At 36.8% G+C, this 139,658-nt stretch overlaps 9 protein-coding genes across 22 annotated transcripts; 4 read left to right on the top strand and 5 right to left on the bottom strand.

The window, feature by feature from the left end:
- Nucleotides 1-2,404: 2,404 nt before the first annotated feature.
- On the bottom strand, nucleotides 2,405-3,578 carry LOC117230716. Of its 2 annotated transcripts, none has more exons than XM_033488426.1 (2): nucleotides 3,422-3,578; nucleotides 2,405-2,788 (listed from the first exon to the last, which is right to left on the bottom strand). In XM_033488426.1, the coding sequence occupies exons 1-2, from the start codon at nucleotides 3,506-3,508 to the stop codon at nucleotides 2,453-2,455; spliced, it is 423 nt and encodes a 140-aa protein (XP_033344317.1). In that variant the 5' UTR covers nucleotides 3,509-3,578; the 3' UTR covers nucleotides 2,405-2,452. The 2 variants fall into 2 exon arrangements, 1 of the variants encoding a protein (XP_033344317.1); XR_004492828.1 differs by having other exon boundaries at nucleotides 2,674-2,788; nucleotides 3,138-3,578.
- A 17,200-nt stretch (nucleotides 3,579-20,778) lies between these two features.
- Nucleotides 20,779-47,449, top strand: LOC117230679. Of its 3 annotated transcripts, none has more exons than XM_033488362.1 (8): nucleotides 20,779-21,753; nucleotides 34,213-34,292; nucleotides 40,636-40,880; nucleotides 41,386-41,579; nucleotides 42,050-42,172; nucleotides 42,756-42,970; nucleotides 43,296-43,679; nucleotides 44,223-47,449. In XM_033488362.1, exons 2-8 carry the CDS (start codon nucleotides 34,251-34,253, stop codon nucleotides 44,787-44,789), a joined length of 1,770 nt encoding a protein of 589 aa, XP_033344253.1. In that variant the 5' UTR covers nucleotides 20,779-21,753; nucleotides 34,213-34,250; the 3' UTR covers nucleotides 44,790-47,449. The 3 variants fall into 3 exon arrangements, with proteins under 3 accessions (XP_033344253.1, XP_033344255.1, XP_033344256.1); XM_033488364.1 differs by lacking the exon at nucleotides 20,779-21,753 and adding an exon at nucleotides 27,841-28,096; XM_033488365.1 differs by lacking the exon at nucleotides 20,779-21,753 and adding an exon at nucleotides 33,283-33,314.
- Nucleotides 47,450-49,442: 1,993 nt separating this feature from the next.
- LOC117230885 lies at nucleotides 49,443-60,334 on the bottom strand. The gene is made up of 3 exons (XM_033488782.1): nucleotides 57,156-60,334; nucleotides 54,179-54,263; nucleotides 49,443-51,340 (listed from the first exon to the last, which is right to left on the bottom strand). The coding sequence occupies exons 2-3, from the start codon at nucleotides 54,221-54,223 to the stop codon at nucleotides 49,640-49,642; spliced, it is 1,746 nt and encodes a 581-aa protein (XP_033344673.1). The 5' UTR covers nucleotides 54,224-54,263; nucleotides 57,156-60,334; the 3' UTR covers nucleotides 49,443-49,639.
- Nucleotides 60,335-60,489: 155 nt separating this feature from the next.
- Nucleotides 60,490-64,755, bottom strand: LOC117230883 (WD repeat-containing protein 44). 2 transcript variants are annotated; one of them, XM_033488777.1, is made up of 7 exons: nucleotides 64,503-64,755; nucleotides 63,695-63,863; nucleotides 63,233-63,617; nucleotides 62,982-63,109; nucleotides 62,726-62,863; nucleotides 62,349-62,642; nucleotides 60,490-62,271 (listed from the first exon to the last, which is right to left on the bottom strand). In XM_033488777.1, the coding sequence occupies exons 1-7, from the start codon at nucleotides 64,568-64,570 to the stop codon at nucleotides 60,538-60,540; spliced, it is 2,916 nt and encodes a 971-aa protein (XP_033344668.1). In that variant the 5' UTR covers nucleotides 64,571-64,755; the 3' UTR covers nucleotides 60,490-60,537. The 2 variants fall into 2 exon arrangements, with proteins under 2 accessions (XP_033344668.1, XP_033344667.1); XM_033488776.1 differs by having other exon boundaries at nucleotides 62,982-63,617.
- Nucleotides 64,756-64,873: 118 nt separating this feature from the next.
- LOC117230884 (synaptic functional regulator FMR1) lies at nucleotides 64,874-76,173 on the top strand. Of its 4 annotated transcripts, XM_033488778.1 has the most exons (14): nucleotides 64,917-65,022; nucleotides 65,419-65,471; nucleotides 66,211-66,361; nucleotides 66,454-66,617; nucleotides 66,716-66,881; nucleotides 67,010-67,080; nucleotides 68,677-68,748; nucleotides 70,651-70,798; nucleotides 70,946-71,083; nucleotides 71,156-71,299; nucleotides 71,389-71,599; nucleotides 73,550-73,765; nucleotides 74,027-74,125; nucleotides 74,287-76,173. In XM_033488778.1, exons 1-14 carry the CDS (start codon nucleotides 64,972-64,974, stop codon nucleotides 74,472-74,474), a joined length of 1,872 nt encoding a protein of 623 aa, XP_033344669.1. In that variant the 5' UTR covers nucleotides 64,917-64,971; the 3' UTR covers nucleotides 74,475-76,173. The 4 variants fall into 4 exon arrangements, with proteins under 4 accessions (XP_033344671.1, XP_033344672.1, XP_033344669.1 ...); XM_033488780.1 differs by lacking the exon at nucleotides 68,677-68,748 and having other exon boundaries at nucleotides 64,874-65,022; XM_033488781.1 differs by lacking the exon at nucleotides 74,027-74,125 and having other exon boundaries at nucleotides 64,874-65,022; nucleotides 74,291-76,173.
- Nucleotides 76,174-77,626: 1,453 nt separating this feature from the next.
- Nucleotides 77,627-86,779, top strand: LOC117230389 (E3 ubiquitin-protein ligase RNF19A-like). Of its 2 annotated transcripts, none has more exons than XM_033487771.1 (13): nucleotides 77,627-77,783; nucleotides 79,085-79,311; nucleotides 79,395-79,537; nucleotides 79,660-79,849; nucleotides 79,944-80,255; nucleotides 80,345-80,489; nucleotides 80,584-80,720; nucleotides 80,839-80,936; nucleotides 85,125-85,323; nucleotides 85,414-85,609; nucleotides 85,675-85,840; nucleotides 85,920-86,293; nucleotides 86,454-86,779. In XM_033487771.1, the coding sequence occupies exons 2-13, from the start codon at nucleotides 79,149-79,151 to the stop codon at nucleotides 86,695-86,697; spliced, it is 2,367 nt and encodes a 788-aa protein (XP_033343662.1). In that variant the 5' UTR covers nucleotides 77,627-77,783; nucleotides 79,085-79,148; the 3' UTR covers nucleotides 86,698-86,779. The 2 variants fall into 2 exon arrangements, with proteins under 2 accessions (XP_033343662.1, XP_033343663.1); XM_033487772.1 differs by lacking the exon at nucleotides 77,627-77,783 and adding an exon at nucleotides 78,327-78,474.
- LOC117230394 lies at nucleotides 81,241-83,967 on the bottom strand. The gene is made up of 3 exons (XM_033487805.1): nucleotides 83,291-83,967; nucleotides 82,901-83,116; nucleotides 81,241-82,819 (listed from the first exon to the last, which is right to left on the bottom strand). The coding sequence occupies exons 1-3, from the start codon at nucleotides 83,438-83,440 to the stop codon at nucleotides 81,866-81,868; spliced, it is 1,320 nt and encodes a 439-aa protein (XP_033343696.1). The 5' UTR covers nucleotides 83,441-83,967; the 3' UTR covers nucleotides 81,241-81,865.
- Nucleotides 86,780-88,453: 1,674 nt separating the features above from the next.
- On the bottom strand, nucleotides 88,454-90,485 carry LOC117230400 (trafficking protein particle complex subunit 1). The gene is made up of 3 exons (XM_033487818.1): nucleotides 90,212-90,485; nucleotides 89,755-89,964; nucleotides 88,454-89,658 (listed from the first exon to the last, which is right to left on the bottom strand). The coding sequence occupies exons 1-3, from the start codon at nucleotides 90,308-90,310 to the stop codon at nucleotides 89,530-89,532; spliced, it is 438 nt and encodes a 145-aa protein (XP_033343709.1). The 5' UTR covers nucleotides 90,311-90,485; the 3' UTR covers nucleotides 88,454-89,529.
- A 3,353-nt stretch (nucleotides 90,486-93,838) lies between these two features.
- On the top strand, nucleotides 93,839-124,149 carry LOC117230392 (sodium- and chloride-dependent glycine transporter 2-like). Of its 6 annotated transcripts, none has more exons than XM_033487797.1 (10): nucleotides 93,839-93,856; nucleotides 100,509-100,615; nucleotides 102,043-102,321; nucleotides 105,307-105,511; nucleotides 106,071-106,264; nucleotides 107,404-107,584; nucleotides 109,096-109,333; nucleotides 110,305-110,643; nucleotides 118,333-118,485; nucleotides 122,911-124,149. In XM_033487797.1, the coding sequence occupies exons 3-10, from the start codon at nucleotides 102,069-102,071 to the stop codon at nucleotides 123,046-123,048; spliced, it is 1,701 nt and encodes a 566-aa protein (XP_033343688.1). In that variant the 5' UTR covers nucleotides 93,839-93,856; nucleotides 100,509-100,615; nucleotides 102,043-102,068; the 3' UTR covers nucleotides 123,049-124,149. The 6 variants fall into 6 exon arrangements, with proteins under 6 accessions (XP_033343688.1, XP_033343686.1, XP_033343691.1 ...); XM_033487795.1 differs by having other exon boundaries at nucleotides 100,509-100,677; XM_033487800.1 differs by lacking the exon at nucleotides 93,839-93,856 and adding an exon at nucleotides 94,698-94,716 and having other exon boundaries at nucleotides 100,509-100,677.
- Nucleotides 124,150-139,658: the final 15,509 nt, after the last annotated feature.

The following is a 139,658-nucleotide window of genomic DNA, read 5'->3' as shown; positions in this document are numbered from 1 at the left end:
ATCCCGATGGTCGAGTCTCGTTACAATGCTAACGAAATTTTAAAAAAATTTCTTACAATGCACAGAGCGCATTCGTAAAAGAATTCTGTGGTAAGTGTTCGAGTACTTTCGTGGCCACTGTATTCGCGATCCTTCGGATTTCGGCTGTGATTTTATTAATATGTACGGCTACGCTTTGTTCCAGGTTCCGTGAAGCTGAAAAATTGTCAAGTCTGCCTGCAAAAGTGAATGTTCAGGGAACAAAGCGGAAAATATCATTTAGAGAAATATCTAAGGCAATTCCTTATAACGGACCGTGCGCTTAAAATCGAAATTACACTCTCGTAACGAACATTTTGGCTGATTCGTAATACCGGAACCGTCCATCTCCAAAGCGGAAATTACGTTCGCGAAACGAAATTGCGATCAGCATGGATCGTCTGATTCGAATTTTCTACACATGACGGAAATATTCGCCTTCCAGTGTTTCTTAGAGATTAATGTTTAAAGCATTGTTTACGCTAACTAATTAAACATAGTATCATTGAAAGATGTGGTAATTAATGAATCTTTTGTGACAAGTTTATAAAGTGGAAATTGTAATTACAATTAGGAAGTATAGAATTCTGGGTATACTCGGTGGAAGTTCGAAGCTGGTACTAGTTTAAGTTCGGTATAGAAGCAAGCTCTATATGCGTACCTACAACGGTTCCATGTTCGCCATCTCTTTCAACGATCTGTCCGACAACGTAGACTCCTATCCAAATCTGTACTCAATTCGAATACATCGTAACAGAAAAGGAAATATCAGAGGATTAACAGAAAATGCCTATACTACTAGATTACTGATCGGAAATAACTGGTAAAAGTGACCAGTAGATAAAAAATTACAATTTTATAAAGAATTATTTTTATACATACATACATGTACGAAAAATAGTAGAAAAATTATGAATTTACATTTTTTTTATAAATAATCGTATCGACAAAAATCTCGAAGGAAAAGAAACCATCTTACATGTATACATATATTTTGTATTATTAAATGCTTCGAAATTAAAAATTGAGCAGTTGCACTTCGTTTTTATACGAGGAAGATTTTTTAAATTATATAAAGATTGTTTAATCTGCAATATAATAAGAAAATTTGTTCAAAACTGAATAAAGCAGAACCGTTCTAAAGATACGATGTAATTTATTAATTTAAAATGTAATTTTTTTCAGAGATAGAAATGAATGGACGTATATGTTAATCTTTGCTTCTTATTATCTCTGTACAGTTCTTTCAAGCTTCCAAAATCTCTCAAAAAATACATTTTATTAAAATACTGTTATTCAATTATAGAATAATTTTACATCTTGCACATTTTATTCGTGAAGTTTTCACCCCATTTTTTTCCCAATATCAATTCTCTCACAAATACATTTAGCAGCAGTTTTACTCTTTAAATCATAAACGTATACAGATAATTATATTATCCTTTCCTGAGAAAGAAATTAAAACAAAGAACAAAATACATACACATCAAATATACCAAATACAATATAAATTACACGTTAATGGAGATCATGTAACATTAACCACGTGTATATATTCTTATTCTTAGCACTTTGATCTTTTTAAGATTAATATCCCTATTGTTCGTACGTGCACCACTTTCCAATAACAAATTTGGCTTCATACGTCGTGCAGAATCACCCAATTTTCATCCTGTCTGTCACAGAAAAAAATTTCTGGGAAACCAGATTTTAAACATTTACGATGCTAAAAATGATGGTAACCTCGTAGAAGAATTCTTCACGGAAAGCAAGCAATTTTAAATTTGAACGATGCAATATTGATCCCCGGTAGTAGATGAATACGTGAAACGTGTTGAATTTGTGCTTCGCTGAATATGTGAAAATTACCAGTCAAAATCCCTATAAATTATTATATGTCACTCATAAAGAATTGAAAAAGGTATGTAAGTCGATTAATGATTACTGAATTTACTTTCAAGCATGGATTTCGCCGTGAATATGATTTAATACAGAATGTCAAGAGTAATAAACGGCTGAAACATGAACATACAGATAATTCAGTCATACATGTTATTTTCTTTTAAGTACATAACTAAATGATAAATTCCCTCGTATGCCGCTTTATTCAGTTAAATGGAAAAGCTTCATAAAACAATTTTTCATACTTAATTATAAGAAACATAAGCAAAAAGTTAAATTATATAAAGAGGTTGATTCAAGAACTCTATTACTAAATATTCTAGTGCGATCTTTTTATCAGTTTATTAAATATCATTCAAATTTAATATTTTACATGCACACGAAGCATGGTTTTAACGAATTCTACACAAATGTGATGTAATGATAGTAACACTTTTCAATCGTATTTTATATTACACGTAATATTAATAAAATCGGCCGAACTGATGTTAGAAAAAAGAGAATCAAAGAAAGCTTGTCTAACAGATTCACTCTAGCAGAACGATCCGCTTTCCTCGCCGCTAACTAGACTAAAACCACAGCGAATGTAGAACTCTTGCATTTTGCTCGATCGATTAAATTTAGTCGCAGGAAAATCGACTTGAACTCTGTTCGGTCGACCGTACCACAGATTAGTAGTCATCGGGACCTTGTGGTCTTGGTTTTCCTTTGAGATTTCCAACCAATAAAGGCTAGGCTTGGTACGATCACATCGTGGCTTGGAAAGATCGAAATCTACGCTATGAAGACGCTCATATGCCGATTTTGCGCTGTCTTCTTTGTTGTTGTTAAAATACGTGATCGAATTTCGAAGAGCGAACGGCTCCAACTGAAATCAATAGTGTCTTCAAAGAATCACGCACAGGGTGTGCGTATTAAATACGTATTAATACTTTTGTATACGAGGATTGAACAACAAGGTTTTATCTTTCAAACAAAGAAGAAATTATCCAATTTACTTATAATTGAAATGTCTTTTCGTCTGACAACAATAAGATGAATCATACATCATGAAACATACAACATATTGCGGTACTTATACTTGTAAGACATAAAAACTTCCACGATTTTGTCAAATATCTTCTTACTTAAAGAATCAAGCACAAATAACCTATGATATTTATATAATTCCTTCAATATTTTTTAATTGAATTTATCCCTGGAATATTTATACGTACATTTAAAAATCACCCTATGAGCAAGCAGACGACAGTTTGATACTTAATCCAAGATAAGCCGGTGCATCATTATCCGAGGCAGCAGTATCGAATGGTTGGAAAGAAAATTTCATCCCGAGTGATAGATTTCCGAATACGGCGGGAAATGGTTTTTCCGTATCTCACGGGCTTGTCTCAGTTTCAGCGTGAACGAACTACCCCCCCGGAATAGAACGTTCAGCGAGCACTGCCGCTCTCGACGTTAATTATTAAACTCTCCGAATTCGTTTGGAAAGTTCTCTTACCACGGGATATTGCCTAGATGCTTTTAGAATGTACTCCTCCCTCGCTCGCATCTGAACCCAGGGTATAACGTATTCCGTCCGATACATTTTCTTATCTCCTTTATCTTTAACATGAGGAACGATTTACAATCACGAGAATTAACTAAGAATTTCCGGGTGTCACTAGACAGAAGCCGTGTTTTCCACGAATGTCGTGGAACAAACTGAAGATGTCGCGTCTCACGAAACAAAGGACGTCGAGAAAGAAAATGAAACTCGTCTTCTCAGAATGTAATAACTACAAGGTAGTTAGTGTAAGGATGATTTTGAAAGGATCGACAGTATTGTTAGAAGACACATAATAATTCCATGGCTGAAGAAGAGCAAACGTAGTAACAAAATTAAGATGTAATACAAATTATTGTTGTTTAAAATTTTATAATCTTATAAAACGTTTTAAGTGATACTTATATTCTATTTAAATTGAAGAGGCTTATTAAAATGAGTGTCATATCAATAACGAGAGTTGGGAAAAAGGGAATAAATAGCCAGGAAAGCACCAAGACATAAACCGAGAGTGGAATATCTTTTGCATTTCGCAACACTAAATTACTGTAATCACATACACAATAGAAAATTCAGAGTAAACCGCTAAGAGTGTTCTGTATGTTTGCCATATTAATTATTTTATTATGAAAAAGATTAAACAAAATAGAAACCTCCTGAAACTGTAGCAGGAAATTCTTTTACGCAACGCTAATAAGTACTAATCTATGCACTCGAGTTTAAATATACACAATACTAATTACGAAAGTGCAGTGCAGCCGTGTTAAGGCTGCTGACAACCACCTCTGCACATCTTTTTTAGCTGCAGCAGGTGGAAAAAATTTAGGCACTTTATAATCGCAATGCTACTAAAAAAACGTGATCATTTATTAAGGCAACATTAATTTGAAAAGTAATTGAAACAATGGCAATGAAAAAGTATCGGAATATTAATTCATAAAATAAATTCAATAATAACTACTTCGACTGTTCTAGACAGCCAGAAATAGCAACGCTATAAAGTTAATCAAAAATTGACATTTTTCTAATTCAATCTTAATTTAAATTACTTCGAAACTGTAACTCAACCTGTAAGTACTACTTCGCGACACTGATAACAATCAGCGATCTAGCCAATATGATGGTGGATCGACATCGGCCAAAAAAGAGTACTACCACAACTACCAAAAACAAGCAGAGTGACAAAGTAATACCGAAAATGACTTTCCATGTTCTGGAGGATCCAGGGGATGGAAAGCCATTAGTAGTTGCCCTCTTCTGTGGCAATTGTTCTGTCCGCTGAAACTTACATTTAAGCTCAAGTCTTTCTAATCGCAGTAGAAGAAGTATCTTATAAATAAAATAAAATAAAATAGAAAAAAATCACTCATCCTAATGATCAACATTATATTGAAGTTTTAATCCTCAATGTCATGTCTAACATAAAAAAAACGCGTCGTGCAAGAAGACCTATCCTGAACTAATAAATAAGACACAAAAATAATGTTACTACTCACGAATATAATAAATATCCGCGGTCTCTGTGCTCGAAAAAAATTCTACGTAATACAACCAGTCGTCCGTATCGATTCGAACCTTTTGTCCTACGACATGATTGGATGACCAGAGGAATATAAAGACATGCGACTCACGATAAGATGCGGAGACGTTGCCATCGATGATGCAGCAATTCAGAGGAAGTCATCACCAAAACAATCATCAAGAAGGAACGATCAAATCTCATACAGGAAAATGGGAAGTTGTGAAAAGTCTGTAACAAGACATGTAATATTAGACTTTAATTTTAAAGATATAACTAATTCTAATATAAATTTTATTTCTTAATCGGATTAATTAAGGTACAATTTACAAAAATACTTACATTTTTGGCTTCTTGAACATCCTCAGATTTCTTCTGGAAAGCATAAGGAAGTGGAGACTGTAAACAACCTGAAAAAAGTAGCAGATTAGTACAATTTGTTTTTGAAAACACAGTGTTGATTATTTAAGAAGTTTGAAATAATAGAAGATGAAACTCTATTAAATTTAGAACCTTAATAATAATCAAAATTAAAAATAAACATTCCAAATTTTAATAATTACAGAAATTGGAGCTCTAATACAACGATCTGAAATCTGTAAGTTAACAAAATCATTTAAATAAATTAGGATACAATATACCAAGATACCAGATACCAGATATACCAGATTCTGATTATTAACGTGTTCATTTTGATTAAGTATCGTTTAAATTAAGTCTCCGAACAAACACTGATTCTAATTTCGCATATGACAATTGAATTGAAGAATTTGAAGTTACGAAGCAAACATTGATTCTACCGACTGCGCGTGGTCACACAAATTTTCTGAAAGTAAAATTGTATTAGTAAAAAGAGGTAGAGAAGAGAGAAAAAAGAAGAAAATTTTACATATTTTTCTTCTTTACTTTATCGATAGTTTGTTAAAAAAAAAAAAAAAAAAAAAACTCTGTAATAATAGACAGCAACAGTATTCGTTAAACATACCCGATGTGGTCACAATAACAACACGCCTAACCTTGAACTAAAACATTCCTCAACATATCGTACAATTCTATCTCAAAAATAATAAAAATTGTTCATACAAGTTTAATGGCGATATTAATACCGAGAATTCATGATTGAAATATGAAGGTTATTCAAATTTCTTGAATAAATATAACAAAAACTGAATGTTTAATAATATTATATATTAAATGGATATCTATTATATTACAAGCGAATCAAAAAGCAATACGTACATGTACCTCCATCTTCGTTAAAGTAAATCCAACGTTTCCAAATCGTTTTGCATGAGATGTCATCGAATTGTCACTGTTAATTGTTTTCGTCTACGCATCTCTAATGCCCACTTCTGCATAAATCATAACCATAAATTTGGGATTAATATATGAAACTGAATCAATTGTGTCAAAATGGAATAAGAATCAGCTTCAAATCCTCTTTCAAAAATTCGTAATACAACGTATTGGTAACACTGATACTCAGCCGATCGACGAATGAACAGAGAAAATTGGAAAAACTATAGAATTTCACTTTAACAGCACCTAATAAAGTACTAAATAAGAACATATTAGTTAAACGAACCTGATAATACTCGATTAAAGACGATATAATACTAATAAAAACACTATATAGTTGAAATCGCACACTTCAAAGAACGACGCAAGTTGATACCACGATTTTCACCCGTACTATGACAGTACGCGCCAAAACTTCACTTAAGTGACACCTGATTGGCTGGAGTGAAATGGCTTCTCTTTCATATAAAGCCGCGCGCAAAATTGAAATATTATATGTCGAAAAATTCGTGGTGATCATCAAACTATAACAATTTCAAAGCAGATAATTATAAAGAGTTTTCAAGGTTTGATACCTTTTCTACTTCTACACCGTTAATATTAATCACATTTTGTTCGTCACTAGTCTTCTTTTATTATTATTGCTATAATTAAGTATAGTGGATATAATGTTCCTCTTTAATAAATACAATAATATAAATAATTAAGAGAATAAATGAATTAAGGTAATATCTATAGTATATGTATGTAATATCTGCTTAGAATAAATCGAGAAAATTTATAAATTACTATGAAATATAGATTAATAACAATTCAAACGAAATTTATTTTAAAATTAAAAATTAATAGAAAATACACACTAGCGAAATAATATTATATATCTATTGATAGTCAACTTTGTTTATAAATTTTACATATTGTTTAGCTGTTATAATTTCATTCTTAAATTATTTTTAGCTTTGCATCATTGTCTAACAATAAATATATATGTAAATATATCGCGTGTCAGATATACTGTGTACCTTAGTACAGTGTACCAGTGTACCTGTGTTGTTTAACAAGTGCCACAGCGCGCCATCTCACGAAATGTGCAACAAGTTCTTCCGAGTAAATCATTAGTTCGACGATTTTATGCCATGCGGCGCTGCTTGTATAATTCGTACTAATTTCCGCAGGAGTGAACATAATCGAAATTAAATTAAAAAGCCCCTTAATTAGTTATGGTAAAGTGCGACTAATAAGATACAGCATAGTTTTCTCTTCCGGTTCCAGCCTTCAGTCAACTTTCGTTAATTCAATTTCAAGCGATTCGAATTACGTTTCACTCGATCATGGCATCACAGGTACGCTTTCTACCCCGATAAACATTTATCTTCTTCCACTTTCAAAATGTTTTCCAAATGTGTAGTTTGCAAGGAAAATTTGATTCCAAATACACGTTCCATGAAATCTTTTGTTTTCGATAATGATTCAGAATTATATTATGAGTTTATATTACGATTACATTATGGATTATGTTACGAATATTTATATTTACGGTTTGCACGATATTATAAAACAACGAAAGTACTATCGCCATTTTTCAATGGAGTATTGAGTGACGTTATTAACAAACTATACAAGAATTTCTTAATTAAAATTACATTCCGTAAGTCAACAAATAATATATTAACCTAAAATCTATTTCGTATTTAATAATTGTTGCTAATATTTTCACTAAGCTGATAGCAAGTTTAGTAACAAATTTGGTATGTAAAAACTTCTTTATACGTTAATTAAAACGGTCTTTCCTATTCGTGGAGGAACGTTAAGTATAAATAGAAATAAGAGCAAAAGGCCATAAACATGGAACAAAGGAATGGAATTTTTCACAATTCAAGTTACACGTAAATAGGAGTAATTGCGTAAATACAAATTACATATGCATATCGCTGCGAAGATTCACAGAGTATGGCTCAAATGTATTCTGTACAAGGTAAAACTGAATATATTAAGAATATGTATGTTAATGTTTTCTCTTGAACGATTACTTTTTTACGTACGTATACGCGTAGCGTGTAGCGACAATGTTATGCAGTGACCGAGTCCCACGGTTCATCGAGGACCGCGTCGCGTGCATTCGATACTGTTAAAGCAAAAGAGCATAACTACTCCCGGAAGAGAAGTTTTTCATTCATTCTTATTTCCAAGTAAAATGTCACTTGCAGTAGCGAGTTCACAAACAATGCAGAGGTCATACAAGAAAGGAGTACAAGTCCACCATCGAATTTGCGGTAGATATTCATAAGGGCAAACTAAAAACATTTCTCATATGTATTAGTGAATTAATTTCATTTCCTATTCGGACTAGACAACTAAAATGTTAAAGAAATATTTCTGATTGATTTAAATCACGCATTCGTCTATACATACTTATATTTAAACTAAGGTTTTCATGCATTGATGCAGAAATTAAAATTTTTGTTTTATATCTCATACATATGTTAAATTACAATATTGCTTGTTTCAATTACATAATGTTTACAAGTATTAAAATCTGACTACTGCTTTTAAAATCTAACGTGTTACACACATTTATATATATTACGTATTTGCACTAATGAATTACTTCCAATTCTAACTAAGCTGACTGTCATGTCCCTTTTTTAAGTTTTGTAAAACAAGATTCATAGACGGTAAAATTGTTTTTTTAATTCGAACTGTACATATAACTCGTAAGCTAACGTTCAAACGGCGGGCTTTAAAAATTACTATTGAAGTCTCGATAAATTGCACCGGCGAATTTGCGTAATTCTCATTTGTATCGAGCGCCGCTTCGTCGAGTTCGTTACGACGTGCGTCGTGTCGAGTCTAATCAAACTGAACCGAATGTCGGACGCGGTTAATCGTCTAATCAAATTAGTCGAAACAAACGTCAGGGATTGGTCGAATGTTCGACCCATCCATGAATCACGTTTTACTATTTACCAAGGGATTCTCTGATTTCTGAAGTACTCCATTATATCCTATCTCTAGCATCACAACAGCAATCTTATCCTTCAAAATTTCATTTAAAAGAATCTTTCAATTAGAAGTTTAGAATGCACGAAGCAGGATCAATAATTTCGAATAAATCCGAGAAATACTCCTGTAAACCAAATTTAACAAGAACAAACAAAAATATATTCTGCGTCATTTCGAACGTATAAGAATTTCTTTCTAAAATTCGAAACAAGAAATATTCGAAAGCGTTACTAAACGTGTTCGTGGCATCGCATATCCGGTTAACTGAATCCAAAATAGAGAAATTTGAATGGTATGTTATGAAAGTAGCTAAACCTAACTTCGTCCGTCGCGACATCACGGATCGTCTGGAATGATCGAGATCGACTTGGACGAGCAAATGGAAAAGTGGCAGTAACAAAGGAAGCAGGATCCCCTGAAAGGCGGTCCTTTGCAATTCCATAGGAAAAGGTAGCGCTTCCTAATCTCGAGTAAACCATCTCACGGTGTAACGAATCGGGAAGAGGCATTTGGCCAACTCGGACGTATTTCTCGGCGAGGAGATCGCGCGCAGATCAGATATGGTATCGGTGATCCTGTAATTCTTCTCCCGTCTTACCGAACGGTACGAGATCGATCGAAGCGAACCAAGTAGAGAGAAAAAAGGGGATCGTGACGGAAAGAGAGAGAACGGGAGAGATACGAATGAGAGAAGAAGGAACGGTAAGAAAAGGGAAGAGAGACGGGGGAATAAGAGAAGGAGAGCCTTAATCATAGAACGAATGCAGGGAAGGAGAACAGGGAAAGAGGTGAGGACATGACTGAAGGTACTGAGTGAGAAGGGGGTAACGGGAAGTAGAAAGTGGAGGTGGAGATGGTTAAGGCAAGGGGAGTACAGGGGCATGTCATACGACACACAGGGCAGAGTTTAATCAGGTTCGACTAGTTAGTTGGCAGGTGCGAGCGTCGCGCGCGCGCAGGAAGGAGAGCCGAGCGGCCTCCAAGAAGCAGCGTGGCTCCTGCGTGTTGCTACTTTGAGCAAGAAACGTAGCTCTGGACAGCCACCGGACGCACAATGCCACGGACAAGAGAGGTCTATCTTCGTCCCCTTCTGTCCGCGACTCTTTATCTCCCGATACGTTCTTTCGGTGCTCTCGGTACGCATCGACGTTCTACGCTCTGTTCTCACAGTCGTTAAATGGTTATAATTTTAACCGCTGTCTTTACGAGGAATTCCGTTTTCCATTCCCTGCCGCGTCCCCCTTTCCGTAGGAAGAGAACGCTAAGCTCGTGTGGAGATCCGGCGACGATACCATGCACGACTTACGATCGTCAAACCAATTGGTTAGAAATCCGATTGATCCATGATTCTCGGAATTGGACGGTAGCAACCAGGTTACTGGCCAAAGAAATTATTGCTGTCTTTCAGATTGAAGCGGAGTTGGATCGGCTACCATGTGTACAATCGTAAAGACACTCGAGAGACTGCGTGTTCCTTGGTATTTGCTTACTGAATTCTTATCAAACAATGGATACAGAACGATAATGGAGTTACGAAAAAATAATTCGTATCAAATTACCCACTATCTTTTTACATATATTTTTATTCTTCGAGTAACAGATTGTATCAAAAATCAAAGATAAAAAAGAATTATATCAGAAAATAGGTCATAGCGATCGACATTCTCAACGAAAGAGAAAAAATTCGTAAAAACGCTTGGTAAAAGTACAGCATGATGAGCAATCGTACAGCTATCTCTGAAACGTCCATTTGCTGTTAATGAATTCGAATCTATATTTAATTTCATTCTTGCTATCGAAGCGAAACACTCGCGACGATATGTTTCCAAGAAGCATGGTCACAGGAACAGTACCTGTATCTGAAAGTGTCAAAATCAAGCTCGGAATGGTGAATTGGCGCTGGGCGAGGAGAAGCCGGCCAGGTGATTTACAAGCGAAATGCAAATAAACCGCTCTTTTACTGTTATTCGGAACATGCCCCGTCTGGCAATTTTTACCGCGGCTACGCCGGGCTGCGCCTATATTTACCGAGACAGCGAGGCCGTCTTTTTTCCCACGTGTCGTGAGGCGTGACCTCTCGCGATCGCATAGTCTCCTAGGCCCCTTCTCCGTTAACGAGCGATCGGCGTCGAATCGTCGGGGCGTTTGCGTTAATGGCGACGTGTCTCTCTGTATACCGTTAAAGGCCTCCCCGATGCCCGATGTACCTAATTAATGGCACGTCCATGGCGCGGATACCAGGTACGCCTACGGCGGGTTCAGTGGATAGCGCTGACGCGCACGTGCGACGTCATGCCTAACATTCGTCTCACTTGCTGTCATGCTATTACCATCGCATTTCAACTACTCGGTAAATAGGCATACCTATCGGCCGCGCGGAAGATTGCAGCCGCCGGAGACAGCCGGCACGTGCTTCTTAGCGGTCTTTCTGATGCGTGTACGCGCGCGTATCAACGTATAATTAGCTCGCCGCTATCGCGGATCTAAACTCGTTCCCCGTAATCGAGATATCCTGCTAACAGTGCTAACCAGCTGGATCGAATCACGCGCGACCATCATCAATAAATTCACCGAGGCGATGCAGAAATCTTTGAAACGGTGCTGAAACTCACCTGGATACGTATCCGCCACAGCTATAGTTTTCCAGTTTATACTGGCCGGGTTGCGCGCTATTTGCGTTGTCACGCTGACACCCGAGGCGTCTGACAGGATTAAGCATCGATATGTTTTATAGCCTTTATCCGTCCGTCCTACCGGAATAGAATCTATGCGGGTCTCGATTGTGCCGGTAAAACCGATACAGACTATTACGTGACCGAAGAAGATATTAAACCACTGGCGCACTATCGTTCGCGTTATTTACGCATGCGTCGAGTAAATACCTTTTCTCGTGTTGACGTTTTATTTACTGATTGTACGTTTATGAAATAATAGCTTGTTTCTTGTTTACTGATAAATGAATATGGATGAGATTCTTTTATGATTTTAGCTTATCGAACGGTACTATTGCTTTTAACGTCAGCTGCTTTAATGACGCGAAATTAATTTATCTCGATTTTATGATTCTAAAACATCGTGCTCCGTAAAATTCTTTTCCCGCGAAAGGCTAATTACGATTACAGCAATTGTTAAACATAATTTAATAAATAGATAACTTAAATGGTTCAAACGACGAATGTAGAAAAATATATAATGCATAATTGTCATAAAGGTAACGGTAAAGTGTAGCATTGAAAGAAAATCATTCCTCGTATGTTATAATAAAACTGTCTACTAGTACCGTAAATATTATTTTACTATTGTATCAGGAATTAGACAAATAAAATGTAAATTAAACAAATGGGAAGGAAATTGTTAATACTATGTAGCCGAGTGGAAAGTTCCTCTTAAAATAGCATTTAAGTTGCACCGTACGTTAACAACAACAGCTATAAGCTCGACATGCTTAATCACCATAAGCGTTTATGCGATTAGCTGTTCCCGCGCACTTTGAAGACACGTGCGTCGAAAAAAGAGCTTAAAGTGTAACCGGTAATATCCAAATTGCGTGTTCGAGTCACAGCAGAATGATGAATCTGGAGTGAATTCGACAAAGCATTTTTTGCATCGTGGGACAAGCCTACCTGCAACGTGTCTGCGAGATGAGAAACGACATAAGAGAGAGAACGAAGAAGAGTGCAAAGGAAATGAAGAAGAAACAGACCACTCTGTTAATGCGAAGTAATGGACGAAGCTAACTCGCGAGCTACACAAATAATAGGCTACCACTCAGACGACGACGTGTTTGCGAGCGTCAATTCATCCTTTTCTTCCTTCTTGGTCCCCCATTCTCGCATACTTCAATAACAGACTGCCGCTTTAAAATGGCTAATTCAACCTTACAACGAACCGATTTGCAGACAATAAATGTTTTCTACGTTCGGCTCGTGCATAGTGAATACTGACTAACCGATTTAGAATGCCGAGCCAGAGTCTGCAAGAAGGACTCTTAATCTTCGACATGATCGTGGCACGCGTTCACGTTTATTGGTAGTTCCCGCCAACAAATGATCTTCCAGATAGTAACTACTTAAGATAGCAGCAGGTAAGAGATAGACGGAAATATATGGAAGCAACTGGAGAAATGAAACGAGGAACTTCGAAAAATATTTGTGCAAACGATGTACAAGTCCGCACTCGACGATAGTAGCGAATTACACGGACAACTGGAATTGTAACGGAAATGAAAAAAGGAAGTAGATAATATACGGTGACTGCAAAAAATATTGAGACACCGTTGTATTTATTGTAGCGCTGAACGCTTCTTAAGTATTTCATTAAAGAATCCCTTCATTGGAAAATAGAGTGTCGATGCTCTTTGTAGCCACTGCAAATGTCTCGAAAGAGTCAGAACTAACAACGAGAAAATATTGCTTCCGCAGTTCTCATTGAGCATGTAGAAGGCGAAAAGCCGAATATCCGGCTTCGCGTTATAGTCATAAATTTACTAGCCATTATCACATACCAGAGAGAGTGGGTCAAGAGCGATTCCGCATGTATAAAAGATCGTTTCAGAATCATCAATCGCGTTAATATCCCACTAAAGACGTAGCTCGCTTGCAATTACTTTTCTATACAGTCTTAAACCTCGATCCCTTCTAGCTACGTCTTTCACACGTCAGAATAAATTAAATTCCTTCGCATTAGAAATGCTAGACGCAAGTTAGGAAATTACCGTAGGAAATTATCGTAGGAAATTACCGTCTATATGGCTCGATAAGCAAATCCGAATACCAGTTTATAAATATTGAAGCAAAAAAGCACCCATCAATTCTCCATAATTTCTCTATTAACGCCGAAACTGAATAGCACACGCGCATGGGAGCCAGAAAATGGACGCGAATTTTAATGCGTAGTCAGGGTCATATTATTCGTGGCAATGCGCCCGATTTACTCCACTTCGTTCTACATACATACCTGCCAAGTGCACGACACGTATAAAATACTTCTACATCCGGTTGTTCCTGATTTCTGATTTCGGTGGAGGCATTACGATCACCGGTGCATAGAGATCGTGGAATTTTAGATGAGCGCGATGGGAAAGATTATGGTTGCTAACTAATGGAAAGTGCTAAATAAAGTCGTCCACTCGCAACGGAGTCAAGTAATAATATCGACCCGAATAAAAATCGCTGATCCTTAAAGTACGCACATTTACATCGTTTTCTATTGGAAATTTACTATTCTATCCACTTTACTGTTGTAATTGAAATTTAGAAATATGTACTTAAATATATAGCTATAAGAATGAAGGTGTCTTTTTTACGAGAATGTATTAGAAACATTCGTGCAAAACGACCTCGTGTAAACTTGTGAAACCGGATGCTATACTGTCGTACAAACCACAGATATCTGAAAACTTGTAAACGAAATACTTCGTTTATCGTAATATTTCATAGCCGTGCATTAAAGTTTACTGCCTAATAAATTGATTAGAAATTTTTGAATCAAATCAGTGAGAAAATTACTGCTACGTACCAAGTTAACTCTGTCTGAAAATGTCTACATCGACTTCACGATTGAATTATTCATACGCACCTCGTAAAATGACAAAGAGAACCACGTTGCTAATTGACGAACACGTTATCTGTACCTCGATCAACGAATACGAGAAGAATCGCTGAAAGTGAGAATATCAAGAGATTGTAAGCGTGGATTGAAAAGTGTTTCTTGAATTATCGTAAAAGCACGTTGCCATGTCCCCATCACTCCATGTACGACACAGAGTTGAAGAGAGTTTATTCCGGTGAGCATCTCGCGATTGCCTTATTCGTTGCGCCGATGGGTGTCTTCTTCCACTTGGCTCAAGATTCGCGAGTGTACGACCTTGACATCGATCGTCCTTGGACCCGAGGGGAAATCGTGCGAAAGTAATTTTCAGCCTCCTTCTTTTCTCTGTCTTTCTCTCTCTTACTTGCGCCACTCATCTAGAAAACTGCATGATCCGCGCCAATAAGCAGTGAGTTCCGTGCTAAATCGTAGACGAGACGTATATCACGGTTTTGATCCGCCTAGAAACTAGCTCGAAGCATGACTATCTCGAATGCAACTCGCGTGCAGACACGTCCGTGTACAACGCAGTTTGAATGTCTCAAGAGTCGTCGGCCCAATGCCTCGTGAACTCGGCATCCAACGTGGTTCGCGTTAGTAGCTGATTCCGCGACGTGTGCACCACTTTCAAACTTTTGACCTGAAAACGAACACTCCACGCCTATACATGGAAAGCACGTAGCCGTAAGTTACCGCGAGGTCTTGGTCAGAAACCCGGCCGGTTTGAATCCTGGCCGAAGTTTAGTGGTACCTGTGTACCACTTATATAGCTATATGTCACCCGAGGCGCAAAAGGTATCTGGTAACTCAAGCTACGAGAAACAGGATATCGAGACTATACTCTCGTCTATTTCTGCACTCGATATCCTTCTGCGCGAGAAAACCAATTTATCGAAAATGGAATTGTAAAGTATCAGTGTTGCCATGGTTTTGCTTGAAAATCTGATCTTCGCGTAAGATTAACTTCTCGTACAGTGCTCGCTCGCGAAACTACTCGAACACTTACTATAGAAATATATTACGTGCATTATACGAAGCTTCTTGAAATCTCGTTAATACTGCGATCAGACACGATTATCGTGATTGCGGTAGCAAATTTGAAACCAATCCGAAAATGTGTATAGAAATTGCAAGTTACGCGTTATACGTAATGAAATATGTTATACGTAGTGAAATACGTTTCTAAGAATAGTCGAAGTGCTAGCTGTTTGAAAATATAATAGATCAACGTGTATCAGTTTTTACGAAAAATTGAACCAACTATACACGAATTATACATACATAAAACAACCTCGCGAAAACGATCAGTTTGATCGATTCTCCGTTCGCGTGATATAGACACCGCGCAATTTTTTGTCCACTGTTAGTTACGTTTCGTTAAATTGCCCGCAGCGGCAATTTCGAGAGCCTGTACCTATGATTTCTATAGCATAGATGAATGAGTCATGGTTGACGTTGGCTCTGCAAAGGTCTCGCGTCTGCCGAAATCTATTCTACTTCGCGCTTGAATAATTGCGAAACTCAGTCAAATCCCTCGATTCAATACCTATGATCGCTCTACATAGGATACAAAGTCATTATCATCTGCTGTCGTTGAATTCCGATGTACGAACTAATGACACACAACGCGTGCTTTACAAACGTATTTGGAACGCGATTTCAGTCCTTTTCGAAAGATTTATGGATTAACCATTTATAAGTTATTGGGCACGAGCACGCAGCACTAGGGCATTATTCGACAAACCAAAGTGCAACGTGCTAATGACATTATGATAAAACTGGGCGAATAACGAATACGTTATCCGATCATCGTAAAAATAAAGAATCTAAAGTCTTCTAAAAACATTGCAAATTCTCGTTGTTTATTAAGATAAGAACGATGAAAGTTCGAGAATCGCGGCAAGGTTAAAAAGAGGAGTTCTACGCAAGTGCGCGCAAGAAACGTCATCGACTTCCCGTAGCATGTTCGTGGCCGAAGTGTAGCTCGAACAATAGGTTACTGTACGTTTCTTGCATGACGTAAAAAAGACGAAAGAAATTCCGGTTGCTAGTTGACCGCGCGAGTTTCAGATACCTGAAGACGTCTCGATGGGTTTGCGTAGTAGACGATCGACTAGTAACACGATTGCGGCTCGCTTGACTCGAGCGAATAAAACGATTCTAATGGGCCGGACGTTTCTCTGAAGCGGACAAGCGTAATCACGCGAGGCAGCTTGCAAGGAAGTAGTTACCGAGAAGTAATTAGCGTACACAACGTGACACCGTCTAAACGACGATCGAACGAGCCGTGATTCAACTACGGTCACCTTTCGTGCCAATTCATTAATATGCGTATTGCGACCAAAGAGAATTCATCGGTACATGGGGGCAAGCTATTGGTCAGCGGCGTCTGCGGCTCTGTTTCGCAACGACGACTAGTCGAAAATGCATCTCACGTACCACGTGCGACCAAACTGTGCTGTTCTTTGGCTACTGACGCGTTTCAAGGATCAATGAATAGGTTTGATCGCGGCTCGCTGCCAAAGAGTCCGTCCTCGTGCGTGAGAACTTTCCCGAGAAGTCGACAACAGAACGATACATCGGCTACGACTCTTTCTGTCTCTAAGAAAAACTCGAAATAAATATGTATTTATGAAATCGCTGATAAGCTATGCCGATCAATATCGTAAATTAAAATGCATACGAAAAACGACAATGACAAACATAATGCGGAATTGATAATTTTGTGATAAGCGGAGCCGATTAATTTCGCCTCTGAGAAATTCATAGAAATCTCGACATTTCTTTAGCTACTCTTACTTTTCTTGCGAAATTTAAACAGGAGGATGGGATGTCAAAGATTGACATAAACGAATTTATTACAGGGAATTCGTGTAATGCATACCCGTATGTACGTATATCTATTAAATTATGTACTTATGCATATATTTTCAATGATAACGAAATATTCTATTACTCGTTGTATATAGTTTTACTGCATACGTGACGCGTAAGGAATACTGCTCGAGTTGATTACGGTCTTCGAAGCAATTGAATTCAACTTCTACTTTCTGTCCGCAAGGAAAACCTCGTTCCTGAGATATTTACTTAAAAGGAACATTTTGCTCTTTCTTAGCATTCAAACAAAAATTCATGAATTGTCAGCCTTACCTATGGAATACGTTTTCAGAAATGTGAATCTTCGCTTAAATTGTACATTCACTTGGGCTTGAAAAGAAGCTTCAAATTTTTTTACATAAACCCCACAATTATTCAAATTTCACTACTGTTACCAATACTTATACTCCATTATATCTCTTCTACTTGAAAATACTTAAAAAGACAGCTTTCTTTCCATATATTGATATTTGATGCGCGCGTATATCGCGACAAGAACGAGATTGTAAAAAATATAAGTTTGTATAATCCACGTCTACAAGTAGTTGTGGAAAGAAGGTAAAAAGAATCGAATAAAAAACAATAATTAAAAGCAAACGAATATAGAACGTTCATTCATAAAATGATAGAGGAAGGAGATAGTTAATGATAGAAATTTGCGAACCGTGGAAATAAATAACCTTCGCGCATGAGTTCATGGATTGTGCTTATGCGAACGTTGTATCATTTTATTTGCGATAAATCAAATTCAGATGTAGATACGTGTAACGGAATATAAATAGGTACATAAATATAAAATAATGCAACGAACCATGAATTAGATTTTTATTCGATACGTTTCACATTGGAATATATCGATCGGAATCGAAGCGAGTCAATTATCAAAAAATTCGTACTTATCCGAAGATTTAGTCGAAAGCGCAAACCTAGTTATAAGAGAATAAGCAAATTCGAGGCGTTGAGAATCGATGATGCGCGATCACGTGGCGCGCGTTCGGGACACCTCGCTATAGGCATCGTACTCCTGGAGACAACGGTGACTAGAGGTAGCAAAGAGAGAAGAACTGCCTTATAGGGGAGTTAAGCGCACGGCGACGACGCCTCGGTTGATCTTCGTCTCGTCTTGTCTCGCCTGGCCTCGCCTTGGATCGGATCGGATCGTCCATCGCACTTCGCCCCGCCTTGCGTCGCATCTTCTCGCGTACATGAACGCTTGTGCCGACGTCCCGCGACCCCGATCCTTCTCAGAACGCGCGCTAGAGACTGCATCGGGTTTTTAGCGCGATCTTGAAAACGGAAAATGTTTCTTTTTTCGTCGAACGTTGCCCGTACTCGCCCATCGACGTAGCTCTCCAAAGCTGTTTCTCGCGAGTCGCGCTGAAAATCACCGACGAAGGGTGAAGTATGTAACACGCGCTATCTCGTCGGAACTAACCGATGAATATTTATCGGCGTCCAACCAATCGTTTGAATTAATTATCATATTTACTTGGTTCGACAATTTTTATCGTGAAGAATGTGTCACGATTAACGGTTAGCTGAGTTACACGGAAATCGGGAAAAGAGGGAATGATCGATGGGGGATGTCGTTTGGATATCGAACGAATACGAAGCGCGAAGAACGAGAGAAGCCGCAACTGCAAGAATGAAAATGGACGAATAGAAGGAATATTGATAAGGAGAAAAAGCGAACCGATAACGACTGGAAGAAAAATGACGGATGATAGTCTGAGACGCAACCCTGTCCATCTAGCGCTGCGCGGCGTGGATTGGCGATGGAAAAAAGCGGAAGATTGAAAATCATGGTCGATCAAACGGTAGAACGTGAAACGAGTAATAGGTTCTGTAAACGTCGAGGATGACGATTCGATTAACGATGTGGGATCGCAGTCGATATATCCTCGCAAATAGTCATCGCGACTTGCCGAGCGTGGAACGCAACGAGGAAAGGGTCACATCGCAGATCGTTCTCGAGATATCACTGTTCCCGGAGCTGCCCTAGTCGAAGAAAGAGAAAAGGTATGAACGAAAGGAAGAAAAAGGGCGAAGCATGTACGTATAAGACTACGGGAGAAGACGAACAGGAGAAAGAAGAGAAGGGTAAGAGCGAAGGAGGAAGAGGATGAGAAGGATGAGGTGGCGCGATAGCGGCAAAGATGAGGAGGGTGGGAGATGGAAAACGCGGCCCGGCTACGAAATGGCCGTGCCCCAAAGAGGCCAACGATCGAGAATGACCACCCGACGTCTCCCTAAATAATGATAATCCCAGCACCCTGGTTTCTAGCGTTCCTTCTCGTGCGAAACTTACGAGAGCTTATAAACCTAACGAAAAGGCGTGAACTCGGATCACGAGAGATTCTTAATTCTGAAGGGACGATCAAAGACTACTTTGAAAGGTAAGACGCCTTTACTGGTTTTTCGAAACATCGTCGACCTATAAACCAACGTGAGTTGTTTCGTTGAATTCGTTAAATCTAGAGATAGCGCGTTAGTAGGTAACAGTATGTTAAAGGGGTACGTTGAAATTCCATCTATCGTACGACAGACGGTCAGGTGTCGATCGATCGATCAATTATCGAGAGATTCGGAGAATCCGAACGGCGGCATCGGTGGCGGTGACGGTGGTGACGATGTAGTTTTCGGTAAATGTGTCGAAGCCCACCGACCCGCGATGCGGTGTCGTTGCCCTCTTCTCTTCGGTCTGCTCGGTGCTGGTTGCACGGCCTGCCGCCGCCGCCGCCGTCGTCGTCCAGCTCTCCCCGTCTCTTTCTCCTTTCTCATCCCTCTCTTTCCCAACCCTCCCTCTCTCCGTTCCTCGTAATCGCCTCTCATTCTCTCTCTCGCAATGCGTATACGCCGGCAAGAGCTACCACCGCCGCCGCCGCCGCCGCCGCTGCTGCTGCCGCCGCTACGAGTAGGTTATCCCTGTCCCCTCCGCGAGACCATCCTCTTATTCCCACTCCTCCTTCGGAGCACCTGTCGTGCTAGGGAGTTCGGCGCGTTAGGGGCGCTTGCCGGAGGTAAGTAGACGGCAGGTTATCAGTCCGCAGAACATCTTCGTCGCGAACGGAACCGTAAACCAGTGTGGTTACGTATTCTCTCGTAAGTGGAGGAACAGAGAAAGGGAGAGCAGGGTGAAAAAGAAGGATAGAAAAGGGGGGGAAAGAAAAAGAGCGAGAAAGAGTAAGAGAGGAAAGGTGGAGGTAGTAGTAGCGGAGGAGAGGACAAATTGACGAACGTACGTCGCGGATCTTTTGGCGGATACACTACTTGTCGTTGCTGCTGCTGCCGTTGCCGTTACCGGTACCACACTGCCGTTATCGATGCTCAGTCGCAGCATCGGCTACGATCGAACGGGAGTTTGATTTTCGTTCTCTCTCGTCGTGTCTCTGTATCGCGCGCGATCTTTTCCCTAGCGCAAAACCATCGTACGGAACAGAACTATCGGTTCACAGACTCTTTGCCGTGAGAAATACGATATTTCATGGACTCTTTGTGTTACTCTTCATTGAACGACCGCCGAACGAGCCGCGCGAATAATCACAGTTACCGATCGGATCGTTTGCCCCAATTCGCGGTATGCCACTCGAGAGCGATCATCTGTTGTCGTCGCGCGATCGTCGCGATTGAATCGATGTAAACGCCACGCAGAAAAGTCGCGGTACCGGTGAATTGTGTTGAGTGACGGATCTCGTTTCATCGTATCGAGAATAATTTTACACGGAGAATAATTACCGAAAATACGAACGGCGACCGGTGTCGATGATAAACGGTGCTCCGTCGATCGTTGGGTGGTTCAAACGCAGGATCTAACGATTAGTGTGCGAACGTAACAAGAGGAGGGGCCAGTGCCACAGAACACGCACGGCCAAGCTTAACACGCGACAAGGGCAGAAGGCGGGCTTGATAAGGCGATAACGCGGCTGCCGGGATGCGGCACGAGGAGCCGCTAAGCTGCAGCTAACACGTGGCGACTCCGCACGCACTCCGCGATCGCTAGGTGAGCCTTATTCGTGTAAACTTATTCACGAGAAATATTAATCTTCCTCGTAACACAATCGAACAATCGTCGATTCGAAACAAAACTCTCTGATCCTTCGATTCGCTCTCGGAGTCTTAAACGGCAGAAATAAAGTCAAACTTGTCCCTTTCCCACTAACGATCTCACGAAAATTCCTATTAATTACAAAGTTATTCAAAATTATCCTGTTGCTGTTCCCAATGAATCTGTCGAAATAGATTGCGTGAACTAGACGAAACGTCAACGGAAACGATCCTCGAGATGGTAGGTCTCGTAACTCTGGAAAAGAATTCCTTCATGGGCCGTTCGTTTTCGTTTAACGGGTTTCCCATTCAAGCGGGACTGCGCGGTTGCGACAGTTAATGCAAACCGGGCCGATGATCCGGCTGTCGATATAAACGCGCACGCGGATAGAGTGGACCACGGCGAAACAGCCAGGCGGATAAGGTTCTCGTACGAGGAAATCGGGTGGGGAGGGAATGTGGTCGGTCCGCAGGCAAGGAGGCCTCACCAAATTTTCGTGCCGCTGGTCTGGGCGCAATGTGCCTCGAATCTCCACGTACTTCGAGACCGTCTCTTTCTCTCTCTCTCTCTCTCTCTTTTTCTCTCTCTTACTCCCTGGTATCCTCTTTGTCTCGCTCATTTGCCATCTTCTTCAATCGCGAGCACGGAGGCTCCATTCCCGCGGGCCTCTGTTCCACTCTCTTCTCTCTTTTTCTCTCGCTATCCGTGTCTCTCCTTCTTCTACGTCGGCCTCTCTTTCTCTTATTCATCGTCGGAGTCGAGCACCCAACCGCTTCGCGGAGCTTCGAGACGCTCAAGAGTTAGCGCTCGCGCATTCCGGTTAGCGGTCCAACGAATACTCGGTTAGTGCGTCTTTAGTCCATGTTAAGGACACTGTCAACCTTCTAACCGGAGAAATGCGACGACGAAATATCAGAAAATCGATGAGAAACGCCAACGATCTAAATTTTCGTTAAGCTGGAAGAAGTAAGCTGACAGAATCGCGCGAACCTTTTAGTTCAACGATGTCTCGACACGCGATAAAGATTATCTGGTCGCAAAGTCGAGATTCCCACGTGCGAGAGACGGTGAAGAACGGATGACGTTCACGTACACGCTCGCAAATCCTAGGAAGCTTAACTTTGCTACGATCCTTATCTTCTTTGTGTCACAGTTTCACTCTTATTAACGAGCAAAAACATCTTTAGCGTTACAAAAAATACTTTGACATCCACTCAAAATCAGAAATCATGCATATCGATAACGGTTCTTTTATATTTTCTCAAACTTAAGAAACTCGTTGCCGATAAAAAGATTAAAGAATCCACGATTGCGTCTAAGATGATTCGGAGAACGAAACAGAATTGCAGACTTCCTCGCGCGGAAACACGTGATGTAAGATGTAGCGCGTCTCCGGAATCCTCCCGCAATCGGGACAATCGGTCTTAGAAAAATCCAAGTCGCACAACGTTGCTTTTCGCGTTAACGAAGCGTGTCATTCGTGCCACGTTTCGCGAATAGCCGAATTCTTTGCACTCTTGACGAGTTTGAGTTGTATCAACGCGTTGCATATAGATGCAGCTACCGAGCTATTATGCGATTCTGGGAAGAAGGTCGACTAGGGAGACCGATTCAGGTTCGTTCGATACACAGGCCGACTTCAAATATACTCACACGCATAAGCAAAAGAACTTTATACATCTGCCTACATTTCGACGCTGGCCGAACATTCGTTTCGAAGATGCTCCGAGTCGATCGATTTTATGTCATCGTGGACCTAATTGCAACGAGCATTCTTCGAAGATTTCGAAGTTTATATTTTCTCTTCTTCCACTCAGAACCGTAAAGACAGAATTTGTTTTCACAGTTTATTCGATTGTAAAAGGAAATTATATACCAAAGTATATTATCGTTTGATAACGTCCGCAATGTATTTTTGTCGTAAGCCGTAAATTTGTCACTGATTAGTTATTTAACTAATCGATTTAATCGAAAGAGTATATTGAATGGAATCGACATAAAAATTTCAGACGAACGATCGGCTATAAAACGTTCACGACTTCATCTTAAAACAGGAATCGGTGTCCTGTATCGAAGCGTTTGATATTTTTCATTTTTAACAGCTCGAAGTGTGAAGTATTATCGACTGCTGCGAATTTACTAGATGCATTAAAGTATTTTAGTAATATGCCAGTCTCTTTGGTCGATTAAATTAAAGAGTCATCGACAAATTTAACGATCTTTTCCCAATATGATATAAGTGTGTTATATATGTATTCCACCATTTTTTATCTTTTCTTGTAAAAAGATACACAGACGATTCAAGGTCCTGTATCCAGAAATACTTTTGTGCAACAGAATTTCTGTTGCAGTCTCGCGTCGTCTTGATCTTGGTCTTCGTCACCCATTAAGTTAATAGGGCAGCTAGTTTTCAACTTTGTACACCTTTTCCGATTTTGTAGAATAGACTTAAATTTTTTTCTTCGGTAACGCGAAACCTTGAAACTAGCATTTTGGATCTTTATCGGTATCTATCGCCATCACCGATACCGAAACGTACTTTTTCTCATGCTCGAGTTTCTCAACCCTCGTTTTGAATACTTTGAACTACTTTTCCCGAGCACGACGAGTACGATCACGTACTCACAATCACTTTGAAATATCGCATAAATCTCCTGGATCGTTCCAAGGGTCTTCGTTCCAAGCTTGAACTTATAATGCCAAACACGCATGAATATCAATGTTAGCAGTAGACATTTTCCAACAGTTTCTTTCGCATCTATAATGACGATGGTCGATGACAAATTTTTCATACTAATTGACCTATGACAAGTTTCTCTGATCGTTCGAGGCATGAAAGCAATCAAACGTAATGAATCATTTGGTTACCAAATGTCAAAGCGGCGCGCATGGGAAAAAATCCCAGGAAATTCTTGGGCCATTTAATAATTCGTAGCAGTACTCGCGAAAGTAACCGGACTCGAATAAGTTGTATAAAACCCGTAATAAAAGTCACGTAAAAAGAATGACCATAATACCCGAAGAAACATGTGGTTTCTAAATCACTTCCATTCTCGGTATATCATTAAATTCATTAGCGTCTTCGTCTGCTTATTTTTAGATAAAATTTGAAATTATCCTACTCGATCGAGCAACGCGCGTTAGACGACTGCCGGTTGTCTAATAATTTACACGAAACGATTAGTCGGAGGTTCTCGTGCCATTCGTCAGACGTTACGGTTTTATTAAGGGTACCCGAAGACACGGTGCACGCGTAACTGCTTCCTGAAACTTACCCGCGACGCGCATTCTTTTTAAAATTTGCATCGAAATAAGTCGCCGAACGTCCGTTTGCCATCGCCGTCCCGTCGTTGGCGGGCAAAAGGAGTACGCTAACGGTTTTCGAACAGGTGTCATCTCTTTTTTCCGCGCTTCATGAAATATTCACCAGGCATACGATTACGCTGGTACCAAGCACTAATCCGTACGTTGTACGGGGGCATTCAACCTCCTGGCCGCGGAGCGGCGACGCGGCACGGCGGTGGCATTGAGATCACGCCCGACATAACTTTGCATTCGTTTGCCAATGTAATTTCTCGAGGAATTAATATTAGCATACCGCAACTTTGTCTATTTGTCGTCACGGCTACACATGGCAAGAAATAACGACCGGTTGTGTACCGCGAACAGTGTCACGGGCCAAGCGATACTTGTGACTCGTGTTTCATGAATTTCGGCGTGCAGCAACACACTGCTTTATTACGAATACTAATGTCTGTCGCTTGAGTTTGCAAGTTTGTCCCTTTCGCGTGCTGTTACGCTCGAATACAAGAAACTTGTGGCGCAATCTCCAAACTATCATTGCACTTTTCAGCGAATTGCGAATACGAAATTATCATCTTCCACGTTTCCTACCATTTTTATATCGCTCTTTATTTCCGATGCCTTGGGATTTCATCAGATACATTCTTTAGTTATGGTGACCCATTTCAAGTATCTTGCTATATCAACGGGGTAAATGAAAACGTGTCTTTTTTTCATTTTAGCGACTATTTAATTTTTTTCAGTTCAGGATAGTCGAGCTCCAACATTTCGAAGCTCTTTTCGAACTTGTCTTTGTTAATAGCCAAACAAGTTACTGTCGCCGTTCGATTAATCTTTGTTTCTGTCCGTATATCTCTAAGCAGTCGAAAATTCCGAAAATTAGAAGCAATTTGCACGAGGTCTAACAACACAGAATAACCCACAGAAGTATTAATTTTAAACTCCGAAGTTTTCAAGTTTGTAATTGGGCCCCTAATACGCAATAATGTCCGATCTAGATGCATAATTACCCCTAATCGGATTGTCCGCGGTAGTGCTCTCCTGACAGCATTAAAGCATCGGCTAAACCGTAGGTGACGGCTCTCACAGATTTCACAGCTTTCGGATTTTCGCGCAGCATGTCGGTCGCGCACGGTGAAAACGGTGATATCGATCATCGGTCGATTTCCACGGCCCATGGAGCCCATATATATATCGCGAACGTTATCGCATTCTGGCGCTGGCAATAGTGGCTAGATGGTTGCGCAGCCTATAATACTTTACGCATCAAGCGTCGCAAATACTAGTGGAAAACGTAATCGGAGCGGGGTTATGCGGTGCGCGTGCGTGCGCGTACACCGCGGCCGCGTATCATTTACAGCGGACGATTCGAGCGGACGCGTGCATGCTCTGCTACATGAAAACCGGTATTGGTGTAGATTCGTGCCATTATCCATTATCTACCACGGTATTACGTTCATTTGACACGCTATCCGCGCTCGCAACCGGCACACTGAAACTATTTCCAACGGCGCGCGGTGCGCCGGTCCTTTACACGCTTGTCCATCTACGCGTTACGCGTATATGATTCACGCTCGTTACCAGATGCCAGTCTACAAGGAGATTCTCTCATTAATTTCTAACCGAATCACGGCGGCAGATATAAAAAAAAATCCGTACCGCTGCCCATACAGAAACGGATTAATGCAGGCAGACCTCGCGCGGAAACGGAGCAGCGTGGCGCGTCACAGCGTTAACCTAGTTTCTTCCTTGCTCCTGGTTTCTGTAGCCAGGCTGAACGAAGATAATGATGATTTGCGACAGCTGTCGGTTTTGCGGTAAACGATTGCTGCCCCGACACGCCAAGCTGCTCTTAGAATTCGTTGGACCGTGCTATCCTGAATCTCGACAGATCAACGAGCGCCTTTCGGCTTCCTTTAACTCTCTTCTGTATAATACTTCCTTCGTCATTGATGAAGAAGAGGACGAGCGAATTAACACAGCACCGTGGAAAATTGTGCGCGAATATCGGTACACTTTCGGGTAGCGTAACCGTCCACATATGTCTCTACGATCGTCTTCTTATGCTTTATCAAATTAACGCATCCCGGATGTGCAAAAGCTTTCTATTCTTTATGTAACAGATGTAGGCTACATCGCTATGATACAACTGGTCGTAATCGTAAATTCTCAGTTCGCCACAATGAAGGACCTACTTCCTTGTCCATATGTCGACGATCTCTCTCTCTTGACAGATCAAATTGATTTTCACCTATTAATAGAAGAAGGACGCGCGATCTCCTTGAGAACACCTGACTGAAACGGCGGTAACGGGTTCACGATAGCTGTGACTTCGTAACACGATGTCCGCGCGTTAATTACCTTCGTCTTCTATAGGATGGAAACTCGTCTGGTTCGGACACGCGTATTGCCGGGCTTTCCATTCACGATGCTCTTATCTGACCGTGTGTACGTCTACATTTACATAAGCGTACACCGCGAGTGCATTCACATGGTCGAATGCACAGGGCGCGTGTAGCTCACGTAATACGCGGCTACCACGCAGCCTTCGTTCGAGACGATCGGTACGCAAGATGAACATAACACATGCGATAATTGCTCATCGTTGTGCCGGCTGTCCTCTGTGCCGCAACAACCATCACTGGGTCACATTAACCGTTAATGTTAACATAACCGATCTCGACCGCACGGTGAATGGATCGTAAAGTCGATTACTCGTCCAGTTAGTGCTCGTACGAATCTCTTCCATTCCATGCTACGCTCGTGTTGCGATCTCGTCTCCTTTTCTCTTTGTATCCTCTTCGATTTACCGAGCAATAAATTCTTCAACACCGGCATCGAGGCAACAGTTGCGGTTGGACACGTATTCTAAAGGTCACGCCGGTCAGAGCATTATTTTAGATCGTTTTATCTATCCGCCGGAAGGGATTAACCGTCTATCTATCATATTTTTAACTACATCTTATTACCAACTGTTTGATCGGAATCGTTAATGGTAAATACGTTGTATCGCCGTTATACCACGCTATTTATAGTATTTAATCGTTAAAATTCAAAGATCCATTTTATAACGATTTGTACCTTTGCACTTATTACAATCGTATCTTATAAGGTAATTTATTAGATTATTAGAATCTTATTATTCGATGGATTTTCCTTTGCAATAATGTTGTTTTACTATTTAAGGGTTTTGCGATGTAAAAGGTATTCCTTGGTAATTACGTACAGTAAATGTATGGTTCTTAATATATATAAAAATGATATATATCGTGATATAATACGTATCGTGATAATTAATGGTATTACAGTACAGTTACTTAGAATAATTAACGTGAATAACGTTTACGATTCGTTACATGAATAATTTATTATATCTTAAGAATAGAAAAATAGTTAGTGCGTCTTCGCTATTTGTTAAGAAAAATGATAGATATTTACAGTATATTCTTACGTATTTAATGGAATATACATTTGCAGATTTTGTAATCATTGTTAAAGTCGTTCAAACAATATATTATGTAATGCACAGTAGGTAAAGTATCAAATTTGAAATTGTATCATATGAAAATAATGCCAGATACATCGTACATATGTAACTACCAACATAAGCACGTGAACTTACACACTATCGTTAAATATTCTTCTTTTCAAACGACGTTTTAAATCTTCTAAGCAAGGTGTATTTAAGCCACATGGATATCTAAATGACGACAAATTTGAAATATTCAGATCCATGTTATAATTATCTCACGTAAGTATCTGCTGTACGTTTGCCATAGTGTAAATGTAGTTTTCACTGAACCATTTTAATGGTACCGTTTATTCAAGAGCGCCGAGATTCAAGAAACACATTTAAAAGTCGCTTGATTTAAACGTCCATTAAGACAGACTTTTTCGAATAATTCTATCATTTCTCATCACGGTAATTGCCACTTGCGCGGTAGACGCATCGTTTAAGAAACGATATTTACATTTGTACGCGATTATAATTAATCGTTGCTTATGATCGAATCTAAGAAACTTTTTGCCAAGGAACGAGTTTGTCTCGCGTCGTTAGTGCCTGATGATCAGGAGACGCGTATCTGTTTCGGTTTTTACTCGATTCAACTCCCTGATAGTTTTGGAATAAGTTACCGTTGGCTTTGGTGACACTTACAAATTACGAAGCGATATAAGAATTAATGACCTTAGCCCTGGCTCTACTACTCGTACGTCGCTTGTGGGAAATCTATGTATCTTTCCGTGATGAAATAATACGTCTCTCCCACGTACTACGAACAGTTTAGTTTAGGATAGTTTGCACGAAACGCTAAGAAATTATCGCGTCAGTGTGAGGAGATGCCTCGAACTGCACGAGACCGGATATATAATTTCGAATCTAAACTTTGCATTATTATTTCCAATTTTATTATCTATTTGTTAATATTCGACACTTGGAGAATTAAATATTCTACATTATTTTACACTATCTACTATTTCTCGTGAACATTCTCCGAGGATTTAAGTAAAATCATTGGTAACGTACTAAGTACTGTTTAGTACTGGGAAGATTTGTATTACTTACTCTGAGGAATGTGATAAATTATACGTATCATTTAAAAAAATTTTTAATTGCTGAAAGATTTACGATATCCATGAACAAATTAATATAAAAGTGCGTCATAATTACAGCACCGTGAACTGTTATTACTAGCGAATAATTAAATTGAAGACCTCCTTTATTCGGTCATTGTAATTAAAAATTACGAATATCTTCCGAGTAAAAATTATCTCCAACAGCAATCGTTTATACATTTAATCAACGTCAATTTTAGCTTGAGTTAAATTCAAATTCTAAGAGCCAAGGAATAATAAACCAGTAAATAACACGAAAACCGCGAAATATATTTAAATAATTTATACACTCTATAAAATAAACGTAGGTATTACATGAAACGAAGTATATTCTTTGATATCGTGTTTCAATATTCAGCCAGTAATAAAAGGGTAATTTTGCGACATTTTAACACAACGGAAAATCAAGCTGTACAACAGCGGAAGAGCCGATCTCGCGTAACTAATGCGATCAAGAGATTTGTACTGCGATTTATTCGCGAAGACAAATCATCATGCCGTGGCACGCGTGCTCGTAGCTCGCGTCCGGTTTTATTCGCGGATGCTCGAGTCGATGAAACAGAGAATCGCCTGGGAAAGGACGTACTCGGGATCTCATGAAAGGATGCCACGGGGAATTATTAACGTGGGATCTATCTGGCGAATCGCAGAAGTAGTAAGTTGGGGACACCGTTACGGCGCCGCGGCGATACGAACAAGCCCGTAACGTAACCGATCGTTCGAAGCATTCCAACTTTGAGACATTGCAAGAATGTCTAGCTCGCCTACCTTTCAAACGATCCTCGTTAAAAACTTCGTGCACATAAATAGACGTGTATTTGATACTCGGAAGATACGTTTCGTGCATTCTTCGTTCGGTATATGTAATCTTTCACAGGTTCGCGAGCAATAATTCCTGCATGCTATGGGAATTTCAGCGAGATGACCCTGCGTATCCGGGAACAATCAGAAGACGATCGGTATCTCGATCGGTTTAAACGGCAAATAATTGATGGTACGCTTGATTTTCCATGCAGAAGCACGAGAGAACCTTGTTGCGAACTATAACACGCGACAAACACAAGAATATCAGTTACGATATAAATAACCGTGCTGGCGATAATGATTACGACATCAACGATAGAAACGACCGTCGTGATGGCGAAGATAGTCGCGTGGTAATCTTTTATGTGCATTGCATAGTTCATAGGCGTGCCAATTAAAGGATATTGGTACATGTCAATCAGTTCCGTGGCCGATTCTCGGCCGACTAACGCTAAAAATCTAAGGTAAAGAAGATACGTATGTATATAGGTCAGGCTGCTTTTATGTCTTCGTTATAATTAGTCAATTAACATTTCCTGTTCGCAGAAACAACCGCATTAAAATTTATGAGGTAAAGAACATTTTCTTCGAATTGTGTTTACAATCTCATTCATATCTCCATTCTCCTGCATGGTAAAGCATTTCGGATTATTATTTCATATAGACGTTAATCGGTAAAGGCGTACCGTTTCTCACGAACTACAAAAATACGTATTGTACGTAGTAAGCTTCTCGAGGCCAAAGAATAACGAAACGATACGTTAAAAAGGAATTCGGCAAAACGGAGCATAACGAATTTTGTATCTGTACTTTAATTCGAACGCTATTCGCATGATTTTACGGCATTCTTGCGCTCATCGAGTTTGCTTTCGCCGATCGTTCCGGGAGAATAAACACGAAACGATAGCTATTCGATAATAGCCACGAATCATTAACTGTGACTCTGTTAACGCATTAGCAGTGGCAATTGTTCGGTATGCGCCGATGCAGATTCGAATCGATCGCAATGAGATCCATTTCTGTTTGTAAGCGTTGCCACTGCGTTAATTAAAACATGCTTAGCGATACGGCATTCTTAGTATCCAGTCGACACGCTGCCTACCACACACGTCGACTCACGAACGCTGCTGACGTTCAACTATATTATTCGTAATCTGTGACGTGCCACTTACGCGTACAACACAGTAGTAAACTCAATTTTAATTAACGTCGTCCGCATAGCAGCGTCGTACTCAGCTGTTCGCCGATATACGCCAGCTGGTTTCTTCCTTTTGTTTCGTGTATTACGACGCAGGCCTAACAATTGGCAACGTGACGTCGCGACGTGTACATCGATGATTATGTAAATACAGTCGACGAGAATAATAAGTGGACAAGTAGTGGAAGTATCAATGAATTTTGATCGAACCGATACTAGTTTATATACTTCAGTTTTATTTATTACATGTCCTCGTAGAAAACTCGAAATTAATACTTACATTTTTGTATAAATAAGCCATATTCGATGAAACTTCATTAATACCTACCACCATTAAGTGTCCATTTATTTTTGTCCCCTTCGCAAACGTTTAACAAATGAGTATTGAAATTAGATCTACGTAACGTCGGAAACAAAAAAATAAAACAGAAACCTTGTGTATCGTGTATGTAACTAATGAATTGTATCGAAATGTAATAAGAAAAAAGGAGCGTAAAGGATCGAGAAAGTCGAATCCATAGACAGTCTGTTCGGATCGTATTTCCAGAAGGTAAAGTTAGGTCGACTCGTAGAGTTCGATAAAAACAGTACCCTTGTGAGGATTAAGTTCTTTGAAAATTACCAGTTACTAATCTACTTCGATGAGACAACATTTAAGACTATAAAAAAGCGTCGAACCGCTCGTTATTGGATAGTCGAGGAATAGAAAACGGTCAAAGACCGTTGAAAGCTGAGGCTGCAAAGGAAAACAAAATAAATCGCTTGGAACGGCCGTAACGCCGCGATCATTTGGTTATTAAGAGAACGAGGTTGTAAGGCGGTCGCTGTCAATTGAAATCTCGGTGAAGCGATGCATTTAATTTGGCAAAAAACAGTAGACTCGGCAAGCCGCTGATCAGCTTCGACTCGATTTGCCGTTGAGATTTGCTTCGAGCAAAATCGTGACGCAACGCCCGCTAAAAATTTATTATCGACTCTCGTGACAATCGTAAAGCTAATCGCTGAATCATCGACGTTTGGTCCATTATACAGTCAATGATTGATGTGTACCGCCGATTGTAACGTTGAAAATCCATCGGCTTAAGCTACTCATAAATGGCTTACCGCGAAAATGGACCACAGTCGTCGAGTTTTATGAATGGTTGCGGAGAACAGGTTTCAGTCTGGATACGCGATCGTTAATTTTATTTTTATCTCGCGAACGTTTTATTTTCCTTTTAATCCGGGATACCCATATCGCTTTAACCTGCGCGTTTCATTTTCCCACGCATGAAATTGAAATCTCAAATCGATCAAATCGCTCGTCTAACACGAATCGGCACCAGATACCGAAGGTTGAATTATACGCTTCTTTTACTTGTTTATTGCTAGCCATTCGAATGACATAGCAAATAAAACGAAGCAGATGATCGGTCTTCCCTCTAATTATCATTTCCTCTCGTTCGTTTAGCTTCACCCGAACGTGATACGGATCGTGGAGCGAAATATATTACGGAGCAAAATACTGACTACTCTGATTGATCGTAGGTAGGATTTGCTGTACGCAAAGGCACGGTATTAGAGACGCGATCAAAGGAACGAGGAACTGGCCGAACCGGTAACGTATCGCTTATCGATTCATTAGCGACTTCGTTTCAGCTACATTCGAGCCAACAAAGCGTCGTTTCTAAATAGGTCAGGCACGAACTACAAAACAAACTACCAGTTGTAACTTCCTCCATGCTTTTAAGCGTCGCTTTTTTCATTCGAGAAAGAGACAACGTTCAACCTTGTATTATCCTCGCAATGGATCTCGCGCGATAAACCGATATATCAGTTGAACGACAATTATCGTGTGGGATAACATCGATGAAGAATAGAAGTGCTAGCGCATTTTGTATTAGCACGAAAATACACGAAACTCGTTACGCCAAAGTCATTTATCTCGTTCATACTTTGACTTCTATGCTTCTTTTAATGTCTACATTGAACGTGGCAATAGATTTGTGAACGATAACGTCGCTCTGGTGTGTAAAATACGCGATACGTGAAATACGCGAGAAAAGCGTCCAAAATGAAAAAGAAAAATACAACTCGTGTTAAAATTCGTTAGACGGACATTTTACGGACAATTATAGTAGATTTTATACGCAACGATGGTAAAAAAATCAGATTGAAATGGCTATCGAAAGACAATATAACCAAATCGATCAATCTTCTTTATCTGAAACTGATCGTAAACGTCGCGGATCCTAATTCTACCGAACGGATTGAGCACGCGTACGCTCGAAACCCCATAACCATGATTTCTCTCGGCAAATCAATTTTACGCCGAGACCTCCTTGGGATTCGAACCGCGACCTGACGGACGGTGTTCAGTTAATTTGCTCGCTAGACCATGGTGGTCGGATAAATTAAAATAGATCCGGCTGCAAATTCCTTTTAGAGTCAGCTCGCTTGCATACGATTACAATAAATTAAGGCATGCTCTAACGACAAAACGTTCGTCTTTTCAGAAAAGCGTATCTCATCGTGAGAGGCTGGGACCTCCAGGATGCCAGGGGTGTGGAGGTTGCTACGTATGCTGATCTATATGGTGAGAAATATTGCTAATCCCTGTACATACAAGTAGATTTACAATAGCTTGAGGTAAAGATTCATTATAGCTTGAGCAAATACATGTAGGTATACACAGTTAGTAACTACAGTGCGGATTTTTATCTCTTCGTGGGAAACGTGACGGCGTTAAGTATGTAATATGCAAAAATATATAAAATATTCAATCTAAAGTATTCGTTATAATACTTAGTGGATAAAACAAATTCCTATCCAAGTTCCATTTCTTTAGTTATATTGATAAAAATATAATAATCCGCGGTACAATAATAAATAGATTTAGCACAGCTTAAGCGAGAGAATAATAGCGCGAATAAGCCCATATGGGAAGTATTGTTCGATACGACCTAACGGTAACCCATATAGAACCAACACGTTCATGGGTTATTTGTAAGCTATTGATAAATGGACATGTACAGATCGGGTCGAGGTAGTCGAACTTCCGGTTCAAAGGCTATCCAATGGTTCAAATAATTAACAATCACGCAACGCTGTAACGTCCGACTGAAAGTATGCTACTTTCTCGCATAATGTACGAACGATTATTATTAAGCTTGCCTGAGTGAATAATGAAGACAAAACGGGGATTAGCATCTAATGTGCATATTTACGATCAAAGTTTAAGCGTCAAGAGAAAATTACACTGCAAATACGTTTCACGTCTCGACACTCGAGCCAGAAAGTTACGATAATAAAACAGATCATAAGGAATAAAGCGTAAAATGATAAAATTTTCCAAACGAATTTAAGCTTGATCTATTTAAATATCTAGAAAGCATAAATACCTCTGGCATTAATACTAAACTGTCATTATAAATTATATATATATATATATAATAAAATGCGATGAGACTCGTAGATTAAATAGACACTTACGGCACATTGTAAGAAAGCTGCAACATGCGTAATATCTGATCTGACTATATTCTATTGACCGAAAGTTTACATACATACGCGAATTTGCATGCAACCATTAGACAAGGAGAGTAAGTTATTAGACTGTGAACGTGAAAAACGAGTTACGGATACTATCAAGTTACAGTGGCTCACGCGGATAGTTGGAATACCTGTACATAATCCTACACCCATTACACCGCCCAACGATTCACACGATTCTTCGCACGTTGTCTCTTATCTGCTAGCCATTTCTTTCGTAAGCCAATTAAACTCTAGAACATACTGAACTACGGCTACCAATTCTGATAATGGGCTATAATTTCAGTGAACTGCGTTTGCTGACGCCGCGTTACTCATAGATCCCTTCCTTAATTAAAGACTAACGGGCTCTCGGTAGTCAGGCCCTAAAGATAGTAGGTAGTAAAAGGTACCGTTCAAAAATTAGAAATCAAGAGAAGAATGAAGGAGCATCACGGATAAAACTGTTCACTTTATATCCGTGATGATCGTTACGAAATGATGCCTAATGAAAAATTCGTCACAGTTGGATGACAATGCGATGACGCAGCAAGAGACGCGACAGCTTGCAAGCGGATATTCGTGCCTACTCTAGGTACCGTTACCCGTATCTTACGACCTTCTTTTCCTCCTTTTCCCCTTGCACCTGCTTCCTCTGAAAGTTATTCAGGACCCCTGCACAACCTATTGCCCCCACGATGTTATTGCGTCTACAGAGTGAAATCTCTTATTGCGGTTTCGCGCAGGAAACGCGTCGTCCTCTCGTGTGCTTACTGCTTCAAAATTTATACCCTTCCGTATCCACGTTGTTCGTTCTACCGGATTTCTATATTCATTCCAGGAAACATCGTACATAGTTATCGGCGATTTCCATCCACTTCTTCCTGTTTTACCTCGCCAAGCTCTACCGGAATAATTTCGTTCAATAATTCGGCTTTATCATAGCCGCGGTTATAAATGAAAATTTTACAAGAATTATAAATTATGAACAATTCGAGAAACACGTACTTTGCGGAACGAAGAATGAACGAAACTTGAGTTAAAGGTCTTTGAATAATCAGATATTCTGAAGAAATTGAGATTTTTGTATTCAGTGGCTCTGAGAAGTAAACTCTGTGGATTGTAGCAAAATATTTGAGACTGCATGAACAATCGAGAGAGTTAGTAAATTCAATGTTTTTTTAAAGCACCGAAATAACAAAAAGTACAAACATCTTCCTATACATATAATTAATAATTCACGTTGAAGATTATTTACTAATATAACTTTTTTTGTTCAAACATATAATATCTTAATCTCGAGACAAATTATATCATCAATCTAATACCGAACGAAATAGAATTGGGGTTCCATATCTCATTTCTTGTTAACTCTTGTACGAGTCTTCGTATATACAAATATACTAACCATCGGTGATTAACTGCTTTTAGAAGAAGTACCGCAAAAACCTGCGTGACTATTCATCGTTTGCTTTTGTCCCCGGCGTGACAGACCACGAGTTTTTAAAGAAGGAACTTCAAATACAATCCATCGCCGAAATCTTTATCGGCGCCTATTCAAAAGAACGTGACGCGAAGAAATAGTTACTCGTTCCAAGTAGAGTAGCACATAAACGAATACAGAGGAAGCTATTTCCGCGTGTCACGAGGAATACAATCGAGTACACGGAGACGGGCATTAGTATTCGAACGCCAGAAGAGCCGCGATGGGAAACTCACCTACCGGCGTGCCTCACGTTCGAGTAACTCGGAATACTGATACGTTCGCTGTTATAACGAACTGAAAGCCTATATCCCGCGAATTGTTTCCGCCTGTAGCGCATAATATAAATATCGTTTATCATTCGTTTCACGTTCAAGAACACGAACGTATTGTTTTCTCTCGATAAATGACCGAGTAAAGAGCGTGGATGTTGCGGAACATTAGGTATTTCTCCTGCATTGTTTTTATCTTTTCGATACGTACGGGATATCGAATTTTTAAAAGACTTTCGTACTTACGTTATCGATTTTCTAACTCAACGATCAAATCGATCTTGTAACATCTCCAGAAATTTACAACAGTTTACAAACGAGTTACTTAGCAGAATGGACGTGTCACTATTATCAAGTACAATTTTACTATTTAACAAAAAGGATACCGCACAGTAGCTTTAACGATTTCTCAACAGGGAATAATATACATAAACAAGATTTTATTAGAGATCCTCAGATCCCGAAGACTGCTACCTAAATCTTTAAAGAAAGGAGATGCGAGACGAATGAAATTAAGAATTTTCTACTTCGAATTAATTTCCTGACAAAATTTCCTTCTTGTATCGCTCTTCCAGGAAACAGACAATATACTCTCACTCGCAACTCGGATCTGTCTCGTATCGATGCGCTAGTTTAAAATTCCATCCCAATTTCCTCTTATCTACTCTCGCAATCTACCAAGAAGAAGTACATTAAAGAGTCTAGCTACCTCAACATCCGTTCTATCCGGATCATTGAACCCTCCCGCCCCCCTCCTGTCAGCCGTTATTATTCGCACATAATCAACATTTTTCTACAACGTTCGCGAAGGATATCGCAAAGCGCTCTGCATCGGACGATTGATTCTCGATCATCGACCGTGAACCAAGGTGAAGCAAAATGACGGAGAAAGAAAAACCGAGGCTCGCTCGGTTGTTCGCGAGAGCACGCAGTGCACACAAGCGCGTGGTCCGTGTATACCAGGTGCGTAATCATTTCTAATGAAACGTTGTCATTTAACAGTGCGATTGTAAGAGCACAGAAACTTGTTTTCACTTGCGCGAAAAACGGCGACCGTTAATGCAGCGGTAAAGACGCTTCTCCCGTTACAGCATTGCGCGAGCACGGTATATACGCCGGGAACACCTTCCTTCAAAGATCTTCACTTACGCGTACGTGTCGCTGAGATTTTCTGCGATTCTCTGCAGCCAAGCGACGCGATCGCCGCGGCGGCGACTATGCGTTCGAAGTAATACGCCCAAAGCTGTACGCGAAGAATGCGGGCTGGCCAGCGGCTGGTGATTTCTAGAGAAATCCTCAGAACATAACACGCCTAATCTCCCACGACCTGTGCACGCTTGCGATTTTCATGCCAAGATTCTAGGATATTACGCCGCCGTGAATCGCAACGTTTGCGCTGTATGTGAAAAACGGCGGATCACCGTAAGGCGAAACATTACAGTGTTTTGCCGGGCTTAATATTCCTCTAAGTATCGCGAAATATGTCCGCCGAACGATACGTTCTATGCACGGAACGTTTATTTGCTTATCCGTTCATTCATTGCGTGGCATTTACGGTCGTAGGAGAATACCGAGGATAGACGCGCAATAATAATTTACGGTAAACGTAATGGTATAATCATCGCTGCCGATTGGAAATAAAGATACGTGAAATGCGAAATTACAGATACGGTCGAATAAGTCTCGTTATCGAGGGATTTGTTCGGGAATTGTAGCCGCGAAAAGGTACTTATGTTCGACGATGCTGTACAACCTCGCGAAAGTCTTCCAACGATGATATATCTATAATTGTAATGGACTCAGATTCTATGGTCTAGCGGATATTTTGAAATTGCCACATGTATTTTGTATAGGATATGTACGTGGATAACGTGTATCATTGGAATATCTGTAGCGAGATTTACATTCTGTTTGTTCCTTGCTCATTGGTAACTGAGATTTTAAAGATTGCAAATCATTTCGATCGATCGTTTCAATGGATCATAAACTACAGCTTACGCAGCTTATACTCGCATTGTTCATCCTTGACTGATCTACATGATAAGTACGGTTTACAGTAGGTGTATAAGTAATCGTAACTTCGCGACTCACAAGAGGGTACTTTCGTGTATAGAAACGTGCATAGGTAGATTTCAAGCGTAGATACGTGCAATAAAGAATAGGTCATTGATAAATATCTGTTGCCCGCAACTTAAGATGTCTCGAATGTTTCTCATAAATTAAAAGTGACGCAGACATCCGTATACTTAACAATATTATTAGTGGTGTAATGGCACATCGTGAAATCTGAATCTTCGAACATAGCTATTGAAAGTTTTACTAGGCTCTAGCCAGGTGACGTGACAGGTTGCGTGCTGCTTGAAAATATCGTAAAAACTCTATAAGAACAAACTTTACGCGTTGAGACAACACGTAATAAAATACAGTGTGTCGATATTTAACAATCATACGAGTACTTGTATCTATAATATATATTATGTCTGCTTCAATTTGGCACAATGTAAAATAATCGAATATCAAATAAATTAATTTATTGCAGCGTGTTAAACATAGTTAAATGAAATTGGTAATTTTTATTGACGAATTAGTCGAATAAGAATTAATACGTATATGACAATGAACGATATAAATTTGTCATTTGACTTTGTCTCGTTCTGAACTAACATTTACGATGTTGCTCCATTAGTTATCAGAGCATAACTAACATTGTAAAAATTTCATAACGGTTATGCATCTGGGTAGTGATACCGCAACTCTTAGCGTTCTATTATTCGAACAAATTTCTTTAACGCTAGCCTACTGTATTGTTAAGGTATATGTTGGCCATTATCGCTTAGGTAACTTCGTAACTTACGGATCGTACAGCGATCGTTAAGTTTCATAAGAGTATCGACATTTCATAGAAAACGATATTAGCACTTGGAACGTAACGATCGTTACAAGAGATCGTTAAGTTGTAATTGTACGATCATTTAAGTAATTCGATATTTATTGTATCCAATTTAAGAAGAAAAAATGCGAATATAAACGTATTAGGATACCACACGTAATCACGATAATAAACGTAACCCCGTATTAACGTTTTTACAAGGTGCTTAGTAAGCTTAATTTATGTGCGCGCTTCATAGAATTTTAAATGCAATTAACTACATAATCTGCGAAATATCTTTTTTTTCCCCTGTAATTTATCGAATCTCCTACTGAATCAACAGGTTCTAAGATCATCAACTATTAACACATCTCATACCGTACAAGATAAGATAAGATACCACTGAACTAATTTAAGAGTGAAAATGCAACTCAAGGTACGGCTTGATGGATGATTAATATTTCTTACGTAATTAAATGTTTACCAAAAGCAGCTGGAAACTACATAATGGGTAGATTCGTAACTACCTTTCATAAATTTGTGTATGACAGGTTACTGGTATTGAAGTAGTATCAACTTCCATCAGATACAGACATACACCGTAAAGGACCGCTTCATTCGCGATAAATTTTGATGCGGTGGTTATTAATGTAAAACGTATACGTTCAAACATGTTCGGTCGAACATCTGTAGAAGGTATTCGCGACAGTCACGCGTAGTGTAGTGAGAAAGGAAGACAGGTCATGGTGTTCAAAGTATAAAAACGTATTCCTTGAATGCACAGGTGGTTGGCTTGAAGAGCGTTGGTAGCAATAGCGACATTTGGCCGCTAGAAAGGCCAGAGGGAATGCCAGCCATACAATCTCTCGAAGTGATGTGTGGAAAGGATCACATGGATGTACATCTCTCGTTCTCACAACCCTTCGAGGGCATCGTCTCGTCCAAAGGCCAACACGCCGATCCGCGATGCGTCTACGTTCCACCGTCCACTGGCCAGACTTTCTTCTCCTTTCGGATAGCCTACGCGAGGTAAGACCGCGAGAACATCGAGCATTCGTCTATCGAACCGTATCTACCTGTGAAAAGATATACGTAAACTCGACACGATTAGATGATTTAAGGCGTGTGGAAACGTTGCTCGATGCTCGAGATCGATTATACCGTCTCGGTTTACCGCGATCTCCATAGAGGATTGTTAACTTACGACTTTAACTGGAACTTATGAGGCGTCTGGCGCTAACCGGCTCGCAAACTACGATAAAGGATAATTGGATAAGCGATTGGGTTTAACGAAAAGTTATTTGACAGGCTATTAATCGATTCTAATGGGGTTTCGCGCGTATTTCAGTGGCTTCTAAAAATTATCGACGAACGATGTTTAGCGTAAAGACACGAAGAACAGAGACGTTAAGTATTATCTCGTACGTTTTAGCAATGAAAAATAGTAACAGTAAAATAGTTTATCTGCAACGTTTCAGCGATTAATAAATTCGTAAATTGATATTCAGTCTAGATTTTGTTCGTCTGGTCGCAGATGCGGTACCAAGCCGGATATGCATGGACAGTTCTATGAGAACACTGTGGTCGTTCAGTACGACAAAGATTTGCTCGAAGTCTGGGACGAGGCCAAACGACTGCGATGCGAATGGTTCAACGATTACGAAAAGACTGCTTCGAAACCGCCAATGGTTATAGCAGATCTCGACGTAATACAGTTAGACTTCAGAGGTATAATTTGCTATTCTACACACATGCAAACAACATATTTCCACATCAACGTCGCTTAGTGATCTTCGCATCCCTTAACTCTCGTCTAACATCGATGTAGTAAGTCTCGTCACAGCAGCCCTTGACACGATCAATATCTTAAATTTTAATACGTTTGTACTTCGGTCGATAAATACAAGCGATTTGCCTTGATCAAGGTTTGCTATACGAAAGACTACGGATATATAGTTAATGGGTAAAACGATGATCCTTCTGTGCAAAGTGTTTTATACGAGGTACAAATGGTCGCATCGCGCACGGTAACTCGTGTAGCAGCGGTTAACCACAGGTAGGACCGCAGCTCCGCCACTTAACTTCATTTTATGCAACACGTATAAATCGCACCTGACACGTTGTGCCTAGAGAACGGGCAACAGACTGCCTGCAAACTAAAACGCAAATGTAAGTGTACCATTCTATCGGTATTGCAGGCGACAACGTGGATTGTTGGATGGAAATTCAACATGGCAAGGGACCATGGGCACCTCCGGTTTCCGGAATAGTACCGCTCGGCTCTACTCTCACCCTAGTCGTCGCTATAAACGATTATCGAGGTAACGTGGCAACGAACCATCCAACTTTATGAAACTTTTCGAAACCTATAAGAGCGTTGATGCTTCCGCAAGCTGGATTATTGCGTTCGACATTGTTAGAGGCTTGCAGGCGTGAGCCGCTTCCAACAGGAAGAAATTGTCGACGTTCCGCCAACATTGCAGCTAGCTTCATCGGTAGACTGCGGATTTTTATGCAAATTCATATTTTTGAAAATATAATGAAAAAAGTACAACTTCGGTAGAAAATTGTTTTACGTACCAAGTATTATAAAAAGTATTATGCCTTGAATATTTTATATATCTTTTCGTGTTATACGCATTTTGTGTACCTTTGCGCTTTTAAAGTTTCTACAAATAAAAATTCACGGTCTATACATTAGAATTCGAAGGATACCGAGTAGCAGTACATGCTGACAAAGCTAAGTGTAATACCGACGAAACGTCGGTAATCTCTTCCTGTTGAAGACGGCTCACGCTCGGAAGCTTCTAATAGCTTTCGAAAGCTACATAATCCTCGGGTACATAATACTTGGAAACGGCTATGTATTCGTTAATGTCATTTACGGTAATTAATTCGACACAGGAGAATTCGACATGCGCGTCAAGTCGTGCGTGGCCTCGGACGGCGGTGGACACACGATACAGCTGAGCGACGAGTTCGGATGCGTGCTGAGGCCGAAGATGATCAGCCGATTCTTGAAAGCACGGGGTTCCGACGATCGGGCGACGGTCATCACTTACGCCTTCTTCCACGCGTTCAAGTTCCCGGACGCGTTGAGCGTGCACATCAAGTGCAAGGTAAACGATGTTGGGTAATATACAGCGGATAACACAGCTTACGATCGAAAACAGGATTACCGACAACTGAAAATATTATTACGCGCGACCAAGGTGCTTTGGCGCACCTTCTGTTAACTTGGAGAGGTGTTCGTCAAAGTAAAGAGCAAATATTTACAATTAAACAGCTTACGAACGGCTTAATGAATTTACTCTGTAAACGGCAATGAACGTTAAATCATTTGGCTACTCATTATGCAAATTTGTACTTAGAAAGACAGGAAAAAAAATGAAACGATGACTAAGAGGAACGTCTAAGCAATAAGTTGTTTCGATCAATGTCAAGGTTGAGATCTGTCGTCACGGCTGTTTGGATCACTGTCAGCTCAGTGGATCCGTTGGCCACTACATTCAAGAGCGCAAGGATCAGATACGACCGCAATACCCGCAAACCACGGTACCGCCCACCGTTCACAACGACGAGGACAACAGTGCCGACAAGAGTAACGAAAACGTAGGTGGTGGAACCGAGCAAGGTGATGGCTCCCTTTACGACGACATTATTCAAGATGGTGATGAGATGACCTCGATAGGAGGTCATTTCTTGGGGGTCGAGAAATCAGTTCCGAAAGCACAGGCGCAGACAAGCAACCGGCTACCGGCACCGGTAGTCGAGACACCAAACGAGGAAATTCATTTGGATGACGCTGATCTTTCAAGACCATTCGTAGTAAGTATATTTCGTTCTTATTTACATATTTCCTAGATAAATGAGATTCTAAGATGCTATCTTCGAAAACCTTCGGTAGAACCACGTTTATCCGAGTAGATTATGAGACAAGGATAATACGTATAGATTTCCTAGATAGTGAACTCTCTTTTTCGGCTCTTCTTATTAATTTTACTGTTGAAATTTAAGTGCTAGGAACTAAATTGTTCCTTTGCTGGCACGTACAATGTATTTTAGATAAAAACAGATGTTTTCGTATATTGATATTTATATTCGCTATAGGAATAAGTGTCTGTACGTATTACGAGATTACACTCGACCGTAGTTTAGATAATAGAGGATCAGCATTGATTTTCCTATGCGAACGAGATGCGGATAAGTGTATTGTGTATTCACATTTCGATATATTTGCAACAGAAAAGAACGGAAAGGAAATAAATCAACAAACGTGTGGACGAGTTTGTTTTCTGTCTAGGAGATTTTTCATACGCTTATACATTTTCCACTGGCATATCGTCGACACTCAGGGTTCTTCGTTTGCAGGATCCTCCACGGATGACACGATACGAGAGTGATCAAGACCAATTCCCGCACGGGCCTCGGAATCTCGAAGGTGACAGCAGCGCGATACCCGTGATACCTCTCTCGTCTGCGAATGGCAGACGAAAGAGATCGGTCGTGGTATCCGATAGGAAAATCCGCAGCGCCGATGTCGGCGTCAGTGGTTTGTACGAGGTGATCTCCGAAGCCGATCTAGCCTTTAGCCCGGACACACACGCAGAAGCAGTAACGGTGTTCCAAGGTAGAATACGCGAGGAAGTAGTTTATGGTATCTGCCTGCCGATGCCCGGTTTCAGCGCGCTGTTTATCGTCGTGGCGCTTTCTGCAGTCATTTCCGCGCTTGTCGCCGGCGCGATGCTGCATCGGTTGCAAGCGCAACGCGAGGCAGTCGACAGCAGAAAGAACAATAGAGCGGTTCACTCGACGAACGGTTGGCTACCTTACGGATTGCTGCGCGTACGCTGCACGACGAGACCAACTCATCTGGAACAAATTCAACAAAAACAAACGAATCCAGTCGCCACCAATCCTTCGGTCGAGAGAGGTTGACGATTCGTGACATTTGTGTCGCTAGTGGGACGCGGCCGTGTACGCTCCACGAAAGACAATGTACAATAATACGCTGTACAAAGTATTTTAAGTGCGTCAAATCACGTGCGACAGGTTCTTTTTGCGAATGATTTCGAGACGATCGTATTTCCTTCGAGGGAGGATTCTGCGACGGAAATTTTTTCATAGATTTCCATGAGAACGATATTCTCCTTTTTCTTTTCACACGAACTCGTAAACGAAAGCATTGCTAGATGATCATTGTCGAGAGGCAATTATTGGTATTGGGTAAGTAAAGAGCATAATCACGCAGGATAATATTTGATCTAGAACGAATGTATACAATTAGCAAGGGAGATTTCCATCAAGAGGACAATGTGACAGCTATTCGCTGTGAATATTGTAGAAATGATATTTCACTTTAAATATTGCGAATGATATTGGTGGAAATGTTTTGTTTTCTTTATTCGATGTTTCATTAATCGGGTCAAAGACGATAGGGAAAATGCTTTCGCCGCGTATTTTTTTCTATAGGTAATTCGTTAACGAAAAGATGCGCATTAGTATTTTCTATGAGTCTGTAGAGTACGAACTAATGCAATTAAAATGATTTATTGTTCTATCGTAAGTCGTAATATGCCTTGTAGCATTGCGCGTCTGTTATCTATTTAATGATGAATTCACTAGAGGTGCTGATAACGATATTTGTTAATTATAATAGAAATCGAACGGCGTTCGATATAATAAAAATTAGTATGCTACGACAGTGTAGGAATGACTATTGAATATATACAATTTTGTAAACTATACGTAGTCTTTATATTTTTATTTAAAATATTTCTTTTAGAAATTGACATTTTGATATTTATTATTGACAACTAATAATAAATATTGTACATAAAAGGAAAATATTTTCTACAAAAATTTAATGTTAATCTGCCTTTGAATAATTTATATACATTCATATACTACGATTAACGATGATGTTATATAAAATTTATATACATATATTTTTTCAGAAAGAGATTATTTTCTATTTGTATCTTTATATAAAATAACATTTGAATTACATTTGTATAAAATATAGAATTAAAATGTTTTATATTAGTATTTGGCAAATAAGAATTCTACTTGTTAGATATATGTATTCTCTTCCTTCTCATGGTCCTATTTTTATACACGAACCTTTGCTCATTATCGATGATGTAGGTATGTCAGAGTTTTCGATACCTCGTATCATTTGATTTAATTACACTGCACTTATTAAATATTAAAGCAATAGATATTGAAATAATCGTAACATCAGAGAAAATGTGAATATGCGATTCCGGCCGTTCTCGATACGATGCATCAATATCATTAGGAGAAAGTTATTACGTTACCTTACACATAATATAAAATCAATATAGAATACACCGAATCACATAAACTGATGAAATCTAATAATTATCTGGTTTTTTCGAATAATCGTTAGTTTCGTACATTGCACGGAAGACGTGATTGCATATTGAATGAAATGCGTTGGATTATCAAAACTCTTGGGAAACTTGAAAATGACAGCACCTCTAGAGTTAGCCCTAAAGAGGCTGAGAATAACAGCTAACTGAGAATAGAAACGATATCGTAAATATTCTCAGGAAAATTGAAAGATGCTACTACTAAGCTTAAATTTTCATCTGTTTTTAAATATTTATATTATTACGTTAGATTAATACGAAAAATCGACATAGTTTAATGGATGCCTCGATATGTTTAACCTTTCGTTGACATTTTTAATAAAGCACGTATTAGACGTTAAAAGAATCGATTTAATTTTAGATTGAGAAATATATATATAATATATATATATATTTTCGATCCTTCTTTTGTTAGTGTCAACTGAAGGTTGAAAATTCCATGAAAATCGATTGCCTTCTCAGGTTTTTTAAATAGGTGACTACATAGTAGGCGAGATTATTTAAAAATCTTTGAAACGCAACGCGCATTTAGAATGTCCAGGAAGACATTTAATACCATGAACAAGATTTTGTTACTGAACTTGAAATACCAAGTATATATACGTAATTATATATATATATAAATAAGAAGCGTATATTTGGAAGGTTCTATCGTAAAAAGGGCTTTCCGCTTTAAAAGTAGTTGTGCAAGTACGAAAGCAGAAGGGGAAAGCTTTCCGTACAGGAAAGCAAGATTTCCTCGTAATCCCTTCTATACGTCCTTTTACGTATTACATTTTCACTTCTGTCTTTGTAATAAAAAATGAAAATACTTGTTTTTTTCCTCTTCCTCTAAGAACAGATTAATTAATGATGCGGTGTTTGGATAATTACATTTTATATACTTATTCGTCCAAACGTTTTGCAAATCGCCAGAATAATTGTGTTACGCTAGATTATTTTAAGTACATGTATACACGTGTAAAAAAAAAAAAAGAAAGAACATTCTCGTATTCTTGGAGAATACAAAAGTTGTTAAAGGAAGTATCAACAACCACCAATTATGTGTGCAACTATGTGCGATGCTGGACAACTACCACAATACTTCGAGCGAAAGGAACAAAGAATTAAGTCGATTGTTAATCGATAGGTTGTGTTTTTATTTAATATAAATCAATGATAATGCCAATAAATGTATTTACAGGACCTTGATCTATTTCCACAGAACCAACGATTATTCTCTTCCTGTGTCTTTTTACCTCCCAAGGGAAAGATAATTTAAGATTTACAATGGAACACAAACAACGTCGATTTCCCATATATTCGCTAGTCAGGTGAGAATATTCATGTAAAAAAGTATGGTAAATACAATTATATATTTACTCGCATACAAAAGTTAAAGTACTAATATTCTTGTAAAAAATACATTATTTCATCGATGAAAAATAATTTATAAACATTTTTATATCTATATGCTTATATGCATTAATATTAAGTATTAAATTATAATCTTTTGTATGCTATTACAAGCTACTGACTGTTCTTTTATACACTTGATCTTAACGCTTTGTATCATATTCTTTCACTCGTGTAATTAGCGGAAAAAATTATTCAACTCCATTTTTCGTATACGACAGATCGATACATATAGTAATACGAGATTGATCGTTGTTTATTGTCTATGATTTTCCACACATCGGTTTCGATTTCTTTACAGTGAAACGTCGATTATATCGCAAACGGGCCGACAGACAGGCCCGACAGACCGATAATCATCATCAAAATCAAGAATATATCATCTATCTGTAGCATTCTGAGTTGCATATCAACGTTACTCACGTTTCGAAATACACATCTACATTTTACCTTTAAACGAAACATGTAGCAATTACAATAACAATGTAAAACCGAATTGGAACGTCTCATCGTCGATTAAACCGATATCTTAAGAGAAACGCAGACAATGATGACTCAGAATGTAAACTTGTGACTACAGTTAATATTTCTTTATCTACCTTTGGTGAAAAATTATTATTAGGAAGGTAGAAGTGAAATTTTTTAATTCGTTGGATATTGTATTAAAATGGATGAAAGCGCAAAAATGTGATAACCTTTCAAATATCTACTTCAGAAGGAGTAGCGAATTTAGCTAAATCTAATTTGTTTCTTACACTTCGGTACTACGCGTTCTTTCATACAATACACGAGTGTATATCATTAAACATTATTTTATTCTCTATTCTATTACGGAAAGTTTGAAATTTTAATTCTGTTAAGCCGATTATGCGCAAAATCATTTACTGGAAAATAATCGACGTTTTACTATAATTGCTAATACGATGTTTTAAATAAAGATACATAGTCTATTTAGTTAGAAGAAGAAACTCCGTTACATGGCAACGCGTGTATACATAAACTAACGTATAAAAGTGTTCGCTTCACTGAAGCGAAACGTTTCGTATTTATTGTTAACTTATACATAGAATTATTCAACTCGAGATAGCAGATTTTTTAATAGTTTCATAATAGTGACTGGCTCTTACACCGTTACAAATACACAAGATACAGCATATAAAGCCGCAAACATTTGAAACGTTATTATCTAATAAATAAATAATATTAAAACAATAATATCGTCAACAACGTTAAAAAACAAACATTTTTTGGACTATTTTTTCGTAATATTTCAGCCTTAGTTGCATCGAGTTACATATTGTCAATACGTATGTAACGGGTAACGATTAATTAAAAAAGGAAATACCCAGATACCATGGTCCCGAAATGGTTGTAACGAAGAAGTTGCAAGGGCAAAATGTTTGATTATCTTTGACTAAATTTTCAGAGTGTCTATACACAGTCGCCAGCAAGGGCTTGAGCGTAAGTTTCGTTATGACGAAGCACAAATCCATATTAGTCGACCGTTCTGATCGAACAGACATTCTACACGTAGCAGAGAGCATCCTATTTATTTTAATACAAACAATATTTTGTCTGATACGTGTCGATGTACAGAATTGTGCTTGCGACATTCTGTAGCCTCTACGATACCTGTAATGGCGCGACCAAGAGGACCGGTTTGCGCGACATTCGATATATTAAATATAAATCTTGATCGGTCTGAGAATAAATACGAAATAACAACTAACAAGTAAGTTACCAGAACGAAATTGTACACTTTGCGGTATAAAAGATCCGGCGACCGATTTATTGGGCAATCCCGTGGCGAAATATTAAATAATATACGTATCTAGCTTTATACCTGCTTCAATAAATAATTTAACACTATGAAAATCGTCAAACCGGTCTCTAGGAAGAAACCCGCTTGATACGAAGCTTCTCTACGCAAAAGTAAAGCCGATCGACAGCATAACGTTTCACAATGTACATGTTTCACAATGCTATGACCGCTTGTACCTATGAGTAAAAACACGTCCTGGTTGACTTTTTAGGCGTGCTTTGTTCTTCGTTATAGTACGTCGCAGCCTTCCTAGCTTTTCCTGAGAACGGTCTTAGGCGTAGACAGAGGTAGGTGGAGAGTATACACGAGAATAATAACACGGCAAGGAGTACTATGAGAGTAACGACGAAACCTGGAGTAGTCATGCAAATCATAGCCGCGTTCGCGGTGTTCTCATTCCGTACAGGGAAGATCATCGTCGATCCGCTCGATTCTCCGTTGTTCGACTCATCGATGGAAAACGTCAGGTCACCTGTAGAAACAACTCGTATTATACGATTGACTCCGACCGCCTTCTGAGGACTCGGCATTATTTCTCGGGATTTTCTTCGTCTTTCGTCTCGAGGACGTCCCGCGGCCGCCTGCAAATACGCTTCCAAAGGAAGCGGAATAGGGGGCGGAAGACCGTAGCCGGAGTCAGGATGACCACTAGATGGAGGATGATGATTCTCCAAAAGACCTTGAGACTCCAACAACAAAGGAGATTCGGAGCACTGCTCTGGACATTGATACCGACATATCTGTATGGTGCATTGAAAATGCACTTCCATCGAGTCGGGGAATTTGAACGCCTGGAAATGAGCGTAGGAGAGTACCGACGCGGACGCGCCGAAGTTCTTAATCTTAGTGAACCGCGACATAAGCTTCGGTCTAGTAATGCAACCTCTCTGATCGACCAGTTGAATCGGCGCTCGTTTTCCGTCGTGTGCCATGCAGTTTCTCACGAGCATATCGAATTTCGAATCGTCGTCTTTTATCGCGAGTACCATCGTCATCGTCTGACCAATTTTAACCAATCCCGAGACTTCGGACGCCCATGGACCCTTCCCGACCTGTATTTGCATCCAGCAACCAACGTTATCCCCGGCGAAGTCGGCGCGCACCACGTCCAACATGTCGACTGGAAACGGACGGAACGTAACAGATTTCTCGTACAAGTCGTGCCAAGTGCATCGCAGCTTTCGCGCCTGATCCCAAACTTCCTGAACTTGCGGATCATATTGCACCACGATAATGTTTTCAAAGTACGTTCCTGACCCGGATTCAGCGCCGTACCCGTATAAACCATTCTCTGTATTGCCAGCTGTGCCACACGCGTGAATGCTAATCTCGAAGTTAACCGAGGTGCGCCCTAAGCCTGCTGGTAAATGCACACAATTAACGTTACTGTAGTGGCCTTTGCTAAAGACTATACCGTAGAACGGTTTATCAAAGCCGAGGTAAACTTTCATCAAATTTTTCTCGCACTTCACGTCTAACGAAATGATCTTCGGCATATCTGGCGTGGGTGCTGGCCAGGGTTCTGCACCTACAGCTGTGCTAATCCCACTACCCGTTGTGTAGATCTTGTCGATGGCCTCCGATGACGCTTTCGATGGCGGCAAGGGTGGCGGTGGACCATGATACGCGACGTTATGGTGTGGTCTTGGATGTGGCAGTCCCAGTCCACCTCGACTTGGCGGCAGAGGGAGGGGATGACCTCGGAGACCACCCGGTTTATAATGATTACCACCGGCATCCTTCTCGCCTAACGATTCTAACGCCAATTGGTCCGAGGTATTTATGTCGTTGTCTTGACGATTCAAGGCTGAATTATCGTTACGACTGTCCTCTCCGGGAATTGCCTCGACTACCTCGACATCCTCCGTTCGAGCCAGCTGCGAACACACCAATGAAATGCATCAGTGTAAACGTGTTTCTATGCAAAGTAGGCAGTGAAGTATTTTGTAGAACGTCCATTGAGAGGAAAGGGATAAACGACGAGAAAGCGTGAAAGTAGATTGACGTTGTCGGACTACATAATTTACACACGTGCAAGTTCTTCAGGAACGGGCTACCTTTATACCGGATCAGCTCGCAAGTGCAATCAGCGAATACCTATACATATACATTCACCTAAATTATCGTGCAACGATGCACGAATTTACTCTGAACGATCCTGACAAAAGAATTAATCTTCAACATGCGAACGAATGATATGTACGTAATGGATGTAGTTTAACTTTGTTTGCGATATTTCGCATCTCGCGTGAATTATTATTGCTTGAATCTTTTAGCGGTAAAAATTGTTTATCAGATAATACAATATGTAGCGAATCCACATTTCATTTTCATAGAATCAAATTTTTATTGTGGCCACTATATGCGTATAAATGTAACTTAAACAACAAATAACGAATATTCCACTTGTTTCTTGCATGATATTGAAATTATAAGAAATAAGGCGATGAAAATAATAAGATAAAAATTGTCGACTTCTGCAAAGGTAGATGCATTTTTCATCCTTGGCCGCTTGTCACAATCCGAAGATTCGCTCAGAGAGCTATCTCCTGCCGTGTGCATTCCTGATGGCCAATACAGGAGACAACAGCCTCCGATCAACAAACCCGTTCTGACTGTTCGACGAATGACGGGTTCGGAGGGTCGAGGAGGGGCAACCAAACGATGAAATAGGAGCATCGGGCCCGTACACCAGTGTAGTGGCTGATTGCCTCACGCGTGACCCTGGGGCATAACGGACCACCCGTGTCTTTAGCCGCAGGTCAATCGGCCAGCTCAGCGCTTCGGATACACGTTCAGTTTTCCGCTTCTACCGTCCTCCGATTCCGACATCTGCTTATCTGCTCGTTGTAACTATCCGGCCAACGCGTCCCATAATTCGGCAAAAGCTTACTGGGTCAATCGTGAATGAATCCACGATGAATTTCGACCACGACGATACGCGTCCAACCAGAAAACACGGTGACCGTCCTTCGGCTAAAACGACTTGGATGGTGTTTGCGTATCGCGCTGTTCTCATTTTCAATCCGACAAGCTTCTCAAGATTACATCGCTAACAAGCTGTTTCATTAGAGACCGTAATAACGATACGCGATAACAGCCTACTCTTTTGCTCGTAATAATAACGACGTAATTAATTCTCTGTTATTCGAGGTCTGATTAATACCAATAAGAAGGAGATTTGACAAAAAATGAAAATTATAGGAATCACGAAGGTCGGTGATTATCCTCTACACCGAGCGATCTCCTACCTCTGAGAATTTCTCTTGTAGTCTTACAAAGGTATTTCATTCATTCTAACTGCGCTTCATTCACTTGACTTAGCCTGTACACAGGGACTGTCACGCTCTCTTATATACTGTCTAATATCATTCTTCGATATTTTAGTTGGAAGATATCGTTGAAAGAATTGCAAACCAAGGCTTGAGAAGTAAGTGTGGTTAAATTCCGTATCTTTTATTACGTATTTTTGTAGGATATTAATAAAAACAGTGATCAACTTTCTTCGAAATATGGTCATGAAAAATCTTGTTCGACATATGATTATACGTGATACATGTTAAGTAATAAAACAGACAATTGCACGTCGGGTAACTTGCTAACTACAGTATGCATAATCGTGACACTATTCTACTATCTAAGTCCCATTCAATAAGAATACGCTTGAATAATTGACACTATATATTCACCTATGATACGTTACTTCCTTTAATTACGGATTGATCGTATTATTTATAATATTATCAATTAAATTAATCGTAAATTAGAATCGACTTCGTAATTGATAGAAGAAGCACTGCGTTACAGAATTAGGACGAATTAGGGCGTGGAAAAAGCTTCGAATCTCGATTTGCCAATAAACACGTTAAATCATCGCGATATAGTTTAAAGCAAAATTTCCATTTTCGTAGAATCGTTCCATGCATATCTGGCAGCGATAATAACGCTGATCGTTAATTTCAATCGATGACGCAAAAAATATTTAAAATGTTCCCGCGGTCTGGAAGAATGAACGTTGTCCGAGTAGCGATGGGAAAAAAGTAAGCAACGAATTGAAATCGTGTCGGTCCTCAAGAATGCAGGGTGGGAAGGTAAGATCACGAAACCGGTCGTTTCGTGTGCGATTTTTGCGCGCAATCTTGTAAGACCGATTCGTGGTGAAGGTCCGACGATAAAACGTTACTTCGTAGTAGACGTGGATGAGCCGGATCGGAACGCCGCGCACCATTTCAAGACATCGACCGGGTCTCGAGTCGCCCTTAGCTCTGGGTCAGAGCACTGGGTAACGGCATCGCAGGCTATGTACCCACCGCGATATCTGGGTTATAATGTAGTAATTACCCACGCAGACATACCGACCTACCCCCTTTGTAATAATGCCGCGTGTTTTTCTTACCTCCGGTCGGTTTTGACCACTGATTCACTGTTTCACGTATGTTTTTCCCCGACTTTCGGTCCCGTTTATCGAACGTTCAATTATTTTACGCAAAAAAGTCTTTTAAAACTGGTAGATTTTATTCGAAAGTACGTTTTCAAGATCGCAAAACGTTCCCTATATCTCGTACTGGAATTTTTAACGTGACCGAAATTTTAATAAACGACGATATCTTTGGAATACCAATGAAAGTATAAAAATATTAAAGGATTTAGAAGCAAACGTAGACGTTCGAAAGATAGTTATTTGAAAAATGAAAGAGAGAATCGTATTTACTTACCCCCTTTAGTAGGAGACAGGCTAAAATGAAGATTCGCCACCGCATACCGTGTTAGCGTCCACGGTGAAGTATTCCAACCGTACCGCTGAAAAAATAATTGTTCTTCTTTAAATTAATACAATCTCTTAATTAATACAAACAAATTATTAAATTAATACAAACAATATTCACGCCTAGAGTTATTAACAAATAAAATATCTAAGATAATAATGGCCAATCGAAGATTATAGGTTTCCTTTTACGATCGAGATAAATGGGTCATCGAAATTACCCAAGTTAACGAAATTAAGTACAATTCGTGATTGAGAAACGGAGAAATTACCATATGCACCGTAAAAAGCTCGTAATCGCGATTATTTCACGGCAATCTGAATCGATGTACGATTAAGATGATACGAAGAATTGTTAGTAGAAAATATCGAACATTAAATGGACGAACCGGTCCATCACTGGACACCTCGCTCGTGTTTAATCGTCAATTATCAGACACGCTCGCTTCATGCGACCACTAGGCCACCTGTCCCAAATTCCTGTCGAATGTCCGGGTTTTCGCTCCGTTACCTCGTTGTAGTCCGCGATACCAGACTGCCATGATCGATAACTATAGGTATAAAACAAATTCGTCAAAGCCGCGCCGAGTTTCAGAAAAGATCATAAATCATTTTGCACGTTGTCTTCGCCAACGATCATCGATTCTCTTTGCCATCGCTGAGAAATAACAACTGAGAAGAAACGTAAGCTGATTTCACTATCGAAACGATCGTGATCGTGTCGGCTTTTCCGCGCTCCTTCGACTTTACCGTGTTTCTTCATACGTGTAAAAGTATCGAAAGAGGAAGACGAACCTTATTTAAATACAGGTAATGTATTATGTATTCGAGAAATATATGTCTTCCTTCCGCGATAATTATTCGACCTTACAGATGTTTCCGGTGACTGGTTAATGGCGAGTACCTGTGTTTTCCAAATATAAAAAGATGAAACAAAATTAAGATTTCCAAGGCAAAATGATCGCGAATCGACCATAATCGTGTGGTGAATTCGAGATACACAGAAAACTACCGATGAATGTAGGCAAGTAGGTTTTCACCTATCGGCGTACCGAATCCACTTACGTGGATTCAATGCTAAAATCGTCCTTGGCAATAGATTTCTGCCCTATTTCAAGTCAGACAACAGGCGATACACGAAACGAATCACCGATTTCAGATTTGAGTGGTCGTTAATGTGCCACTTCGATGATAGCGAGCTGAAAACTTCTTAAAGGTGATCAGCTCGAAACTCTTATCGATCTCTATACGAAAATTCGTTTAAAGTGATTCAAACTTATTTGATATTCGATAATTCTTTACGGTCACGATACAGAGAATTTTTAAAAAATACTTCTCTTCCACTTATGCGATGGCGAAGCATAACGCAGCCGCAATAAAAGTAGTGTTTCTTCCTGTTCGTAACGTGCAACGTATATAATTTATTCGTTCCTTTGAGAAATCGCGATCTACGCCGAATTCCGTTAACACGGTGAAGTCACAAACGCTTATTTATTACTGGCATACATTAATTATTATTCTGCTTTACGATTCGTGCCATGATAGACCACGACACCTGTTCTTTCTTTCACTACGAGGCCATGTTTAAATAAAAATCACCGGCGGCTGTTTACACGTCCGTTGTTCCATGCTAACCATGAATCGAGCACGCTGAAGATGTGGCATGGTGCCAAATACATATAACGGTTTCAGCGGTGTGGTAATTCCAAAGTCAGACATTCGCATAATAAGTGCGTAGCTAATAGTGACCCATATGGAAAAAGAGTTGAAATATATTCTCGTTCCCCTTTCTTCTCGATTACTACACTATCGGAATAACGAAGACTATGCGAATCGTTTCTGTCGTTAAAATATAACAGAAATAAGAGAGTTAACTCTTTCATCGTTGAATTCAAATATAAGAATTTAATGGCTCGTTATCCACCTTTCTCTTACTTTTTCACTTTAAATCAGTTTTGTCTCGTTAGTTCAATCTGTCGGCATGTAAACCAATGTCGATTTAGAATCAATGTCAAATTACAAAAACAGGATAACTAATAGATAGATAAAAGCTCATAATCGTATGCAATAAATGGAAAAGCGAAGATACTTGCTAGTATCGTTGATGATGTGTTTATGAAATGTAGTCACATAATGTATATACATTACCCTATCGTCTATAATCTAGTGATTATATGGTAATCGAACGTAATAGAGCAAACTGACAACTTGATGGCAACTCGATGCGTTTTCCTAGTAAAGGCGTGCGTCGTGTTACAATCACATAGAAAGTAACATAATTCGATGTTACCAATCATTCCTTGCATATGCTAATTATACTTAAACCGGCATATCTTTAGTAATAAGCTTAGCTGGAATGTCGTCATTAATAATTTATACGAGTTTCGTTTGACTGGAAATAGGTATCTACTCGATGTTATATTTACTCTTTTACGAAAAAGTTTCACGATTTACAATAACAAAAAGATTGACTGAAATTATTTCGCTTCACTGATTTCTGTACCGATTTCATGAGGTAATAATTCTTGATCGAGTAGCAGCTGTCAACTGTAGCCGCACATGTGCGCACGTCCGATAGAACGAAAGCGCTTACCACGTGGTTAACTATAACGCGGTACATACCGTATAATTTCTCCGATTTTCAATTCCTCTTATCGTTATCAACCAATAATTGAATTTCATCTTAACACGTGGTAATTATTCGTTAATTCATGGTGTCCTACAATAAATACGTCTAAAAGATCTCGCACGTAATTGCCTCGCATAAAGTCATGGTCAAAGAATCTAATTACTTTCTGCTTTCCATCGATTCTAATCTCCATCGATTAGCCATCGGTAAACATAAAGCTATCAAATTTCTGCAAGGCATTATTTACAAGCGATTTATCGACATTATGCGCGATACGTACAGCTTAAAAATATCTTACGTTTGTCCAATCGGAAAGTAGACGTGAAAACGCAGATGAACTTCTGACTTCTGTTTTCCAGATTCCGTGTCAAAGATGTGCGATGAGAAAGAAAAGGAGGGTTCGAGCAATGCACCGCACTGATTGAAGCACCATGTGCCGCGAAATCTCCGCGTACCCGCGCGGTCGGAGCCTCTCTAAAGCACAGACAATTGATCTCGACCGATTTCAGTGGCGAAAACGAGGACGAAACCGGCGAACGGCGCGAGAAGGTAGGACCCGAGAGACGTTTGCCAAAGCCAGTTGCTGCTGATTCGTGCTCTTCCAAACGACTCGTTAAGTGTCCTCGAAGGCTCCCCGTGCGACTGATCTCTTCGTGTTTACCGCGATGCGCCACGATATCTGTCAAGGCAGCTAGAAAGACACGTTGCAGCCTGGCTGTCGCCCGATGGTGCACGCGAGAACTCGTGGAGTCGGAATGGGGTACACCTGTCCGATATAGAGAGTATACTATAAACGTGGCGGCCCGCCCCCTGACCCAGACACACAGTACAGTTATATAGGTCTCTCACGAACCGGAGGATATCTCTTCTCGTTCGAGCCACACTTCTGACGACCACGACCACGACTCCTGTAGATGTGGTCGCGGTGGTGCTCCTATTCGTTGTTCTTTTCCTTCCCGATAACCACATGTCGTCGCGTGTATGCGTGCGACTCGTCGAACGTACAATGTTGCGGTAACATGCGTCTTTAACATTTTTCTGTGTACCTACTACCCACCGTGCAGGTGAACGTTGCGTGGTTCACGGAACGCCTGAATTTAATAGACGTGGGAGACTAATGCGTAGAACAATTCTAGACGATTCGACGAATTCTTTGGTCTTGATAGCTTCGTACGCGACTACGTTGAATCGAATGTTTCCATTATCATTATACTTTACAATTTCACTTACGAGATTCGTACTGTTAAATGCAATAGATGTTTTTAATATTAATCTGTGATCTCTTGCTCTTTTTTAGTAAATAATGTTTGTCGTACTTACGAGCATTTATAATTATTACGAATTATATAATTTTAAAGGGTAGCATTAAATATTTTAAAAATTAAAGCCTCTAATTTTTAGCATTTCTAAATAACGTTCATAAAAAGTCTGCGTTGAATCGACATCGACAAATTAATCGTTAAAAGTCTTTGTACATCACAATTTAAGTCGTTACACCATTCGAGTACCATCAAGATCGGGAACTATGTAATGCTTTATAGTACTGTTCACTTGTTTATTTCACACGAAGCTTTAATTGCGTAGTACACTTTTATCCTAATTACCCAGGACAATGACTGCACATACATACGTGCAACCAGACGTACGAACATTGTAAATGGGTGAATCAGTTGACAGTCAACCGGCCGGCCGACCGACCGACCGACTGACCGCACACGCATTGCTGACCTATAGATGAGTACCAGCCGGTACTTGTGTCTCTGTGTGTAACAATGGATAGAATCTTATTAGCAACGATCATTGTTCGGTTTCTCCTCTGTGAATATACCCAGAGGCGTTTCCTGTTGGTGTAAGGAATACTTAACTAAATTTTGACCATTAACTGTTGCGTTTTTTTTTTTTTTTTTTTTTTTTTTAAAGATACAACATTCCAAGCGCGTAAGAAATTGGAGGCAAAGAAACGGTCGGGTGAAATATACGCGACGATTCGATAGATGAAAAGAAACGTTTCTAATGATTAAGGTAAATTTTATGTATATTATTGTGTGACGGCAACTTAAAAAACAGACACATTTCCATACATGAATACACTATTGATACATTAATTAATATATTACATGATTACTGATTACTACGAGATCACAAACAATAGTTTTGTGCACGCCGCTGTCGGAATGACAATGTCGTTAATAAGCGATTACGCTATCGCTTGAATAATATATTTACAATTGCATTTACACAAAATACCTACAATTTCTTTCCTGCGTATTTACATTAAATTTACGATACAGATAAAATACATCGTACATTATAATTCGATGGTTTCACCATTTTTGCGTCTGTGCAAGCACTTATAATATTTAGCGACACAGAGATCAACCATCAATCCATACTTCACCACGCGACTGAATAGCGCATCATCCTTAAAGACATGATTTATCAAATACACAGAATCGTAAAATGCAGAGTTTGAAACAGCATTAAGCCGTTGCCCCTCGTACACGGTATACGTCTCTGCCGTTATAATTGACACGTTGCGAAACAGGTATTTCGTATACCCTTTAAATCAGATTAAAATGACAGTTACGACATCGTGTCGAACATTAAACATAGCGAGTGTTATGAGTATTATGTAATACACGTAATGTTTGTGTATGAAATAAACTTTTCGTTCACATCGACCGATTGGATTGATACAGCATGTATAAATTAAATATACACAGTGTGTATACACAATGTCAATTTTCATATTGAACGGGGTGACATAGTTTCTAAAATGCGAATCCTGTTCGTACAAAAACTTAACAATGATGCCTTTTAACTTCAAATCACCTTCTTTTTTTTTTATTAATATATTGTCTTCGATGTATTACGCTATCTTATCACGGTAAAGTTCTAGAACATATTTTAGAAACCATTAGGATTTGAAAATCCAATTTGATTTTCATGAAACTTTCTAGATACTATCCAACATTTGCCTAACGATGGATCATCAAGTATAAGTTTACGTTTATTCATACAATTCATTAAATTGTTCTATTCAGCCATCGCTTGCGTGCCTGTATTTATACTTTGTTTCTTCACCAAGGTGCTCTTTCGGTTTATAAATATAATAGAAACGAACAATTCCGTTAAACACGTGTATTTCGTAACATAATTTCGGCAAGATTTCCATGTATAACTCTATATGACCGCAGTGAACCAGCACCGAAAAGATATAATACAAGAGAGAAAAATCAATAAAAATACGTTCAATTTAAAAAAGTGCTAAAAATACGGTACCTTATAAAACTAACGGTTTATATGGCTTACTTAAAGCTTTAGTAGAAATTATGTATGCAAATGTTGTTTAATTTACAATAAATTAAAAAAAAGCATGTTTTTGTTCATCTTGATAACAAAAGAAATCGATATATTGCCTGAGCATTGAATTTATCAATATTTTAGTATTATTAACTATATCTTAGCTTTCTTTTTGTGAAGTAAGCCTTTTGGCATGCATCTCAAAATATTCTGTTTCTGAAAGTATTTAATACAATCGTATTTACTTTAAAAACAGCATACAGTGAGTCCTACATAATCCACTGAGGTAAAACAAATAGTTCTATATAATATTGGTGTTTTCTTATTAATTTTTTTTTTTGTATTAACAATAGTGCACAAATAAAACTAGTACTGTGTTACGCGAGAGCAGATGCTGGTAGGGAACTGTGCTTAGGTTTTGTCTTATTTAGAAAAACCTTTATATAGCCATTGAAATCCGCACTCACGAGAACGTGACCGCCACAGCCTTTAGTACGCTGCTCGACCACAGGATCGACGGGAGGAACATCTACGGTGGAACTACCCAGATTTTTTGCATCTTCTTTACCTTCCCAGTGCTCTCTTTCTTCGATTTGTTTAATAATACTATCTGGATTTGGTGCAAATACTGCGCATGTCACCACAGCGTTATGTGCTTTTATACCTTCCCAAAAGTCATTTCGATCTCTACGTACGCTTGAAAATTTCGAATAATCATGATGAGTTTTCCAAATATAAATGCATTGATTTTCCGAACCACTAACTATATATTGTCCATCAGGACTAAAGCTTGCTTTAATTTGACTACTGACGTTAACATAACCTTTGTATTTGCATGATAAATTCAAATCTCGCAAGTCGTACAAGCGTATTCGGCTATCGTTTGAAGTAACTAAAATTTTATCTTCTCCCGGCATTGGTTCGATACCACTAATCTTCCTTCCCGTTGAATTTTTACCTCTCGTTGATCGAACGTGTATTTGCGTGTGATACTTCAGCTGATCGGTGTTGTAAAATATACATCGGCCATCGTAAGAACCAACCACTGCGAATTTCCCATTTTGACAAAAGTTTGCTGCGGTAATCAATTTAGTTTGACCATCGACTTCATTCCACACAGCTACCTTTTTATCTGGAATATTCCATAATCGAAGTTTTCCGTCTAAAGATCCTGAGAGAAAATAACGATCATCACGAGGATGGAATACTATTGCTGTAACAAAATCGATGTGCTGAAAACAACATAAGCATTCCTTTCGTGATATATGCCAAAGTCGCACAGTTTTATCCATTGACGATGATAAGATAAAATAATTTTTAGACCATGAAACGTCGAGCAAATCCGAAGTATGTCCAGTATAAGTGCAAAATGGCTTTGGCATAAAGGGACTTTTCGTCCCTTCTATTTCACTAAAGGCACTAGCCACGACATTAGGATCTTCCATAGACTGTTGCGAAACCAAAGATTCTTGGGAAGGAGTTGGACTAACTTTTTCAGCATTGTATTTAGTTCGCATATCTTGAAAATACGTAAAAGCATCCCGTAAAACCCAAATTCTTAAAACTCGATCTTGACCTGCAGTAGCGAGTAATCGTCCGCAAACTGAAAATTTCATACACCAAACAGGGCCCACATGCTCGCCACTCAAATCTTGAACATGCTGTAAACAACTAAATTCATATGGTCCTTTGTGACTATTGGAAGCTTTCAGTTTTATGTATTGCTGTTCGCCAGGATATACTTCATCTACTATATCCATAACATCTTCTTTATGTCTTGCATGCGATACTTCTTGTGCGATAGATTTTGCTTTATCCATTGTTTTCTTCACGGTAGATCCTAAAAATCGTTTTAACTTCTGCGTTCTTTTCCGAACTCTACCAACAGATACATCTTCATCTGGTGGTATACTAGACATTTTACTATCAACACTTTCCTCGTCACTTTCTTTTTCCTTTTCTAGACTAGAATTACTTATATATTCTGAAGTAAGTCTCATAATATGAAGTGACAAAGGATTAATACATTGCGGCAATTTATCTTCTGCTATACTTAATGGTACTCTTTCTCCAGTATCTAAGTTTAGAACAGTTACTTGCTCCAAAATTTCCTAAAAATAATTAATACATTATTGCGGAAATATAAATAAGAGTAACAACATTTTTAGATTTTCCATCCATAACATACCATATCGGTTAGTCGTTTTCCAGAATCTGTTCTTGTTCTTACAAACATATTTAGCTGTTGTACCATATCTTGATCACCTGCCGATTTTCGTCTTTCTTTCGAACCTTGAGGACTTAAGCCCGATAGTTTATGAGGACCTAATGAATAGCGGCCAATACTATTATTGGACATGGATCCCAGTGGACTACTGCTAGATTTGTCACTTGATCTCAAACTCATTAATTCAGCTTTCATTTTTTCCAACCTTTCCAACTCTTCGGTCGATGGACCTTCGGCTTTTGATCTATCTTCATCCTATACAAATAATGACAATAATAAACAATTTATACTTTATGTAAATATGAAGCTATATTTTACAGGTATATAGTACTACAGACTTGTGGTTTAACAACATATTGTCCTTTCGTTGCAGATCGAATATCGAGAGAATGTTCAAATTCTCTGGTAATAGATTCAATAGTGCTTGCTGGACTTGGTAACGGCGAAGCAGATAATGCCAATTCTGTCGTGGAAGGCTAAAATTATAAACCTATATTTATTTGTCTTATTCAAAACCACTTTCTAGTAACAATCTTTTATGCTATTGCAGAAAGTATCTTTTATGCTAGAATGTTATGTTAATAAATATCGTACTGCAAGATCAGAAGGTGTTTGAGCTTTTGACTTTTTTTTACGTCTTGGTGGTGCAACAGGTATCCCAGCCATTGTAATGTCTTCGTTTGACTTTCCATTATTCTTTGTACTAGCGATGACATCCGGTTCTTGAAGCATAACAGTCTTGTCATTTTGCAAGTGAGAATTATAATTGGACCTACTGTTAACAGAGGATTCCTGAAGGATATCCCCTGATAACGTAAGGATGCTGGAGGACTGGGACACCTTACCAGATGCTGTGTCCTCGTCTTTGCTTGGAATACTAGCAATGGAGGACATCTGGCTTTCACGGGTAAGGGTGGCAGAAGTGGGACACTGGGTTACATTTGGTGCAAGTGTAATAGATGCACTGTCCCCGACTCCAGCTAAAATTCGACCTACTCGTCCTAAAGATGTCATGCTTTGTAAACTAAGAGTATCATGTTCTATAATCCTGAATGGATGAGTTGTTTTCGAAGGAGTGGGATAAACACCCTCAATAGACGACGTTTGACTATCTGGAGGAGAACTGTTAATTGGAATATCATCATCCTCTGTTTGCATACGTTGTCTAAGTTCACGAAATCTTCTTCTGCCTACACTCTTATCTGTACTTGAATCCTTCCCATCTTCTTCCTGTTAAAATAAACAACTTTTATTAAAAATTAACACAATGCTAAGCATATAATAATTCAATGTTGACAAATACTTACATTTTTATCTTTATTGACTATACATTCTATTGTTACATGTTCCTTTGGTTCTACAATTGGTTTAGGTTGAGCAGGTTTCACAAAAACATCATCATCCATTTTTTTGCTGGATTCTGATCCATCCTTACTTTGTATTTCAATGCTGATAGAATCACGTTGTTTGCTTTTTCTATGGAAGTGAAATATTTGACTTTAAGAAATAATCCTTACAACATGAAACGCAAAAAATATATCACATTACTTTAACAAAAATAAATTAACATCCAAAACAAATAAAATATGTAAGTATTTACCTATAAAAGTAAGCAAAAAATGTAATTATGTCAGAGTGAGTGAATGATTTATTAAATAGATCAACAATAGTATAATAGAAAAATTTTGAAAAATTTCTAAAATTATAATAACAATCTTTTAACTTCTAGAAAATTTACAAATGCTAATCCTGAAATCGCCGCATATGATCATATGAACGACTGATATAAGTGCTGAAAATCAGACCTAACCAAAGATAATTACTTAAGAACACTATACGACGATAAAAATTAGATACACAAAAGCGACTCGAAAGAATCTTCTCTATCTATAAGAACTTGAAGCAAAAATCGAAAGAGAAGGAATTGAATACGATAAATCGAAAGAGAATAAAAATTGCAAGTTAAATTTTATTATACGTTATTTTCAAGCAGTATTCAGATAGTAATGGAATTTATGCAAGAACAATTTTTATTATATGTACAAGGTGTATAAAAAATTAAATATATAGAATTTAGAATAGAATCATTTAATAAGCAAGAAGTGATAAAATTACCGTGCATTGTGATGAAAAGTATCATCCTCTGCATCGAAAAATTCTTCAGAATCGCTGCTTCCAGACATTGTCGTCTGCACTGAATAATCGGTAATAATACTCTTGTCCGCATCGGTACTGTCAAGGCACGTCACGCGTTTCGCAAAATCGCGAACACTAGGGCCAGGTAGAAGCGGCCACAGGATCGCAGGCGGCACGAAGTCATGATTCGACTTCTAATAGCGGTTACACAAGTGCACAGGTTTTGCGCTGAATGCGCTGGTGCGTATTTCAATTATCCTAGTTCTTTCAAACGTGAATTAGCGATGCGAAAGTGGTAACACTGCACGAGACCGTCCAATAAAGTGGCTGCATCATGGAAAAGAGTTGTACGATTGGTGAACAACAAATTTGCAACCTCGAACTCGTGCAGCTGCCCGCTCGCTAGCATGCCTGCTGCAAAGGAGGCGAGCCGTCACACAAAAGCAAGATGGAGGATCTCACAGTCGAAGTATGCGGCGAAAACGGAGCATATTATAAGGTTCGTTCTGTGAAAAGTATACAAAAAACAGGGCGGAAGATCGAGGCCGTGGATAGACCAACTTACGGCCCGTGGCGCGGTTCTAATCTCACAAAAGAGACGCTCGTACTTCGCGAAAGCGCGGCCCTCAAATGTTCGCGAGGTAACGCGGCTTCCTCCGACGCCATGTCTCGTTTGACAGGGCGTGATTTTCGTCAGCATTTGATGTTGCGTTTCATCTCAATGTCCTACCGATTCATGAAAACGCATATCCTTGATACTGGAATTATAAAAACATTGCTCTTTATTGTACTCCGAAAGCATCGTGATATATTGTATTTGAATGTCTTACGCCACTCGTTATACCTGTGAGTCTTCAACGAATAAATTTCTACGTTTTATGTCTTATTTTTTCAGGCCTTTGTCACAGATGTCTTTGAGGACGAGGTTCTGGTTACATTCGAAAATGAGTAAGTATGTTTTCCATTTCTTAGGGATAGTTTAGGTGCTAATATATCTGAAGGTTCACTCTAATATTCTGCTAATAACAGTGTAGTCTCCTGAGCAAAGGAATTATACTATTTTTATCAGCAATAGGAGACCTAATATTTCTAATATCTGTGTCAACAGTTCTCAAAAATTGTATATTTTTTATGGATGTTATTTGCTGCCACTATTTTTTAGGCTTTTTCATATATCACTTTTCTTGTATGTTAATGATAAAAAGTATATTAAATATTCATAAATATTGTAAAATATGCATAAAATTTAATGCAAAGGGTTAAATCTATTTATACATATATAGTTATTATATATATACAAGCTGTATATTTTTTCTTTGTTTCTTTCTTATGTGTAAAAACAAATAATTTTATTTTGAGTTTTAAATATATTAAAATTAATAATGTGTAAGTATATCAAAGAATTATATTTTATTTTCTTCTAAATTTGATACTATATGTAAGGGAAAACATAATACATTCATGACATCTATTAAATAAACAATAATGACAACAATAATGTTATTCTATGGAATTATAATTTTAACGTATAGATGTATATGTATAATATATATTTATATGAATAAAAATGCTTCTATCAGAAATTGTTTATAAGTGTATATCGTTTTTGTTAAAATTTTGATATTGTGTGATATTGTTTATGGATAATTAATGAATAATATTTAATGAAATATATTTCATATTCTAGCTGGCAACCAGAATCGAAATTTCCATTTGCTCAAGTACGTCTACCTCCAACAGATGTTCAGAAACCTGAATTTTCTGAAAACATGGAGATTGAGGTATTTTCTAGGTCCAATGAGCATGAAGCCTGTGGATGGTGGAAGGCCATTATTAAGGTTAGTAAAAAATTCTTTTAAGATATAATTTCAATGAAAAAATTTTTAAGTAATTTCACTTACAAGATTTTATACGCTTAATTTTGTTTCAGATGAGTAAAGGAGGTTTTCAAGTAGTTGAATATTCGGGATGGGAATGTGCTTATACTGAAATTGTAGCTAGTGAACGACTGAGAGCAAAAAATCCTAATCCCCCCATTGATAAAAATACATTTCACAAGATCGAAATAGAAGTACCTGAAGATCTAAGAGAATTGTACGTAGCATGTTTAAAGACTATCTTCTTTTGTAGAAGATTAACATATATTGATCGCATGTACATTATATTTTAAACATCTTATTTAATGTACATAGTGCCAAAATGGAAAATGCACATAAGGAATTTCAAAAAGCGATAGGGGCGGCAGTGTGCCGATACGTGCCTGAACGGGGAGTATTGCTGGCCATCTCCCGTCATGAAAATTTACATCGTCACAGTAGCATGCTCCAAGAAATGCACTTTAGAAACTTATCGCAAAAGGTGAGTTACAAAATTGGATTTGGTCTTAAACAACTTGGTGATAATATAAAATGTACAAATTTCATAAAAACATATTTTGATATCACATATCTTTATATCTTACACAATATTTTACTTGTATATTGCAGGTATTGCTTTTAAAAAGAACAGAAGAAGCAGCACGTCAACTTGAGTCAACGAAGCTTCAAACAATTGGGGGGTAAGTAAAAAGATTAGAGTTGGTGTTGCAATTAAAAAAAATCTTGTGACATTTAAATACCTGCCCTTATCCATACACTGTCCTGGTTACCATCCTGTCTGTGGTTTGCATTTACTGGCAGAAAAATTCACAAGATTTCCAATCATTAATTAATATGTTTGCTTCAACATCATATAATTTTCATGAATGTTATGTAGTCACATTACAAATATTTATTATACATTTCCTCTAGTTTTCACATATTACAAGTGTGATTGTGTATAAAATATTTAATAAATTTTACATGCAACGTTTTCAAAGTTCATATAAATCTTTGTGTGTTAGTTATCTTATTTTACATACTTTTGCCAGTCACAAGAGCACGATGTGCATATAGTAATAAATTTGCACACAATGTGTTTTTTCATCTGTCTTTAGTGAATGTCACTTTGTGCTGACAAATTCTTTTGTTTATCTCATAATATTACTTATTACAAATAGATTAATGCTATGTTTTTCATTGTTTGCTGATTACAACCATTAGTTTACATGTAACATGATCAGATTAATTTAATTTAATCTACATAATGATACATTTTTTACAGTTTTAATTTTCTAATCATTGTGTTTATAAGACAATAAAAGCGTAATTTTTTCAATTATGTAAAAGAGTTTAGGAATTAATGGTTTGAAGGGACATCGAATAGCAACTTTCAGAATCTAATTTGCAATAAATGATTTTATCCATTAATTATGATTAAATAAAATCAAGATCATTTCTGATAATTAAATTTATGTACTATAAAGTACACATTAGATATGCATGTATTTGCAAACATATATACATGTACACACTTATTCGAAATGTCATAAAAATTTTTAATTATTTTTCCCGTCATATAGCGTATGTCATAATGAATTAATTTGAAACAAAATTCATTCAGCAAAATACTTGTACATTAATAATCATATAAAGAGTCACAAATATCTTTGTAGTTTTAGATGCTTTGCGTGTTCCTGCAGCAAACAATGTCATTATATGTTTCAGCTATTAATACATGTAATTAGGATAACTTTAAATTCTTTTTAAAGTTATCATTTCATACTTTCGAACGTTATAATTATTCTTAATAAAATTATATTTTTAGATTGAGATACACATACCTCCATACATTCAGATAACGGGTTTGTATAATTTTTCATTGATTGAATAATAATATTTAATGAATCTTAGGAAGTTAGTAGAAATTGGGGAGAAATCGTTTAATGCTAACACTGGATACTAATTCTTTTTTACACAGGTATGTCTATGAATGTCTAATATATAAAAGAAAAGACGCATAAAATGAATATGCAATGTTATATTTTATTTTCAAATTGTAAGTGTACTAACATACATATAAAAAATAGTAATACAAATATTATTTATGTCTCAGTATTAGTATAAGAATACTGTGAATAATTATTTCACATAAATATTCTGGAAAGCAAATTCATATAAAACTTCTCAAATTTATTAGTAAGGCGCAAACAGACAGAATGGCAGGGACATAGGATAGGGCCATCTTATATATGAATTTCCAATAAGTTACACCAAGAGTTTCTTTCTCATTTCAGCAAATTTAGATCTTCAAACTTTATATATCAGCGTGTCTCAGACTTTGAGGCAGGAGTGAAAACAAATTCAAGGTGAGATCACAGCAGCGTGGTTTAGATTTAAGTTTAGCTTACTGTATGATAAATCACACAGCTGCATTTTTCAAATGAAAAATGAAACTACACTATAAATGTGCATGCTTCGGCGTTGTGTAGATCATTCACTTAAACTCAAATGCTTTAAGTACACTGACATACAAAATTTATTGTTTATTTTTTCTACTTATTATGTGTTCTGTAGCAAAATTTTGCGTGGTTGATAAAATAGTAAACGAACATAAACGTGTAGCTGTGATCTGTTTTCTTTTTCTTTTTTCTTTTTTCTTTCTTTTTTTCTTTATATACATATATATATATATATATTTATGTGTTTGGATAGAGTTTTAAGTTTATTAATTTATCTCATATCAGAAATTATATTCTAGCCTGCCAATGTTTGAGAAACACTGATATATTAAGTGTTTTGCACAAAGAACTGAATAAATGGTGGCTCTATCTAATATATTTCCAAATCTAAAGAATTTATAAAATTTCAATAAGGATTTTTAAGTAGAACAATATTTCATAATCAATGTGAAACTTTTATACATGAATAGTTATCATGTAGGCTATTATAATATTTTTAGTTTTATTTATGTGATATCACTTATGCATTCCATCTTCATTTATCAAACATCTACACAACTTATATTAGTTTTATAATCCTTCATGTTATATCATAGTTACGAAACAGTTTACTTATATAAAGTAAGAGATTTAATAGCAAATATTTTTCTAATTATATTAAGATAAACTTTCTTTAAATCAAAACAATTATATTGTCTGTTTTCAATTAAAAAATTATCTTTGCTTTGTTATCGTATTATATTGTTTTCAAGTACTATTCAAAACTTGACACATTATACTTGTTTTTATTAATATGATTTAGGAAATTGAATTGAACAGAAGAATAAAAGTTTTGTTATTAAGATTATTTATTTAAAGTTTTCAAAAATTTATAAGTCAAATTAAATTTGTAATATATTTTAAAATACAATTCCTTTATTTTCATAAGAAAGATATGTATGCATGTCTTTTACAATGACTTCACTATGATTTTATTGTTTCAAATTGATATTCATATTATATTACTGTTTAATATAAACCATTTTATATACATACATATTTATTTATTATTACATCAAAATATATATAAGTATTTTGTATGAGTGTATGTATGCACACATATTATGTGTCATAAACAAATTTTTAAACATGTATTGCATGTTAAAAAGTCATAAATTCCGATTTCACCTTTACTTAATTTGTAGAAAATGTCCAAAAATCAAATTACTCTGGTGTTAGTATATCTAACAATAATTTTGAAATCTTTGCTTGAGTATCACTTTATTATAATTTGTAATATATATTATATGCATTTGATGCTACCTCATAATACATTTTTGTATTACTACTTTTATCTGCCAGAATGCAAGCCACTGACAGGAATTTAAATTTCATTAAAATATATTATGTTCATTATCACTGTATTGTAATGTAATAACATGTGCGCGTAATAATGTAAGACTGCATGTTACTAATGAAAATCTAAATTTTGCATTATTAAACATCAAAATTTGATTATACAATATTATTATTAGGATATATTAATAATATTCATATACATAACTAATTATTTATATGCTACATTATTATTATCCGCGGTTGATATCGATCAGAAACTTCATAGCAGTATTTAATCGATATTCATTAATTTAAAATATCATTAAACAAAAAATATTATTTTGAATTGTTCTATAGTAATTTAACATATATATATTAACATATTATACATATATATATATATATTATGGATTCTGCAATGTTTCAGTAGAAGAAGGTGCTTATTATACATGTTTAGAGCTAAATATATAAAACAAAATTTTGTTTTTTTAGATACACAGATGAATTTAATGTCCGGGAAGACTTGATGGGCTTAGCGATTGGTGCACATGGGGCAAATATTCAACAGGCAAGGAAGGTCGATGGAATTACAAATATAGAGTTAGAAGAAAATTCATGCACATTTAAAATCTATGGAGAGGTAAAAATTGAAATAAGTTTTTACTTTTCTTTCATCATTCCTTTTTATTACGTTATGTTTCATTTAATGAATTAAATTACTCAAGAATTATAAATTGTGAAGGTTCTTTACAAAAATGTAAAATGGTATATGCTTACCTAATTGCAGACACATGAAGCTGTTAAAAAAGCTCGTTCTTTGCTTGAATATAGTGAAGAATCTATACAAGTACCACGTGTTTTGGTTGGGAAGGTGATTGGAAAAAATGGTCGTATAATACAAGAAATTGTCGACAAAAGTGGTGTGGTAAGTATTGTATTAGCATTAATGTAATTTTTAGAATACTTATTATGTAATTCTAAATATTATAAATTTTAGGTACGAGTTAAAATAGAAGGAGACAACGAACCTCAACCAACGATTCCAAGGGAAGAAGGTCAGGTGCCCTTTGTCTTTGTTGGCACTGTTGAAAGTATTGCTAATGCCAAAATGTTGTTGGAATATCATTTGGCACATTTGAAGGTATAATGATGTAAAATGTGTATATAATATATTGTAGATATTATAGTTTATTCACATATTTTTGTAATTTTGTGTTATTTGCTTTAAAGGAAGTAGAACAGTTGCGTCAAGAAAAATTAGAAATAGATCAACAATTAAGAAACATGCATGGATCAACTACAGGACCAATGCCCAACTTTCCTCCAACAAGACGAGGAATGAGTACAGGCCCAGAAGAAGGTGGTGGAGGTCGTGGAGGTCGTGGTGGTCAATCTCGTGGACGTGGTGGCAGGGGTAGGGCTCCCACCAGACACAATGCCGGTAATACTATTACTGACTATATCAACAATGTAGAGAACACACAAAAACGTAATGGCAGAAGCGGTGGACCCAACACGAGAGACAGTAGAGAACCCAGAGATTTTAAAGACAGAGGGCGCGTTGTCACAAAGTAACATTTGATAAATTGTTGAAGTTAAAATCAGTACTAGGATTATTATTATACAAGGTTTATAGTAGAAACTCATTTATTCGGATTTGGTGGGATGATTATTTGATCTGAATAAATGAAAATTCGAATTATCCGATATTCATCCCCAATATCATCTGTTTAACTTATTCAACACTCAATTCAATGCAAATATATTTTTTGTGTAACATACACGTAGCTTATCATACGTAATTTATTCCATCTTTACTACATAATAAACTATTTATTTTCTATAACCTGTTGAAAAATTGTATGTATTTAAATATTTCTTTAGATCTAGAAACTGATAGATAAAATAAATTGCATATATAACTGTACATTAAAAAATGTTGCTTAAAAAGACAATTTTTTCTGGATTTATAAATATTTTCTAAGGAATTATTTTCATTTTATCTGTTGAGCCCAATAAATAAAATAATTGCTTAGGGATTCGGATAAACGAGTTTTTACTGTACTTTATTCTTGCAAATACCCATTAAATAATATATTTACAAGTTTCTTTACAACATTTAACAAATTAAAAATCTCAAAAATTTGTAAATGTATCAATATAAACATAGAAAACATTGATCAAAACATATACAAAGAGAATAATTTTGTTCTTAATATATTATTTTATTCGTGATTTCATGATGTTCAAATTAAATTTGGCCTTTATTAATAACTATTTACAGTTGTTGTATCTTTCATTGTTTAATTATATAGATTTAAAACTATACTTGTTATAAAACCGTTTCAGCTATTTAGTTTTTCATTGTATATCGTTATTCGTAATTCATTGTTTTTGTCATAATTACTTTATATTGCCTCAGTTAATATCTATAGATATATCAACAATTCGCATTTGTAAACATGTCATTACATAGAACATGGAATTATAACATAATAGGAAATAACTACAACCATATGCATTTGCATGTTTGTGTTTAATGGAAATGCATGTAGTAGCTAAGTAACTCGCGGTGTATGATTCATTTGATTTATTGGTTATTTGACATAATAAATAAAGTACATAATATCGTTTTGTGTGCGAATTGTCTAATCAAATATTATATCTTAAGAGTAATTACTTTTTACGGATTAACAAGTATTTCGCCTCAAATTTATATATAACATGTACCTATATAACATCTTTTGAACCTTTCATTTAACTAAATAATACATTAAATGTAATTAACTTTAATTGCTTTTTAAACGTTAACAAAATTAAGTGTTATCTTAGCTATATTAGGTCGTTTGCAAATTGATAAATAAGAAATTAAGAAGCAATTATGTTATTATTCTTATTAAAAAATGTACTTATATACGTTTTATAATAAAATTTACCTTGTAAAATACTCCATGTGAATCTGATTTTTAACTTAGGAAATATTAGGTAGTAACAATCACATGAATTTTACAAATACTTTTAATTACATTAATGTAATCTAATAAAACTATCTTCTGTGATTTAATACTACACGCTAATATGTTAGTTTTGGTAAAAATTTGTACAAATTTATGCAAATATAAGTATATTTAACGGTAGAAGAAGAAATTAAAAAATTAGTGAGCTTGATTCCAAAGATGCCTCTTCACTCCCAATTAATACCCTTAGTTATTATAATGGGAAGCATCATTGCTAATGTGTTAAATGCTACATTGATCATCATCAACTACAAGTAAGGATACTAATCTTTCATCATTTCATTTGTTTTACAAAATCATTAAGATGTTTGTGTTCATCATTTTATGTTCAAGGTTTAACTTGATTTTTGTTATAAATATGGTTTAATTTACAGGATTACGTCGAGATACGTTAGATGGTAGTGAAGACCGAGTAAGGGATCTACCTCCAAGAGGTGGTCATCAAGGAGGTACAGGCAATTCAGGGTACATGGGTGGTAGACAAGGTCGTCCTCCAACTCAACGTAGAGATCGTAGAGATGAACGCCGTCGAACAACCGATGATGAAGATACTGTTCTCGATAGTCAAGACGTTTCAAGCATTGATAGAGGTAACAATACTTTTCCGATAATATTGTATAACAGAACAGCCGTTTCGTCCTAAAGATTGGTAAAGTTCTTTGAGAGTGGCATGGATTGTGAAACAAACACTTGTGACCATCTAACACTAACAATATCAACGATGATTACTAATGCACGCTTACTAATGCGATATAGCTTTCTACGTAATCAATTCTATAAAAATTTGAATTTCAGTAATTCTTTTATATTACTTTATAAAAAGATGGTCACAATGGTTTGCGTATGCATAGAGTCTGTATCAAGTGTGGAGGGAGGACCTAAAGGCATGAGGCGAAGACGGCTTCGACGTTCTCGACAACGTAGTTCTACACCAACAAATAATCAAAAAGGTAATCACGTGAAATTGAAAAATTTAATTTGATATAATATTCCTTTAGGACGATCGGTTTAGATATAGTATAAGAGTTAAGTACAATATTAAATAAATGTTTTAGAATGAATATCGATATTTACACAGTAACACTCAGAGTTAATCTACATATTTGTTTAGGCAGCAATGCCGGCCCAGGAGACCAATCAACTGTAACTAGTAAAGAAGGAACACCAGCAAATGACGTTTCTGCTACTAATAACAGTTCCCAAGGGCCTAAAGGCCAAAGAGAATTACGGTCTCGCCATCCTCGTATGCAACAGAGCAATAAGCCTAAGGAAGCTCTGGTTAATGGTACCAGTGGCTAAATAACCATTATGATCGACAACTGCTACTTACATATAACACTACACCTGATGAGAGCTATTAACACCCAGCACATAACATGACGCATACCTACGCAAGGACTACACGATTATGGATCGCGACATGATTAGTCTACGCTCGTTGTTAAGACTGTTTGCTACCGATAAGAATATGACAATTGTTTAAGAAATCGTCATTCTCCTTAAACACATTTAAGGACACATATTAATATCCATGCATGGTTTAGTTTAATGATAGTGATTATGCTATCATGTTTGATATATGGATACATTCATTGGGAGATAGTAGAAGCATCTGGTAAAAAGGAATCCCCTGATTGTGAAACTGTGCCTCATTTTTATACCAAGCTCCCAACTTGTGTGACAGTAATTCGGATGTACTATAAAGTACTTCTTAATCACTTGAGAAATGATCTAATAATAGGCTGGATATTCGTGGCTCGTATGTCAATTATCAATTTGAATAATTTTCGCCTAGATATGTCGCTATATTTATGAAAAAATAACACAATACGTACAAAGATGCAGGATATAATCCATTTTAATAGATTTTCTTTTTGTTCCTCTTCTTTATTATTTCTTTCAACACTGCAATGATTGTTAGAAAATAATAAAAAAAAGTGTTAACATATTTTAATGTATGTTATGAGCAAAGGTACGTGTTTTGTGTTATTTTGTGTTCATATCTAAATGAAAAAACACAATAATTGAACATACCGGGTATAAAATATTTTGCGACAAAACTAGGACGAAACGTGATGTGGTGCAAGAAAAAGATGGATTCCATTGTTAGTTATAACAATGGTAGGTGGCAGCTGCATGAAGTCTTGGTTAAAAGGTGTTCCCAATGATGTTCCTTCTATTTACTTAACAAGATTGAGTTTTTTTTGGTTTACGATTATTAGTAGAGTTATTTAACAACACTAGGTTTTTATGTTTCAATACTGAGTGTTGATTAATAATACCATGAATGCTAAAATGACTTATTTGATTGTGGAAAAACACAAAAGAGTGTACGCAGGAAGTCGGTTTTTATTTCCGGGTTCACTTTTCATGTAATTTAGTCTTTTTTTTTTTTATTACAGTCTAAGCATCTATATCAAATATTAGAATTTGATATGACGTTCGTTTCTGCATTGTTTCGCATGATTTAAAAAGAAAGTAAACGTATACTTAGTAATACCAATGTATGATGTGCCAGAGAAGGAATGATACATGTTTTATGATATCTAGCTGAAGTGCAGACTTAGCGCATACCTTTATTACTATAATACTACTTAGTCGAAATGTGAATGTCTGAACAAATACATTAGCTTTACTATACTAAGCTATAAAATAGATATGGCTAACTGTTTTAAATTGATTATCTGTCAATTTAAAACAGCTGCCTCTTCTTCCGGATATGACAACAACTAATCGGACATGTCTTAAGGATTTTGCAAAAACGCATGGCGGTTGATGCAACACATTGACACCTAACAAAACAGCTGCCATTTTATCTGAATATTCTTATGGCAGCCAAAAAAACTGAGACATCCCCCAACTTGCTTGTTTCAGATACATTTGTATTGATTGCAATTTGTGCATAATTTAAGAATAAAACATTTCTGTACATAGAGCGGTCATTAGTACGATGAACCACAATTTTTTCGAAACATTGATAATCGTTTTTTAATCTTAACAGTCGTTTTAAACTACAATCTTCATCCCTATCCTTAACTTCCATAACATATCCATTATTAAAAATAATGACTATTACGCTTAATCTTTGTTATGAAGCTTTTAAAATATTTATAGTCTGAAAATGTTAACATCTAATTACTAGTTCTATTTATAACGACAAAAAATATTAAGAAATATTAAAAATACATAAGAGAAATAATTTCTACATTAATTTAAAGCACTAAGTAACAATCGCTTAATTTATACAAGATTTGCAACTTTTAGCGTTACTTAATTACATTTTGGATAAAAACGAATAAAACTATGCTAGAACTGATTTATATATTTTTAAAATTTGTATATATCTAATGTTGAGGAAATCGTCTAATTTCAAATTATCAATTTTTATGGAAAAAGATAAAAATCAGGATATTATTTTTTGTAATACCTCTTAGAGAAATATATGGTATTATTATCATATAATAATTTATCATAAGTATGATTTGCTTCTGTAAAAAAAAACAAAAATATATTTCTTCATCATACAGAAATTTAACATATGATACAAGATTTAAGTTGCATTAGTTGAAAAAATTTTTGTGTGATCTCAAAACCATATATGCCTACTAATAAATAAACTTATTGCAAATTACAAGTAAATATTATAATATTTACAAGTACAAACAAAATAAATTTTTATGTTGTTATGAACTGTTGTATTTAAATTCATGAATATACATATAATTTTAAACAAAATGAATTTTAAACTTAGACAAATTCATAAAATATATTTCTAAACTATATTAATTATTGAACATAATCTTTAATTGATTAAAGTGTTAGGAATAAGGAACTAATAAAAGTCAAAATACACATAATACAAATAAGCATAAATTCCATTACTGATTCAGAAAATCAAATAATATAGCAGCTACTGTTTATATATTAATTTTCTATCTTCATATCAGTAAATAGCTAACATATACTTCTGACTGAAATATATAATCATATGTTAAAAGATATGAAATTAATGTTACTATTTATAATAACTTGAAAATTAATATTCAGATAAATTAACTCATCAATATTATTAATTACTAAACAAATAGCATCTAATAAAGAATTTTAAATAATTGTTAAATAACAGTTTCACAATCTAGTATTGAGGTGTATAAACTGTGCTTTTATAAATATTTTGCGTGAAATAAGAAAATATTCATATTTGTGCATACATAGTATTAATGTTAAAAAATGAAATATTTAATTATTTTCTAATTACTTTTTATTCATATAGAATTCACAAAAAGTATATAGTAATAATTACAAAATATACAAATAATATTAATTTAATCTGATTAAACTTAAGATTTTTTATTTGAGCGGTGTTATATCAAATGTTTTCAGGCAGAGGCGCTGTATGTTCATTTCTATATTTCGCTCATTGTATCCCTCATCTAAATTATATGTAAGGTAAGTCTTTAGTCAGAAGCCGTCAGCTGTTGTGTCAAGTGAACATTCTTAACCAACAAAATAGGTGAAACTTACCAATAGTGTGTAATTCTAATTGTGAATCTATTATTAGTTACTAAACGTGGTGTAGATTTGAAAGTATTTTTTAACAGGAACCAGGTACGTTTATACGTTATTTAGAATGACTTTAGTTGGTTTTTGCTCACAGACTTTTCACACCTGTATTAATGCTAGTCATCTATGTATAAGATTTCTCGATATACAGTTCAAATGTGTTTTTTTGTATTCATTTTTTATTTAATTTAAAGGATAAGGTATTTTATTCTATTTAAAATGACTATAATGTTTTTGTTTGAGAAAAAATAGAGTTTAATTATCATACACATTATATATATTTTATAGTATGTATATACATATACATATACATTCACATATATATACATATATATAACATATTCGTGCATTGTATATATATAAATGTGTATATATATATATACACATTTAAGCTATTACAAATGGCGATTATTTTGCATTTCGTACTAAATTTACATTAACATTAATTATAACTGTATTTATACTCGGGAAAAGGTTATCTTTTCATAAATTTACAAATTTGTTAGATAAATCGAGTTAAAATATAGTATAAAACTTGTATTAAGTAATTTTCTATATCTTATGTGTTAGCATGTTAATGCAATCTGTGGAATATACATATAATCGATTTATAATACTATTAGAGAGATTTGTATGGTGTGTTACATGTCGAATCATATATCGTTTCTTAAAATGCTATGTGAATTGGACATAATTCACATAATTTATACATTTGGATTCGGACGTTCGATAAAGGATAATTATAATCGTATAACGATATGGTATATGATTTATTAAGTTAAGGTTAAACTGTACAGGTCGAGTAATCGAACCTTAAATGCTAAAATATTTCATGGTACATACATAAAAGATTTCGAAATGCTGATTATTTATGCTCTTCATGAACATGGAGAAATCGTAATTGATGACAACCGCTTTGATAGACTGTATAATTCCTTTTTTAGTGAAAGTAGTAAAGAAAATGTACATACAAAATTGAACGTAAAGTGAATTTATTGAGAACGTTACGTATTAATAAATTTATATGAATTATAAATGATTTACACTAATATACAAAAATTTTGTCCAAAATAATTTTTATGATAATTAATTCGAAAACATTAGAAACGTAAGAACCTTATGTGTATTTAAATACGATCGATATAATAACATGTAATACATACTACACGTGCGCTTATGACGTAAAATATAATCGCTTGTAAACGGTATGTTTGATACGTTTGTATTACGATATACATTTTTATTTTCAATATTAAGCATTGTATAATATGTGATAGAAGATATATATCATAGTGATATATATGAAGTCCTATTATATTTACTTCTTTTCCCATTATTTATTACAGATTGAGTTACCTTAATCGCGTGACACAAAGAATGAGACAGTAGTGACCTATAATACTATTTAAGATGTTTAAAGAAAATGATAACAGTTCTGGAAGCTGTAGCAGTACAGTCCCTAGACCACGAAGAATGTTAGCGCGATTTTCTTTACGTCGATTATTATATTCAAGCCCACTTATTGGACGACGAATTGTGAGAACACCTAGTTCAAGTAACAGAAATACAAAAAGTATGAAGTGATATTTGGTCTGAAATAAATATCGTAGATAAAATACAGAATAAATTATTCTTGAGAATGAATTATTTTTCTAGCAAAAGATCCAATTGGTGGCAAGATCACAGATGTTGAAAAAGGAGAAGCTAGAGTAAGTAATGGTTCAAGCCATTTTCAATTTCAAAACATAGATCTACAACGTGCTTCCAGTAAAGGCTCAGTACTTTCTTCTGCCGGAAAGGTATTTATAGAATATGTACTTGCAATGAAATTCTTAGAATTGAATTTCTATTAGATCTTGATTATATTAATTGTTTGATAATTTTAAATGATATCCAGGTTGCAAAATAAATATTATTTCAGAGTAGTGAAAGTGGTTTAATGGAATGTCCTTTATGTTTGGCTGAATTGCCTGTGGAGTTCTTTCCTGTTGTTCAGTCTTGCCATCATCGCAGTTGTTATGATTGCTATCAACAATATCTTAAAGTTGAAATTTCTGAATCTAGAGTTAACATAGCATGTCCTGAATGTTCAGAACCAATTCACCCAAATGGTAAATGCATTTTTCTGATAAAAGTGATGTAAACTTCTTACTATTATTTACTACTTATTTATTACTATTATTTACTGAATTTATTTTTTTATAGATATTCGAATGATCCTAAATGATCAAACGCAATTGGAAAAATATGAAGATTTTATGGTACGACGAGTTCTTGCTGTAGAACCTGATGCGAGATGGTGTCCTGCACCAGATTGCAGCTTTGCAGTTATTGCTAGTGGTTGTGCTTCGTGCCCAAAATTACGTTGTGAACGACCAGGATGTGACTCTTATTTTTGTTACCATTGTAAAGCACGTTGGCATCCTAATCAAACATGTGATGCTGCCAGAGCTCAACGTACTCAATACTATGAACGAAGTTCATCTCTCAGTTTCAGTCAAAGTGATTCACAACATAGTATGTGTTCTTTATATTTAAAGATTTCAGAATTAGAGAATCCTGAAATTCTAAGATAACACGTGTTTTTGCATAAACTGTATCCACAGAAGATGACGTCAAACCTTGTCCAAGGTGTCAAGTCCTTATTGTTAAAATGGATGATGGTAGTTGCAATCACATGGTTTGTGCTGTTTGCGGTGCCGAATTTTGTTGGTTATGCATGAAGGAAATCAGTGATCTTCATTATTTAAGGTAAAGTTTATCCGAGTTATTTATCTCCATATTTATTTTTATGAAATATTATTTTTATAATTCTTAATTTTCCCAATTTTTCATTTAATTGCAGTCCTTCTGGTTGTACCTTTTGGGGTAAAAAGCCATGGTCTAGAAAAAAGAAAATACTTTGGCAACTTGGAACCTTAGTGGGAGCTCCAGTTGGAATTGGTCTTGCTGCTGGAATAGCTGTACCTGCTATGATTATAGGTTCGTATATTATGTTTTTCATATTTTAATGTTAAACTGAATGTGATATATTTATAAATATATCTTTCGGACAAAATTTTGTGTAACTTTATATTTGTATATGTATGTTTTGTTACAGGTATTCCAGTATGGGTGGGAAAGGAGCTGTATACAAGATATGAGAAAGATAACAAACATAAGAGGAATGCTTTTATTGTTGGAGGAGTAACTGCATCTGTAAGTTAAAATCTTATTTTTCATATCTGTACATAATTGATTTTCTTCAAAAGTATATATATATATATATATATATATATATATATATATATATATATATATATATAATATCATCAGATGATAGATAAAGTATCGAGTGTCTTACAAAGTAGTATCAATGTAAATTTACAGATATTTTTTTTTAAATTATCAAAGTAAGATATTAAAAAATTTATTAACTAGTCGTAATAAAACTACTTACTTATTTACACATATATGGATATTGCTTAGGAATTACTTTTATGTTTGAAAATCATTGTACAAATTCATGACAACATCAAAGTATATTTTATTTATATAGTTTGTACAAAGAAATGGAATAATATAATTATTGCATATGTGAATTAGCAGTAACAGAATGTCGGTCGTATAGCCGTAATAGTAATTGCGGGAAGAAATTTTGATAAAAGAACAAATTCAAATCAAACGATTGTTATATTTAACAGGCTCGTGGAGGAAAATGTTACTCCTGACTTAAGTTATTTGTTATGGCACGTATTAGCAATTCTTTTACATTTCGAGTCACTTTTAATTTTAAAACTTCATACAATGTTTATTGATATTCTGTTTGCTGAACGTCCTTACTAAATTATAGGTGTACATATCGAAAGAACAATTCAATATCGAAATATTTTTAAACATAAGAGCCTAACATCAATTCTATTTCCACCACGTTAACGAACTTTAACGTGATTTCGATTCCGCAATTACATAATTATCGACACAAGCCCCGTTGCTTGAGATGTATTACGTTAATCGCAATCGTAACGTCAATGGCAGACGAATCGAGCTGTTGAACAATCAGTTCTATAACTTTTGCTTCCTCGATTTACATTTCGCGTAGAAGTATTAATTCGCTGCAACACTATCATAGGCAGTAATAATGCTGACTAAGGGTCGTTTTCGCTATTAGCAATCGCAGTCTCATCTGTAAGTACACCTTCACTATGAAGGTCTTTTAAAACGTCGATCAAGCGTTGTTCTGTATCTGCATCGCCTAAAGCAACATCTACAGATCCAATACAGAGTAAGAGAGCGAGGAGTTGCGATCGCCTATAGTCCTTATTTAAGTCTTCTCTCGTGTAGCCCAAATCTTTCGGAATGTCGACGCCGAGACGAGAACACGTCCCAATTAGTGCCTCCCAATAGATATCAAGGAAGGTTTCTGTATGTTTGCGACGTAATTCGGTTGGCAATGAACTTACTATCAACAGAGCAATGTCGTTAGTCGGTCTACTATAGGTAACCATTTGCCAGTCGAGGATGCAGCATTCAAGGCCAGATGGTCCTTCCTTGAAAAGTAGATTATTACACCAGAAATCTGTGTGCGTGATCAAGGCTAACGGCCCTTCTGGCGCAAGGAGTGCAGATATTATATGCTTAGTTCTAGGTCGTAGTACAAGTAGGGCCTCCAGTATCGCTTCTAATCCTGGCGTACTTTTCAAAAATTTGGCAAGTTGTGGTAAACCACGCTCAACCAGTTGTTGATACGAGTCCGTTGCCTTTGCTGTTTGGAAGAGGAATGGATAACGTTCGGACAGAGGCTCTCCCTCGACAACTTTCATTGCCAGAGAATGCGCGTGTATGCGTGCTATAGCATCTAATGCGACTTTAGTTTGATCGTATGTCATTCCTTCGCGAAATTTGATATTTCGAAAATCAGAATCGCGAAGATCGTGCAATACGAGAATAGAATCTGGCGTTGTAGGGTTGTCGTCTGACTCATCAGCTGGTGTGTAATGTGCATGATAACAGACTGGAACTGACAGAAGGATTTCCTCGTCCGATTTATTTTCCTGGGATGCTAGTTGCTTCTTTTGAAACTCTTTCAGATCAGGCATGACCTGATATAAATAGAATCCAAGTTATTATTTATTGGATAGAACAATTTAAGATTGACGTAGCAACAGCTACTGATTGCTTACCTGTGTGTAAAATTTAATTTCCCGAAGATCGAATTGGCCTTCGATAACAAAGAAACGACTGAACGCATCTTTTGGAAGCTCTTTCACGATAAGTGACAGGTCTTGCGTGGTATTTGTGTCGTTCAACACGTACTTGATTTTAACACGAATTATAGCACTGAGCGCGCTTTCATTACTCATACAGCCCGGACTTACGTTACATTCGGTTATTGTGACCTGTGTACATGACGGGTTAATTTGCAAGCAATTCAAGAATACTTGGTACGCTACATCTTCAAATGTGTTGCATTTTCATTGCTAACAAAGCATTTATAGGCTGCTTAAATGACGCCGTATAAAAATCGCTACAGGCAACTGTTAACTGTAAATCATAGTTTCTACCGAACTAACCGGTTCTTTGTGAAATTCCCTTAGGATACCACCAAGCCACTCCTTGTCAATCTCTGGTTCTGAGATAATCTGCTTCTGCTCCTCTCCGCAAGATGATTCTTCCGTATCTTCCCAATCCCAGTCGGTGTCTTCCCAGTCCCAATTCGCCATGGTTTCCTTTCTTCTGATTTTATCTCTGTCTCTCAATCTCTCTTTCCTTTTATTTATTCAATTAACACTAATGACAGTCAATCGACGATATCAGTGTTGGCGGGATCGATGGAAGGAAAACGGGAGAGAAAAAACAGATGAGGGATGTATGTGTATCGTGGTTGTAACGTTTCGCGTGTCTACTGTCCCCAATCAATGCCAATAAACTACATGTACACTCTCGTGAACGGTAACACATGCAGGACGGTGCTTATTTGACTGTTCACATCGGAGCGCACGAGTCTGTCATGTATGTGGAGGCTTCGTGAAATCACCAGTAATGAATGGATTCGTCGCGTGTCCCTTCTACTTCCTGTTACGCCGTTCGGTCCTTGAATGTTCGGGCCGGCGTAGTTCGGCGCCCGTTCATCGAGGCTCGTAGTGTCCACGGCGCGACACACCCTTGGCGCAGAGCACCGACCGACTTCCCGATCCCAACACTCGATTTGTCAGACCGTTTTGCGATCGTGGTGTAGTATGGTTCTTAAAGTACCGACTGACACGATGCACGTTCCATCGTCAGCCACCTAGGTGGATGCAGGCCGCAGGGTGGGACAGAGAGGATCTCCCATGCGCGCACTCCTACCGTCGCGGCGATCAATATCCTTCCTTCCGCACCTCCCACACTTTCTGCTCGCTATGCACTTTCTCTGTCTCCTGTTCCGCTATCTCGCGTTCTCTTCTATGCTCCATGGAAATCTAGAAAACAGATCACCGTGTGTCAGTAATCTTTTCCCTCATCATGGCACCTTACCTTATACGACTGTCCCGAGATATATTTATATTATTACCATGTTTTACTTTCAATGGTATTTCATACTATTTTTTCTATATTTTACAGAACATAGATTATAGGTTGATCGGAAATTGCTTTTTCTTTTCTCTCTTTTCTTTTTTTTTTTTTTTTTTTTGTTTTTGAAGGTGATATGTGTATTAATTGCCCGAGAGTATGCAAAGCACGATGCAGAACATATTAAAATAATAAATGCCTTTGAATAGGCAATTCTATATTTGCTTTTGTTTTTCTTTCATTATGATTGTTTACAGTTGTATTAAATAAAAATGCAGTATGTTATACTAAAAAAGCGATCCGTGTTAATGGTTTACGTTCTTTCCTATTTTCGCGAGCATACATTGAAAGGGACTTATGAAGTACATCTGAAACATTCCCTTAATTACTGTGTTAATTATGCAGCGTACATACAGAAACTTCCGGCAGCTTAAAACCGCACAATACTAGATCAACTGCAGTCCGAAGTTTTCGATACAGTTGCAGCTTTTATATTTTTGTTAGCCGATACCTAATAGCAATTTTATCGCGTAACTTTACGTACTTAAATGTATCTTTTCGTTTTCTTAATATTATTACTTATCTATTCATAGTTAATTCCGATCTAATAATTATACGTTTTTTTTTTTATTTATTAAGTCCCCTGCCCCAAAATTCAAGAGTAAAGAGTTTTATTGCTTCATATTATCTTTTTTTCTTTTTACATAAAATTCTCATATTATAAATTTACTAATTCTATAGTACATAAGATTTTAAGTTTAATTTGTAGAAACTTTATAAAATTTGAATCTCTGTAAGTCTCAATAAAAGTTCGAACAAGAGCCACTACTCATAATTTATCTACCATCGTTACAGGTTTTAGTATCACCCATATTGGCAGGATTGGCCGTAGGTATTGGTGTACCCATTTTATTATTTTACGTTTATGGTGTAGTCCCCGTTTCTCTTTGTCGAAGCGGAGGTTGTGGTGTTTCAACAAATGGTACAGGGGTGCGATTTGATTTCGATGACGAAAACGAGCTTATGGGTTCATTGAGTGTCCGCAACGGTGGAGGTAAATGCCTAAATAATTCAAATTTTAACATCAAGTGTAGATCGAGTAATTTAGAAGATTAGATAATTCAAAACATAATCTTTATTGTAGATGCAGCATCGATAGATGTTGCGAGTCATCGCGGCGGTAATCCTTCGATAGGAGAAGCTTCCCTTTCATTAGGTAGTGGAAGTCATTTAGAAAAATTAGGTCGTGAAAACGATCGCGAAAGTGCCAGTAACGTAGCTGTCGCTGGTACCAGTCTCGCAGGAAGTATAGCTTCTAGTGTTTTACCAGGAGGTCAGAGGTAAGAGACTCTTTTTGTATTTATACAATTTTCAATTATTAGTTACTATTATATTTAAAAAATAGATTGGAGGTTCAAGCGGATGTGACGTCTACCCAACGATTTAGTTTGTGTAGCGAAACAGCATCTGCGGCAACCAGTTTATCAGAAAAATCTGTGAACGCATCTATTGCTTTGGATGACGGCGCAGCTTCTACGAGAGCTCTAGCAGGCTCTGTTCTAAATTTTAAAGTATCTCGCTCTTCTTTGAAAGTATTATTGCAAACGATCAGTACTTCAGTTATGAATTTTAATTATATCGATTGTTCAGATGGATGGAAGCTCAATCAGCGGTGGTAGAAGCACGGAAGGAGAACAAGGGACAAGCTCTGTTGCAGGAGGTCATATGGATTCAGCAGGTCAAGCTACATCTTTGAGTTCCCTCGAAGAAGTAGCGCCTGGTTTAGCGAAACGTGCTCGGCGCAAGCCGACGTTAGATCGCCAGTGCAGTGATTCCAGTAATTGGACCGTTTGTGGAGAAGACGAAGGTTCTGAACGTGTCAGATTCGATGATCATGTTAGTTTCATTGAAGCAGATCAAGAAGGAATTGTTAATACGTGTGGAGTGAATAGTCGAACTTCCGGAAGACGTACTAAACGTACTAAAGAAACAGAACAAGACGCAAATACTCAAAAGAGTACAAAGTATGACAAAATTTAGATTTTTCAAAATTTAACTCACTGCTTTTCGATGTTCTTGATTATCTACAATCTTCTCGTTTTAATATTGCAAGGCACTGGGTTAATTAGAAGATTTTGAGAACTACAATATTTTTACATGTATAATGTCCATTTACTTTTTCAGGAATTCTAACAATGAATCAAAGGCTGATTCGGCAGATGACAATGTATCATGGGAACGGGTTAACGTTGCCACTTTGAGAAATGTCTTCTTCCATAATTCTACAACATCTACAGATCGCGAGAAGCGATTGTCGGTGATAGAAGAACCGTCTCCTGTAGTGGTACAGAATAACGGTGCTCGTTTCTTCACGCCTTCTGACAAAGGCTGTAGCATAAATAATATGGAAGACAATTTACACTCTTAAAGGAACAAAGACTGAGCATTTATGTAATAATGTACATGCGTCCTTTAAATACAAGACACACAGATGCGTATTCACATACAGTGGCAATCAAAACTGTACACACGCTAGTCTTATAAGGAAATGATACAAGTTCTCAACTGATTGATAAGGATTAGGCGATTACAATTACAAATTCAACCAACTAACTAAAATATAAAACTTTATTTTTTCATTTATATTAATTAATTGAAATTAATTTCTATTTTAATTTTAATTCAAAGCTTATTATTTATACTAGAAATTGTAATATCAATTATTTAACTACATGTTTCCTCGATCCTTTTAATTTTATATTTTTGTGAATGCAATATGTTTTTAATTGCAATATTATTTTGATGCAATATTTATAATTTTGCACTTGGATAATGTTTTTAGAATTAGAATTTTTAATTAATTTTTCGTTTTTTCTTATTAATAATTTTAATTTGTGTGGCATATTTATTAAATTATGCTACTTCTCATGAATACCTGAGAGGGTGTTTTAATATCCTGCTAGATTTCTTTTAATAATTAATCACAAACTTTCAATGGAATTTATATTTTTCATACCATAACAAAATTTGACAAACTTAAATAATTTGTTAATAATTTGTCGTATGTTTTGGGTCGCTATATTGTTGAGGTACTAATTTTTTCTGAATCGGGACTTTCCGTCTTATTTAAATTGACTTGTTTTTCATTTATTCTTTTAAACTTACTTTGACTTTTTATTTTTGCATTCCTTTATCAATCATTGTTATTCTATTCACTTTTGACAGAGTACCAAAAATGGTAAATACAAATTGGACCAACTTTATATCTTTTTGAATATAGTATGTTGTTAATATGAATAAAAATATGATATCATATTTTGTGTATTAGATTTAATTTGTAATTATAATTATTTAATTTTTGTGAACTGATTAAGAGATGTATATCATTTCTCTATAAGAATAGTGTGACATTTACACTTTCGTTTGTTACTGTATATGTGTATATATGTATTTAAGTGTACACCATATGCGTGCAGTAATGCCGAATTTACTATATTTATGCACACCATGTATAAACGTATTATGAATGCAATAGAGGGAACAAATTAAGAGCAACTTTGCATAGCAAAGCGTATTGAAGTAAGTAGTATGTGCATTCATGTTTCAGAAGTGCGTGCGTATAAATATGTGTAATGTACGTATGTGTGTATAGCTATATATATACAATCAGGCCTCAATTTATAAAACAAAAGTTGCAAATTAATTTAACGTGGATAATTTTCATTTTGTGCCAATGTTTTTTTGAGAATATTGTTATATGCGAAAAAATTACATTCTCGTACACGAAACAGCGCTCACATATAAAACGTATCAAATTCGTTAAAATTTTTCTATGACGGAATTCCTCGAAAGAAATAAAATTTTCACGTGATATAAAATAGGATAACTGTATAAAACATTATGGAAAAATTATTATTATGCCTTTTAGTTGCATTTTATGTCAAGCAACAGTTATTATTTTCCATGCATGAAACACTTCTTCATTTGTCAATCATATTTTCAGATGTATAAGTATCATAAGAACCTTTGTACACGAACATTTTCTAAATGTCCTTCGATGTATGAAAATACACATAATGTAATGTATACAATTAAAGGCAATGAATATGCCTTGACAGTGAATGTTATTCAGCAGTTTTAGAGAAAAAAATGAACATTAATATAAAAAGAGGTATGGTAGTTTATTATCTTCAGTTTATATTTATTTATTATTAATCTTGGTGAATTATATGTGTTAATGTCAGGTGCTTTATTAGGCATGTCAAAAGCTTTGATTTGGTTTCTTGCCGATATAGATATTTACATTTATGTAATGTTAAACATAAATCACTAACGGTCAGTGTAAGGAACATTGTAATCATTTTTTAACAATTTTACCTTTCGTATATTTTTTATTCTAAGTTCTACAGAACTTAAATATGTGTATATAATTGTGTAAAATTATTGTCCCAGTATATACGTTTTTTGTGTGTAACTAATAACTTCGCTAATATTTGGATAAGCTAATGTCATACGTCCGGACGAGAATTGTATGAAAGACATTACATATGTAAAAAAAGATGGATACATGGACCTAAAAAACCGAATTGTGAAATATGACATAAGCTGCCATATAATCTTCATATATTAATAATAATAAATGTTTTAGTTAAATAAGGCATATTCCTGCAAGTATGTTCTAGAGTACTGGTATGTGGTACGAAATATATACATATATAAAAAGGCAAGTTTAATGTAGGAACATTTTTAAAAGTATGCATTTTTACCAATATTTTTACGTATTTTAAATAATAATTTAAATATATAAATTAAAAAGTACATTTCGTTGATACAAAAAAAGACGGTGAAATTTTAATGCATTAATATGTTAATACAAATAATTTAAAGGAATCTACAAAAGTAACTGATGCTTTTACAAGTATTAATTTCTTCAAATTCTGTTAATTGTTGTACATTTTGTATGAAGATCACAGTTCTGTGTATTACAAAAATATATTGTTTAAATAGTTGTTTCTGTTATGATAAATGTAAATTCGTAAATATAACAAAATGTAATGTAAGTTGTATATTCATTTAAATTATAAGAATATTTTTATGGTATATGATATTTTTGTTTAGTTTTTTGCACTTCCATTAATGTATATTAATACTAGTTGTTAATAACAAATAATTGCGTGTAATATGAAATTAAATTTGTATAACATCACTAAACATTTTTATATTCAAGTATATAATACTTATTAATATAATATAAAAAATTCTATATCGATCTACTTAAGAATAAAGGAGATTTTTTAAATAATTCATCAACTTTTAGTTTAAACAGTTCACTTTGAATAGGTTCATTCAATTGACATAGAGGATTTTTCACAACATATTCTAAATAGACCTGGAAAAAGAATTAATTATATCATTGGAGATTTTTAGTTTGCTAAAATACTCTACAGCAATATAATACTAGAATATGCAACATTGGGTTACTCACCTCTCTATATAGTTGTTGTAATAATTCTCTAGCATTTTGTGTAACATTATCAGTATTTAACACAAATTTTAATCCAGACGGAGTTTCCAAATAATGCAATGTATATTTACTAGTTTTATAATATAAAAATCCTTCTTTTGGATCCAATGGCGATATTTTACTTACAAATGATTTTATAGAAAATAACATTCCATACATTAATTTTGCTTCCTAAATTTTGTGCAATTTTATTTATAATGTATATATATTTCTTAGAAAAAAAAGATTATATAGATTATACACAAACGAAAACAAAAGACCTTCTTTTAAACGTCTTAATTTAAAAAAGGAATGAAACAAGTAATTGTTAGTGATTTGTATAAAATAGGTTACAGGATATTTGAACATGGGAAGGTTAGAAACGGCATATGTTTTATAACTTTAAAATAACAATTCTGTTATAGTTATTCATACATACCTCTCCTTTTGTGATTCCAGATTTATTCAACCTATTCCATTCTGCATAATACAGTAATGTTCCATTTTTGGAAAATATATATAAATTATGAATTGTCATAATTTTGTTGACAGTTGTGTATTTTGTTTGCTGTTAAAATGATGTTCAATCAATTAGTTATCGACGATAGCATAGTGAGGTATCCATTGATTAAAGACAGGATAGACATGACATTAAATGCAGCTTTGCGTCTCAGGTTATGAAACACCGACTTGCAAAAAGATTAGAGTGTTTTTTACGCCCTCTGCGATTTCCTACGGCGAACATAGGAAACATATCAAAGGAGATTCGACAATAATTACCTATATTATCGACGAATTTTTTACGTTTCACTGACTCTATCTTATAAAAATGACAAGGAATTTGAATTCATTTTATAAAACTCATTTGTTGATTGGATTTGAGAATCATACGGTTATATATAAGGTTATATTATAATTATATTATATTATAAGGTTAATTTTATAATTATAAGCATATCTTTAAAACTGCTATAAATTAGTGGTTGTGCTTCATGCAATTTTTCAGGAATTAATAATTTGTTGCACTTGTTACAATATAAATACAGTTGTATATAAATCTTAAAAATAACTACAAAACTCTGCATATAACGAATTATTGCTAATTAAGATTATTTAGAACTAGTTACAATTAATTTTATTGACGTGGTGGAGATTCTGTGGCTCCTGTTACAGTTTCCTACTGTTGCAGTAGAAGAAATCCTGCAACACACAAACGAAAAATGAATTTTTTTTGTTTTAGTATGTAATAATCTAAATGTAAGAGTATCTCAATCATTTTTTTATAAGATTAATTAAAAATAAACTTATTTGGTGACACAGAAATTGCTAAAATCGGATTTTATATTATAAACATTTTTAACTCCTCGCAGAAACATTTTAGGGCCCAGTGCAAAAATTATTGTTTAGGGAGCTCAAACTTTCGTGAATATGAACGGAAGAAAATCATTTTATTAAATTAATAGTTTCAAGCATGACAGCGAATATCAGCAGTCGAAACGTATTAAAATTGGTTAATATTAAAAATATGGTAGGTTCTGCATAAAATCGCAATTTCAATCAGTTGTATCATAATACGATTAGAGTGCAATATGTGCAAAATGTTCTGTTCTATACCTTATTTGTAATTTTATAGAAAAATTTAGCTTGAATTCAAACCATTGCTATATCGAAGCGATAACGTTGCATGCGATACGAAAATGGCACGAGAGATCAAGTGACCCTTAAATCGTGGGACGCGGAACGGAAAGCATTAAATATCTTATCGGTAATCTATCTTGTCGATGATATCAGTTTCTTACGAAAGTCTGAAGATGGCTTATCACTACATTTCCTTCTGTGCAGAAAACGAGTAAGTTTTTCTATGTATACAGGACTACTTGTAGAACCACTCAATCGTCAAAAGTGATAAAAAGTGATTTTACCATTTGACGGAACATCGTGTCATATGTTCTGCAATACCGACCATTGCAGAACCGACATTGCATACCGACATAGAACTCTACTATATGTTCGATCCAAATGCGATAGTCGGTATAGCTAGAAACAAAGACAAGATATCGCACTCATCGACGAAGCACAGGATAGACGTAACATGAAATATTTTTCCGTGTTCCACGATTTAGAGGTTTAGATATAACCATGAAATTGGAAATTATTATTGTAGAGAAAATAAAGAATTCTACGCATGCTTTAATGCATCATGAAGATTAATTTTTGTACTATACTATAGATCGCCTATGCGCGTATGTGTGCCATGTCGCCTTGACAAGTAAATACAACAGGCGATAATCGAAAGAGCCTGATCGGTGCATGGGGCAAAATTCATTGAGCTTTTTCAAAGAGACTTGCGAATATGTATCCGTAAACACGTTCTCGGTACGTTTGCCTCTTTTCCTTCTTTTCTTGTGTTCGTTTCAAATGAATATAATAGTGCAAATAAAACTAGAATATGAATAAATAAAACTAGAACAAATTCATAGGGCACGAAATCTCAGAAAGCCATAGGTGCGTCTTGTTCTATGTTGTATCCCATCGAACTCGTCGGAACGGCAATAGTAAGGGCCAGAAAAACAGCCAACCAAACTTAATGAGCGAAAAGTAAGTAGAAACAGTATCGTTAGCGTCAGACTGCTTTCGTTTTATGTATTATTTGCCGACTCTTCGCGACATTTTCGTGGGGCAAATAGGGATTCGAGTTGCCGTGCGAATTTATCGCCGAGTACAAAACGCGCTGGTGGCTGCAGCTTGGGCACGATTATCGTTTCGAGCACTTTTATTAACACATAACGGTATCGCGGTAGACGACCTCACCGAGCTCAGCACGTAAACCGTCGCTTTTCGATCGGACTTCTCCGACGTCGAATGTGCCATTTGCCTTTTTACTGTTAGAGTAGAGTCAAGGGAAAGCTAAAGTCGAGGAGAGCCGGAGGAAAGCTTTACCGTAGAACCGTATAATACCTATGCGAACGACGCTATGCAAATAAATACAACGTAAACGGGAGCATAGAATAATAGAGGATAACAAATTATGGATGATATACGCTCGTATAATGCCCATTGCGGAGGGACTGCGAGCTATAAGCGCAGGTTAAAGGTATAATGCGGTGGCTATGATCGTGAAACTGAAATGAAACGAATTTCGGCGAACGACCGGAAGATAAGTAGTAGTTAACAATGTCGTGCTTCCTCCAATCCTTAGACGGACTAATTTTACGTAACCGGTTGTACTAACAATTTCTAGAGAATTTCTTCCCCTGTACATTTTTGGTATATTCCTCGTTCAAAGAATTAACGAGACGTTTGCCTCATTGGAAAGATCCTCCTTTTCTTTATCGTCCATTACGAAGAGGAAGGACTTTACGCGATAAATCGCTTAATCCTGTCTTACACCGGTCCATCAGATAGATCAAATTCCTTTATCCAGCTGTAATAACAACTTCAGAAAAATGTAGATTCGTTTTTCCAAATGCAAGATTCAGGACACTCCACCGCATACGTAGTCCCTTCTAAATACAGGATCGAAAAAGACGGTCTTAGAAAAGTTTGTCGATCGAGCAAGATCGAAACTCTATTTAATTTTTGTCAATAAAAAAAATCTTACATCCTACAAAAAAAAAATATCATCCTTTGGAGCATCTCAACAGCGTAGTATCTATCGTTTCCACGAACGTTAGGCATTGGAACAAACGTATGGCGATGTACTTCGTCGATTTTCTCATCGCTTACGTAGGTACAGGAAAAGCGAAAACTGAGTGTGTACGTTCTTCCATTAAGTGAAATCTTTCGATACACATTCGTTACAAACGCGTCAGCTGCAGCATAACGGTTTGCGTGTTTACACCTCCTCGACACCGGAAATACAATCTGCATGGAACGCGATAAAAATATCACCGCATAAAACGAACGATCGCATCGTCGGTGACTGGAATGATTCGATAACAATGACCTAGGCTGTAAATCAAACGAACGTAGCCAGCGCGCGTTGAACCGACTGTTTCGAGTGCATCATGCGCTTCGACCTCGCCGCACCAGGGGTTTACGCGCTCGTGTAATATAATCACCCGTTGGCCAAACGTTTGAAACGGTAAGCTTAAAATGGCACACATATAGAGTTGTAGGGACAACTATGGTCGTACGCTACTAGGACTATAGCGACCCTCGTGCAAGCTTACCAAGTTTACTCAATAGTGTCCTTTCTATTATGAGCGCTTCTCTGTTAATTTCATTTATTCTGACTTTGACTGGGCCAACTAGACGTTACCACAATTTCACACGATTTAACGGTCAATTTATCCTTAACTATTGGTTGCCGATCTGGTTCAGGTTTGCAGCGAACAGACGGCTTCTCCCGCAGAACCACGCGAATACTTTACGATGGTTATTTAACCGATACTACGCTGCTCATGAACGTTTCTCGCGGACTCGCTGCGTTGCTCGCTTTTCCTTCTTTCAACATGTTCACCGCAGCAATAATCGCAAATATCTCCCGACCAGAACTGTCTCACGCTTCAATAGAATATCGATAAAGTTATATAACCCTGCCACGTTTTTTCAGTTGTTCCATTTCGATCTAATCGCCTTCTTCTAACGTTAAAAAGTATCTCAGATTCAAGCGAGATGCGAAACAATTGTCATTCGCACGATTCTTCGTTCCAATTTTACGCTAAACGTTTCCTTGACACGTAAAAAGCCTTTCTGTTTGTTGCAATAAGAGTAACATTGAGATGTAAAAGTTCGAGCGAATACAAAAAATTGATATTTTAAGGAAAGATCCTCTGGGATGATCGCGCAAGGTAAAGAGTTAATCCCGTGATCTGCATCAAGACTGGCACGTACGAGGGTCAAGCACACGATCACATTGTATTAAAGCAGTCTACGATAAATGGACGCTGTGTATTCGCAAAGCGTACTAGATGTCGCTCTTGTCGGCAATTTTACAACGTTGTGAGTAGCAATAACAACCACACGGCTTCGATTTTTGTTCGTCTGCTCGCTTGTTTGCATGCCTGTTTATTTATTTGTTTGCTCGCTCGATCGCTCGCCCGGTCGCTTATTTGTTTATCGTCCTTTTTTCTTTTCGATCGGCCCCATTGAAATTGACCGATCGCCATGCTAAATTTGCTATGCGCAACTCGATGTACCCGCGACGAACAAAATTTTGCACTTCTATCGGTCAAACGATAATTGTTATCGACTGGTATCGCTTTGGTTATCCTTTTTCTTCGGTAGATGGTACCGCGATTGTAGCTTGGAATAGTCCTTTCGCAGAAAGAAAGAATCCGGTCTGACCGGATTACCGGAATTGTGAATCGAAGGCTTCGTCTTCTTTTGTTTGTCGAACGACTTTCTGTGTCGATTGGGTTATCCGGGTTCTATTCGACCCTTGTTCGCTGGATATAGATTTACTCGGAAGTAACCATGGTTTATATAATTTGGTAATTTTTGTTTCGCGAACGTAGCAAGAAACGTTAAAGCCAAGGCTAAGTCCTCTATTTTCACTCTGACAATTGTTGTCTCAAGTTATTGGTTATGTTAGGTTATGTAAGAGATGGTAGGATGTTACGCGATCAGAAACATTTTTCTGTTTAACTTTACGATAGAAAACGATCTTTTGAATCTTTAATCAAAAATAAGATTTATCTTTCTTGTTTATCGATAGCTGTTGAGAGCGTATGGATTTATTTACAAATACAAAACAGAATCGCGTTGAAAATTGTCATTTTTCGTTGATTTTCCGAGAAATCTTTTCGAAATTTCCGCTTCGATATATTTTTATTATTTCACATGTATATTTTCATTTCACGTGGAACTGGTAAACGGCGTATTGAATTTTAGAAATACTCTCCTATAAATCCTGTAATACCACAGGAAATGTGACTTATCGTGTTTTTCATCTGCGGCCTTCGAACGAAAACAACAAATTATACGTATTATACATTAATTTCGTAATACGTCTCGTTTATAAAATAAATTACTACAACGAAAAGAACGCTATTTTACATGTTTAACGCATTCTTACACCGTGAGAAACGTTGATTCCAAGCGGAAATTAAATTAAATATATTTATCAATAATTACTTGACATCGATGCTTTTCACAATATCGCTTCTTTCTGTTCGTACATTCTACGCAATTTTTTGCGCGCATAAACGAGATCCGATACAAATCGTTCGATACCGACCAAGGGAATTAATTCTGCTGATATTTACGAAAATATTACGCGCTTCACCCGCAGAAGCTGCATAATTCGTGAAATCTGCGAATTACCGGCTAGGTCTTTATAAATGATAAGCCACCGCCTTTGTTTACCAGGCAATCACCAACGGAGCAGAGATAGGGGATGTTTAATATTTGCCACCGGGCAAAGTAAGTTTGCAAATCGTCCCTTTTACCCGGAACTCGTAGAGCAGACTTCTTTACCTCTTCCACTCGGAATCTGTCTCGTTTCTCACGAGGCCATTGCATACAGCATACGCGATTGGGAGATACGCGAGATCATTGTCCGTTTTGCTCTGTTGGATATAAAACTCTTTTTCTTTTCCCTGTGCCTGCTATAAAATAGCACGTCAGCTTTTCCTTCGACGTTCTTTCATCTCGGAATTCAACTTTTGGAACATCAAACAGCCGCCACCGTTGTGCCGTCCTCCACAGTAAATCGTCTGGGAAATCAGCCGCAACTATTATTGTGCTTTTAAAATCACAGCCACGCGAGATTGAGCTACCGCGTTCCGGTTAATCAACGGATTGTCCGCGTTACGTACGGTTATTGGGAAGATGAGTAGTTTTTTCGCGAAGTATTTAGGAAAAAGGAAGAGACTGGGACGATTAGTAAATTCTGTGTTGTTGAGGTTATTCGATGCGTAAACGGAGAAAACTCGTGGATAAATTGTAAGGCAGAAGATATATTTAGATAGAAGTGTAATTATAAGTAAGAGTACAATTTGAGCTGGTCCAGATCCGCACGCTAGCCGTGTTACCCGATAACTGAAAAACCCCGAAGCCAACGTCGCCTGTCTACTGTTTACGGTCTGTCTTCGTCAGAAGTCTTTTGTCTACGCGCCGTCGATGGCTTCGGTGCTTGAGAAAAACTAAAAAAGATCAGACGTAGAGTTTTCTTAGAAGCGGTGACCACTTCAACGTGTGTTATTATTGCTATTTATCCTTAAATTAAATTGAATTTTTCCTTTTATTTTTCTTTAGTCAATTTACATTTTTGGCGAAGCACTGCATAATTTATCGTCTTTCTCTCGTAACAGATAAGTTTACGAGATAATCGTTTTCTTCCAGTGTAACGTATGTACCTGTCTCTAAGTCTTTCAAATTACAATCGCGATTAACTTTTCAAAGATAAGATCTTTAAATATTATACGCAAATATTGACGGATCTCTATTCCATATACATAGGTGAAAGGAGATAAACGATATCATCTATACTAAATGTATTGGAATATTGAAACAACTTTGACACTGTTCCGATATAAAATGTTTCACGAGGTTTACGTAGTATGTATTTTGTATTATTTCACTTCCTACAAAATTGAACATCCTAAGTAAACAGTCGATTGAATTGTTAACGTTACGTATGCTCATCAACAAAACATTAATTCTTTCCACCGGTAACATTTTATCGTACAAATTCGTTTAATAGATTAAATATTTGTCATTGTTTGATGCGACCAAATAACGAGAGCGGTTATTTTATCGAAAAATACATCGGCTGGCTCTTATTGTAGCGATCGATTTAACGGAGAAGCACGTGTATTAAATAAAGAAAGCCTCAATTATGTTCGCGAGTTAATTAATTTCATTAGCCTTAAATTATAGCATTTGTTTATTCGTTTATAATTATCGTCTCGCGTAATGATGATCAGGATGATCCAGATTATCGATCGTTGTTTAAGCACTTTATCGCAATAATACCGGAAGAATATGATGAGCGCAAATACCAAACGTTATCTTCAAAATTGTATCGCGTTGTGTTTTTCAAATTATTGCGTCGCGATATTTATATATTCACAATTGACAAAGAATTTGAGATTAAGCATAAAAGAACTCGTCGACCTTTATCTAATAACGTTTATCGAAATATTAATTCGCGTAAATATGCGGTCTAATTATGGGACGTTCTTACACACTTTTATACGTTTATGACCCGACTTTTACAATTTCGTCGAATTCCACATTTTCCTTTGTGTTTCCGTTGCACTCGCGAAAGCGCAATGACGTCGCAGCTTCGAACGTATCGCTTTAAAGCAACAGATTAACGGATCAGTTTCGTAAATACCACGTGTAAATCAGACGGAAACGAAAAGACTGCGATCAACTTCGTACGTACTAACGGCACCACGCCGTTTTATCAGCGATAGATCGATCGTATTGCTACGAACAGAGCTGTCCAAATATTTCTGTCAGGCTTTTATCGTACAATGCTGAACGCGCATGTCGACGATTGTTCGTATATAGTTGAATAGCTTCCCAACTATTTGACGTATCGATGTTAAAACGGGAATCCACGAAAAGGGGGGAACGATCGATGTCAAATATACCCTTAAACACCTGTCGTTTAAACTCATAGCCGTAAGTCTCGCGTTATCGTTTCTATCGTATGCGAATCTCGAGCGAGATCGAAACAGCAAAGGCAAAGCGTATTTCATCGTCGCGTCGCACAACGAATACGACGTTGGCCGCTCGCCGATGTCGTCTCACGAGACCCGAGACGTTTTATTTGCGGCTACGGTACTATGAAGCGTATTCAGAACCAACCTCTCGATAATAACTTTTGTCGATTATCTTGATATCTGACGTTATATAGTTCTCTAGTAGCGCGCAACTGCGCAGACGATCGCGATCGCGATTGCGAATCGAAGTTGGTGTCGAAGTTGACGGGACATTCGTAATACCGTTTCGACCGTAAATATTTTACTGATATTTTCGTACAATCACCATGACGGAAGCTAAACAATGGACATCCAAGGTGAGCATAGTGCGCGCTTAGGCTACCGATCGTTCTCAAGCTTGTGAAAAAAGTGAACGCGACGCGAATGTGTCTCAAAATTTTATTAAAGTGCAGCGGAGGAGAAGCGGTTTGATCCAAACGCACCTTATAAGACCAAATAAAGCTTCATGGACGAGGATGATCGTTGTTTGGGATGCTCGGTATCCGTGACATATATACGCAATGAAAACGACGTATACACGTAAATATGTGTTTTGTCACAGGAAGATTTTCCAGAAGAATCAATCCTGTTCAACTTGTGAAAGTGAATTATTGCAGATACGCTACGAGTATTAAGACGCTTGCCGATATTTAGTACAAGAAAGTAGTACAAACCGGATGATTTCCACCGTTTTTATTTCCTAGTTACTTTGTTTTACAAATCTGTTATTTCGTTCGTGTTACACGCGTTTCACGATGTAAAATTTGTTCGAATTTTTCGATAAGTATAACGAATAAGTGTCCTAATATTTGTGATCCTAGCAACGCATGTAAGATGGAGTTGTCGAAAGAGTAGAACCGTGATTCGTACAATCATTATTAACGTACACGAAGATTATACGCGGAAACGGTATCTTCGATGAAAGCTACGGTAACCGTTAAGTACATAGAGTTTCGTTCCAAAAATATTACACCGACGATCTCCTCGCGGCGGCGTAGTCTGGTTCGGGGAGGGGAATAATCGAGTTCGCGTGCGTCTCGATGCGCCGACGAAACAATGGGATCAACCATGCGCGGAAAAGAACAGCGTTTCGTTGGATCTTATCTGTCGGTGGCTTACGGTGCGAGTAGATTAAACCACCGATGCTCGTGCCGTTAGACTTTGCAGATAAATTCAGCCGATTCGAGCGTTCCCTTAATCTCGTTACGTAAATACCTTGGACGGTCCTCCAGTGGCAGCTCTTACCTTCCCACTTCCCGCGTTACCTTTCGCCCGAGTGTATTGTTGTCTTCCACATTCTCCTATGTTTCGTCCGACTCTATGTTCTACAGACTGGTCCTTAGACTTGACTATCGAGGCACCTGATTCCGCTGTTCGATATCGAAGAATGACAGGCAGGGGTGCCGTGGTTTCCCAGAACACCTTTCGACGAAGAAGTTTGCACGTACCAACTCTACGCGTTGTCTTTGTTAGGCGACCTTACGGTACGGTCAAACATCGTGAATCTCAGCTAGGCCATCGTTCGGTAATTTTTTAGCAGGCTTATAGCCAATACGCGGCACTCAGAGAAATTCCATTTAGCTCGGTCGTTAATTCATTATTCGGTTTAATTTCAGCAAGTATCCTAGTGTATCCTAAATCTAGCTTCTCGATCTAGCTTCTCGGCATTGAGCCTAACAGTTCTGGATATTTCGAACTTCTCACACATAGCGCTAGTATCGTAAGAAAAAATTATTTCGTATTTTGTTCTTATGCGTGTTAACGCGACGCCATGCTGTGACCGGACAGAGTGCTTGACTAAATTTCTACTGATTCGTACGATAGATCGTGCGGTGCACGGGTCCGCCTTAGATCGAACTGTTTACACGGGAAACGTGTTCGAACGACGGAATGTTCGGATAATCGAGGTTCTATCGTTGTTAACTCGCATTTGTTTCATAACCTACCTGTCCACACAACCGCTACGGCAGGTTCTTCCGGTTGTTGGCCTCTTTTTTCCCCATTCGGTTGCCGGTTGTCGTGCGTTTCGCGGCGATGATTTATATGATGCAAATATAACGTAACCCGTGTTATTGGCAGACGAAGAGGGTTTCACTGGGAGTTGGCGGTGCCTTGGTGGAGCTAACGCAGGATCCTGAACGGGGTAGCTGGGCCAATCCCATCGAGTTTGTTCTATCCTGCATCGGGTATGCCGTTGGCATTGGCAATGTTTGGCGTTTCCCTTACCTTGTATATCGTAATGGCGGTGGTACGTATATATACATATGTTGGTAGCTGTGCGTATCCTGGCGTCGTGGTGAACGTACGGTATGTATGCTGCATGTGGATACGGGTAGCGTGTGCGCACGACTTTCCCATACGAGAAAAACGTCTAGTCGTATTCGCTAAACAGACGGTCACGGGCTAGCAAACGAACTACTGGATTACGCGGAATGATTTATTTTCGTGCGTCGGCCGTTTTCGTAGAAAAAGGAGAAAACCGGAAGGGAGAAAAAGGGAAAAGAGAGGAAGCAGAGAAAGAGAAATAGGCGGATGAGCAGACGCGTGACACGGAGTGTACGTGCGTGGTCGACGTGACGAAGCGACTAATTCGAATAATTAAGCGTAGTTTGGCAGCTCGTGACCGAGCGTTCGGGAAATTTAATAAATCTTTCCTGGCTGCGTGTGCGGTTGTGCCTGTTGATACAGCCGCTCCTCTCTTTCACCGGGTTTATTTGCGAAATTCCAAAAGGTAGGAAAAGAGAGAGAGATGCTGCCCGCGTATTCTGAACACTTGGCTTTTAATTATTCTATTTTACTTCCACTCTCGTCGTTTTGTTCTTTTCTGTTTACGTGGCCCCAGCTCTTCATTGTTCCCCGGTCGGCGCAGCGGCTCCTAATGAAAGACGACCAAAGAGAGAATAGTGGCTGACCGTTTTTAACCTTTCTACTGTAACGCCGTGTTTCGTCGCGTTAATCAGACTCAGGGGCTCGATAACTTTTAATTAGTATCCATTCGAAACGAATGATAAATCGGCTCGTATTCCTTGGGTATATTTATCTGGTTGTTCCGACGTAAACGAACACGAACGGGACATTAATCGACGTCAAGAATAGCCTTTTTAATCGAAGACATCGTTTTTTACTTATTTTTTAGTACCGCGGTTGTTTAATTTTTTCGTTTACCAACCAACTTTTTATCGACGATTTGCCGTTTATTATACGTTAGAACGAGAAGATTAGATACAGTCTTCGGTATTTATTCGACCGAACAGAGATGTATATACGTATACATCGATTCACGAAAGTATTTGAACATTTACCATGGAAAGCTTTTATATCCATACCGTATGTAGTGTGCATGGATGACGGTATAGTATGGATAATCGACTGTTTAAATACTTCTATGATCTCTGCGAAATATGTTCTTGTACCAAGCATCTTGTAATACATATTTTCAGATTCCACCGATACAAGCGTTACAAGTCTCATAACGGTGCTGACAAAATTTCATTGATCGATGCTTGTGTTCGAATACTTGCGTGAACCTACGTGGTATCGTAGTTGTCGCCGTCCTCGTTAAACTCTTTATAAATACGTTATAGCGTATTTCCAGTCGTTGCTCTGTTTACAGGTGCTTTTTTAATTCCATTCGTTTTAATGCTGATAACCATGGGATTGCCGATATTTTTTTTGGAACTCGCGATTGGACAATATTCAGGACTTGGCCCTAACGAAGCGTTCACACGTATGGCGCCGGCACTCGAGGGTCTCGGTTATTGCACCCTCGTCGTCATTTTGCTTGTAATGGTCTACTACATGGTGATCGTTGCCTGGACACTTTTCTACACGTTCGTCTCGTTCGTGCCGAAGCTCGGTTGGGCCTACTGCGACAACGATTTCAACACGAACGGTAAGCACACTGATAAAATAACACACGTACTGCCGCGCCCCTTGTAAATTTTAGAGAACGCACCTCGCCTACGAACGATGGGTTCGACTTGTTATTTAGCGTAACGTAGCGTAACCGTGCCACACGCGTATTTTATCGTTCCCATAAAGCCCGAAGAGGTCGTAGAACCGTTTTAAACGATCGAATGACGAACGGCTCGTTTCTTCGAAATTCAATTTCTCTACTCTGCAGAACGGAAGCGCATAACATGAGAAAAATATTCTCCTCTTCCTTCGTATCGTTACATGCTGCTTTATGTTTTTCCATACATTGTATAGCTGGCAATTTATGAGTATATACGCGTACTACGTACGCCTTTTGTGTTACCAATATGTAAATAACAACAATTTTCATATTGAAAATTTTTTGTTCAGCAAAATATAGCTTGATCTATAGATATGGAATGGTACGTGCGAATATTTTTCGGTTTTTCTAGAAACAAACTTTAATTAACTTGGATGCAACGAAATGCCTTTTTTTTCTCAGTTTCAATGTCCTCTTCGCAGGTTATTTAAAGTCGCACCTAATCGTTTGTGCGGGGTTAGAGCTTTAAAAAGGTATTGGTATCGGTGAATGTTTCTCGTATATCTTATCTCCATAGGTGAAACTACCACGTAATTTGTCGATCGTAATTCTTTCCTCATTTAATCTACAATCTCTTTACTCTAATCTGTTCTAATATCTATTCTAATCTACATATCTACGAAATAACGGTAAAATGCACAAACCTACAACATTGTTCTCCATTCGTATTTCGTATTGTATTGTATTTACAATTCGTATTGTACGCTGCAATGAATATATAATAGGAGTCCTTTCTTTATCGATTTAACAGTTCTTTTAATGTTATTGCTCTTGTTCGTAGAATATAGTAAAGCAATTTACTTTTACAACTAAATGATTTTATTCGTTGAAAGAATTTATTTATATCGCATTCACCAACTTTTCCTCAATGTCGATTCAAATCGTACGTGTATGCCCCTTTTTGCGAGAGTTGGATGTTTTATTCAAAATATATCTTGTTACAAAAACAAGTTATTTTGTGCAAGATATTTCGGGTTACGTGCGATCTACGATATCGAAATCAGAACATAAAATTAGCAAAAGAGACCGAAATAATATTCTCGTTCAAGGTATGACCTCATTTTCAAAATTGCAATTTATTTCGTGCTGTAATAGTTGCTCGCCTGTTTTTAGAGAAATCGTTCAAAACAATACCGTAAATATCCACTGTGATTGTTCATCCTGTGAAATTACATTCTTTGTTGTCGCCAAAAAACGGCGACAAAAATCTTGTAACGGAAGTTCGGTTTAGCAACTTTACTTCTACTTTATTACAACTTTCATCGACAGAGCGATCATTGTAACCACTGACCGCCGACCGCCGACCGCTGACTGCCAATTCATACGACCAATATTGTTACAAAGAATTTATTTTGTTACAAGCGGTGATCCGACATTTTTCCAATTTCATGGAGACGATCGTTTGCTTTTATCTCTGCTATTCCTAGGTTACTTCGTTAAATCTATACGCGTTTGATGTGGATTTCTTGTGGATATCCTCATGTAGATTGCAATAGTCATCTTTAACACAGTAGCGTGTATCCTTTATGATTGATCAAATGAATTACGGGAACAAAACTTAACAGATATGAATATATATATATTATTACACAGCGAAGGAACGAGTGCACTAAAAAGAGAAATCGTGCATTTTTGACCGATTAGGAGGTTTGGATTGAGAATTGGAAATTGTAATTTCTCTTTTTTATATTTTTTTCTAATTTTTTGTCCGCCTAAGGATTGCTTGCTTATCTCATAATAAAAACCTTATCTAATTGTTTGTTACGTACGAGACAAAACGTGTGTATTTAGGTTAATGCACTTCGTGGAAAAGGTTGACTCACACCACGCAAATGCATGCCTCACACACATAACGTACTAGCTCGCTTCGCTATCAATTTCTGGTAGGCTTTAGGGTATTCGTATGCATAATATATGTGTAAAAAGCTAAAAATTAGAGATCCTGGGTCTTAATCGCCATAACTTCGTTAAGTTTACTCGCTGTACGGATCGTAACAACTTTTATATTTATGTTATATTATACGAGAAATTTATTCCATCTCATTTTAGATTTTAACTCATTTTCAGCTTATCTTGCAAGTTATATGCGTACCAGATATGAATATATACATATATATTATTTTATATTACATTATTAATAATATATATTGTAATTCTAATGCTACGTCCTACGTTTCTCATTCGATAAGGTACAAAGAACGATCTAGGACGTGCGAGAAAACAAGTGTTTTTATAAAACGCGATTGTCTATTAGTAGATAGCTACAAAAGATGTGTTAAAAATGGTTGTGCCTGTGTCTCACACAAACTCGTGCACTTTGGACGGTTATAGCTGTGCCCACGTTTTACGCATTAAGGGGTTAAGGACGCTCGTTCGTGCGATTTTTCTCAGGTTCAACAAACAAAGCAGTCTCTTCAGCTGCTTATTGGTGCCGCCGCCTTACGCGTGTCACTAAAACAAGCGCGCGCGTGCCCTCGTAGCTACGCCATAAGGGAACGCTTGAAACCGGAAATCCCTCGTAGAACGAAGTATCTCTCTGAAATAAATGCGGGGAGAACAACAAAGCGCTCGTGTAATTAGTGGCGGTCTCTCGACGATCGTAACAAAGTACCAGTGCGGATATACATACGTACATAGGCAACATAGGTATACGTGTATATGACCAGCTATCGCATGTAATATCGAACCATACGCTGTCAGCTCTACGACGCATCGTATTCTGTAAACGACAGCTATTTCGTTTCAATCAGCGATAGCCTTTGGAAGCCTTTGAAAGCCTTTGATGTTGTTTCCTAATTATCGCGTAACCAGGGCAACGATATTGGATATGCGGGGATAAAGCCATAATGTCGACTTGTACAGATTGTTATAGTGGCCTGCAAGGGATCCAATGTCAAACGAATGATCCGGAAACGATATTTTACAACAAGACTTGCGTATCGGCCAGGCTTATCTGCAAGAATTTTGGTTTCGAGGATGGCAACGTCACGCATTGTTTCGATACGAACAGATTGGAACTTCTCCAACACCTTTATACTCGCATCCTTTCTTCGGAGGAATATTTCAAGTATGTCACGAACCGGTGTATGTTATAAACCATTTTCTTTTTTTTTTTCTTTTTTTGTGCATTTACGAAAGATCACGAAAGAAACGAACAGAACGCGTGCGATATGCGGAATAGTATATCTAAATATAGCGGTTTTTATAATACTCGATAAGTACTTTTCTTCTAATGAAATGAGCTCGAGCGAGTATTAGTTCCAAAATCGATATTCTAAATATATTAGGTCACACGAGGCAAGTAGACCGGTTTTTATATGGAGAATTAGGTCAGTGGTACTAGAGAGTGCCACGAAGAAAAACATAATCACCTTTTCTTTCTACAACTTTTTCCCATTTCGCCTGCAAACACAATAACGCTGCCCACGTAAAATTTTCCGACTATCCTTTTACCAAAGTATTCTCTCATAGCATTTTTTAGTTAGCTATGACATGTTCCATTTCGCTATTTACCTTCTATCTTTATTTAGCTATCACGTAGTTTGTTATTCATTTATAAATAAGAAAATCACGGGGAAAGCTGAAATATTTAATCGTGGTCGGATATTATCGTTGGTCGAATCTAGCGACCGCGTATTGGGTCTACGAGGTGCCACGTGGGAACATTTTGGAGGCATAAGATGGGAATTGTTAGGATGTCTCACCCTCGCTTGGATAGTCTGCTTCTTATGCCTGATGCGCGGTGTCCAGTCCATTGGGAAGGTCGTCTACTTTACCGCACTTTTCCCTTACGTCATGCTTACGGCGCTGCTGATACGAGGTAAGAAGAACACAAGAAAAACGCTTTTCGTGCAATAGAAATTTCTTCGTTGATGCGATTAAGGAATTATGTATTACGTTGAGAAACAAGCTGATTCACGTTTTCTTAAAAGAGAGCGTCAAGTGTGTTTATTTCCACGTAAAATCTATCTAAGCAAGGTGTAATTTGTTTTACATAAATTCAAACATATGTATCTTTACATTCTTTGAATAAATTTTAGAACTAGACCGGAGGCTTTTATGCAATTTCATATTTCCGCGAACAGAACTAAGTTTCATCCGCTAAAAATTATAAAGAGTACATCACTTTGAATATTTCATATATTTCTATTTACTATTTGCAATCTGTAGATTTTTGCACCTTTGAAACTATTATAGATGCATGAAAATTCGCAATATACCGATAACATTCTCCGAAATGCTTATATCAATGAAAAGCGAAAGAACTTATTGCTCAAGTTAATATGTTTGCTATTACATAGACTCTTACGTACTATCGTCAACTATTACATAAAAGTCGAAAAATTTGTTTTTGAAAAATTATACAATGTCCATTTTTATCCTAGAACTGTTTCTCCTTCGTATAAAAGAATGTTACGGCACTGCGTATATACAGGGTGTTCGTTGATCGTCAGGATTTTTCAGATGATGTAAAATTTTAATTATACGTCAGAATAAATGAATACTTTGCAATGTATTATTAATTCAGAATTGCTGCAAAACAATTATTTTTCAATCATCGGACACGTTCATTAAGAACGCAATAAATAACTATCAACGAATCGGAAGAGAATATTACAATCGATGAATTGTCAACAAATTAAAAAATAAATTAATTGTTAACGGTCAGAGATGATAAAATGGCATCATGACCCGCGCGAGGTTTTCGCGTATATCAAGTTTCATAATTAAAATTCTTCGACAAGATAATTGATAATTTATGAATATTAAAATGATATTAAAATGCTATTAAACGAGATATCTCTTTATGCGACATTAAACTTCAAATATGAATTAAAAATCTAAATTTAAGAATTTCATGTGTCGCTGGATTGCATAAAAAGTATGTTTTTTTTTTGTAGCGATATCAGTTATTTTAAAGAATTTGTCAATTTTTATTGGTTTATTGTACACGTGCAGGTGTTACACTGGACGGTGCTGGTGACGGTTCTCTTTGGTTTATTACGCTAAAATGGTCAACACTGGAATCAACTAGCGTATGGGCAGATGCTGCATCCCAAGTTTTCTATTCCCTTGGTATCGGTTGTGGATCTTTGATCACTCTTTCGAGCTACAGTAATTTCAATAACAATTGCCACAGGTAAGCGTACGCAGTCGATATTCGACCACGCAACTCCTTCTTTATAACGCTACTACGAATTTTGCGTGCTCTGAAATTGGTCGAAAGAGTATACTCATGCATCAGGAAATAAATTTATGAATAAGCAAATGTAGATCATCGCAATCTATTCGTGTTCTTATCAAATCACCATTACGCTCTCGGCAATCCAATAAAGTTACACGAATATCCAATTAAAATCTTCCGCTCAATTAATATGATTCATTCACTTAAAAGTCAGCAATAACGATAATGCATTTTACATTCGCGTGAATCTTTGGATACGTCCACCAACGATCTTGCACTCGTGCTTCGAATGAAAAGGCGTTCAAATGTCTGAATTCTGTCGTCGGAATCGACTGTAGCGATCTTCTAATGACGTGATTCGTCGTAAAATGATTAACCTTTTACGCTGTGGGATCTGTGTGTCCTATGAGTACATCAAAAACTATAAATCGTTACGATTTAAAATTCGTCGAGATATTTATTTTCACCACGATATACGAATCGTTACGTACACATTTCCTATTTCACTTATTAAAATTTAGCATATGGGGAGTACATATTAGCCAATAGATATTAATCAATAAATGATTATATCCAAAATCCATATGAAACAACACCTTTTTAATTCTTCGACGTAGTTATTGCGGCGCACTGCCGACAGTTTAAATCGACAGTGAGAGGATTAAAGCTAGACTTATCAAGCGCAGGGTGTATTTCAAACAGTGAACCAGTGAATGCGCGTGGCCACGATATTTGGACGTTGAGAACGTCTGCTTCATTTCGTACGATACTGATCGTAAGATGTATCATCCAAGCCACGGTACCTCCGAAACAAAACGATACTCGCCGAGTCGGAGCGTTCACGTGCTCGAAATATTGCAGAAAGTCGTAATTAGCATGATTATCCGACGCTGAACTTCTCTCCCAACGGCAGATACAATTCGTTGCACGTTGCATCGCGTATATAAATTATATCAGTGCGACGCAAGTCGAATGAGCAAGTAGCGCAGCACCGGAATATAACTTGCCGCACCAGCTGGCCAACTTTTACCTGTGATTATTAATTGTTCTTCCTCTGTTCTGTCATTTAACTGCCGCGTCTCGTCCTTATCGCGTGATACGTTTTATACTTCCGAAAAGCCTTATATGGCGTCGCTCGCTGAATCAGAACGTCGTTTTCTCGTGACGATACGAAGGTAAAACACGGCACCATCCACCCATTTTCGGCCACACTGATGCGTTTGATACGAGCTTTTATGGTCCGTCGTTTGCGAAATATTCATACACGATTCAAACGTCCTGCGGAAACGACTTGTAGATACAAATAATAAATGATCTTGGTCTCGCAATAATCGTGGAGGGTACGACAAATTGTCAGAATGCATGAAAATATAAAAATGTGATAGAACCTGCCGTATCCGAACTAATGAGAAGGCAAACATCCTGCTACCTGTCTTAAATATATTTTTCTCCTTTACTTCTCTTAGAGACGCAATTATCGTGACGTTTACGAATCTCGCAACGTCGATCTTCGCCGGATTCGTGATTTTCTCCATTATGGGATTCCTTGCCCGTCAAGTGGGCATGCCAATCGACGACGTGATCAAAAGCGGGGCAGGCCTGGCTTTCATCGCGTACCCAGAAGCCGTGGCACGGATGCCGTTGCCCAATCTCTGGGCAGTGTTGTTTTTCGTCATGCTGTTCATCCTGGGCATCGGTAGCCAAGTAAGTACTTGCATTAAACAACAGGATGGTAGATTCGCGAAAAGTAACGATCGATCGAACGAGTTGAACCGTGCGCGCTCCTCGCGTTTTACAAGTTCGTTAAAAAATGGAGTAGGCACTTTTAAAGTTAAGGAGAGCACTGTGCAAGTCGATTCGCGGTTGCCGAGCAAAGAGAAAGAAGGTTTAGCGAGAAGAAGCGAAAGAATAGGTGAAAGTAAGAAATGGGAGATAAAGTAAAAAAAGGGGGAAAGGAAAGGGCACGAGCAGAGAAGCGTGAAGACTTTTGAAAATGAAGAGCATCGTATTTCCATGTTGTTTAAAGTTTAAAGTACAGCCTTGTTATTTGCACGGTGTGGGTCTGCGCGCGCGAGAAGGAGAAGGCAAAAATTTTTCGTCCTACCGAGCCAGCTAAGAAGGCGCTATTCAAGTGCCGCGAAAACCGGAACGCCAGCCGCCGTATTCGTCAAAAGAGCTGTGAGGGAAAATGTGCTCGCGAGTAGCCAGACGATCGTGCCGTGTTACTTTTGCATCACCTCCCGTCTCTCTGCCTCGAGGCTCGTATATCATGGAAAGAGTTATGGTTTGCCGTCCCACTGAAATCCACACCTTTCCTCCTGTCCTCGTCTTTCCACCTTTTTTCCCTACGAATGAGAGAACCGTAGAAAGGTAAACGAGCGAGGCAAAAAGAAAGCTGGCGGAGAGAAAGGGAGAGCCGCGGAAAGAAAGCGAAAGGCTTTTTGTTTTCTAGACGCGTCTCTGCCCCTCTGCTGCCTCTGCAGCTTGCACGCTGAAGGGTAATTAAGACAGACGGCGTCAAGAAAGAAAAAAGGAAAAAAAAATATACGAGGGGGAAAAAAGGGGCGAGAAAGAAGAAAAGAATATAAAAACGGAGAAAGGGTAACGAGAATCCCCGACGGGCGAGCATCGAATCTCGAGTAACACAGTCGGTCGTTGCTTTTTACGATACGCAGTTCGCAGGCGTGCAGGCGATAAACACCGCCATATTGGACCTGCGACCAGATTTACGAAAACACGAGAGCTACGTGGTATTAGGGATATGCGTCACTTGCTGGCTCCTTGCTATACCGATGGTGTTCGATGGTGGTATTTACCTGTTCACGCTGATGGACTGGAACACCGCTTCTTGGGCAATACTATTGATCGGCATTGCCGAGGTCGGCGTGGTAGGCTGGTGTTACGGGTGCAACAAATTCCTGCGTAACATAGCTGAAATGCAAATGCGGTTCAGCCTTTTGCTCCGCAGATATTGGTGGCTCAGTTGGGCTGTGCTCGCGCCTATCACTTGTCTGGTAAGTGCATTGTAATCGCATCCCCTCCGTTCGTGTCTTGACGCGTTGCTACAGTTGTTTCCGTGCACCAGGATCCTCGAAATACACCTGGCCAACTATGTCCAAGTTATTCTCCGATAATTAACTCGATCGATATCGAACTTGTTTTACAGATGTCGGATGCCGATGCCGTTCTGTGTAAATGAAACTCTATGGAACTAAATGAAACTAAATGAAACTAAAATGCCGAGAATATTTCCATTGAAAATCCCCTGATTTGTGATCTGCAGTATGGAATTATCGAAGATACTAAAGTATCGGTTGAATTAAAATTGATTAGGTTAAAACGTAAATGTTAATTGTAAATGTTATTAGATAAAAGTCAATTAATTTGTTGTAATCGATTAGGAGAATCGAACATCTTTTCGTAAATATAAACGAAGTATAAAGCATTAGAAACTTTGGCAACGACTACGACAACAGAATAGCAGTTTTATCTTGAAAAGGAAAGCTTCTTGTAATTACAAAATTTCTTCGATATTCGAAAGAAATATATTCTTCCAGTTCGTAGAAATGTAAGTGATTTTTAAATATACTACGATGTAATTAATCTTTAAATATAATACAAACAGAATTCGCATTCTAATGTTTCACGAAAAAAAAAGATTAACATATAATTCCGTATATTCCTAGTGCACGAATACGCTGTACGTCTTATCAGTGTAAGATAAGAAAGCGTCGAATAGATACGTATTGGATATAAATGCAACTTACATGCAGATATTGGTTGAAAGTTTCCAGATAAACTATATCAATTATGAAATTTGTTTTAAAGTGTCATAAATATTTTACGTTCAACCAATTTTAATAGTAGTTTCGCTGGTTACTAATGATGCAGCCTCAAATTGAATTTCCTAATACAATAGATACAAGTTATATTGGGAAATTTCGAGCAACTTTGAAAACAATAACTTTCTGTCAGAGTTTCATAACTTTGACATACATGAATGTATAATGCTTAGTATCTGAATTGTATATTGTGCTCTTAGGTGAGGTCAGCAGCCAATTACGCATGTCCTTGTTGTGATTATATCGTTCCTCCTATCCATTATATAATACAAATGATATAATTATATGGTAGGGATAAAGCTAAATCGATTTTCGTGTTATTTCGGCACGATGAAGATTTGACGCTTTTAAACTAAAAGAAGCGCTACATATCTATGTCTGAGCGCAATCAAAAATGTCAGTTTCCCAAAACTGAATTCGAATTATTTAAATTTACGATTCTTTTACGATATTTCTACAAAATTTCACATTAAGATTCTTCAAAATAAATATTACTTTGAAAAACAGGGTTCACTTCAAAGTCATATTTACTTTTATTAAAAAATAATCTCCCACGAAAACGTATATTTTGCGTTCGCTTTTGTCGCCTCTCCGTTAGCTACAAGATGAGTAACCTAATAAATATTCTTTTTTATTAAATTGCATTAAGCGTCTTAAATATTTCATATACTCCGATTGCTTCTAAAACAATCAATGCTATCTACATTTTCAGAACTTTCAAATACATAAATCATCGTTCATTCTCGCCATTATACATCTGAATCTGCCCAATATTCGCCCCCAAATATACCATGTAATCACACTTAGCTTCCGTAAAACTTGGTTGAAACCATGGCAATCATACGAATCATCCGAGCGATTAAACAAATCCGGTTCACGGACACGAGCTAGTTCGTTCGTTCAGTTCGTACCACTCTCTTTTTCCGGGCATGCACCTCATAGTTAAGACGTTAATCCTTTCTCCTTTCGAGGTGTTTTCACTGACGGTATTATCGCGGTTTTGCTTCTCGGTCTGCAAGCATTTAGCGCGACGCTTGTGCTCCATTATTGATTTTCCGTTTGTTTTAGACTCTTCCTCCGCCTGTCGGTCGTATATTTTTTTCTTATTCTTTCTTTTCTTTTTTTTTTTTACTCTGCCTTTACTGCTTTCGCATCTTGTTTAGTAAATGACCTCGCGCTCGGTCCTCGTCACGCGCGCCCGAAGCCATTGAAAAAATCACAGCCTAAATAATTATGTTCCATTGCGCCCACTTCATCGTTAACAAACGCAAATCCACTGAAATATCTGGATCACTAATTCGAACAGGCGAAAGCACGCGCAGAGAGACACGGTAAAGAAGCAAGTAATGATCATTCTCTCGAGTCACCTTGGAGAATTTTCATCATTATCGCAGCAAGAGCGGAGTAGAGTCTCTCCGGTAAAGATTTCTCGGTTCTATTCTATCGCAACCTACAGTGGCTCACGAAAGTATTCGAAACTTATCACGGAATTTTTTTACGAACATATTATATATATTATACGAAACTTTTTCAAATTTTCTTAACACGACTATCGTGTTTGTAACAGTAAAATATGAAATGTACATAGAAGTTATTCAATTCAAAAATGTATATAGAGGTTAGAAGACATTTGTTGCAAATATACACTTACAAATCGTTGCAACAAGATCGTAATTTCTCAATCGATTTCTCGAAAACAGAGCGCCATGCACTCATATCCTTTTGGGGTTGTTTTACGTCAATCGGAAGCATAGAATGTAAATACAGTCAACTCATTCGAGATTTCACAGTTTCTGCTATCTCCTTGTTATTGAAAAATTAGTATACGACACGAATAGTAGTCTTAAACGTATAATTAGTGCTAAAGATGGTCTCACTACATGTTGTGGCTTATTAATATACCGAATAATTGTCTGTCCAAATACTTTGGTGATCTTTGCGATATGTGTGCCTTTAATAAATATGTTCTAACTTCTATATATAGTTTCTATATATCTGTTTCGAGTTTTATCGATCTAGTCACGATAGTCGTGACTCTTGTCTAATGAGATCTCAAAATATTTTGTATCATACGTATACCGTATATAAATATATAACAAGTTCCTGGAAGTGTTCGAATATTTTCACGAGTCATTGCACTCCACCGATGCCTATCGTGTTCTATATCTGTCTTTGTATCGAGAGTTCCAAAGAGATCTAAATCTGATCGATAGACCGCTTTATTAAATGCGATATACTCGGTGCCGATTAGTTCGATACGACAGTTTTCGATACACCATAGCTCGATTTGAGATTGACGCTCGATCAATCCTAATTTATTTCCGGAAATAATATTCTGCGATAGTTTGTCTTCCAAGAGTTCGTTTCGTAAACATTAATGTGGATCGTAGGATAGCTTCCTCCGATAAAAGCTTAAAATAGCTTAAAAGTTTCGCATCAGTCGCTGGCATTGGAAAGTATCTAAGGGCGTTTCTTGTAAACCTTTACATCGGTAAACTTTTGTAATGCTAATGTCAGGCATTTTCTTCTGAGTTTTTGCTAGCCTGATTAATTTTAGAAAGTTCAGTGCTTCGTTGCAGTGATCCCTTCTTATTATTAACGGGGCGATTAGGATTAAAAATAAACAAAATCTTACTTCTACAATTTTTACTATGTCTATTTAATTGTTAATTATAATTCTTCTTAAAGCTCCTTTTTAAACCTCAGTTAGGTCTTTTATAGATTCCCCGCTACGTTCATTATCTTTATAATATTTAATTATACAGGATGAACCGGAATAAATTCATTAAAAATTTTATGAATCTATTCCGAGTAGTTTTTTACCACGTACTGCATTTTCTCTTTTATCGATTAGCTCTCTCTATTTTTCTTTATAATAGAAACTGACATTTCTTGCGTTGCAAGAATTTTTATTAAACATATAGGTAAGCAAACATAAATTTTGATAGGTTCAAGCACAATAATTTATACTTAATTTTCATACACCTTGTTCCGTTCTTTATTTTTCAAATTCAACTACCAACGTCGAATCCAGTCGATTATAAAAGTATCTATTATTGATTAAGGACGAACGTATGTCGAGATATGTTTTATCGTTCGAGAAATTATTAATGATATAAAATTACGTTCACAAGCATCAAAATCTCGTTAAAATTCTGTTCGAAATAGCGCATATTTAGTTACCACTGAAATAAATGTTACACCAAATATTTACTGTATATAGATATTCGCATTATATCTTTCTGGTGTTCACGATAGCACAAAAAATGCATAATGTTTGTTTTCGCGTTTTTCCATATCTTGGCAACACAACCCGACTACATTTAACTGGCAGCACTGTAGGCGGATTCTTTTTATCTTCTTTCTGTTTTTTGTTAAGTTCCTTTTGTCCACGATATTCCCCTTAAAAACTCGAAGGAGAAACCGCATCTTAATATATTTCTAAATATACGTTTTACCAGTTTTATACATTAATTAATTACAAAATCTAACGAGTAATCGTAATCGATTACAGTCTACTAGCACGAACGTTGCAAGACAGTAATCTTTATGTGTACCTTTTTCTTTTATTTTGTCGTAATTGTAAATGAACGAGCATGGCATGTACTGTTTGTACTAAGTTACGTATACTTTCATGTATACGCATGGAATGACGTTGCTCCAGGGGAAGTTCGCTTTAACGAGCAGCCACCCTTTATGTTTTCCTATATTTACTCTCTACATTTTTCTATATTTTTCTACAGGGTATCTCGTCTAACTTTATCACTCGAGATATCTATCTTACCTTTAGAATTTTAAGACGATGTTCTGTGCGAATATTGCGTGGCTTTACAAGTAAGACGAAAGTATCTTCATTTTAAACAGGGTCATCCATGGATTTTCATTAGCATATAATAATAGCTTTTTAAAAGAGATAAACAATATGAGATTCAAAATGTTTCTAGATATTTTGCAAGAAATTAAACACGACTTTCAGACGAGTAGATTTTAGCGATTAGTTGGTCGAAGTTATTTTTACAGGCTCTTAAAATATCCAACTTCTTCGAATTAAAAGAATTCCGATACAGCGAAAAATAAATAATAACGAATTTGGTGAACGAGATATATGGAGTTTGATATTTCAACTATCTCAAATTCTTCATATTTCTAGCTCTTCATCGATAATTTGCCTTACTGAAAAGCAACGTCTTTTTATTGATCAATCCAGGAATTTCTTTTAAATCGTTGCATTTAATATCATATCCACGTTGGTTTTGCGATTAATATTCTTCCAATCGCATGAAATATACAACAGAATTGACATTAATTATTAAAGTCGCTATGAGCTTTCTCAACAATCTAGTATTACACTCTTCTAACATTTACGTAATTTTACCCAAATGCTACATTTAGATTATTTTAAGATTCTTTTAAGATATCGATAGATATTAAATAAAGAAACACGAATATACATACGCTTTGATTACAATGGCTGATAATATGGTTTCGATATTTGTATTATCATAGCACGGTCGATACTCGTATGATACAACAAAGCTCTTTTTCTTTAATACGATTTTACGCGAACGAAAGTACGAGAAAATTTAATGGATGATTCGTTCTGTCAGATTGAAACTGCAGAAAAATTTATATTCGATATTTCATATGCATCGATCTAATACCACCTATACGCAATTGCAGACGCAAGAATATAAGCGGTGGCAGTTTTCCTCAATAACCATTCTTTTTCTACCTCTTCTCCTTTTTCGTGAAGCGAGCCACATTGCTGGAAACCCCTGTCACGTTCCATTTTAGCGATCATGAATCGTATCGAAATAAATGATCACGGTACGCCGAATCGAGTGGCGGTTTTTCCTCCTCTTTCATCGATTACCGGCCTCGTCCGCAGGTTGATTTCGAGGCAACCAATCAAATCGACAACTTAACTTCTGTCTCAAAGCGCACAGACTCGAATTGATCGTGGAGAAAAGAGCGAAGCTTTCCTCGGTCGCACTCTCCTTTTTTTCTGGAAAAACAACGGAAACAACAAGCCTGCGAGCTTTGTTTCGCGATCAATCGAGTGCGATCTCTGTTGATTTATCGCCGTTTTCCGATAAATCGGCTTGCGTGTTTCGGTCATCAGTCACTTGATTTTCATATACAACGTGTCCTCCAGATAGGATGCAATGGCGGCTTTGAAACTTCCCACGCCATTCCGGAAACGTTTTAATACCTATCGGGAACTTTGGGCAATGTGTTCCTTTCGGTGTAGCTCGTATGTTTAATGTAAGTTACATAGCGAACTCGAAGGTATCGATCGTCAGTATTTATGGACTTGCTGGTTGCCAGAAAATGGAATATATTGATTTTTCCTACAGATTATGGTAGTTATATAATACATATTATATTTTATTACATAGGATCCGTTGTTTTTTTATTTTATATATTACGACGTTTCCAGTGGCGAATTATTACTTTCTCCTCCTCTTTTTAATCATGTTTAACGAAAATCGATGATTTACAGAGACTAGTGTGGACTAGCTAAGTTTATCAGTACGACGAGATCGTGGGTGTGTTATTAAAGCTTTGAAGCTGTTAGATCAATTTCATTTAATTTGAAATTATATCACTCCATCCTTCGCAATATTACTTCTTTCCCACTTTCTTCTTTTCATCTTCTTCTATTATGTTATTTCATTTTTCACTTTTATTACTTCTTTCTTACTCTTTTTCCCCTTATCTTCTATTATGCTTCCTCTTTTGATATCAAACGTACATTTGTCACTACGCTTTAATATATTTCTTTAGATTTCAAATAGTAGATACATTTAGGCTTTTACGAATACGATAAGTCGTTTTAAAAAATCAAAAAGAAGGAAATTAAATACCAAAAATTATAGCTATTATTCCCAGAATTTTAGCGAAGACAGTGCTAATAATTTACGTGAATAAATTGGTCTTCCGTTCCTTAAGGGGAATTAATTTTATATTTCATGTTTAAATTTTGATATCTTCTATAGATTTTACTTATCGCTTCGATAACTTTTGTGATATCCACTTCATTTCCGATAAAATCTGTAAGTATACAGTGCCCAATAAGATATTACTGGCAATTAGTTTATCGATCTCACTTCACACACGAAATGAAAGCAAACAAATAATTTCATAATCATTTGACATTAATGTCATTAATCACAAAAACAATTCGTATTCATGATTATTCAAGAATTTAATACATTCGCTGTCATGCAACATGTGGGAAATCAATCGCTATATTCCCTGCTTTGTTTTTGGTACTACGCGATATGTCGCACATTTACACTTACTTATATACATATAAAATGTACGAAATACGTATAAAATCTAAATACGACCTTTTTCGATATTGCTTTCCAACTAAGACAGATAAAATAAATTTTATATATTTCTATGATCCGACGATGCTGTATATTTGCAATTTTATAACTAAATTACTTTCTGCCAAGAACAAGCCAAGTGTCCGTATATTCTCTAGCGACACTGTATACGCTTACAACACAGTGCAGCAAAGATTATAGTTAATGAAACGAAAAATAACACTATTCACAACAGTACGGTATCTACGATACAACAGAGGCGATTTAATCGACGAGTAAATACTTATTGGAATCAGATCTCGCTAGGAAGGAGTAAATTTTCATTTTAATCTGAAATTCTATGCACCGAAGTCGTAAAGATACCTGAGGGAGAGCGTGCCAAAGTCAGCCCCGATTAAAAATATCAAATTCTTAATTGGCCGTTGTACCATCAAGCTTACTGCTCCCCCGAGAAGTTTACACAAGAAATAAGAACTCCTTTTGTTTCCCTCCTCTTTTTCCTCTATTCGTGGTTTTTCGTTCGCAGGTGGTGTTCGTGTATCAAATATGTACGTACGAGATGCCTCGTTATGGCGAGTACATATTCCCTGGCTGGGTGAATGCGATCGGAATACTGATCGGCCTGTCGACCCTCGCCCCGATGCCGTTCTTTTTCATCCGTCGCCTCTGGAAAGGTCCGGTAAGTTCGTCACGAGAACGAGAGAGTAATAACAACGATCGGTAAATCTCATGGATTTCTATCGTAACGACTAGACTAATAAGCATTAATTTGCCGGCCGATTACCAGCAATTGCACGCTATCAAATCGCCGAGTTTATGTCGGAAGCGGACTGGTTATAAGCTAACTCTCGAGATATCAGTCGGCATAATGCTCAACAAACTAGACATTATTATGCAAACTGCTCGCTTGTTTTTACGACACGCTACTGGCTGAAGCACCGCCACCTCCTGCTGTTTAGAGTTTACGGTGATTCTAACTATAATAATCCTACATCAAGGCTTTACTCCAGGTTGGCCAAACGGTCTCGATCGCGTTTAAGGGTTTTTGAGAACATTCGCGTCTCGAGACGGCAATAAAAGCGTTACCGTTAGCACATTTTGAACAGAGTGCCCTATATCTTTACATAGCAGAAACCCCTGATTTCGGACGAAGGACTCGGAAAATTTTCGAAAACGTGTCGTATCGTAAGAACCGTTTGACGGAGAGATTTCGCGTGCTACCTCCTTAAACATCACACCCTCCTAATATAAATCTCAAATTTTGGCAAAAAACGAACACATACCGTTATATTTCTCAATCATACTCGAACAATTCTGCATTTTTATAACAGCACATTTATAATCGAGTTATAAATCCATTTGACTCAGGACTGATATTTCAACATCGTAACACTACAAAGAGAAACGTTCACCAGAGAAATAGTTATCAATAATCCAATTTAACGATGTTTTTTTTTTCTTTTTTGAAGTTCCTATGTAGGCTCTCTACAAAGCTATGCTTATAATATACTAGTTTCAATGCTAACGAAAATTGTGTTAACCATGTTATAGGAAGAAAATCGAACAGCGACATAAAAGGTGACTCTTCGAGAAAGTCTCGTCGTTTCGATCCTTGTAATTTTGTAAAACATTTTGTTCTTGTTGACAGAGAAGAGAACAGTATCATAGTACTATCTTCAAGAATTTTTTATGATCAGCGATAGAGTTATTGTAGCGAGAAGATCGATAACTTTCAGTGTTCTTCCAATTTTTTTTTTCTGCAGGAGCCGTGGTATTACTTTTACTTGAGGTTTGGAATAGCGCAGGAATGACCTATTTCTTTCTACTTAATTTTGTATTAAAAAAATAACATTTGGAAAAAATTAATACTTTGTATAATGAAGATAAAATACCAAACGTTTGTTCGAGGATTAAATTCTTTTGTTTAGTATTTCTTAGAAGAGATGTTTTATGGTTGAGTTTATATAGAATCATGGTATTACAAGAGTGTACAAGTTTCTGCGTAAATTTGAAGATTAAAGCAGTGCAGGGCTTATCGGTTTCCAGTATTTTTTCTTCCAATTTACTGTGGTATCCGGTTTACTTAAAGGCCAAGATAGTATACTGATTCAATATTTTACAAGGGAAGGAGAAGGTCTTGAATGGATGTGTACTTCGAACTGAAACTAATACAAACTTTTCAGAATTGCGATATATTTCTTTCGAATTTTTACAGTTTCCAATCTTTAGCGAAATCAAAATTTTACCAAAGAATATTATCCCCAAATTAGATAAATGAAAATCGAAGCAAACCGAGGTCGTAATAACTAAATAAGATATATACTGTCGCTCGTTAAAGACATCATCTGCCTTCAAAAGCGGTAAATTTTCATCGAATAATCAATTTGAAACGATTTCGCGTTACGTTTCACATTTATCAACAGTAAATTCATCAACGTTAATAAACTGCATGACACTTGATGACAAAAATACAATATCTGAATCGATTATTGTTAGACAATTTGAAGATGCAATATTACACACAAAATTGCACATAATTTGAAGAAATACATAAAATAATATCCAAAGTGTAGTGTTTTCTATAATGTATATTTGGCAAGTAAAACAATTTTCTATAGAGGCTTTAGTAACTACTTCTTCGATTATATTCTCAAAGATATGCATCTACATAAAAATCCGCAGTCTCCTTGTAATAAATGCGATAACGTGTCAAAGTTAATTAACTTATAATAACTGTGGTCACTTTTTATCGGAGTTCTAATTTTTTGTCGTAAGCATTATTAAATATCGAACGTGGTCGAGGTTTCATTTAAAAATTACTTGCCAAAGCATCTGATCGAACACGTGACAAGGATATCTTTGAGCATTTCTTTTATTCACGAAGATCGCAATAAAACGATCAAGATCTGATGTGGGAATATAGCAGATTAAATTTCTTGTTTCAGCGGAACCAACTTTTTCAGTGCAATGCAAACAAACCGGAATATTCGCGGAACGTTGAAAGAAAATCAATATAGGATACTAGCTGGTATCGGAAGTTCATATGTATTAGCAATAACTACTGAAAGTTATCCGCGATACTAGTTTCCTGTTCATCTTCTCCGGTAATTGATATAGGAAGTAATTGTGCGAGTGTATTACTTCTTTTACTCATTAACAGATATGCTAGATCTGTACCATGCTCAATCAGAAATATCACGCGTTATCATTTCCTCAATTTTATATATTTCATTTAAAGCTATTCTGATTGAAATTAAATAAAGTTTATGGCATAATCCTTGCTCGTCTATTATCGAGTTTTAATTTGACGGTTTTTAAACGAACAATTTATGTTTAACTTTATGAAATAATAAAAACGCGGAGGAAAAGGTATATTTCCTTGATATTTGAAATAAAATTCGTATAAAATGAGTTACTAACTGTATTTATGATAAAAATTACAGAATATGTTATAATTTCTAACTTTAAATATTACACGTAATTCTCTTTTCTCCAAAACGTGAATCCATTGCGATAATGTAGTCATAAACTTATATCCGTTTTCATCGAATGATGTAATTATAATGCTTCGTACTGATATTACGTTGTAGTCAAGACAGATATTTAAAAATCGTTAAATCGATGAAATATCAACCTGCAGTTTTATTTCTTCCATCTGATCCTTCGTTTCTTCGTAACGATGAGAACATATTATGGATTCTAATTAATATTTCCTTATTTACTTTGATAGGGGTAAAAGCGCTTCTATTAAGCTATTTGTATATTGAATTATGCAAGCGAATTTCTTTCTAGTTTGTTTATGAATTCATAAATTCGAGTAACCACACTTTTCGAATTATTTCGATGCCCTTCGTAATTACGTAATTGCACGAGAATTACAGTGTGTTTAGAAACGCCGTGATCGGTGTTAGACACTGTAAATATCCAGGACAAAATGTGCCAACGAACGATAATTGTATAGTGTTTGGCGATATCGTGGCCATAATTCAAAGGTGAACGAATTGCAAATTTTTTAAGAGTCACGTACTGTTCAACTGTGGTTAAGCCCTGCAGCAGGTATGCGCCGATTTAAAAGTTGCTTTCCCTTTACCGTAAAATCTCACCAACTTTGAAATGTCTTAATACAAGTTTTTCCACGGTACGTAGGTAATCGTACTTTGAAACGAAAAGTTTCGTTCCGTGCTCCATCGTACGGATCGAACCTATTTCAGCCGTACTTCTGACCTCTTCTTGACCGCTTCCGCTTTGTTTTACTCGATAAATTTACTATTACTCTTATCTCCTTTTCTCTTGTTTTCGACTCTCCGCACAGTTTCAAACTACTCGCCAGCTTCGGGAAGATATGAGCCCGCGTGCCAGTCAGAAAATCTCTGCGATGTCTCTCCTTTTGCGATGCAGCGACCGCTACGGTTAGATGTTAATGCTTCGAACTTAATCAACAACTTGGTCAAACTTTTTTAATAGACGCGACATCTTACTCTTAACTCTTACTCGCCACAAAACATTATTTTCTTACTTTCGGCAAATATTTTAATGAAATTATATTTCGTATCGCAATTGAAAATCTTTACACGCGAAATGCAAGATAATTTTACGACGAATCTGAATATCACTTGTTTCTTTAGAACATCTTTTAGATACGGTGCTATCGTTACGATTCTTGAGATAATCAAAATCGTTATCTAAGGAAGCGTAAGTTTGATTGCTATAGCTCTTGAAATTATCTTCTTCAAAGTGGATGATTAAAATCATCATCATCATTTAATGACATATATACAGATATACTATTATTTAGTTTTTGCGAGAGAAAGTATTCAAATAACACTCTTAAAACATACTCTTAATATTAAATACTTATTAAATTATTATTCTACCAGCAGTATGTTTTAAGAAAGATTCGAATGCTTTTAAGAGATCAGATTAAACGTTTACAAAAAACATACGGCCCTTGGATAACATCAGTGGAATCTTTTATTTGGCTAACAATGGCTAGCAGCGTGCAGTTGAAACGGCGAGCTCGGAGAATGCCAGCTCGAATTGTTTGCATAAAGCCCGGCGCTAGCGATTGTTCAAAGAATTTAACTTTCGTTTTAATTGTCCGCAGAGGGACTGGAGTTTGTTTCGACCAAAGAAGACGTGGGGACCAGCTGTGGAGAAAGGTGCAGGTAACGGCAATTCGTCCATGGCGACCATCAAGATCTCGCAACCGTATAGAAACGAACCGCAAGAGGATTACATTTAATGATTTTAACGAATTCATCTACTTTTTAGACGATTCTAGTCACGTTAACGCGAATGTTAATCACCCGATCCAAGCGTTCGAGAACGCTCTCTTCTCTACTCAGTTTTTTTTCTGTTAGAAAAGTTTTACAAATAGAGTGAGGATTTTTACGCGTTTCTGTGAAACTTGCATGTAACTTCCATAAACTTATAATTAATTATAATAATTTGCAAAAATATCTAAAATATAGAACTTTCGAAATATTCGAGTCATACACAGGTCGAAGTAGCCAATTCCACTTTTCGAAATTTTGGAAATTTTAGCGAAGGTTCGATCGAAGCTTATCTGATATAGTTTCATCAATTTTCTCTGCTCTTTGTTTCGTGGAATTTCATTTTTTCATTTTTAGGCAAGTTGCGTTTTCTTAATCGTATTCGTAGAAATATCGATTCGCATAAATCTCCGCTGTCTGTTCATCGATTATCTTTGTTATATTCTCTTTCATTCGCTTTTGTCTGATGTGAAACGAATTAAGAGCTTCCATCAGATAAAAGTCAGACTGGAAGTTCCAAGGAACCCGGCAGATTTTTCGGGCGAGAACGAAGAGCTACGATATATTAACGCTTCGGCCGATTTCATATTTTCCAATACTCGCTGTAAAACTTGGGAACTCTGTTTTCGTTGAAACTTTTAAATTAATGCTAGCGAACAGCCGCGGTGGGTAGCATCAACTACAACGAGGTGCGTGTGTTATAGCATTTCGCTAGCTGTTTCAAAGCAACGTTTTAATTTCTATGTCCATGTGAACACGCTAACGCGTACCAACGATATTAATGAATTTGCAATTTTTACCTGAAAAGAACTCATCGGTTCGTTTTGATGTTTCGTTCTTTGCATTTCAAACAGGGAATGTATCGGCAATTCCACTGGAATACCGAGCGTGTGCAAAATTCGATATGCGTTCCGATGTCAACTTATTTTTTCCAGAATCCGTAATTATTCCATAATTGGGATGTGTCATCTAATTGGTCTCGATTTAATAACGTTGTATACGATAAAAGATGTTGAAAATATAGTACTTGGATTTATAATGCCTTAATAAATGTCAACTTGTTCTTTATACTATGTTGTTATATCTTACAATTTGAATGAAAAATTCTGATGAACCTTTTTTTGTATGATATATGGTTGATAAGTCATTGATAGAATGTTCGATCTTCGAAATATTAATGACGTCCCTGTTGTTAGATTTAATAGTGGCATATATTTCGTACACAATGGGACGCTACAATGCGGATGACATTTAAGTTAAGGCATTTAAAGTAGAGAAGATTATTTCAATCGAGAGACATATTCATATACTTATATTAATATACAATATATACAAATATTTGCCAGGGAATATCGCGGAAATAACAAATGTGAAAATTTAAAGAATTCGCAAAATGTAATAAAATTATCTCGATATAGGGTTTAGCGATAACTTGCCAATTTGGGAAAAATGATAGTTATTCGTTACTTATTATTAATTTACTCTAAAGTTATGCCAAAAGGATTGTTGGTAACAAATACGTTACGCAGCGAACCGACAGAGATTGTTTGTGAGATTTCCATAGGAATATGATACAGAAATAAAAATGTTGTCGCATCTGCAATACACATATTGCGGTCATATCGAATAGAATTCATACACAGAATCAACTAACTGATTGTCAGTGCTACAAATCTTTTTACAAAATTAAATTAAATAAATGTTTCCTCTATAAGAACGAAACAGTTATCGATCCAAGGTTTCTCCAATAATGTACAGGGAGGGTTGAACAAAATTTGGATATACGAATTCTACGTGTCGGAATAATTCATAAACGATTATTTCGTTTTTTAAATCTACGGTTCTAATTCGCATTCTTTGAAGAACTAAAACAGAGAAAAGATTGATTTTAATTTATACTCATTTGTTATTTGGCTTTGAAACGAGTAATCGAAACAAGTGTGATAACAGACACGCAAAGAGAAAAGAAATCTCGCCAGTAACGTTACGAATCTAAAAATGGCAGACTTCGAATACAAAATTCGACCTTACCTTTTCCGTTTTCATCTTCTTTCCAGCAATGAGAATAAACTTATATCTTTATAACACACTAGTATCACAAAACTACACTGTTTATATAAATCAGGGTACGTGTGCATCAAGCGTTTAATTTACGAGACAAATGGGCAGCTCGAAAAACATAAGAATGCAACAATTCTGGAAAATCGAAGTAGAAACGAAATAGATCACGAGTAAAGCCGCGAAGAAGTCGAGAAACGTATTTCCTTATCTTTATCTCATCTATTTGTACTTGGATATATATGCACGATTCCGTACAATCGTTCGCGTATAATTGTAGCATTTCTAGTATAATTATTGAATATATTCATAGCGTGAAATACTTACAGTTTACGGCATCTTTTTTAAAATTATCACCATAATATCGACCGACCAAATATAAAACTATCAATCTTAGTTTATGCGCTGTATCAAAATCACTGTTTTGCAGCCTCTTTTTCGCTATACGTGATACTTTGAAAATTGACTTGTTTAGTCCCCGATACTCGAGTGAACGGAATACGAGGTCGACTTCAATTGCATGATTCGGCTCATGTAATCGAAGCGGCGAAGTTACTCTATACTGTATACAACTATACGTGGTCTTGTAATAAAGCACGGTCTGCTACATCGGTTGCATCCGAGCGTGTGCTGTAGCGTGCACGAAGGGACGACGTACAATAGTGGTGTCGCGTTATGATCACCGGTCACGCCGGTGGAAAAGTGGCGAATGTCGCTCGCATTCGTCCCGTGTTCCCTCCTAATTAATGCGATGGAACATCTCCGGTACAAGGAATTCCGTGTCCTCCGCGCGGCGTGGCAATATCGTGTGGCCGTCTCGACCGCTTGTACTCCGTCTTATGGGGAATGTCGGGACGGCGAGAGTGTGCGGCTTGCAACGGTGCGTTAATGAGAATTTCGCTCGATCACCGCCTCGATTCACAACGCGTGCCTCACCGGTTCAACCCCGCAGCAACGGCGACTTTTTGCCCACGAATATGAACCCGTAAAATTGCCTCTCGATCCCTGAATTATCCTTCCCATGAATTTTTATAAGCCCGACGCGTTTCGTCGGCTGCGCGTTTCACAGGATCCGTAGACGCTTCGTATATGCTAGACGCGGGTATTTGGGAGACAAATTTTGAACGGATCGATCCTGTTATAAGAAATCTGTTCCTTGGTTCGTTGCAGTAAGAAAAGTAATGGCGTTTTCATGAATTTATGGGCAATTTAGGGACGAACAAATGTGCAGAATATACGTAAAATGTAAAAATGTATGAAATATCTAAAATATCCAATATTATGTTTCCTTGGTTGTCTATTATTCGAAAAAGATATCGCTAGTATTCAGGTAATTCCTGCAATAAGAGATATCCGAGGTAATAAGAGACTAATCCGATCGAGGCTGCGTTAATTTTATACGCATTACATTAAGTACTACGGAACTAACGATAAGCATTATACGTGTACGTAAATCGATTGTCTTATCTAAGAAACGGAAGAAACGGAAATATCAAATTGATGGTAGACCGATATGTATCTTTACTTCTACATAATCTGTACATAATTATAATAATCTTAAATAAACATTGTATATATTAGTTTATATTTAGTAAATTATAATCATTGACTATATAATAATACAATTGGGAAATCTATCTATTGCACTCATCGTGCACAATCACTTTTCTATCGATACAATAAGTACCTGCCAATTTCAGTAATAACCGGAATCGACAGTTTATTGTTAATGTATTAATGTCAATCAGTCAAAAGCATTTCTAATTTGACATGTTAATTAATATTTTAGCGTTATTGCGGTATACTTGTCTGTCCTAGATGTTCTCTAATATCAATAATAGGTATAATAAATGATAAATCGCAAATTAAATTGTTTATTTATAAACGATCATTTACCTTCATCCTAAAATGTTTAGTCTTATCTTGAACTTATCTTAAAATGTATAATCTGATTATCAAAGTCAAAAAAAAAAATTAGACTTCTAAATATAAACACTATACTGCAAAATTTCGAATCAAGTTATTTGTATTAAAATTGTATATAACAACTTGACGCTTCAAATTTGGATGATATCGTTGGTTGAAATTTTTTATGATTTCCCCGTGATTCTATTAAATTCAATCGCTATTTTAATTAGCTAGAAGAATAATGATTGCCACGTTTGCTTAACTATTCATTTGCCATGCAAATTGTTTAAAATTGAGATAAAGATAGCAGAGAGAAACTAAATTCAAATAATCGTGTTCATCAATTGCGTGTTTTGAGACTGTGAAAATTTTAATGCCATAAGCTGTTTCGATACTGGTGCATAATGCTTATCAAATTATTTGACTTGGAACGCAGCTGATGCCTCTATCAAGACCATATATTATTCTCGTTATCGCTTAATTCGAAGACGAGGACATTTCGCTTATTATATGAATGTTTCTTAAGAAAGTAAATACATAGTCGTTCGATATTAATCAACGATAACTGTTGGTTATCATCTGTGATACGTTATAAATCTATTTGCACGTGAGTTCCAATCTTTTTATTAGTATTATCAGTATTAAAAATCAGCCACAGTTGCAGAAAAGAAAGAGAGTCAAGAAGCAAGGACAAAGGTAGAATTTGGAAAGATAACTGTAGATGTTTATAATAATAAGTAATATACAATATCGAGAGGTTTTTAGAAATTGTAATGCAAGTCCTACTTTAAGACCGTAAGGCTGAAAAAGAACTGTTCATCCATCTAAAATTCAGCCACTAATTTAACAATTTCGTCAAAATTGTATTTTTCGGATTAAAAGAGAATTATCTGGACAGAGTTCTTATACAATTTATAGAAAAGTATAGAAAGACGAAAACCATTTTTCATCTAATACACAAAACATCAAACGCGCGATTTTGCGCGTGATCATGTAGCGTGAGAAACGCATGCATCCAATATTGAAATATTGCACCTGTTCCTAATTTCGGGAAAACCAGACCACGCCTCTACTGCCTACCATATGTGTCCTACTTCAATGTTCGAATCATTCCGCAACGCTTCAATCGCTTTTCGATGTTCAAAAATAGACATTTTTAATAATTCGACGTTCATCTAAAACGTATGAATCTGTAAATGAAAAACACATACGAACGTAATGAAGATTTTGAAATACAGGAGGTAAGTAACAAATATATTTTGTACATTTAAGAGCGTAATAAAATTTGCTGTCAAAAAACTTTTGAGGAAAGATGATACACAACTTTAATCGTTCCAAGTACCTTGCAGGTGTATAAATCTTGTGGAAGTAAAATTTTCAGATTAATTAGCAAATTTTTGTTTTTAAAAGGGATCAAACTTATATAAAACAAAATTTTAAATATCTCTAAATGCTTACTAAATATTGCTTTACTTTAGAAACGGAAAAAATGATTTGATTTTAATTGACTTTGAATTGATTTTTGTCAGTTTGCTCAAGTTATTGGAAAATGGCTGCTACTTTGACTTTTATTTCTAATCCCCTGCCTTTATTTTTATATTCAGAATTCTATTTTACACGATTGATTTGTCTCTTCGATATAAATGACATCCTATCGAAAAATACTTTGTACTACTAAATACACTAAACAGAAGTAAAACAGCGTTCTATTAATTTCCCTAATAAATTCGTTCAATTCCAACAAACGCGATGTTGTACGATATAAACAAGATCGTAAGAGATAGAGGAAAAGAGTAAGAGGAAGGAGAAAAAAGAAGAATAGGAAGTGGAAGAAAAGAGGTATTAAACAAGGAACCGGAATAAGGACAATCGGATGACTGGAAGGTAAGAAAAGAAATGCCGTGGGGTATAATCTCTTCACGATAACGAAGCAATCACTGTGGCTAGTTTATAACCACTTAAAGGAAAATTTATACCGAAGGAAGTAGTCTGACGCAGGTATAACGCGGCGTACGCCACGAAATTAGGTAACAACACCGATAACGTTGGCCAGTCCGTGTTGCTGGTGGCGTTGTTGCTCCTAGAGTACGTGTGTAACGCACAGACTAAGTCGTTGGTTGTATCGTGTCTTAGATACACGCGTCGTTAATTAATTTCGTTCGTTGCCTGCAGTTATCTATGAACTAGCAGCTCTTTTATTCGATAATCGCGACAACGGATGTTCTTTGTTAAGACAAAGCTTTTTCGCTCTCTCTTTCTATCCGAAGGTGCAGCGTTTAAGTAACTCCTCCTCTCGTATTTATACCGTACCACGTGTCTAAGGAAGTAAGCTGAAACACGCAGCGGGTCACTAAAGTATTAGAACACTCTTACATGTACAGAACATTTTAAGATATCATTAACACCGTAACAGGACACGGCATATGGTAAAACTTATTAAATGTTGGTAAAATATGAAACGTGTCTGAAAATATATATAGAAAGTACAAGAAATTTATCGAAAGCAGTGTCTGGAATAAAAAGACCGGCGCCTTAATGCAAGATCTTTTTAACTTTTAACGTTCATTAAACTCGGTTCATCTGGTCACGTTACGGATAAGACAGAAGAGGATCTTTCGAATTGAGTTTAGGTTTTGAATTGATTGAAAGGTTTGTACGAGTTAATTATAATTACTATAACTATATATTAGTTAATTATAAAGGGTTAGGTTAATTTTTCTCGTTGAATATTACTCTGTGTTCGTGTAAATTTGTAGTAGTCCTTAGTAAAGTGTTATTGATAAAAATCGACCAAAATGTCCATATACCTATGGAGGATAATGTACGTTCCAAGGTAAAAGATATCGTACCTATAAAATGTCGACGGTGTTAAAGAAGGGGATTCGAGAAGAAGAAGGAAGACAAGACTGCAAAGAGAGAATAAAAAGGGCATATCCGTGCCACAGGACAAAGAGAAGCGGTTGCCCGCTGGAATCGAGAGAGTAAATGGCGGAGCCGGCCATAGGCAAAAATAATTAGAAAACGATTCATTTATTCGAGACATTTCTCAGGTGGGTTAGCGCTCGCAATTAGTCTTTAATTCTCGTTAGTTTGCTCGTGTACTCGTTCGTTCGCTCTTTTCGCACTGCGTTCGCGGTGTGGATCGTAGTCGCGGTTTGCCGTTAATTGAACTTGAATCTACTTGCGTTGGTAAACGAAGGAAAACCGTCGGACGAGAATTACTCCGTCGAAATCAGGTGCTGATTTCGCCTGACTCCATAAGATTGGTTTCGTCGCATGTCGAGAAAATTTGTCAAGTTTCGATCAGTAATTCGAAAGAGATGTCGTGCGGTTATTTATATATGTTAGAAATCGTTGGCATATTCGAGATTTACGCAGAGATTCTTCGTAATATTAAATCTCTCTCTAATAAATACAAAAAAAGTAAATCCCTCAAAAGAGCTAACTAAACGCGTAACAAATATTTTTCCTTACAGAAAATAATAACCAAATCGCATGAAAGTCGATACGTATGTGTTTTGCGTATAGAGTATAGCGTATAGACGTTTATAGAGACAAATGGTTTGATTTGAATGAAAATTGTAACACTATCGTATTTATCTTGATATATCCATGTTATTAATTATAGTATTTTAAGTTTTAAAACATTTCCATCATAATCCGATGGTCCTAAATAATTCAAACTCGATCAGACTCTCTACTTTGACCAGTATAGCGTTATTTTTGCACGAGAAAATGTCCAGATTCTGTAGTATTTATTATAACGGACGGTCCGATTCGTCGTTTTGCCTGTGTCTTGTGCACGGTCATACGGTGAAGACAAAAATACGTTTGTTCTTAAAACGTAGGTTATTTCCGTTTTATCTATACACATATATACAAATAAGATACATAGGTATATGTATTATCTTCTCGGAGATTCTTCACGGAAGACTTGCTGTTTGTCCGTTGCACATTTACGAAGCCACGATATTTTTAAAGGAAGAGACGACTCTAGAGAAGTCGCAGAATTCCTAAAATTTTAGGTATTACGTGGCCGAAAACTTCTGTGAATTTCTATGGTTGCGGTTCGCGGAAGGTCGAAAACCTCGGCCTCGTTTTATATCGCAAACACGTTTCAAAAGCGAAAGAATAAAAATTACCGACTAGAAAAGCAGTTGCTCTGTGCGAGTAATATCGCGATTCGCGACGTAGACGCGAGATTTTTGTACGACGCAGCAACGGAAATGTAATGCAAGTATAATAAAAGGAAAATTATTTTGAACGTCAACGAAACTTTATCTGTACGGCTTGCACAATGGATCGAGTTCGTGCTTTGTAACATTTCGCGTCAGATTAATATAGTCCGAAATAATTTTGTAGCGCATACTTTGAAATGCGTTGTAACGATGATAATAATAATAATAATGATAATAATAGTGATAGTAGTAGTAGTAATAATAATAATAACGACAACAACGATAATATCTTATTAAAGCGATACACAGTTTGATACACTGTTCTGAAAATTATACCTAATTAGTACATGAATAATGCGATCAATGTAGGAAGCATTGTATTAAACGAATAAAATAAAAGATATTTTAAATAATCTGTTCGAAAAACGTAATGCATAAAATTAATTAGTTTTCAGTCGCTTGTGAATAAGGCGAGATCGATTGGGGAAAAATTGACTTTTTTGATAATCATTGTATATTATACGAAGAATGATTACAAATACTGTCTGTTCTTATTTTGAAAATTATTTTTGTGGATCATAAAAATCGTAAAATTATAAAATACATTATAAAATATGCAAATCGATCTTACAATTGGGAATAACCATGAATGTGAAAAGAAACGTCGAAGAAAACGATTATTACTGAAAGATCTTCGTCATAAATTACAAAGAACCTTCATATTTTTTTTCTTCGTTAATTAACCAATGCATATATATTATTTAAGTTGTCCTTGCAATAAAATATATCAAACAAACGGTTTTACAACAACGTACGTCTGCTTCAGCCAAATTTACTTCAAACATATGAATTATGCAAAATATTCCGTTTTACTTCCTACAGACTCCACCAATTTGAACGTTCGTGTCCGCAGCGTTTGTGAATTTACGTCGTTTTAGAAAGTAACATATATAAAATATGAATATAGGAGGGAATATACTTCGTCACGCGCAAAGTACACAATATTTTGCGGTTCTTCGTCGAACAGGGGTGGAATCACACGTTTCGCGCTCTTTAATTAAACGTAAATGGCGCGAGATGTTCGCTTCTCCCGTAGAATATGGCTGTTGGCAAGAGCCGATGAAAATGGTCGCGTCGTCTGACATTAACGTTGGCTCCTTTGATCCGCGAAATACGGCATTTTAGTTCACAACGAAACCTCCCATTCTCTGCGTCATTTTCGAATCTGGGGCTAATTGTAGCTTAGCTGACGTTATTCCAAGCCACTCTTCCATTAACCGACCAGTACAGCAATTAACCGGAATTTCTACGAAATTTCATGCGCCTGTCTCAAAGGACGATTCGAAATTTATTATTTCCATTTATTATGTACACTGCACACTCGTTACCGTGGCTTTCACCTTTTTCGAGAGAGATTTCCTTTTCTCTTCCTTCTTCCAACTCCCTCTCTGTTTACGTAATATAAAACTATATGGATTAATGGCAAACTAGCGACGAAAAGCGATATTTACTGTATGTTTGTAGAATGAAAAGCTATATATATATATATAAAGCTATGTATACACCTTATCCACAGCATATTACAATTAAATACACGATTCGTCGAAGCGTTAACATATTTTAGATATTATTGTTAGAATCACTCACGATAGTCTCATACTAGCAATTGGGTAAAATCTTGCCTATTTTATCCATACAACGACGAGCTGCTGAAATGGGAAAGCTACGCCGTAATTTTACGTTTCATTTATAAATTTCAATTCTTTTACGCCGAGTAACTCTTAACGATATAACATCATCACATCGCAACATTCTAAATCTTCTTGGGCGTTTCCGCCTGTGTTTTTGTGACTACATTACACTGTGTCAAAAAAGAGCATGTGTCCATATACGTTTAAGCGGTAGTGCAAGGTTTGCGAGTGTTTGTCCGTGTATGTTGGCTCGCCACCTCTTTTAACTCTCCCATCGGGCAACAGTAACAAGCTTACCGTGCCTCTTTCGCCTGCGAACGCGGGCATAATGGAAGATTTAAATTTGCAACCGGGGTTACGCACGCGTGCGAATTTGAATTTGGATCTATTTTATAATCCGGGCTATTAAAGTTGTCGCTGAATTTGCATTCCCCTGGTCTCTCGCATCGCCTCTCCGGAAATTTTTGGCCGGAATGGGAGCCAGCAGCGTGACGGAGCGGCGAATGAAATTCATGAAAGCGTTGCTCGTGGCCCCGTACACGTACGTAGGTACGTTTCCACTGGTTATTGTGTAGACACTAGCTAGCCGCCAGGTACACTTCACTTCCAGCTTTTATTTTTCCTTTTCCTTTTCGTTTTACTTTGCCCGGTTTGGCTTGGTTTGGTTTAGTTAATGTCTTGTTTCTCTTTCCGAATAGAGGACAATATTTTTACTACAGTAATAAAAGTATACATACATGTACATTTACCCGTTGGTAATTTCGGCTAGATAAGAAATGAAAGATAATCAAGTGCACCGGTGAAAAATGTACTGTGTAAAGAAGCTGGAGGTAGCAATTTTGAACGCGATTCGTGGTGGAATTGAATATGGTCGCCCGGGGTATTTGTTGGAAATGTTTGAATAAGGCTGAGTACTTTCGGAAAAATGAATCGGACGGAGATCGATTGGAAATATTTGCGGTGTGTAGATTTCGAGATTTAAAGAAGACATAGTATTACACGCTGAGTTACAAAGGATCAGGTATCGTGTATGTTGTTTCGTTAATTGAATGTAAAATGAACAATTTACTCGGTATGTATGTATGTATGTTACTCTTTATTTATCAATTTATGCAAATAAAAATATGACTTTCACAAATTTATTTCTATCGACAAATATACTTAAACATGCTGCAAAGCAATTGTCATATGATTGTCGGTATTTTTTAATTAATTAAAAAATAGAGAAAGTTTCGTAGAAATTCGCAGTTTTTCCACGTTTTTTCAGTTTCATAGGAATTACGCGACAAAAAGTTAACAGAAATAGAAGTTTCCGGCATAAGGCGTGTTGTATCTGCCATTTCTTCGATTTCTCACACAATGTTACCTGTCATTCCGCGTTGTTCGTGTTTCGATCAAATTGTCCACCGGATACGATGTATTCAACAACGATTGTTATCTCTTTCATCGTGAATTTTAATCTCAGCGAAAGCAAATGGCGTTATTCGATAGTTGCGAATCTATCACAAATTGATCATCGGTAATAAATTGTTAGGTATGTCATTATCTCATAGGATTTGAATTTAGTGACTTATAATTGCTTTTTCTATGACAACACGTTAATTTAACTATTAATGGGTTTTAATAATCCCTATAAACTCGCCGACTCTTCACGCTGCAAACAAGTTAATTTGTGTGGCAATTACAGTGAGTGATCGTTAAATTACGAAACCATTTTGTTATGTTACATGTGATGGAAATACTAGTTGAATTTTAAAATGCGGTTCCATTATAATGATATTTGCTCCAGATTGTTTATTAATTAATGTATCTAATAAAACTAAATCAAACTCTGGCATTTAGTGTTACATTTATTAATGTTCCACGGTATCAGAAATTAATGCAAATTTCGTTTCTCGTGACCACTATTTCGCTATAATTTCACTGTGTTAATTATATAAATGAATATGATATTTTAGGGACAAATGGGTAGTTGCCTTTTTAACGGACTAGATACCAAAATTAAAGTCTTTATAGTATAAAGCAACAATAGGTTAGATAAAAACCTTTTCAACGCTTCGGCAATAATTTTCGCATAAACTAGTACTCGAAGATAATTTGATTAATTAATTGTAAATATTTAATCGATCGAACGTGGCGTATTAAAACGTACACAATAATTGCTTGAGTTTTGGGTAAAATATATAGCTACGCTACCGTAAGAGCGCTAAATTCTGATGTTAGAAAGTAATCGTTCGTAATTTTAACATAAAGCAGTGTTAAATTTCATTGCTCGAGTGTCCAACTTTCTGTTAGTTACTGCCGAATGTTCTTTCTCTCTCTCTAAGTTTAAGTTTTATTAGTCAGCTCAAATAAAATAAGTACGACCTTTAGAAAAATTATGCCGTAAAATACGTATAAAAAAATTCCGCGACTAATGAGTTATACGATCGAAAATCAATGACCGACTTTTTCCCAATTCTTGCGAATTTCTGTTAAAGAACCGTCTTCCTTATTCTTTCACGAAAATCGACGAATTAGGAAGCGGAAATCGATAAATTGTCGTAAGCAAACTTCGGATAAAACTGTTAATTGTTATAGACGTTCAAAACTCTGATTGTAGAAGATTTTCAATATCCGGATCTGAAGCTAATTTCTTTAGTAACTTTTTCCTCGTTAAGGAAAAGTGGAATATACACGCTATTTTTATAACAAAAATAAATGATTTACATTCGTGTACATTTTATCAATTTTATTGAATAAAACTAACGTGTGAAGATTTTTGTTATATCGGTTGTTCGATAAGTTTCGACCGATATCAGAATCTATTTTCGGGAAAAAGATATAGTTTCTATTTCCAAAAAAAGATCTATCGATATTTCGATACAGATACGAATTATAGAAATTTTATATAAGATAGATATGAATCGTAGTAAGTAACAACGTAGAAAACCTGGTTTCAACCAAGATGAGCGATCCAAAGGTTAAAGTCAAAGCCTTTATTGTGCGTCGAGGCAGGAGGTCCCACGAGTGCAAGACAAAACTTAGAATCCTCTTTATGTTAGGCACTCTTGAGAATAGATTTATGTACTACTTTGCAAGTATTTGCTTAGTTTTATATACAAAAGTCGTAGCGAATGTCTCTGTGATAATTCTATTCTAATAGAATGCTGTTTAATTCTAAATTCTCATCTCTTCTGATCGTTTGCTTATTATTCCATTCTCGCAACCTTGTACGAAATGAATATGTATAGTTTGTATGTTATTTGCTAGCATATATAGTCCTCCAAATATTAGGTTTGAAGAAGTTTCACACTTCCCCTTAAATGTTATCGATTTTCTACTATTCGTGTTTTTAAAACGCAAGTCTGCATACAGGGTAGATACAAGCGTTTTGGATAAACAAATTCGATAGATCGTAATTCTACATTACGATTATGTTCATTTCCTATTTTGACTCTTATAAAAGGTATAAGTAAAACAAGATAATAAAAACAATAATAATAATAAAAATGGCATACTTCGTCATAAACGAATTTATTTAATTTAAGGCAAACGAAATAGTCGAATTCTCACTACAATGTAAGTACAAACTGTTAAAAAGCATTAAAATCTATTAGATATTTAAATGAAAAAATTTGAAAAGATACGCGATCACATTTCTTAGATATTCAGTCAAAGAGCATCAGTCCGTTTCCTTAATAATTCTTCTTAATGGAAAAACAAAGCTCTAAAGAATCGGTTAATAAACAATGAACGATGACACGAAAGAGCAATTGATACGTTAAATAGATTTACTTGTCACTGACTTCCTTCGATCAATTTTGAAACAATCCTCGGAGGTCTCGCCTCCATCCATCCTTCATGCGTAATTTGCCCCTCATTTTGACATCCGGCACTAGTTTCCTCCCTTCGAAGGGGTTAGTTTTGAAGATGTTTCAATCAAGACCTCCGACAGCCGGTTTAGGAGAGAAGGAGCCTTCAGAGAATGTCGACTCGTGAACAGAGACGAGAAGTTTCCCGTACTTCGAGAAGATGATCCCTAATGCTCATAAGTGTACTCTAATAGCGACATTAGCTCAAGTGATTTATTTACGTGCAAAGCAGGAGAATTTGATGCGCGCATTAATTTAGACCCTCCTCGAGTTTCGACTGTCTATGTTCCAAACATTTGCGGATATTTGTCTGTGTATTAACTAATTTAACAACAGTCTTCGTTCACGAAGCGAAAGGATTTGCCCTATTATTTTTATATCGCGTAAATTAATCGTTCCTAGGAATTGGTAGCGATTAAGAGGCAAAAAATGTACAGTATTCTGTTACCAGTAGAATCATCCTAACTATAATTATCCTTTTCTCTAATTTTCATCAGAAGTTTGATTTTGTTTTCATTATTATATTTTGTAATGACTTTAAATCAAGTACAGATCGTCATATGATCCATTCATTGAATAATCGACGCACGATAAGTTAGAAAATCAGCTCGTAATAAACAGGTCGATGTATAATAGAGCGTTACAATGTTCGGTGCGTGAAATGAAATTAGACATAGAATACGAACCAGAAACTGCAGTAAGATCTCGTTTTACAACGAGTTACGTTCTATGCAAATCGCATCGTCGTAAAACGAGTAGCAGGATAGGTATTTATTGTTGGGTCGCGGTCGAACAACGTGAAATTCTTCTTCCTCGGGGTTGTAAATTCTAAGTTCACTAGACTGGTGCGTGATTTTCGCACCGGTAGCCAGGCAAATTAATTTTCTACAACTTATTCACGACGGAGAGTAAATTTACGATGTCAGGCTAACCGTCATTTTTGGTCCTTTGCTATAAGATTCAGCATAGAACAAAAAATCTGATTCTTTCTTTTTATTACGCAGCTGGAATACGATTCGATAAAATGCAAAAATATTTACGTCAGAAAGTTCGCAAACAAGCACGAATTTGGTCTTAAACTAGCTTTGGCGTATAAAATTGAATTTTTGGACGCGTGTAGCAAATGCGTTAGAGGTTCGTAGCTTCCATATCTTCAACGTTAAATTAATTAAGCCGATGTACAGCCGATTGTGGTGAGATGAACGTGGTAAGTAACTCATTAGTTAATATATTTAATGAAGTATCTGCGTGGAATAACTTAGACTTATCTTGAAGTAAGGGCTATATGATTACAACATTTGCAATTGTTGAAACGATAAAGAGGAAAAACTGTAATATGTTCAAAGAAGTACGAAACAATATTCTAACTTGTTTGAGACACGCAATTGTAGATACGTTATCCAACGAGATGTTAAGCTTGCATTTAACTTAAGCAATTATATATAACATTCGTATACAGTGTTTGAACATTGTATAAGAAGTTGATGTATAAGAAGTTTGACATAATAAAGAACTACTGAACGGTCAGTCACACACATTTCAATAACTTGCGAAGACAGGTCAATAAACTCAAAAATACTACGATATCCAAATATTAAAGTACCGTTCCCATAGTACGAATATATTAATTTATACTAATAATATTTCTCTTAATAAGGGTTTAAGGTATCTTCAACTTTGTAGAAAATGAATGTATATTTTTCTTAATACGGAAAAGGAGACGATGAACTTTTAGATGTTACAATAAATACGAAATGATTTTTTTCTTCAATGATAGTTTTTAAAAATTATTTTAACAGGTTAAAAATTAAATCCGAGACTCCTCCACGTTTCACGGTAGTTGGATGGACATGGCCCTTCACCTACCTTTCGCTGGAAAGTGGAAATAGTCGGCGGGTTGTCACATCGCAATCCTATGGGAGCTGAAGATTTCACACGGGATCTTAATCTGCGGTGGAGACAGTTGTAAGCTGACATACTACTTCTTCTGGCATAAGCTCCAGATCCTACGCTAGATAAAGAAACCTAGAGAAGGGATCAAAATAAAATATTCTCTCCGGAGAGACTATCTGGCACACAGATGGCTTCGTCTATTCTTATATTCTAAGACTCTCAAAACTGGGGCCGGAATGTAAGGTGAGAATCCAACTTTAAGGCTAACACTTGGCCTGGATCGTCACGTATCAGTCTCTCAGATAGACATATTTGCAAGTTGAATCTGTGTTAAGGTAAACTTGAACAGGAGCTACGAGAGCAAACACACGTACATTTGTTGCGTTAGTTGGGCCATGTTTAGAGTTCTCCGCAATCTGATAGAATTCAAGTTAGTGAAAAACTGTATCGCTTCTAGCCATGTTATTTTCAAATGTGTCAGTTAGCCCCAAGCAAATCTAAATTTTCTAATACATATGTCCTTCTGGTCATTCTGGTACCAGGTCGTTCTTGAAAACGAAGGAGCGAGTTCATAGTCTCTAACATACGAGTCCAGGTCATTTTTGTATCGTTCAAAAGGATGGAGCAAACTAACTGTCTCGAAGAGGAGCATTTAGGAGCTTCGTTCCAAATGTTCCATTGGCATTTTAACCAATGGGGCATGTCCTTGCTGAGTTCTGGAGTCTCGCGTCGGACACGAGACATGTAAGAATCCTGTAACGATATGATAGTACCATAACAACCATAACGTATCGAGGCAAGATGCAATTGCGTCTACTTGTGAAATTGGCGATGGGACATTTGAGCCTCCTTCTGGTATAGTGATGCAATCGATGTAATTGATGCAATTGAGCATCAACAATGGACCCATATGAACCAGATACAGAGAGGAGCAGAGAATCCTCTCTACCTAATTCTACGGTGCCACCAACTGATAGCCGCAAGATCAAAGATCTTG

This window comes from Bombus vosnesenskii, unplaced genomic scaffold (genome assembly GCF_011952255.1).
Source record: "Bombus vosnesenskii isolate JDL3184/JDL3185 unplaced genomic scaffold, Bvos_JDL3184-5_v1.1 scf7180000013267, whole genome shotgun sequence".
NCBI lineage: Eukaryota > Metazoa > Arthropoda > Insecta > Hymenoptera > Apidae > Bombus > Bombus vosnesenskii.
The sequence above is the reverse complement of the archived record's forward strand: the minus strand, read 5'-3'. Positions and strand labels throughout refer to the sequence as shown.

Excerpts from the sequence above, each read along its gene's own strand:
- LOC117230389 (XM_033487771.1), top strand. The coding sequence starts at position 79,149 with ATGTTTAAAGAAAATGATAACAGTTCTGGAAGCTGTAGCAGTACAGTC. Across the intron at positions 79,538-79,659 it reads TACTTTCTTCTGCCGGAAAG|AGTAGTGAAAGTGGTTTAAT; the intron begins GTATTTATAGAA and ends ATATTATTTCAG. Across the intron at positions 85,610-85,674 it reads GTTTTACCAGGAGGTCAGAG|ATTGGAGGTTCAAGCGGATG; the intron begins GTAAGAGACTCT and ends TTTAAAAAATAG.
- LOC117230885 (XM_033488782.1), bottom strand. The coding sequence starts at position 54,223 with ATGCGGTGGCGAATCTTCATTTTAGCCTGTCTCCTACTAAAGGGG. Across the intron at positions 51,341-54,178 it reads CCTGTCTCCTACTAAAGGGG|CTGGCTCGAACGGAGGATGT; the intron begins GTAAGTAAATAC and ends GTGTGTTCGCAG.
- LOC117230392 (XM_033487794.1), top strand. The coding sequence starts at position 98,717 with ATGACGGAAGCTAAACAATGGACATCCAAG. Across the intron at positions 106,265-107,403 it reads TACGGCGCTGCTGATACGAG|GTGTTACACTGGACGGTGCT; the intron begins GTAAGAAGAACA and ends GTACACGTGCAG. Across the intron at positions 118,486-122,910 it reads GTCGCCTCTGGAAAGGTCCG|AGGGACTGGAGTTTGTTTCG; the intron begins GTAAGTTCGTCA and ends AATTGTCCGCAG.
- LOC117230884 (XM_033488778.1), top strand. The coding sequence starts at position 64,972 with ATGGAGGATCTCACAGTCGAAGTATGCGGCGAAAACGGAGCATATTAT. Across the intron at positions 71,600-73,549 it reads TCCCACCAGACACAATGCCG|GATTACGTCGAGATACGTTA; the intron begins GTAATACTATTA and ends TTTAATTTACAG. Across the intron at positions 73,766-74,026 it reads CGTTTCAAGCATTGATAGAG|AGTCTGTATCAAGTGTGGAG; the intron begins GTAACAATACTT and ends GCGTATGCATAG.
- LOC117230716 (XM_033488426.1), bottom strand. The coding sequence starts at position 3,508 with ATGTATCGGACGGAATACGTTATACCCTGGGTTCAGATGCGAGCGAGG. Across the intron at positions 2,789-3,421 it reads CATCTAGGCAATATCCCGTG|TTGGAGCCGTTCGCTCTTCG; the intron begins GTAAGAGAACTT and ends TATTGATTTCAG.
- LOC117230394 (XM_033487805.1), bottom strand. The coding sequence starts at position 83,440 with ATGGCGAATTGGGACTGGGAAGACACCGACTGGGATTGGGAAGATACG. Across the intron at positions 83,117-83,290 it reads GGGAATTTCACAAAGAACCG|GTCACAATAACCGAATGTAA; the intron begins GTTAGTTCGGTA and ends TCATGTACACAG. Across the intron at positions 82,820-82,900 it reads AAATTAAATTTTACACACAG|GTCATGCCTGATCTGAAAGA; the intron begins GTAAGCAATCAG and ends TATTTATATCAG.
- LOC117230883 (XM_033488776.1), bottom strand. The coding sequence starts at position 64,570 with ATGTCTGGAAGCAGCGATTCTGAAGAATTTTTCGATGCAGAGGATGAT. Across the intron at positions 63,618-63,694 it reads TAGTCAATAAAGATAAAAAT|GAAGAAGATGGGAAGGATTC; the intron begins GTAAGTATTTGT and ends TTATTTTAACAG. Across the intron at positions 62,272-62,348 it reads GAAAACGACTAACCGATATG|GAAATTTTGGAGCAAGTAAC; the intron begins GTATGTTATGGA and ends AATTATTTTTAG.
- LOC117230400 (XM_033487818.1), bottom strand. The coding sequence starts at position 90,310 with ATGACAATTCATAATTTATATATATTTTCCAAAAATGGAACATTACTG. Across the intron at positions 89,965-90,211 it reads CTGGAATCACAAAAGGAGAG|GAAGCAAAATTAATGTATGG; the intron begins GTATGTATGAAT and ends CACAAAATTTAG. Across the intron at positions 89,659-89,754 it reads TACAACAACTATATAGAGAG|GTCTATTTAGAATATGTTGT; the intron begins GTGAGTAACCCA and ends TTCTTTTTCCAG.
- LOC117230679 (XM_033488362.1), top strand. The coding sequence starts at position 34,251 with ATGCCAGGGGTGTGGAGGTTGCTACGTATGCTGATCTATATG. Across the intron at positions 40,881-41,385 it reads TTTCGGATAGCCTACGCGAG|ATGCGGTACCAAGCCGGATA; the intron begins GTAAGACCGCGA and ends GTCTGGTCGCAG. Across the intron at positions 41,580-42,049 it reads AATACAGTTAGACTTCAGAG|GCGACAACGTGGATTGTTGG; the intron begins GTATAATTTGCT and ends TCGGTATTGCAG.